Source organism: Onychomys torridus, chromosome 6 (genome assembly GCF_903995425.1).
Source record: "Onychomys torridus chromosome 6, mOncTor1.1, whole genome shotgun sequence".
Classification (NCBI taxonomy): Eukaryota; Metazoa; Chordata; class Mammalia; order Rodentia; family Cricetidae; genus Onychomys; species Onychomys torridus.
This window is the reverse complement of record NC_050448.1, coordinates 64,097,917-64,202,642: the sequence shown is the minus strand read 5'-3', so window position 1 is coordinate 64,202,642 and position 104,726 is coordinate 64,097,917. Positions and strand designations below refer to the sequence as shown.

Here is a 104,726-nt window from a genome sequence, read left to right as displayed (position 1 = left end):
AAAAAAAAGGAGAGAAAAGAAAAAAAAAAAATTCAAACCTGAAGGGACTAAGGGATTACAAACTGGAAAGGAAGAAGTCAAAGTATCTTTATTTGTAGATTATGTGGTCGGATACATAAATGACCCTAAAAATTTCACCAGGAAACTTCTATAGCTGATAAACACTTTCAGCAAAATAGCAGGATACAAAATTATCGCTCACAAATCAGTGTGTAGCTGTATACAGATGACAGGCAGAGAAAGAAATCAAGGAAAGAATACCTTCCATAATAGCCTCAAAAAACGGAAAAATATCCTTGGGTAATTTTAATCAAGAAAGTGAAAAACACATAACAAAAACTTTAAGACATTGAAGAAAGAAAAAAAGAAAAGAAAAGAGAGAAAGAAGAGAAAAAGGAGAGAAACCAGAAGATGAAATGATGCTCTTGGATTGGTAGGATTAATGTAGTAACATGGCCATTCTATCAAAAGAAATCTACAGATTCAATACAATCCCCATCAAAATACCAACATAATTCTTCGTAGAAATTTAAAAAACAATTTTCAGCTTTGTATAGACACACAAAACAATGCAGTATAGCTAAAACAATTCTGAACAATAAAAGAAGTTCAGGAGGTGTCACCATTCCCGATTTCAAGTTGTAATACAGTGGTGTGGTCATAAAAAACAGCATGGTATTGACATGAAAACCGATACATTGATCAATGGCATCAAATTGAAGACCCAGACATAGGTGGACACCTGATTTTTGACAAAGAATCCAGAAATACACACTGGAAAAAAGACAGCACCTTCAACAAATGGCACTGGTGAAACTAGATGGTTGCATATAAAAAATGCAAATACATTCATAGTTATCACCCTGCATAAAACAGTTCCAGACAGAGCAAGGACCTCAACAGAAAGCTAGCTAATCTCCATTTGATAGACAGAAAAGAAAGTAGGGAATAGCATTGAACTCATAGGCATAGGAAAAGACTTTCTAAGCGGGCCACCAATAGCACAGGTACAAAGATAATAATAAACGGGACCTCATGAAACAGAACAGCTTCTATAAGCGAAGGACACCGTCATTCAGCCAAGGTGGCAGGATACAGGATGAGAGAAGTTCTTTATCAACTACACATTTGATAACAGGCTCATATTCAAACTATATAGAAAACTCAAAAAGGTGGACATCAGAAAATCAAATAATCCAATTTTTAAAAATGGGTATAGAACTAAACAGAGAAATCTCAATAGATGAAACATAAATGGCTGAAAAACAAAAGAGATGTTCAACCTCCTTAGTCATCAGGGAAGCGAAGATCAAAACTACTCTGAGATTCATCTTATGCCAGTCGGAATGGCCAATATTAATAAAACAAATGACATGGCGTGCGGTAGTGGCGCACACCTTTAATCCCAGCACTCGGGAGGCAGAGGCAGCAGATCTCTGTGAGTTCGAGGCCAGCCTGGTCTACAGAGTGAGTTCCAGGACAGCCAGTGCTGTTACACAGAGAAACCCTGTCTTGAAAAACAAATAAAATAAACAAATGACAGCTCATGCTAGTGAGGATGTGGGGGAGGGGAACATGCATCCACGTGATTAGAGTGCAATCATCTATAGCTCTATGGAAACCAGTGTGGGGTTTGCTCAGGAAGTTGTGGATAGATAAGTCTACCTCAGGATCCAGCTATACTATCTTGTGCATATATCCAAAAGCTCTACATCCTACTGCAAAGATACTTCCTCATTCATGTTCATTGCTGCTCTATTCATAATAGCCAGAAATTAGAAGTCATCTAGATGTCAATGGATAAACAGATAAAGAAAATCTGGTACATTTACACAATGGAATATCATTTAGCTGTTAAAAAGAAATAATGAAATTTGCTGATAAATGGATGGAATTAGAAAAAATTCATTCTGAGTGACCTAACCCAGATCTAAAAAGACAAATATGGTGTGTATTCTCTTATATGTGAATATTAGCTTTTAAGCCCTTGATAGGCATGCTGTAATCCGTATAACCACAGAGGTTATGTATAGAAGAAGAGACTCCCAAGGAAGGGGAAATAGAATAGAGAGTTATGGAGAGGCATGGGCAAGACTGGCGTGGGAGGGTTAAAAGGGGAGGGAAAGGAATCGGAGAGTAATGCAGGAATGCAGGAGGACAACAAATTCTGAGGGCCATCGGAACAGCCGCATGGAAACCTACTTCAGTGGAAACTTCCCAAAATAGATATGTCTATGGAAGAAATCTGAATGAAGTCAGCAAAGATTGGGGAAAGAATGCCCTGACTAGGTATATTTTGCCACCCAGTGAGACTTCCAGTGGCAGGAATGAGTTACAGCTAGTTGAGTTGTCCAAAAAGGCCCCATAGAATCCCCTAAACAACTCAGGTTATTTATTGTCAAGGCTATTGATTGCTCTCCAAAAACTGATGGTAAGGTCCTATTGCTGAAGAGAACACATACATATCTCACTGAACAGAGATGCTGAGCTGGTGCCTACCTAGATCCTTGACCCCTACTGACTAGTTAGTGTTCATGGTACTGGAAGATACTCTACATGTCATCAGAGGAGAAAGGTAACTGTAGCCAGAAGGTTTCTCCTGTCCTGCCCAGCCCAGCGGTCCCTCAGCCGCTTATACAATCATCATTCAGAGGCTTATAGTTATGAACTGTAAATCCCATGGCAGGCCTCTTGCTAGCTCTTATATCTTAAATTAACCCATTTCTATTCATCTGTTTTGCCACATGTTCCATGGCTTTACTCATCTGCTGGCATGTTGCTCCTTGGGCGACAGGCTGGCATCTCCCCAGACTTCACCTTTCTCTTTCCTGTCTCTCTCCTTGGATTTCCTGCCTGCCTCTAAGCTGCCTTGCCATAGGCCAAAGCAGCTTATTTATTAACCAATGGGAACAACACTTATTCACATCATACAGAAAAACATCCCCCAGCAGATAACCACCAACCCAGCTACAAAACCTGAGATCTACAATGGTGACCTACCTGCATGGTATACTGGTGCAATAAAGGCACAAACAATATGGAAATAGACAACCACTCTCTGATTGGATTTAAGACCCACTACACAAGAGATGGACCCCATACTTGACACTACTCTGGTAGCCCAAAACCTGAGAATAGATAGTACATGGGCCTAGGGGAAAACCAAATAGTATTGCTCTGCTAAAGGAAGACAGTAATAAAATGCCTCCTAAAAACATTCAATTGTACCATAGATCAGCTTCTTTCTCAGCTGTCTTCAGAGATGCTGCTTCTTGTAGCAGATGGGAACTAATATAAAGATCCACCACTGGCCAATGTGCAGAGAATGAGAAACTTTGGAACACCCAGACCCATTGCCTGAGGGCTCAGGGAAGTATGCAGATGAGGATGCCAAAAGATTGTAATAGCCAGAGGAGATGGATGACACGAGGGATCCAAGACACAACAGGACTGATGCACATATCAACTCACAGAGACTGTGGCAGCATGCACAAGTCCAGCACAGGTTCAAGCCAGACAGTGTCCCAGCATTGAGAGGGGAAAGTGGACACATGCTCCCACCCATAACCAAAAAGTTATTTGGAATTGACATCTACTGGCAAAGGAAAAATATGTTTTTGTTCAACAGAGTCTCAGTAGGTATATAAACCACACATGAGGGTAAGTCCCATGTGTAGCAGAAGGTGGCCAACACAAACCAAACTCAATGTTGCTTTTATAGATTATTTTTGTGTCTCATATTGCTTTGTTTGGGCTTTTTGTGTGTGGTATTTTTTGTGTGTTTGTTGTTTGTTTTGTTTTGTTTTGTTTTGTTTTGCGAGACAGTTTCTCTGTGTAGCCCTGGCTGTCCTGGAACTCACTTTGTAGACCAGGCTGGACTCAAACTCACAAAGATCGGCCTGCCTCTGCCTCCCAAATGCTAGGACTAAAGGCGTGCACCTCCCAGCTGTTTTTATTTGTTTTTATATTATTTTATCTTAATGGTCCTTTGCTTGTATATTATGGTTTTCAATTTCGTGTTTATGGTGTGCCTGTGTTTCTTATGGCTTTGTTGTTGTTGTTGTTGTTGTTATTGTTGTTAATTCTGGCTTTTTTTCCCTATTTGTTTACCAAAGAAGGAGAGAAAGAGATGTGGAGTTGGGTGGTTGGAAGATGGGGAGATCTGGGAAAAGACGGAGGAGGAGAAACTGTGATCAGAATATAGTGTGTGAATTTTCAATAAAAGTAAATAAGTAAGTAAATAAAATTAATGTATTTAAAGTGATTATAAGGAAAAAAGAAAAGTAATGAAAACTAAAACCCAAAGAAGACAAGACAGGCAGACGGCAGTGACTTTTTGAGTTCAAGACCAACCTGGTCTACAGAGCGATTTCCAGGACAGCCAGGGCTACACAGAGAAATTCTGTCTTCCAAGAAGAAAAAGGAGGAGGAGGAAGAGAAGCAATCTCCCTAGTGTCCCTCAGTTCCCACTCACTTGATTCCCCAATTTTCAGAGACCTGCCAAGGCAAAAGTATCTAAGAGTCAATCGTCTGGGTACAAGGACGACTTCTGTGATAAAATATCTGGAATGGTACTCGGATTCAGAGGGGGAAGTGGGGTGGTTAATAGTATCCGTGGGCAGATCCTGAGCTGAGAGGCCTTCTCAACGGACCAATTACTAGAAGCAAAGAGCCTCTAATTCCTGTAAGCTTAGACAGTGAAATCCTTATTACACCCAATAAGAGTTAACTGGTCCATTTCACACCAATAGTCTTCCTGTGTGGAACTTAAATATAAAACGCTAAAAATGAGTGGTGTGGACTGGAGGCCAGCTGCGCACAGGCAAGACTGGTGCCCATGGGGAATGTGTCTTGGCCAGTGTTCTCCTCTAAAATCCAGAGAAGTTTCAACCTACTCACACCATCTTTCCCTAAATAGTCCAGCCTTTCACAGCAGCAGGTGGTGGTCCTTTACAATGTTTTTGTTCTATTGTCACTGTGACCAAATACCTGATAGAATCGACTTAAGGGGAAAAGGGTTGCTTTTGCTAGTGATTCCAAATGTTTCACTCAGTGATGCCAGGTAAACAGAAACCTCCCAAGAACCACAGCTCACATCATGGCAGACAGGGAGCCTAGTAGATCATTACCAGGAATGGGCCAGAGTCTTATGCCACAGGGACACACTGCCATTGACCTACCTCCTTGAACCAGACTCTCCACTTTCCAAAGTTCTACTCCCTGCCAAACTGTTTGTCAGAATTCATGACTTAACCATATCTGGAAAGGTCCACTTCACTGATGTCCTAGGTGGTTCACATTCAAGTCGACATAGGGCCTTTTGTCCTCTCTAGTAGACACGCTGTTCCCTCGCTTAGGCTGTTCCCTCTGGTCTTTGACTTCTTCAGGAAGTCAAAGTAAGGCTGAATGAAGATGTCCGCTTACTAACAGAACTGTGGTTGCCTAGGATGCCCAACTTCAGCTGAACTGCCTCCTGACAGCTCTAGGTCTTAAGGAACCAGAAAGCTGGGCATCCATAGACTATCTCCTTTGCTTTTGCACACATAGAGCGGGGAGATACCATTTCAACTTCCGGGACCCTAATCCTCGGCAAGATATCAAGCTCAGCCAGCAAACATGGGATGAGGACACAGCAGTTTGTGTGCCTAGAACTTCTATTCCCACTCCTTTGCATGGCTGGGTACCCTTCACAGAGAGTCCAGCGCTCCTTGGCCTAATGGCCAGGATGCTTCCATGGATGCTTGTTCTTCCTCTGCTCACCACGCTTCCCTCACTGTGCAGACTGGAGTCCCTCCTGGCTCCTGCCCCATTGCTATATACATCCAACGCTGGCACCTTAAAGAAAATGAAAAGATGAGCAAATGGACTGCTGTAGCAGCTGGAAACTCAAAGCGTACCATCTGGAAGGATTTGTGTAGCTACCAGACTTGTAAGACACAGCGAGAGACAGCTGCCTCTGCTTGGAGAAGTCTGGGGAAAAGCTATGTCTCCCAAACTCTGGGCTGCTGGCTTGGCTAGGCAGAGAATGGTAAAGAGGAGCAAGGGCAAAGTTTCTGAGGTTCCCTCACCCAGAGGGACTCCCGAAGAGGTTTGTTAGAGCAGTTCTTCCCAACCTGTGGGTTGCAGCTCCTTGGGAATTGAACGACTCTTTCACGAGGGTCACACATCAGATAGCCTGCAGTTCAAGTATTTACATTATGATTCACAACAGTAGCAAAATTACAGTTATGAAGTAGCAACAAAAATAATTTTGTGGTTGGAGGTCACCACATGAGGAACTGCATTAAAGAGTCTTTTTGGTGGCAGCGTTAGAAAGGTTGAGAACCACCATGTTAGGGTCAAGATTATTTTCCAGGCTGGAGAATTAAGATCTTAGCCTTTCTTTCCTAACTCTAGAGTAAATATCAGGGAGAGAATCTTCCACTCTGTCTGGTTCAGTGTCCATCTACATTTCCCACCTCCCAACTACTCTGCTACCCCAGCCATTAAGAAGGGAGATCCAGCTTCTTCTGTGCTCTCAGGAAGTTCTACACTAAGGAGACAGACAGTCCTTGCCTCCAAGGAGCTAAATTTTAATGAGGAGGCAGACATCCTGTGCTAAGGAAGGAGTCTGTCTAGTCTGTTGGGACACACGAAGTTTGTCTTCACAGTACCTCTTGATACAGGAAGACTGAGCTTCAGGATGCCTCCTTTGATGAAAGGTATGTATGTGGTCAGACCCCAGGAGACTCAGTTAAGCTACTTAGACAGAACTGTGAGCATTGGTGTTACAGAAGTGAAAATGGAGCAGAGCTTGGGAGCTTCCCTGGGGTTGGCCCAGGAAAAGGAGGTGAACCAAGATCAGTAATAGGACAGGTATGTTAGCAGAGAGAAGAGGGCAAGAGCAGCATTCAGCTCCATAATGCTCACTCAAGTCACATGGAGGTATGTTTGAAATCAGTGATGCTTGGGTGACACACCAGAACAACCCATCCTTTCAGGACTAGGTCTCAGTGTTGTTTTCTAAAAGCCTATCAGGAGACAGTAACGTCTGGTGTTGGGGACTGCTAGGCAAAGGAGCATCAGGTTTTAGGATCAATGCTGAGTAGCTTGCAGAAGGAGTCTAGAGATGAGAGGAAGGCACTTCTTTCATGCTAATTGATGGATGTTTGTATTTAAAGGGAGAGGGCCAGGCACACTAAGGCATAGGGAAGGAGCTCCTTGGCTGCTGGGGACATCTTCTTAGCATCTTCTTTTCTCACTGCTTGCCAGCCCCTCCATAGCATGCACTCATCAGAGTAAAATTCTGTTTCACTTCCAGAATTCCCTGACTTGAGGAGGTACTTGGTCTGTGACTGTCCACTTGCTATGTTCTGTCCTCAGTGGCCTGCAGAGACAAATCTGCAGTGTTACCCCAGGGGGACAGTTTCCTTGACCATTTATAAGAAAAAACACTCCTTTCTTCCTTCTCCATTCCTTTATTGTTTTGTCACCCATAACATTTAACATAACCTAGTACATTATAATTTTTATGGACTCCCTCCCTCTCAAGTGAAACACTAAAGGGGGAAATTTGTATTTATCACATGTGCTTTTTCTGTGACAGGGTGTCATTATTAGGCTGGGTTCCTGAATTCTCCTTGAACTTATGGTTCTGTTTTTTGTTTCTTTTGTTTTAAGATGGGCTTTCATTTAAGCCCATCTTAAAATCCTGGAACTTCCCAATAGACCAGGCTGGCCCCTAGTCACAGAGATAGACTCACCTCTACTTTCTAAGTACTGGGATTAAATGGTGTGCCACGATGTTCAGCTAATTCTCCACCTTTGTCTCCTGAGATAGGATTACAGACATGTACCACTATACTCAGATTTATTTATTTATTTATTTATTTGTTTGTTTGTTTATTTATTTATTTATTTCAGAAAGTCTAGTTTTGTGACTGGACCATATTAAGCACAAAAGAAATATCTGCTGAATGATGAGTTAATGAATTAATAAATTAAAAATTCTAGCATGTCCAAGTGCTGGCATGTGTTTGTATGGGTGTGTGTCTCAGTGTGGAATGGTATTCTCAATCTCTGGACTAGATATCCCTGTTTTTATATTATGGTTTTGCCTATGCGTCCAGGTGTTTTTTTAACATAAAACTCTCTGAATCCTTGCATATTATGCTTCTGAATATGGGCTTTTTGGTTTCCGGTTTTGTGTTTGTTTTGTTTACTGTGTTTGTGTCCTCTAGTTGTGTGTGGTTGTGTCTGGACCACTCAGCCTATTTGTCAAGGTTTTTTGGAGGAACTGTGGCCATCTCACATCAGCAGAGGGCACTAGAGCTATGCGCCTTAGCTCCAGGCCTCAAGATCAAGCTATCCTGGCCAGGAGCTTTTCAGGGACTCAGGCGATCTAGAATCCGAGGAGAGGTGGAGACCTCTCCAGATCAGCATAATTGGAAAGTTGTGCAATTCCTGTGACTTTTCTATTATTTTCCCATACTCATTCTCTAGGGTCCAGGCTTCAGTCGGTCTCGGCAGCCCTGGAAGCAGGATTTATTTAGGGACTGGGGGGGGGGGGGGCAGATGGCTACTTACACTGGGCCCTTCACAGGACCACCCTCCCAAATGCCCTTCCACTTCGGTTCTCTACCTTTCCGCCCCACTGCATCTCAAGCCCCTGAGTGCTTAGAGATCGTTCGCTGGCTGTCTTCTGTGGCAACCCTTCGGGGAGGCACAAGAGAAAACCATGGAGTTGGTTGGCTTTCCCTTCGGGATGGATAGATGTCTGGGATGAACAAAGGAAGAGTTAACTGCGCCTCTTCGTGGTGGCTGCTACGGACTCCAGCGCTGAGGCGGGCCTCAACGTGGCTGGCTGAAGCCCTCCAGAAAGAGCTCAGAGGCAGATTCAAGATTTCTCCAGTCTTGAGATTTGTAGGCTGGGAGAGCTTCTCCCCTCCAACATTCTCTAGTTAATTGAGAATTCTTAATGTAGGCATCTAGGGTTAGATCCTGTGGCGTGTGATTAGAATGAAAAAGAGATCTTAAAGCTTTTAATAACCGCCCCCCCCCCCAAGACACAAGCACACCCCTTCCAACACAGTCCCCCAATTGATGGAGGTTCGTCCTCAGCCCTGGCTGCCACCCTCTGCCCGGCTCAGTTATGCCACTGGGGGCAAAAGTAGGTCTCGGCCCCGGAGGGGCGCGGGTGGACCGGGGCCCAGCGGTCCTTGCTGCAGAGCCTGCGACGCCGCGTTCTCCCCACCCCTCCCCACCCCTTGCCTCTGCCCTCAATTCCTTTCTCTTTGCTCTCCTCCCATCTCGGCTCCAGCGAGCCGAGCGAGTGTGTGCGCGCGCGTTGGGGGACCAGGGGAGGGCAGTGGAGGGAGGCGCCGTCGGAGGGAGAGCAGACGTCAGGAAGAGGGAGGGAGCCGGGGAGGGAAGAGAGAGAGGGAGAGGGAGGGAGAGCGCGGCGCCGAGGTTGAGAGAGGCCCCGAGAGATAAAGCTGGAGGGCAGAAATTATTAGGGGGCGCGGGACGAGAGGAGGGGCCAGGGGAGCGAGCCCGCGGCGAGAGAGGCAAGCGAGTGTGCGCCGAGTGTGCAAGGGCGGGAGGGAGGAGGGAGAGCCAGCGGCGGCCCGGCTCGCGCCGACTTGGGCCCAGCGGCGGGCGGACAGCATGCTGAGCCTCCTCATCTGGATCCTCACTCTCTCCGACACTTTCTCGCAAGGTAAGCCCCAGCCGCGGGCTGGGGAGTCCTGGGAAGGGGCGCGGAGTCACCCGGAGAACACCGGAGGAGTTCTTAGTGAAACGGCCCAACTTGCTTCCTCCGGCTGCGCGGGAGAACAGAGAACTTAGGTCGCGAAAGCCGAGATCCGAGTAGAAATGGGACCCGAGTGCTCAGAGTGTTTCCTCCAGTCCCTGGCAGTTCTCCCTCCCTCCACCTCCTGAGCCAGAGCCGGACTCCTGGGTCCTGGCCAAGAGAGAGGCTGGGAAGAGGTGGGATTTCAGATTTGGGGGGTGGAGTGCGCGAAAGCACGGACGCAGGCTCCCAAAGATGAGGCTGAGGGATCCTGCTACCCTACTAATCCAGCCCAGAGTCACCTTCATTTGAAGTGCGGCTGCTAACTGCTTGGGGGTTGCCCCTCAAAAGAAGGCTGCATTCGGCCCCCCAGCCCTGCAGGCTGTGGGTGAGAGGTGGAAGTCCAGATACCGGGGTTGTTTGGATTCATCAGGAGAAGCGGGAGTTGATCGGGTCAGGCACTCAGTTTAGGTCAGCAAAGTGCAGATATCTGAGGCTCCTTTGGAACTGGCCGGACAGAGCTTGGAAGTAAACCGGGAGAGAGAGATGAGGGTGTTCAGGTACACCGGCCTGGGTGCCCGTGAAGGAACCAAGGTCCAAACCCCAGCCAGGCTTGGGGTCTTGTGGGAATGGGGTCTTGTTTCCTGAGACTGACTCCAAGGAAGATTTAATATTGTTGGGCTCCTCCCCCAAACGGGAACACAGAAATTGACACACAAATGGCTTCAAACAGAGACATTGAGACAGACTGCTCACCTATGAAGACATCCCCACAAACATCCCCACACAGAGACAGACACAGACACAAAGACATTGATTGACACCTCTTAAGAAGGAAGATTCCTCTCCCAAGCCGACACACACTTACCTAGTCCTACACTCCTCCGGCATCAGGCATCAAACTTACACTGTATATGCATGTATGCTACGTTCAAAGGACGTAATATCCACTCACACAGAATTGCTTTTACACATACCCCAACCATGGAGCAAACAAAGAAACTTGGGCAGACATTCTTGTAGGCAGGCGCCTACAGAGATGTACCGTCTTCAAAATGGAGGAGGTGGTCTCTCATTGGGGTGGGTGAGTGATCTGGGAAGCCGCCGAATGGAAAGAGCCTCAGGCATTGGCCAGCTCTCTTCCTCTCCTGAATAGCGTGTGTGTGTGTGTGTGTGTGTGTGTGTGTGTGTGTGTGTGTGTGTGTGTGTGTGTGGTGGTGGTGGTGGTGTGTGGTGTGTGTGTTGTGGTGTGTGGTGTGGTGTGTATGGGGTGGAGTGTTTCACTGGACCCCTCCTCTCTTTGCTAGCCCTCTCCTCTGCTCTGAAGGCAAACCTGGCTTAGTTCAGGGGTCTTGATTCACCTTTCTTCCCCAGAGCCCCAGGACCCTCTTAGAACGTGGAAAGGCACACGTCCATGCTCTGGAGAGCAGGAGTGAGGCCGGAGGAAGAAGGCCCGGCCTCAGGGTTGACTACTTGGCAGAAAGTTGGGAAGATAAGTTCTGACTTCGTGCAGCCAGGTTGCTAGAGAGGGGGAGGGGAAGAGCATGGCGGGGGAGGGGCAACTGTGTCAGTTCTGATGTTTTGGGAGCAGGCTTCTGCCTTGGCCCTCTCTTGCAGCCTTCTTGTGCTTTAAGGAATGAGCTTTAAGGAACAGAAGCTGCAGCGAGGAAAACAGGAGATTCATGCAGCTTGAATCTGGACTGATAGAAGGTCAGAAAAAAAAAAGCTTGCCATGTACCTCTCCATCTTTGTGGGTGGGTGTGGCTAGGGAGGATGCAATTGAACCCCCAGCCTTCTTGACTCTGTCAGAGGTGAAAGCAAGAACTGCAAGAGGGGTGCGGGTGTATTTGGGGGTCACAGGGGAGGAAAGCAATGGGAGAAGGGAGCCAGGAGGGAGAGGAAATCACTACTGAGTCTTCGGGGGACACTCAGCACAGGGCTGGGGAGGAGCCCCTTAGGGGAGACATGGGGGACCTGGGGACACTGACAAGCAAGAGAGAGCACACAGTGTGGGTAGCAGTGAGTTGAAGGCAGAGCGATGGTAGTGGAGACTGAGGAGGAAGAGAAGAAGGTGGTCATAGGGGCAGCAGCGCTGAGAACAGAGGAGAGCTAGCAAGGGGAAGGAAATCCAGCCTAGCTGGGTGATAAAAATCGTGTTTTAAAGGATTTCAATGGGCTCCATCAATTTTCATTTTTTACTAAATAATTTTCTGTATCTTATCTAAATGAAAACCATTATCTCCCCCCATCCCCCGCTACTGTGTCCATCATGCCCCAGCTCCCCAGACTGATTACGCTGAAAAGTGAAATATTTATTCATTTTCTAAGAGATTTTTCTCCCTCCCTAGTCTCAGGGAGGAGAAATTGAAAAGGAAGGATTGTAGTTAATCAGAGCAATGTGGGATGACAGGATGGCTCCAGTGGGAGCTGCCTCCAGAGGCTGGTGGCTCTGGCTGGAGGAGGAAAATCTGTTCCTCTGGTACCCGCCCCCCAAAAGCTCCTCCTGGCTGTTCTGCCTTTGCTCCAAGGAGACTAAGGGGTGCAGCAGAGAGGCCCAAGGGCCTCCTATGTTTCCAGCATTTAGCTCCCTGTGCACAGTTATATCCTGGCAGAGAACGGAGAGCCTGGATTCTACAGCTCTGTTCTGCACACACACACACACACACACACACACACACACACACACACACACGCACTCCACACACTCCCAATGTCCTACTTCTGCCCAAAGCTGGGTACTGAGCTGGGGTAGAGGTAGGCGAACCTGGCAGAAATCAAGCTGTTAGTCCGCCCCTGACTTTGACTGGACTCTTTTTCAGCCTTCTACTCAAACTCAGAGGGAGACACGAAGAAGCCAGTGCTGGGTACCACAGGGATGTGTCTGCAACACCCAGGCAGGACAGGAGGGGGGTGGCATCCAGTCCTTCCAACCTGTGCTCCTTCTTGCCACTGGGTGGTTAGCTGGCCCCACTTTGCCTCTCCAGTGGGGTAGGATGACGAAGCCCCATGCTTACTCCATGCTTGCAGAGAACTGCACTCTGAGAAAGCCTCCTTTGTGACCCCTTAGGACCAAGTCTTCACTTCTCTCTTATCCTACAACGCGGGGCACTGTGCTGTGCCTATAGTCAGTTCCCCTTAATACTCGATTGATGAGTGAGCCGCAGTGCAGGCTGGAGGTCTTATTAAATGGTGATGACGTCACAGTCTCAGCCTGGTATGCCTGGAATCCTGGCATTCAAGAGGCTGAGGCAGGAGGACTGTGAGTTCAAGGCCAGCTTGGACTACATATACCAAGTTTCAGACCAGTCAAGGCTAAATTGTAAGTCCCCTCAGTAAATAAATAAATAGAAGACATCAGAGACTTCTTCAGCTCTCCCATGTTGGTAGTCTGAAGAGGTTATGTGCTCATTAGGTGCTCCAGTTTAGATGTATGCAAAGTGGTGGTGGTGGATATGTTAACCCATGGATTATCAACATGTATCAATCTACGGAGAGTGCATGGAATGGTGTCTGGCACAGAAGTGTCCAGTGACTGTGTTCTGACTTTGTGTCTGAACGTGAGTGGACAGATGTTGAGTGGACGGTCCCTTCTATTTTCCTGCTTATGGCTCTCTTTGCACTTACAGCTCCTCTGCTTTGGGTCCTTGGCCGTGCTGTGCAGCTCTCAGAGAGAGAACCTGGCCGAGGCTGATCTAAGGGACACAATTCAGCCTTCCCCCTGGTTGGTGCTCTCAGAACAGGCCTGCAGATGGGGCATGAGGGGAGGGCAAACGGGAAGGGCTCGAGCTTTTGGGTGAAATGAGAACCGGTGGTGCTTCAGAGTGTGAGACAGTTCCTCCCGTGCGTTCTCATGGTAATGACTTTAAGTGCGTGTTAACTTAAGCCCTCCAACCGTCCCCTGAGATAGGCCAGGCAATTCATTCCTTCTTCCTAGATGGGAAACTGAGGTTCAGATATCTAAGGTAGGCAGTCATCGGAGCCAGCTGATTCTAAAACCTACACTCTTCTCCTTTGCCAAGGACCCCTCAGCCAGCAGGGAGTGGAGCTGGGCTGGGGCAGGATTTTTGTTTTCTGGTCCATGGTAGAGTAAGTGTGAAGAAGGGGATTGTTTCATCAAGGTAGTAGCCTTTAAACTTTTAAAAACAGTCTTTCATTTTGAGATTCTGCACTATTTGGGGGTTACTCTTTCTTCACGATAGGGCGATCTGCTGGTTATTTGTTAAAAGGGCTTTACTTTCCAGATAAGATTTATATGCTTGTATTTGTTCCTTATATGAAAGCTAGCCTTTCTAATCCATGGATTTATACACCAGGACCTCCCTTCCCCTCCCCCCCCCCCCCCCCCGACTCTGTAGAGTCTTAGTCATGCAAGAGATGATGCACTCAATGCAGTCTGGGGACAACCTGTGCCCTCTCACCTGTAGCCTCCAAACTAGGCACAGCAGAGCTGTAGGCAGGGCAGGGCTGTAGGCACAGTAGGGCTGTAGGCATGGCAGGGCTGTAGGCATGGCAGGGCTGTAGGCACAGTAGGGCTGTAGGCAGGGCAGGGCTGTAGGCACAGTAGGACTGTAGGCATGGCAGTCTGTAGGCACAGTAGGGCTGTAGGTAGGGCTGTAGGCACAGTAGGGCTGTAGGCACAGTAGGGCTGTAGGTAGGGCTGTAGGCATGGTAGGACTGTAGGCATAGTAGGACTGTTGGCATGGCAGTCTGTAGGCACAGTAGAGGCTGAAAACTCAGGCATCTTGTTCAGCTCACCTGCAGGTGCCCAGCTTTGCTTTTCAGCTGGCTCTCTCAGGACTTGCGTGGCTTAAGGTACTGAGAAGGATCATGGGAGGTCAGCAACATACCCAGGTGTCAGCATTACCTTTCACTGAGTTCCTGCTGTGTGCTTTTCAAAACTGATGTCCCTGCCATTTCATAGATAAGAAAACCAAAATTGAGAGGTTAAACAACTCACCGAGGGCCATCTCCGGAGTGTTAACACCCTGATCCAAGTCCTTTTATGTCACTACAGAGCTTATCTGGGTTGGCAACCTCTATTAGAACAGGAGGAGAACCTGGGCCTGCTGTCTCGTTCCATACAACAGTCCTCTGAGATAGGCTGCGTAATTATCCGTGGTTTCTCGGCTAGGAATGCTAGGCTACGCATAGTTACCCTGGATTTGACATCAGCATACAGAGGCGGGAGTCAAATATGAATCCCTGTCCAAAAGAGGTTTGTGTCACCCCAGCCTCTGTCCTCCTATGTTTTCAGGTATATTTTGTGGGGGTGGGAGGTTTTGTGATGGCAATCAAGCCCTGGGTTGGGCAAGTGTTTTATCACTAAGCTACAGGCCTCGTCCCTCCTCTCTTTCCTGTCTGTCTTCTGGCTTTGTAACTGTGTAATGCTTTCAGATTTTAGTAGCTGTCACATGTACCATAACATTTGATAGATTAGCATGTGATATAGGCAGGATCATTGTTATTTTTCCATTTAGTAGAGGAGAAAATGGAGTTCCGGAGAAGTTAGATGGCTTGTGAAAGGGGTGAGAGCTGAGATGGAGGATGTGCCTAGGAGGCACGTTTCTCTATCTCCCCGGTTTCTGGGAGACATTTCCCTCTGAAGTCAGGGAAGATGCTCCGGGAGAGTCCGACCAAGCTGCACCCTCCTGCGTCTACTTGTTCTCCAGCTCTTCCCAGGGCTCCAGGCCAGTCAATTTGGCAGTCTCTCGGAGGAGGTTTTGACCTGTTAAAGGCTGGGGGTTTCAGTGGAGGAGGAGGAGAAAGAGGTTGCTGTGCTCTTGATCTTGAAATGTGAGACCGGGGAGTAGAGAGAGTCCTCGGAATCTCCATGCAGAATGGCTCTCTGAATGAGAAGGAAGTCCTGCGTACTTGGAGAACTACTCCTTCGTGCTTTGCATTAGAATAGCAATGTCAAGTGTTATTCCCATTTTACAGGTGGGCAATTAGGAGACTAGATAAGTTCAACCGATTGTCCAAAAGGACACAGCCAGTACCCGACAGAGTCAGGATGAGAGACCAGCGGTGACATTGGGATGGTGTGTGTGTGGGGGGGGGGGATAGATCCCAGGGAGACACCCCTGAGGGCGACACCCATTTGCCTCTTCTGTAGTATGACCACACCCAAGCCTGCAGGTGCAGTCACTATGTGCATGCACTCCTCTTCCCCAGGCGCATCTGGATAGAAACCTGTGTCTTTCCTGCCCTTTCATTCACCGTGGAACTGGTTGGTGTGGAAAGGAAACCATGTTCCATGTCCGCCATTTTTCTTCCCAGCTGTCGCAGCCCTCGCGAGTCTTGGAGGGCAGTGTTCTTGTGTTGCATGGTCTGTATCCCCTCTGATTGACGTGCACACTGCCGGGCTGAGAAAGCTGGGGCCCTTGAGTCCCCTGCTCTCTGACTCTGCCCCCTCTGTATCTTTCATCCCCAGCCCTTAAACTTTCCCTTCTTGATTTCCAGACAGTGCGGACTCGATTGAGTTCTTACGGCACCCAGGATGGAAGCTGCCGCAGCTTCTAGATACCTCTGAAGATCGTTTTTCTTGCTAGTCCACTCTCTGTCTATCAGCTTCTCCCATGTGGAAGGCGCTCCCAGTGTCTCCTTCCTCCACATTTAATTTCTTCAGCAACTTTTATTAACCTCTCTCGTCTCTGGGGACTGCAGTGCTCATCCGTCTCTGCCCTTCTCAAACCCATTCAACAAAATTGGGATGGTATTGAAATAAATGGGCCTTGCAGCCAGCCACCCTCTTCAAGATGGAGGGTCTTAAATCTGGGCTAGACATTTCTAGCAAATGCCGCTAGTTTTCCAGGAGATAATACTGCTGCTTCACTCTGGGTCTGAGCCCTGGGAAGGTGCTGTCAGAATCTCCCAGAAGGCCATGAGGCCTGGGTTTTGAGGCAGAGACGAGAGAGCAGGATGCTGAGTCTCATGTAGCACTCAGGGCCCAGCAGGGCTATTTCAGGAAGCTGTTTTCCGTGTGTTATCTCTTTCCCCAGCTCCCTAACTTGGCTTAAGAATAATAAATTCTTCTTTAGGACAGGATTGCTTGTTCTCTCTGGCCTGCATTTCCTTCTGAGGCAGTATGAGGAGTATACCCTAACGGGAGGATGTGGAAAAAATGCAGAATTTGTTCCCTCCCTCACCAGAAATGTACAGTTAGGCGTGGCTGCATGTCAGAACTGTACAGTCGTACATGGATTAACGGTGGAGATGCCTTCAGAGAGATGGGTCTTTAGGCAGGCTCCTCAGCTCTGTCACCATCGCAACGTGTATTTGCACACGGTAAGCCTCTCCCGATAGGTGATGGGCTCTTGTGGTTCCTTGGGTATAGGTATTTCCTCACTGACCCCAAGCATCGTTAGAGGACTGGTATGCAGCTTAATGGCAGAGCCCATGCTAATGCGCAAGCCCCGACTGAGCTCAGCCTTCTGCTCCACAAGTAGTCACAGCGTTGTATAGCACATGGATAGACTGCGTGTTCCAAGATGAGTAAGATACTATCTCTACTCTTACCTGTCTTTATCTTTTATGTGAAATTATTCAACCCCGTAGGCCTCAGTTTCTTCTTCCACAAAATGGGGACAACTGATTAAAAAAAAAAGTAATTATTTGGAAAATGGGTACAAAATATGTGGAATAGTAATTATAATAATAAAAACAGTATATAGTTCCTTCTTTCCATGAACTAAAATTCAAAACTACACAGACTCTTTGTGTATGTGTGTGTGTATGTGTGTGTGTGTGTGTGTGTGTGTGTGAAGTTGATAGTAAGGGGCTACTATAGTCGTGTACAGGTCAGAGCTGGACCATTCAGTACAGAGGGAATTGCTGTGGGCTGCAGTGTTCAGGCAGGACCCCCCTGGGAGAAGTGCTCTTAGAGTTAGGGATAGATATATATGTAGCAGGCCGACGAAGAGCATCCCTACAGGTCCACCTTCCTAAGTCAAGGTGTGGCTGTTGGTGGGTAATCAGGCAGGTGTGCAAGTGTAGTGAGCCCGGGTAGGAGTGGAAGTGGGGGTCGGGGGCACCGAGGGTGTAGTCGCTGAGGTGATCTCAGATCGGGACTACTGCCAAAGCCCCCCAGCTCACAGACAGCCCCGTAAGAAGTGGAAAACCAGCTGATTCTGGGGCGCCTTCTTCTGACATGTCTCACTTCGTAGCTCAGGTAGGCTGCAAACTCCCGAAACTTCTGCCTCTGCCTCTTGAGTCTTGTGTCTTTTGGTTTCTAAACAAAGGAAGTGTGTGTTAAAAAAAAGCACGTTAGGGGGCTGGAGAAATGGCTCAGAGGTTAAGAACACTAGCTGTTCTTCCAGAGGTCCTGAGTTCAATTCCCAGCACTCATATGGTGGCTCACAACCATCTGTAATGAGATCTGGCTCCCTCTTCTGGCCTGCAGGGATGCATGCAAACAGAACACTGTATATATAATAAATAAATAAATTTGGGGTTGGGCATTTAGCTCAGTGGTAGAGAGCTTGCCTAGCAAGCTCAAGGCCCTGGGGTCGATCCTCAGCTTAAAAAAAAGCACGTTAGGTTCCCTGTCTCATTCTCCATCAGATCTCCACTTCCTCTAAACTCTTACCCCAGTAGAGCTGCTATGGAGACTTGTAAACCCTATGGTAAAATATAATAATAATAATAATAATAATAATAATAATAATAACAATAATAATAATAATAAAACACCTAAATGAAGTAAAAATCAATCAGGCGAGGCAGAAGTGAACAGAAACCATTACAGGACCATCACTGGCAGTCTCTAATCTGTGACCTATGTATGGAGACTGGGAAACGCAGGTGTTCTCTGAGAGGCCTTCGGCACATGTTAGAGCTGCCCGGAAGCAGAGTTTGACAGAGATAAGGAAGAGGAGGGCCTTTTTACCCAGATACCTGGAGATGAATGCATCTGAGCCGTCCACTCTGAGCCTGGGTTGAGAGAGACACCAGGTTTAGACTCTCATGGTCTAGCTTAGACTTTCTCGGCTTGCCAGCAGCCTTAGCTCTTCTTAGAATTTCTTAGGGCCTCAGCAAGGAGGGGAGCCCCAGGATTTCAGTGGGAAGAACCTCAGCAGAGGGTCCCTGGCAAGGAGGAGGAAGCCAGTCAACAAGCATTAGCCACTGTTTTTGTTTTGTGGTGGTCCTGGGCCCGGGGTGGAAAAGGTGAGATTCAGTCCTTGTCCTTCAGGCACTCTCTGCCGTGTGGGAGATGGATATGTAAACACAGACAGTCCTGAGAGGCAGAGGTTGTAAGAGAAGTATGTGAAAAATGTTGGAGTCTGATTTTCCTGGTGGCTGCCTGGAGCTGGGAGTACTCGGGAGGAAACGGCTCTAATGCTTGCTTTGCCTGAGGCTGTGCCCGTTGTTGGGATGCTGGGCAGCAAGATATCCTGGCTCTGGACAGTCCTTGATTGTACCCCTGCTTTGCCGAAAGGAGCCAAGGGACCGGGTCTTCATTCCGCCGAAGGATTTTGATTCCCAAGAACAAAAGCAGTTTATGTAGAAATACCCTTTCCTCAAGTCTCCCAACCTCTGGTGTCCACTTCCCTCTCCCCAGCCCCCACTCTTGCCCAGTCGAGCTGATTTCTAAATTAACTTTCTTCTCCTAATTAGCTTAGCCGAGTTTTTATTATTAATCCCTCTCCCCGAATTCTCCATGCACAGCCTGGGGCCCTATGTGCTCCATTACCCAACATTGCCCCACCACGGGGCCCCTCTAACTCTTCTTCCCATGCCACTCATTTAGCTGGGAGTTTATTACAGGGAAGGAAGAGCTGGGCCAGAGGGACTGAGAGCAGAAGGGAGCGGGAGAAGGCATTTTCCAAGCAACAGAAACCCGGGGCTAGACATGCTGGCTGATGGGAGCTCTTGGCAAACTTGAGGTTTTCTTCGTCTTCATGTTTAAGCAACTGAGGACTTACTGCTTAGACAGTGGGACTCCTTTGCCATAATCCCCAGCCCCAGGAACGTACCCACTGCTTTGTGGTTTAGTCCCTCTCTATTCCCAGTTCCTGGAGGAAATCTGCCAGCTTGACTGCATTGTGGAAGGAAGGTCTCTATAGTGCCCACAAGGCCCTCTCTTCCACACTCGCTGTGACTGTGCTGACAGAAATGAGCAGCACTCACGACAGCATTGCCTACTTTGTGGATGATGATGGACTCACGCACCTCTCTCCCAGTGCACATCTGGGGACGTCTACCTTCACTGGTCCGTGGATGAAGGGAATGGACTCTCATTTTAATTGCTAGTATGAGCCAGTGATAACTAGGAAAATCTGACTTTGTAAAATAATAAGTAATGATAATGCATGGCCAAGGCAAGCTGAAGTGGCTTCTGGACTACCTGTACCAGTGTTGTGCTCCATTTGAGAGAGGTTGGTAACATCTGCACCTGAGGGGTTTGCACACACTTTCAGTTTCACTCCTGGGTCAGGATGTAACACAGCTTACTCTCTAGAAACAGGGAACCCTGACTCTCCTGGGACCCCCTAACCAAGGGACGGTAGGAAGATCAGCTTTTTTGCCAGAGTACTGATGTGTGCCCCTTAGAGCCTTGACTTCCTCGTCTGTGCAGTGCAGATGGCTGTCCCTGCCTCCCAGGGTGATGGTGGGGATTGAATGAAATGATGTATGAAGCAGAAGTGTCTGGTACTTACCAAACCATATTAATAATGCACAGTGCTTGATTTTTCGGGGTTCACAGTGCAAGGCAAATCCAAGAAGGGAAACAATAGAATGAGAGAGGAACAATGATTAATCCAAACGCAGTCTGTATTGGTGGTGCAAAGGGAGATGGCCAGTGATTTGGTAACTCCTGCACTTTGTACTCTGAGGTTTCAGGAAAGGGGGAACCTGGGGGAGGGTGGCAGCCTGCTTTAGAATGCAGTCTGTGTTCTGTGTCTGGAGATTGAGTGGCCCTTTACCCTTTGTGAGCCATGGTTTCTTCATTTTCAAAATGGAGAACGGTTACCCACCTACTTCTAGGTAATCTACATCCTGAAGGAGTCATTGCAGGATGGGTAAGCTGACTGACCAGTCAAACTCCATCTCTCCAGAAGCCTCGGCTCACCGTGTTAGGACAACAACCCTCAAGCTTTGAAGGAGCCAGGGAAAACGCAGCAGATTCTATATTGGCGTGAGACTCCCTGGTGATGCTGATGCTGTATGTCCCAGGGACCATGTTGCGGTGTGAGAGGGTGCCTTCACATGCCTCCTATCACGAATCAAGAGCAGAGCTTGCTTTTCAAACAGTTTGGATGGGTCGTTGATTCAAAGGCATTGATATGCTAGTGTTAGGAAGACAGATGTGGGAGCTTCCTTAGCACTGGACTGACCCCTCAGGCTTCCTCCTTGCTACCTGCCTAGGTCCAGCCCCACCTCCATGCCAAGTCTTCCCATACTTCCTACTGCAAAGTTAGAAGCCCTAGCCTGTGTGTTGCTGGAAACTTTCCCCAGCCTGAGCAGTCATTTCCACATCTTTTTTTTTTTTTTTTTTTTTTTTTTTTTAAGTTCTCATGATTCATCATGGGAGGTTTAGGAGAAATATTTTGACAGAGCTTCTAGCTAGAACCTTGACCCTTACTGGCTTTGCCTTGAAAATTGGGTTATGAGCAAGATGTGTGACTGAGAAGGAAGCGGGACTCTGGCTTACCTGGACATGGCTGTTGAGGAGCTGTGGGAACCATCTCTGAACAGGCCAGCTTCTCACTCTTAAAGATGCTCAACCTACAGAGCACACTCATTCGTCTCCTGCCTTCTCTCACGGACTCAGGCAGGCGCCCCACTGATTCCCTTGCTTCCTCTTGTACCCCAGGAAACTGATGTTCATGCAGTTCTCTGCAAGTGCAAGGTAACATAGTGACCAGCAACATCAGCCTGGGGAGTTTGCAAGATACAAGGAGCAGTCCATCGGATTTGGCTTCCTGGGACAGAGAAAGCACTTGAGGTCCAGAATACAAAACAGTGGTGATCCTTTAAGAACATCATCTCAGACTCCCAAGATGCCTCTCTTGAGGCTGGACTAATTCAAGAGAATTTGGAAATCAGTGTATAGCCCTTTTTCCCTAGCAAATAGGAAGTTCTTTGCACCTAACCTGAACCTTTCCTGCTCAGAATGGAAACTGTAATTAGAGGTTGCAACTCAATACACCTACAGCACTCTCTATATCTGGATAAACATTTTTTCCCAACCAGTTTTTCAAACTTCATGGCGTGCTCCTTTTATTGAGCAGCAAGGCCTGAGAGGTCAGGCTTCATGGGAGCCAAGAAGTTCTCCTTAAAGGTCAGACAGAAGCTGTCACCATGCAGTGTCCTTGACCAGGGCTGGAAGGATGAGGGGGGCTCATAGCTCTGGCACCTGCCCACCAATCATCCCCCTCTGCTAGTGGCCAGGCTGAGAAAGGAACTGTACCCACTGACCGAAGCCTGGTTATTAGGCAAAGAACCTGGCCGGATGGGGGCAGCAGGGTGGGACCCATTCATTGTCAGAACCTGTTTCAGTTCAGGCTTCCTGAAATCAGGAGTGTCCCAAGCTCAGCTCTGCCTGCGGTACTGATGTGGGCAGAGGGAATGTCTATTGTGCATGCGCAGCCAGGAAGATGGAAAGAGCTCCTGGAGCTGGGTCATGGCCGGATAGGAACATGGCCCTGGGGAGGAGTGGAGGGACAATACAGGGAAAAGGGACCCAGCTGGGAAGGAGAGAGAGGACTGGACTTAGGAGAGAGGTAAAGGAGACTGACTACCTTGTAGGGGAGCTGGTGGGAGGAGCATGAGGCCCAGGGAGATCTGCCCCGTTAGCGGTGTGTAGTTAGACGCTCCGAGACGTGATAACCGTGGTGTGGTCATATCTGCTGTGGCCCCTGCGGCAGTTACATCTGCAGCCTGTGTGATGTACTTCCTACACAGCTGTGTAGGGGGAAGCCACCCCTGCTCCTTTGGAATGGGATGGGCTGTCAGGCTGTGTGGGAAGAGGAGAGCAGTGGGCCATGGTGCAACCTGGCATTCTAGTCCCACAAACACTAACTGAGGCCTGGCTTGGGACAGTTGGCTGTGTTCCAGCGATACCGCTAGCCCCGGTCTCTGGCTCTCCCAGTCCCTGGATGGGTGTTCTCTCTTAATCCTGCTGTCCTCTGTCTGTCACTAGGCAAAAATGCATGGCTCTCTTGAAGCATTTGGTGCTTAATAATTTGTGGATTACAGCTAACTCCCGATAAAGATTCCCCTAATTGCTTGGCTCACCTCAGGTTCTATCATCAAAGGGAAGTGGTGAGGCCCCCCTCTCACCCTCCTTTTCTTTTTATTATCTCTTAATTAATCACTCTGGCTTTCACACTTAGCAGATAATTACAGTCTCCTGGGCACGAAGCTCATTTTCATAACCTCCTGCTCCAAGCCTGCGGCAGCAGCATGGAGGGGGTGGGAAGGGAGAGGGAGAGAGGGGAGAGCAGATAGACACATGCTGAGGAAGGTGGGGGAGGGGGCAGCAAGTGAGACAGGTGAAGAAAGGGACAGGGAAGGAGCCGCAAGAGGGACATGCCGATTGGTGAGGGAACACCGGATCAGGGGCCCTGCCAGTGGGCGCAAGGTTGGTGATGCCCGGGGAAACCTCTAGTGATAGTCTTTCTCTACTGAGCTATACGTTTGTAGGTCCTTTCATTGGCTCTGGGGCACAGCAGACGAGATGTGCATTACCACAAAGCTTAGGGGTCACTATAGAGGAAGCTGGGTGAAGTCTCTGAAAAGTGGGGACAGCCGAGATGGTTGCGACATGGCTGTGATTGGGGCCCGGAGGTCAGAACTCTTTCCTTTTGGAAGAGCAGGCCATACCCTAGGGTTTGAAGCTGTGGGAATGACCAGATGGAGGGAAAGGCCAGGCATTCTCTCTCACCTCCTTCACTTGGGGGCTGTGCCTGGTGGGCCCCTGTGTTCACTACCCCATTTTAGAGATGAGAAGAATCTTCCTGGGTTCTGCTGGGTTCAGGAAGAGTGAGTAATTGGCCCAGGCTACATGAAGTTAAGCCCAAGTTGGACAGCAGGCAAGAGGAAGGGAGACTGTGTGCTGTGGAGGCTTCTAGACCAAAGGCCCCCCGCCTGACTGGTCGTCAGGCTTTCCTTGCACTAACTCCTAGATAAATATACGATGCACATTCGGATGGCAGATCTGAGAGGCGTGAGAGAGAGAAGTTTACCTCGTGAATCCAATGTGGAAATGGACCGGGACACAAGCCTTGGCATGTGTTCCCTCTCTGGTCCTCATTTTGTTCCTTGTCCAGCCTCACACTTAACTGCTGCTTTATTCGCTGTAGCAGAGAATTTCAACCGACCTGGTTGTCCACAATCGGATGACTAGATAACGAAAGTGTGTTATCTATAAAGAATAAAATACCACTCCGCTGTAAAGGAAAATGAAGTTACAAACTTTACAGGAGAGTGGAGGGGTTTAGAATGTATAATATCTAAGTGAGGCCACATAGTTGCAGGAAGAAATAAACCACATATTCTGTCTTATATTCAGAATCTAGCAAATAATATACATATACACACACACACACACAAATATTCATGCAGGTACAGTATAACCAAAGAATAGAGAAGGCTAAATATAAGGGGGTGAGAAAGGCATCAATGCAGGTAATGGGCACGAATTATGAAAGAGAATATGAAGTTAATTGTTTTTCTTGTTCTAATTCTGTTGTGCATTTGTGTGTGTGGGTGGGGTGGGGTTGGAGAAGTCCACAACACATATTAGATCCTGAAAGTATAGACTTTGATGTGAGGCTTCACGGCTTCTACTTCAAATGCCAATTCTAACTACATAAATTCATTAAGTTGTGTAGACTTCGGGTCTGGTTCATTTTGGAGTGTGGATGTTTTTATTTATTTGCAAGTCTTTTCTATAATAAAGTTTACTTAAAACAAAACAAAAAAGCAAAGCAAAACACCCCCCCCAAACAAGTATGTGTGGCCCGGGGGCTGCAGGGGGTTTTGAAGGGGGCCTCCACCACAGGCTTTCTTTTCCCTGAACGTGGTCTGCTGTTTTGGGTCTATGGGATGAAATGCATGGGTTTCTACTGCTTTTCCATCAACCAGCATTAAGACCTTTCCAAGTCTGTTTCCTTTTTGGTAAAGGAGAGTCTTGAAGAGTTTGAGACCCTTTTGTTGAGCATATGAAATAGTCTCTGGCGTGGTAAGGCACTGTTAGCCAATGGCAGCTGCTGTTTCTCCCACTGTTATCACTGTGGATCAATGCAGCTAGCCTGTGCCTAGCAAAGGGCAGTGGGTCCCATTCCATGTCTTATAAAGCTGGTAAAAGAGGTCCTTCTCCGTTTCCTGGTTGTAGGGTGGGATTAAGAGTCTTGCGTAATCTTCTGGGTGTGCCGTTATGCAGGGCCCTGACAGCTTCTCTGCTCAGGCACTCTGCAGTTTTCCTTTTCTCTCCACAAACTAAGTTGTTTGGCTGAGGCTACCTCCCACTCAGAGTGTAAGGTCATCAGGGGCCTGTATAGCAAAAGGTTTGTCTCACTGAGTTGAGGAGGGCTTGCAGCTACTGGCTTCCTGGGCACTCTAATAAGGAAAGCTACATTTGGAGGCACTGTGAGTAGAGGTGGGGATTTTTAGCCCCACTGTGTCCCTAACGGAGTGACCTTAGTTACTTGGGCTCTCTTGGCATAAAATGAGAAGGCCCTTTATTCTCTAAGACACTTTATGGATGCACAGTTTTCTGATCACCACCCAGGGGGAGTTCATCAAAGACTGGCCCTGGATCTTCTGTTTTGTTTTGTGAACCAGTGTCAGAAAGGCTGGTCTCAGAGAGCCAGTTAGGGACCCAGGAGAAGCAGCTTTTGCTCAGGACCCAGAGGGGGAGCAGATATATTAATACATTTTTTAGAACTGATATGGATTTGGGGTAAGATGTGCACGAAGTCCCCAACACGTGTGCATGTACACACACAGACACACGTCAGCATACAGAGACATACACACTTGCATTCATGCCTACACATCATACACACACTCCACACATACTCCTACACTCTCTCATTCATGCTCCTCCTTCCACACACACTCATACATATATCCACACTCATACATCCCCCACCACAAATACAGATACACATGAATACATACTACTGCACGCCCCCACACACACACCCTGTCCTGGGGGGCAGATGGCCTGGCCTGTGTGGAATGTGGGGACCCCACCAAGGGTGTGAGTGCTTATGTGTTCATGTTGATAAAATGTTCTCCCTGAAAAAGCAGGCTCTGGCTTTTCTCTGAACTTTAGCTTTGGTCTATGAAAAGGTTTTGCAGTCTTGTGGGAATATAAACATTTGGCAGATTTTCTTTCTCTGAAAGCTATTTCGCCTCTTTTCTTTTTCTGGGAATTTTAACCAGCAAGATCAAGGTCCCTCCGCCCATCCTTCCTCTTCTTTGCCTGCGACACCCAGCCCCCCTGTCCCTTCAGCCACCCCCCACCCCAAATGAAAACAAAGTTAATTGGTGTACACTGGGGGTGATCTTAGAGCCAGCAGAAAGGAGTGAAGCAAACAGCTCTCCCCAGAGGAAAAACTGCAGAGAGAAAAGGAAGCAAATGGTATCGTGGTGAAAAGTGAATTCCAGACACTGAAATTCTTTTGGTTTTAATCATCTCAGAGGGCAACCAGAGCTGAGCTGTGGGGGAAGGGAAGAAGTGAAAACCAGTGCCATCTACTCCCAGCTTGCAGGACTCTGGAAAGACTAAAAGTTTCCCCGATGGAGGCTTCTTACTCTGCTCTGCCCTGACCCGACCCGCAGAACCTGGTGCCTGCCCCTGCGTGGAGCTCAGAGGCGCTTCCTTACCGCCCCCCCCCCCATTTATCTCTACTCAGTTTTAAAGTATTGACCTTTCAGGTTTCCAGCCAAATTGCAAGTTCCCCAAGGCCCAGGATTATGTGTTGTTCAAAACAAACAGCAAACTCCAGGCTCTTTGATAGGCCGTAGTGTTCCTTCATTGGAAAAGCGGAGCCATTGAAGTGTTTAAGGAGCTGCGTGGAGCTTTCTCTAGTAGGAAGGGAAGGCACAAGGGACCCCAGCTGTCCCTAAAGGACAGCCTGTGGGAGAGGTAGAGGCCTGTGGAGTGTGTATGGGGGTCTTAAGTTTCCTCAGCATCAGCTAGCGGACAGCAGGGGAGCTTGGGACATTGGTGGTTGGGGAAGATGGGAGTGAGGTGCAGGGAGAATTAGAGGAATGTGATTCCAGAGTCTTCTCTTCATCACCAGGGTGACTGTTTCGGTGATGAAGAGAGTCAGGAGATTTTGTGACCAGGTCCACAGGGATGCCTATGTGAAGTCACTGGTTGCCAGACAGCAAGCAACCATCTAGCCCCCTTCCCTGTGCTCAGCATCTTCTTTTTTTTTTTTTTTTCCAAACTCCCCTCCCCCAGCATCCAGTTCTCTGGTTCTTTCTTTTCATCCGAAGGCAGCTCCCATGTGCTCATGGCCACCAGCTGTTTCCCCTCCTCTTCCATCCCTTCTCCCTCTTTCTGAAAACTTTGATTCTTGGGTCTTTGGTTCTTTGCCTCTTCCTTTTTTTCTTCTTCTGAGTGGCATCTCCGCATTCCTATCTCCTGATTGCCCGGTTTAGAATGGGAGTCAGACAGGTGACTGAGTTTTGACTTTCTGGTCGACTCTCCACCTGGACAAAGCTGCTTGCTGTTTCAGGGCTTCAGGTTGCTCCGTGGCACGTGGGGAACTTGCCAGGTATTGCCTGTGATCCAGAATGAACATGCCCTTCCTTTATTTCTGGAAAAAGGAGGAAGCTGGAATTTGTATGCAGGACACCTCACCTGTTCATAGAACTGTGCTGTCAACACAAAGGGGCAGTTGAGACCACATTGCTGATCTCAGTGCAGTCTTTGAGGGGGTTTTGCTGTCCCCACGTGGTCCATGTCAGTCTTCTTGTTTTGTTGTGTCTTAATATTTAATGGTACAAAGTGATAAAGGGAACCAGGAGGCCTGGGGTTCTGACCGACCTTATTTATATAAGTCCCTTTCCAGCTAGAACATGAGTTCCGTGCCCCCCCCCCCCGCACCCCAAGAGTAGAGATCACGCAGTCCTTACTGTTCTTGGTCTTGTATCTATCTGCTTCCCAGTACCCGATATCAACACTAATGCATGTTAGTATAGAATGTGAGACTAGGGGTAAAGAAATTTGAGCTCAGAACCTCACATTGACTTTTAAGTGGATACAGCTGACCCTTGTTGGGGGGTTCTTCTCCACACTGAAAGCCAGTGGTACCCCCTCTCTAAGTGTGACAAAAAAAAATGAGCCTTCAAACATTTCCAGAGTGCCTTGTGAAGCAAAGTTGCCCCCACCTGAGGACCATTGAGCTTGCATGAGAAGGAGCTAGACCAAGAAAAAACAAAATGCCACGTTTCTCTTCCTCCCTTCCTATATCCTTGATCAATATTTCATAAAACTGAGAAATTTTAAGATAATGATAATGAGGAAATGTTTTGTCCTCTCATCCATTTTGGAAATGGTAAGCTTTCTGTGTAAGCCTTGATTCATCTCTCAATCCAAGGTTTGCATTAGGAAGGTGGCAAGCCAGGAATCATGTGGTACCTCATGGATGAGGCTGAAAGATCTACCATACCCTTGCTTTAATTGGGGGATAACTGACAGATAATGGTCTCAAATGTTTGCCATTATCTTGCCTTTTTACCTGGCACCCTCCCTTCCATCCCTAAAATATCTGCTGAGCCATCACCCAGGCCTTGGGCACCGTTAGAGATTTTGTCCAGCCCCTGAATGATTTGAACAGAATGAGAAGATGGAGAAGAAAGAACTCAAGGCCCCAGAGCTGCAGGTCCCACCATAGCCCCTCTGCCTTCTCAGTAGCCACCACAGGCTAGAAAACAGCCTCCTCCAGTTCTCCACAGACTGCCCTGCTTTACCGTCCCTGTGCAGATCTGAAAGCCCTAATAATGTGTGTTGGGTGGTTGGCAGTATAAGGAGCATGCTGCCCATGTCTGCTGGAGGGTCTGAGGTCCAGAGAAGAAGGATGTGATAATATCCTAGATAGATCCCAGAGAATATAGGATGGCCCTGCCCCAGACTGTCCGTCCATCCCCTTCCTTCCCCAGATAGGCTCATACTTTGCAACCTTTGCTCCCACGCCTCCTAAGGGGCCCAACTCTTGCTGTCATGGCATCCGGGAGGTTAAGAGCAGTTTGGAAGCCCAAAGATACAGAAGAGGGCTTAACAGGACAGGGGCTGATGGGAAGAGGACAAGCTAGAACTTGATAAAGAGACAGCCAAGTGGTAGAGTGGAAGGTAGCCAGGAAGGTGAAGGCAAGAGGAAAAGAGAGACAGACCTCATCCCTAGAAAGAGAGGGGGAAAAATGGGGGGGGGGGGGTAGGGGGAGGAGAAGTCTCAACTTTTATTTAAAATCTGAGAGCAGTTATATGCCTGGAGTTGTTGCCATAGCAACAGCACAGAAAAGGAGATAGCTTGTAAAGCGGGGAGGTGGAAGGAGGAAGATGATTCAATAGAGGTAAATGTTTAAAGACAGGAACAAAAACCATTTACAGATAATTAAGTAACACACTACGGGTTCTTTGGTCCTGCCTGTGTGGAGGGGGGTACGGGGGGGGGGGGGACTGGCCTATGATCTGGCCTACTTCTGCTTGCTGCCACCCATCTTTTCCCCATTCCCTGCTCACCAAGAAAACTTCAAAGAGGCAGCCGGGAACGCCAGCCACAGCCACGCCACGTCTGTCTAGTCCTCTGCCCTGTGTAGTCCCGGCTCCTCAGAACAAGGTGGGAAACAAAGGAAAGAAAATCTTCCTGCAGGGAAAGCCTGCCCCAGCCTTTGGTGGCAGGGTTCTTGCCTTGTCCTGCCAAAGGTCCAAAGGAGCAGCCTTTATGCCTAGAGGCATTGTTGGGGCTGTCTATGTTTAGCATCACCTCGAATTCCTCTGCCAATGCTCACCTCTAGTCCATTTCTGGAAATACTCTCAAGTTGATCCTTAGAGAGCCAGGCACCAGGGCAGTGAGCTGTGAATCAAACCAAATAGCTTTTGCCCCCTCGGGATCTGCCCTGACTAAGCTGAGTGTTTGGCCTCTGCCTCCAGTTCTACTTTGGTCTTGATTACCCTTATGATAGGGGTGTGGCCCAGGACATGGCTCTACATGTAAATGTCTTTTCATGAGGACTCATTGGTGAAAGTTCTGTAGTGGTACTTCCGGTTAGTTTTTACGTATGCTCTCCCCCACCACACACACAAAATGTCTAAATTGGGGCTGGAGAGATGGCTTATCAGTAAGAGCACTGGCTGTTCCTCCAGAGGACCTGGGTTCAGTTCCCAGTACCCACATGGTGGCTCACAACCATCTGTGACTCCAGCTTGAAGGGATCTGGTGACTTTTGACCCCTGAAGGCACCATGTACTCATGTGGTTCACAGACACACATGCAGACAAAACATACATACACATTTAGATGTGTAAATTATGTCAGGAATTTTGAATTGAAATTTGAATCCTTTGTATTGGCTGCAGATCATCTCTGATGAGGCTTTCAGTACATCGGCGCTCTCTCTCTCTCTCTCTCTCTCTCTCTCTCACACACACACACACACACACACACACACACACACACACACAGAGAGAGAGAGCTTTACTGCAACCTAAGTGATTTCCCCCTCCTAATCACCACAATTCCCGCTCACTATTGTCCTCTTAGTTTGTTTTTTTTTTATATATATATTACTGACCAGATGTGTCTATTTATGTTGCCTCAAATCTTTTATGGAGCAAATAAACTAATTAAATGAGTTAAGCTGGCAAGTAGTAAGAAGAAAATGCCAACTACTGTTTCATGGAAACAGATAATAGGAATAGTCTCTAGCCTTGCTTTAGAGGCTCTGTGAAGATGGACCAGACTTCAGAGAGCTCTCCAGACTAGAGGTCACCTCAGTTCACACCCAGTTGGACTGTGTAGAGGGGAGTGCCTTGAGGTTCTTAATGCCCACTACCCCGATTTCTCTAATCTTTTCCACACACACTATGGAATGCATCATGTCGGTAGGAGGACTTTATCCAGGTTTGTTTGCTTTTTTGAATTGTCTTGGATGCTAGTTCAGCAAGCTTCTAATTGCTCGCTCATACCCAAACATTCTGGGTGTGAAAGCCTGCCTGGGATTAAGATTTTTTTTTTCCCCATGGATAATCCTCAGGGTGAGAACCTATGTATCCCTGAGAGCTGACAGCACTTCATTGATTCTGTTCTGCCTGGCCAGACACGGAGAGAATGGTGTCTCCAGAAGACAGAGCAGGTAGAGGAGCTGCAGCAGACACACGTGTTTCTCAGCGGGGGCCACCAGCCTTAAGAGGCACTGGCTCTGTCTAGCTCAGTTTCTTTTTTGTCCCTTGGTTCTCCACCAATCTTTCATTTCCTCCTGGGAGCAGGAGCAAGGAGGAACTGTCAAGGCCTGGTTGTTGAATCCCATCTTGGCTCCTCAGTGCTGTGTGTGAGATCCTGGAGGTATGGGGGGTAGACCAAGACTTGCCAGCTTTCCTGGGTGCTATGGATGGGAATCCAGGTGAGAAGCTGCTCGGTGGATACATGCCATGAAGAGCGTCTCATCTCTCTCCTTTCCTGAAGGAGTCTGCAGGCCTCCCTTGTTCTCCATTCCTTATTTTGCCTCCCCTCTCCTTTTTTGGTGTGTGTGTGTGTGTGTCTTCTTTTCCTTTCACATTTCAAGGCCTTCCTCTTTGTTTTTATTTAAATAGATTTTTGAGGAAGAAAATAATTTTATAGTTGGTGTCCACCCACCCACCCACCCCCGTACTTGTTTATTTGTTTTTATTTTTAGAGGAAGGCTTTCATATAGCACAGGCTGGCCTTGAATTTGCCAGGCCTGTACCCACCTCCTCTATAGCCCTCTCCCCAAATTCTTTCCCAGTTACTTAAGAGAGAGAGAGAGAGAGAGAGAGAGAGAGAGAGAGACAGAGAGAGAGAGAGACAGAGACAGAGAGAGAGACAGAGAGAGACAGAGAGAGACAGAGAGACAGAGACAGAGAGAGAAAATATCCGGCCCTCTCAGTCTGAGCTATTTGACTTAGAAGACAAAAGACCCTTCAGAATTAAGAGAGGAAGGGGGAAAGGAAAGGGTAAAAAAAAAGATTTCGGTTAAAAATCTTCATCAGGGTCAAAAAACCTGACAGGGAAGCTTTGTTTGAAGGGACTGTGAGGGCAGGGTAGGGGTGGAGGAGCTGGCAATTGGCCCTCAAAAGGCAAATATCTTGAGATTGGAGGAACTTTGTAGATCAGTGGACATTCCCATTGAAGTCGTGGAAGGCTTCTGAGTCTGGTTCCTCCGAGACCCGTAGAGTGTTTTGAGAGCAAAGACTGGGTGCGAAGGGAAAGAGATGCAGGAAGCTGCCATTTTAATTCCATGCACCCTCAGAATTGCCAAGAGTCTGCCGAGATTCCAGGGGTTTCCAGGCCTTGAGGGCTGGAGGCCTTGAGGGCTGGCTATCTTCCTAGCCTGCGGTCTGTGGAGTGGGAAAGAGGAGCCAGTGAGCAGAGCTGTGGTGTGGTGAGTTTAGGGCTAGGCAGCATACCTGGGCAGCAGGGAGATCACTGCTGCCATTGCTGCCCAGGAACAGTGAGATGGGTGAGGAGGGGCTGGTGCTGTGGGCAGAGGGAAGGAGCTGAGTCATATTCCGGCTATTAGCATACCTAAGACCTTGGGCAGACAGGACTCAGGGATGCCCTCTGATTGGATAAAGACAGTGGAGGGTTGCATGAAGGATTGTTGACAGTTAGCAGTAGTGAGACAACTAGCCAGGTCTGATTCACACCCAGCACTTGACGGGCAGAGGCAGGAGGATCAGGGGTTTTAGAATAGCCTTTGCTATATAGTGAGTTCCAGGTAAGCTAGGGAGACATAAGGTGAGCCGATCAAACTGAGGAAGTGCTCCCTGGAGGACTCTGGATTGCAGGGATCTTTAGAGTCCAGAGAGAAGAAGGGGTGGGGGCAGGATTCCAGCATCAGGAGGCCACACAGATGCTGTGCTCCCAGCAGGGTCTGCTAAGGGCATGGCTTGGCCAGTTTAAGAACTATTTGTGGCAAATCTTTAAACCCCAGGCTGCTTTTGCCCGAGCACCTGGAATCCAGCCACCAAGTGATCCAGCCACCAAGTGATATGTCACGACAGCGTATGAACTGACTTTAAGGGTAGCCTGAACCAAACCTAAGTAGAAGAGAAATTTGCTTCTGCTGCTCAGCTGTGGCAGCACCCATGTTTCCTATGGTCCATCCAGGCAACTTGGGAACGTCTTTCTTGCTCCTGCCCTTCTATCTCTGTATTGAACCAAAATAGAGAGGTCCGTAGCCTCTGCCCTGCCTCTTCAAAGACCCCTAGGCTGACACACTGCCAGGAGCAATCCTGTGACCCACTCCCTGGAACCGACACTGTGCAAGGGCATGAATCAAAGACACCAACACATGATGAGCATGTGGTGAAGGACAATAGACTGGAGAGGGTAGGGTGGGATAAACCTCTGGGGGTGCCTTAACTCTTGTAGTGCTGGGGGAGAAAAACACTGAGTTGTAACTGCACCAAAAACAAGATGGCTTCAGGAAGGATTGCCAGCTCTGCATCCTGTACTGTTAGCACTCTCTCAGGCAGGCAAAGGAAAAGGTGGGAGCGACTGGAAGAGAATGGGGGGGAGGGAGTGACCTTGGGCGCAAATGTCTCAGCCACAGACCGGTACACATGCCGTCCTCTCTGGCCCCTCCACCAGCTTTTCACTCAGTGCGCTGCGGTGGAGGAAGGCAGGGATGGAAACTGGAGGCCTAATTGCTAGGTCTCTCTCAGCTCTTCCAGAGCGCACTGGGCAGGAAATTCCTCAGATTCCAGGCTTGTAGGATCATTGCTGAGTGTTAACCGCAGAGCTCGGGGAAGAGGCTAGAGGCAGAGAACTGCCTCCTCTCCGGCTCCTTTTCCCTTTGTTTTAAAACGGGCTCAATTAAAAGGGTTTATGGAGGGGCTGCTGGCTGGAACAAAAGCCCCAACTGTAGCAATCCTCCCCAAGAAAAAGTCCCAGATCTGGGAATCCCAGAAAAATTAGTGCTGAATTGAGTAATTTTGAAGTTGAAAATAGACTGTTGTGGACTCGGGGCAGGAATTCGTTCCCAGGGTGCATTTTTTGGTTGTTTTTTTTTCCCCCAGCTCTCTCTCAGTGAGTGGGAAGGAGCTGGCTTGAGAAGAAGCTCTAAGAGCGCCTTGTGGAGAGAGATAAGGATGGCCGTGCGGAGCAGGCAGGAGGGGCGCTTTCCCCACGGCATTTGCTTTGCCTCAGTTGGGAACTGGACGGGACTCCTCCTTAGTCACCAAGTTACAGGGGTCTGTTTGCACCTCACCTGGACAAGGCAGTCCGGAGCCCCTCGGCTGTATCCATCTGCCTCCCCCAGGCATCTTGCAAGCACTCTGGGGAGCACTCTCCCAAAGAATCACCGATGCATCCCCTTGGGCTCTCAGAACAACTGCTTGTACTTAGGTAGCTGCTGTTCCCGCTGAACTAAAGTGAGCTGTTTACTGCACTGGTGCTCTGTGCTCTTTAGGGGACAGAGTGCGACTTGGTTGTGTTATTAACCTCGTAGCAGAGTGACCGCTATGCAGTAAGCCCCCCCCCACACACACACCCAAAAAATGTAAAGAGAAGCAACCTTGTTGGGTGGCTGTCCCTGTCCATGGGGATTGAATTATCCATTTGGCAGGTCTCTAATGGATGTTCAATGCACAGTCTGGTTTTTCTTCCAGCTCAGTCCTTCACACTTCATGTTCTCTGAGAAGAAAACTGTGTGTGTGTGTGTGTGTGTGTGTGTGTGTGTGTGTGTGTGTCTGTGTGTGTGTGTGTGTGTGCTACCTTTCCTAGAACATAATAGTTGCTGCTAAAAATTCACCACCATGAGTTCCAGTGCCCATCAGAGCTGACCTCTGCACTGCCCACACCCCTGCTGGTATGGCATAATAGATGGTAGATGATGGAGATGTGTGTTTCGTTACAACTGATGATAGGGCTCCTTTAAGAGCAGAGGGTTTGTGGGGTCTGAGGGTGAAGAAGCGGTGGTCCATAGTAAGTCTTTCAGTTGCTACAGGCTCTGGACTTGGGCTGAACCTATAGTATTGAGCACCCAGCCTGAACAGCAGCCTAAAAATGACCAGTGTGGGCTGGCATCAAGGAGGCCAAAGCCTCAAACGTAGAATCAAAAATGCCATGTCTCAGCTCTTCATTTTAGGGATGAGAATATGAGCTCTTTTTCATTCTTCAGACTGTTATGTCCCCATTTTCAGGGTGAGCAAGATCCAGGGTGCACTGAGAGAGCAGAATCCACCCTGCTGCTCTGTGTTCACTTTCTGCTTAGCCAGTTCACTCTTCTGGTTTGACTGTCCAGAGCGTGGATGAGGCATCAACTGGCTGGCCTCCTCGGGCTTCTAAGACTCCTAATGTGACAAAGTTGGGCTATCTGCTTTTTGTTCTGTTTTTTTTTTTGTTTGGTTTCTTGAGACAGGGTTTCTCTGTGTAGTTTTGGTGCCTGTCCTGGATCTCGCTCTGTAGACCAGGCTGGCCTCGAACTCACAGATCTGACTGCCTCTGCCTCCCCAGTGCCAAAATTAAATGTGTATGCTAACATGATGGTGCTTGGCCGCTGAAGGCTGAGTGGAAAGAAAAGTTCATACATTTCTGTTTTTCTTTCTTGACTGAGTACCATTTGCTTCCCATAATAAGTTATGTCTGTATGTTTTTACCTTCCTCTAGCCTCATCTTCCTAGAGAAGACCACCAGGCCCCTAGGGATTCTATGGCATGATAGTTGTGGAAGAGAATATACAGGGCTTTTCCTACCTCACTCTTAACCTGCAGCTTTCAAAAGAATGCCCATTGTTACCAGGGTGTATGTATGCTTACCTATATGTAAGTAAGCAGTTGCAGACACATATAATGTGACTCAGGGTGTTAAACACCGTGTGTGTGTGTGTGTGTGTGTGTGTGTGTGTGTGTGTGTGTGTGTATTTGTACATATATGGTACTTAACACCATATATGATATATGTAAACGTAATATATATATATGTGTGTAAGCAGCTGCAGATACAAATAATGTGACTCAAGATGTTAAACACCATATATTATATATGTATGTTTGCATGTATATGGTGCTTACCACCATATATGGTATATGTACACATCATATATGTATGTAAGCAGCTGCAGATAGGTGACTCAAGGTGTTAAACACCAGAGAGACAGGAAATAGGATTGGCTGTGATGTGGATGGTGCTGGTTTGGTAGGCTTTCTGAAGAGGTTAAATTCACAACATGGCTCAGAGGGGCCAACAGTTTTGGGTTGCAGAAGGAAATCCACCCCAGGTGTGTGAGTGGCTGTGGCTGGGGGGGGGGGGTGGGGTGAGGTTTGGTAAAGCCTTATGCACCTGGATTCTTAGTGGGCAACTTCTGTAGGTTCTCAACCAGTAAGTCAACTTACTGCTGTTAGAGAAGCTACATTCCAGTGTCTAGTCACCTGGAGGGAGGAAGGCAAGAATCCAAGATTATAGAAAGAGCCCTTTTCACCCATGATGCTAGAAGGATGGAGGGATGTAGACAAGTTTATAGATATCCAGAGAGGGGAATCTCATAGCTGCAATTATTGTGCTGAATACCTACCCCATTCCAGGATGTCCATTCTGGAAGGGACCTTAGAAGTGATCTGGTCCCTGAGTTTGAAAACTGAAGGCCAGAAAAGAAATATGACGTGTTCAAAACACACTTACTCTGACCCAGCCTGGCTGTAAGACCTGACTGCTGACTTCTATTCCAGCAAAGGTCCTTATATAGCTAAATGCCACCCCACTGTTTTGTTTTGGTGTGTGTGTGTGTGTGTGTGTGTGTGTGTGTGTGTGTGTGTGTGTTTCTCCTAGGGTCTTATGTAGCCTTGGCTTCAAACTCATTACGTAGTCAAGGCTAACCTGAATTTCTGTCCTGCTTCTATCTCCTGAGAGCTGGGATTAAAGGCCTGTGCCAGCACACCCAGTTTATGTGGGACCAGAGATGGAACCCAGAGCTCCTCACACATCAGACAAGCACTCTGCCCACTGAGATGCATTCCTAGCTCCACCTACTGTCTTTGGCTCCTGGAGCTGCTCTGGGGAGTGACCTTAACACACTTCTGCATCCCCGCTGCAGATGTGCTCCTTCCTAAAAGCCAGGACCTGCCCTAGATCTTTCCTTCCTGCCAAAATCGAAGGCCCTGAGAAAAAGTGAACTGCTCCTACAACCCTAGACCTGGTGAGACAGTGCAGTAACGTGATGGAAGGGAGAGCCAGGGTTCAGGCAGGTTCTGCTCTCCCACCCATCCGCCGACTTCATTACACTCCTTCGCCTCTATGGGGCTTCTGCTGAAGTGATGTGGGCCCAGCCGGCTTCCAGCCTGTGCCTTTCCAGGATCCCTGATCTAAATATGTTCAGTGTGGGTCAAGTAAGGATAGATCTTGAACCCAGAATGGGAGGGGCAGAGAAGAGTCAGTTGGGCTCACTCAATGATAGGCTTCCCAGGTGACTTCTAAAGTTCTTTTTGGTTTGGCCTGCAGCCATGAAGTGTTCCACCCAGATGCAAAGTCCCTGGCCTGGAAGGTCATACCATTTTCCTTTGATCTTGGAAAGGGCAAAAGCGCAAGCTGTGTCCACAGCCGTCCTTCCTATAGCCCAGCTGTCCATTGCGATGCTGGAGAGCGTGGGAGAGTGCTGGTTCTCCGTGCACTGTGCCATGCTTTGCCATTTTGTGTCCAGAAAGAGCCTCCTTTACCTTCCTGTTAATGCGAATCTGTTGTTTTAGATGTCCACAATATGTTTTCATTTCACTGTCCATTTTGCAGGCATTTGTAGAGTGCCAGGTATGGTTAGGTGCTGAGGAAACAGTGATGACTACAATGTGCTTACTGGCTCTCCAGGAGCTCACAGTTTAAGTGGCTTCTTGTTCAAGACCAACAGCATTCATATCAAATATAGCAAAGAGATCGAATACATAGAAAGGCACTTTGGGGCAGAAGACAGGAGGTGGGATAATGAGAATGTCTTGTCCACCAGACAGGACCAACAGCTGATCCTTCTTTGAGGAGCAGACAGCTTGGCAGGACAGAGGGAACAGAGCAGAAGAATCAGGAGACTAGGCTGTCTTCTCCTCCCATTGCTCCCTGTGGACTGTCTTAGTTACTTTTGCTGTGACAAAACACCATGACCACGGCTGCTTATGAAAGAAAGAGTTTGATTGGGCTTCCAGAGAGTTGGAGTCTGTGATGGTGGAGTGAGGGCAGAGAGACAGGTGGCTGGAGCAGCAGCTCGGAGCTCACATCTGGATCCACAAGTAGGAGGCAGAGGGGGAACGCTGGGAATGGCATGAATATTTTGAAACCTCAAAGCCCACCCCAGAGACACACCTCCTCCAACAAGGCCACACCTCCTAATCCTTCCCAAACAGTCCTACCAGTTGGGGACCAATTATTCAGACCTATGAGCCTATGGGGGTCATTTTCTTTCAAACCACCACACGGATTGAGCAAAGTATGTAACTGCTCTGGCACTCAGGGTCTTACATACAGATAAAGATGGGATTAAACAATTCCTTAGATGTCTTCCATATTCGGGGTCAGGTCAGTTGGAAGGCTTCTTGAAAGGAGTGCAGTTTCAGAAAATGGAAAAGAGATGCTTGAGTTATATTGCTAGAAAAGATATCCTTCCCTTTAACAGCATCTGGGGAGAAGGAGCTTGGAGTAAAAGGAAGGAGAGAATAGAGACAAGGGCCTAGAGCCTGCATTCTAAGTAATGTTGGAGCCCCTGTGGGTGACTGCGGCAAGGTCTTCAGCTCCAGCTACAGAAAACCATATGTGAAAGCCGCACCAGGCAGTGGTGGCACACGCCTGTAATCCCAGCACTAAGGAGGCAGAGACAAGTGGATCTCTGTGAGTTCGAGGCCAGCTGGGTCTACAAAGCAAGTTTCAGGCCGGCCAGAGCTGTTAAACAGAGAAACCTTGTCTTAAAAAAAAAAATACGAAAAACAAAAAAAGAAAGAAAAAACAAAGAAAAGAAAAAAATAAATAAAGAAAACCATACATGGGAGTGGAAGTTTCCAGAGAAGGACTGAAGAAGGAGGCAGGCTGGGAGAAAGGTCAGATGTTCTCCCTGTGACAAGCTCCCTCCCTTCAGCTCCACCGGCTTCAGGACTCAAACGGGAGGTAGTGTAGCTAAATGAAGCTAAGAGGTTCAGCAGGTGGAATTTCTTGCCCTAACAGGAAGAAGCCATCCCAACAGGATCCTCCCTTTAGACTTCCTTGACAACAGATGTGGCAGCCTAGATGTGGCTGGCAGGTACCTGTCACCAGGTTGACCTCTGACGACTCTACAAAGCCTGTGGCACTGCCTGTGTGCGGAAACAGCATCCTTGAGGGGCTGCTCTGTAACCACTATGCTTAAAATTGTCACTGGGCTTCCTGTGCAGTGCTAGCAAGTGGTACTTAGGCTACGCTAATGCTAGCCTTGCCCTCCTGGGGGTTCCTGAGCTCTCTCACCAAGACAGAACTGGGCACAAACACCTCTCTTTAGTGGGGTGGAAGCATGGAGGAAGGCGGGTGTGTGGATGAGAGCAGGAAGGGAAGAAACAGGAAGAAAGGGAAAGTGGAGAAGAGAACACCACCAATGAAGGAGAGTTAGGTGGGGGCTGAAAAGGGGGCATGGAACAGGACTGCAGAAGAAAGGGAAGGAGAGCTAGCCAGGGCTGCAGCTGGGGAGAGAGCATCGGGCAGGGCAGGCAGAGTCTCTAGTTAACCATGATGGTCGGGTGCACAAGGTCCTCACCAGGACTCCCAGGACTCTCTAGAAGCAGACTCGCACTTAACCTGGCAGCTTTGACAGAACGGTGCGCTGATTTGCTTGGAGCTTTGGGCCCTAACATTCATGTGAGGAAAAAGGAAATGGCGGCCACCAGGGCTTTCTTCTCCAGCACCTCTCTGGTGGTCCTGTTCTCTGTGTCTGCTCCCTGTTCTGAGCTCTCTGGCTGATCCATCGAGGTCCCGTGGAAGTACGGGAAGGTGGTTTGGAGATGCTGTTCCGGGCAGGGTTTACAAGCCAGTTGAAGTTCATGAGAGATGGAGGACAGCACGCTTTGAGAGATGGGAAGAGATGAGACCAAAATTGGGCAGAACATGAGTTTTCAAGTCAGATGAACTTGATTACAGTCATCTTCTGGGTCTTGAGTAAATGCCTGCGTGTTGTTTTCCTCATGCACTAACCATGTGTTGGTGGTACCTTCCTACGTGATGTTAACGCACTGACCTTCATAGTGACTGTAGGTTTTTTTGTTTTAATTAGCCCCATTACACAAAAGGTGTCTAACACATGGAGAGAAGTTAAAACCACTTATCCAAAGTCACAGATATGATATGACGGAACAGTGGGTTTAGAATCAGACTGGCTGGTTTGCTTGTTTGTTTCTCAGGAAGTATACAGCTGTTAGGTAGCAGGACCAGCTGGCAGCTTGGTGCATAGTAGGTCCTCTCAGAGCAAGGCAGGAAATGCTGGATTAGCATATGGGTAGCCTGCCTAGGAAGCTCTGAGCAGCAGAAATTAGGTCTCATTAGAATATCTAGAGGCGGCGGGCGTCACCTTCAGGGTAAGTTAATAAATAGGATCTCATTCTTCAGAGTAGTCTAGAAACTTCAGAAAAGACCAGTACTCCCATCTCCACGTGCACTCTCAGGAGGGCTAATGCTATTTCTGTTACACCCATCCCACCTGTCTACTCCATTGTCCCCAAGGTGGGGCCCACTCACTTCTGCCACCAGGCTTGAAACATTCCACATGGACTGTTCTGTCTGCTCTGTCTTTCTCCACCGCTGAGTCTTGACCTTCACCTCCTATAAAACTTACCCTCGCCAAGCCGTGGCAGCGGCGGCAGCAGTGGCAGTATGGAGCTGTGTGAAGTGCTCCTTCTGGAATGTGATGCCAATTCGGTGGAATTTAGGAAGAACTTGGGTTATGCCTTTTGTCTTTAGTTGCTCCGAAAGCTGGGTGCAGCAAGCTTTAGGACTCTCTCTAGTTTATTCCTCCCATTCGCTGATGTGCCAGGTTTTATGGAAGGCGCGGTGACCATGCTGAGCAAGGCAGTTTCCGAGGCTGGGGATACAAAACTCAGGAGGCATTTTTTTGTTGGAAGTTTGGGGACTACAGTATCTTAGGGGTTTGCTCATTTACTATTTTTTTAAATTTATTTTTCTCCTTTTAATTTTTGGCTGGATATCAAACCCAAGGGCTTGTGCATGCTAGGCAAGTACTGTAACAGTAATATATATCCTTAGTGTCTATTTTTTTTTAAGGTAATTGTTACATAATGATTTTTCCTTTAATAAGGAGTTCATAGTTCTATGTTTAATTTTCACTAAAATCCTATGAGTAGATATTATCTCTGTCTTCCAGTAGGCAAACACATGACAGAGAGGCCAGCTGCTGACCCTGACCTTCTCCAAGCATTAATGTGTGTTTTACTGTATGGCACTGTATGGTGAAACTTACCCTGCCCAGAGGCTTTGCTTCCATTTAAGTTAAAACAAATGATCTTTATCTTGGTGTTTTTGGCACGAGCCTTTGTTAAGTACATAACTGTGTCTGGCTCAGTGTGGACTTGGAGAGATATATCCCACCCACCTTTGCCTGCCTTGGGCTGTAGTCTAAGCCAGAGGCATTGACATGGATTGGCTGCATAGGGCAGTGGGCAGCAGAATTAAAGGAAGGATCTACCATATGTTCAAGATTATGTGAGGCAAGTTGTCTCCATATTGCCAGACCATGGGACAACATTTTCTGTTTCTTTTTAAATATTTATCTATTTATTTTATGTATGTGAGTGACTTGTATTCACGTACACCAGAATAGAGCATCAGATTCCACTGCAGACTGTTGTGAGCCGCCATGTGGTTGCTGGGAATTGAACTCAGGACCTCTGGAAGGGCAGTCAATGCTCTTAAACACTGAGCACCAAAGGACAACTTTTTAAATAGCCATTCTAATTCTGTTTCTATAAGAAGAAGAAGAAGAAGAAGAAGAAAATCTGCCACCATCCTCCCCAAGTGTGTACACACATAAATGCTTATTTAGGTATGTGTATATATAATTTTTAAACAATTTTCTTTGGGCAGCCAGTGGACAGTTGAATTGGTTGTAAGACAAATAGTTACAGGAATCCTGTGTTTAGATAATGATGGGGAAGGTTTCAGCCCTCCACACTCCCCCCCACACCAAACACACCAGTAGCAATATAATGAACTTTATTCTTCAACATATACCATTTTCATCTCTTACCATTGAGCTTTTAAGATAGACTAGGCATCTATAATTAATGTAGGGATGTGTGAGATTACAGCTCTGAAATCAGAAAGATAAGAATTTTAATCCTAGACCATCGAATATTTAGTCACATAGCTGACACTGGCTGACTTATCTGAGTGTGCTCAGTCTCAGTTCCTCGCATGCAGTTGGGAAAATTATCTCTACCGCGCAGAACTGCCCAGAGCATTGAGTGAGATTATATGTGTAGAATGTGTAACCTGAAGGCTGAAGTATTCTTGTGAAATTTTAATTTATATTTTCAGGAGTTAATGCACACGGGTACAAAAATTTTCAAGCGTCGACTGATGAGCTGTGAAAACAGGTCTTGTCCTGTATTGCCCTTTGGCCGCTGTTTCTTACCCTTTATGCATATTGGACCTCAACAAATCCTTGTGTGTTGGGCAAAGCATGGTTTATGATTCTTCTTTTTCAGGCGTAAAATAGAAGCCTGAGCAGGGTAAACAGATCACCAGAGGTCACTCAGATGAGCACTGAGATTAGAACCCAGGGTAGAAAGCATAGTTAAAGATAAACCCCACATTGGTGAATCTTACAGTGGGGCCATAGACCCCTTTGACAGTCCTTTGAGTGCTATGGACCACTCTCCGTCTTCACTTTAAACTCTTACTATTATTTTAAAACTAATATAATTTATAATTATAATTTGACAATATTTTAATATGTATTTTTAAAACGTTCCGTGGACTCGTGTGTGCCTGTGTGTAGATATGTGCATGTCAGTCCAGATGCCTTCAAGGCTCAGAAGAAGGCATCAGATTTCCTGCAGCTGCAGTTATAGAGTTATAGGTGGTTGGGAGTTGCCTGACATGGGTCCTGGAAACTGAACTCAGGTCCTCTGTAAGAGTAATATATACTCTTAACCACCGGGCCGTCTCTCTAGCCCTAGACGCTTACATAGATGATTTTATGGTGATTTTTAGATGAGTCCTTTATCACTAGGAGCTGAAGTTCACACCTTAATGCTTTCTTTGCATTCATCCCCAGCAGGGCTTTAGGAATGCCTCTGGAGAGCAATAGCACATGTCTAATGAGCTGCCAATCAAGCCTGCTCCCCGAGAAGCCCAGGTTTCTGAGTCAGAAGATGTGGGCGCCACACTTAGCCATTGCTTATCTTATCTCTGTGACTTTGGGTGAGTTCCTCGATTTCTCTGCATCTTTGCCTGTTAGATAGCGTTGGTGTTCTTTGCTTCCCCGGACTCCTAAACTAACGTTTATAGAGAGTCCTGTTCCAAATCGTACAGTCATAAACAAATCTGTGGTATTATTTCTCTCTGAGAAGCCTGGGGAGGCTGAGGAATCCAGGAAGAAGTGGATTTATCCTTGGAATTGTATTCTGCAGCTCAGAGAGTACCCCTTCCCTGGGTTCGGCTTCCAGAATCAAGGTCCCCAGCCATGAGTGTGAGTGCTGACTCATGGACTATCCATCCCCGCACCCCCCAAGCTGATCTCAGCCCCATGTGCTTCTTCCAGTCCAAAGGGAGCAATAATCCCATTATGAAGACATGTCTCATTAAGACATCTCTAAGATAGAGCCGGCAAACAGCCCTGTAGACTCTAGGTTGTTGCCTGGGACAGCCTCTCCTCCCTTCCCCCATTCATTAATGAATATGGGAGGTTTTATTCCCCCCAACAAAAGTGTTAATTAGACATTGCTCTGAACAGGGATATTACACAAATGAATTAAACTTAAATCAATCAGCAAGCGAGCTCTGTGCTTCAGGTCCCTTGGATGAGAAGGGATCTGAAGGCTGTAATGGGAAACAGGTGGTGGGATGTCTTCCCTAATGTAGAATGAGAAGGACGAAGCTTCCCTCTGTTTCCAGCACCAGTTTTTCAGGCAGATGCCTTTATTCTTCCATTTCTTTGCCTCCTCGCTTCCTTTCTTTTTTTCTGTTCTCCTTCCCACCATATACACACATACACACAAATATCCTTGAGGTCTTGAGAGCTCAGATTCAATTTTTGTAACTGAAGTTGGTCTAGATTTACCAGTGGTACTTCCTGGCGCCTTACTGGGCCCAGGGTTGATGTGCCAATCAGAAGACACCAAGTGCAATTGCACACTACCCTCACCTTTTCTTGTGAGCCACTAGTTTCCACATCAGAAAACAGTGCATCTCTTGCAGGTGTACAGCAGGGAGAGGTGCCTGTACAGTGAGTCTGAGTGGTTGGGCGACTTCTGGAATCTTTGTGAACTTGTAATACTGATCATCCCTTGTGCACTGAATGCAAAAACATGGAGGAAAAAATTACATTCTTGTCTTTTGAAGATACCTAGTGAATTATGAAGGAGATGGGCCAGTGTGATGGCTCAGCAGGGAAAGGTACTTATTGCCAAGCCTGATAACCTGAGTTTCCTCCCTAGACCCACATGGAGGAAAGAGAGAATCAACTCCTGAAAAAATTGTCTTCTGTTCACATGTGCACTTGTGGCAGGTGTTTGCACACATGTGTAATGGATAGATAGATAGATAGATAGATAGATAGATAGATAGATAGATAGATAGATAATAGATAAATGTAAAAAATTAAAATCTCAATTGAAAAATCCTTATAAACATACAAATGAGCCAGGGATGTTGGTACATACCTATAACCCTAACACTGTTGGCTGAGGCAGGAAGATTGCCTGAATTCAAAGCCAGTCTGGGCTACATAAGCAAGACTTCTCCAACACACACATTATGAACACCTCACACACATCACATATTTACCACACATGAATTCCACATAGTGCCACATACAATATATACCACACACACATATGCAAAACATACGAACATAAGATAGGACAAAACTAAGTATTAGGTATTTGGTATGTAATTGGGGGATAGGTCCGTTGGGAACTATTGAGAAGTTGGAACAAGGATTCTGTTGCTCTGAGAGGGGCCAGTGAGGGGCAAGAGATGCAGAGAAACAGTGATGAGGTGGGCCACCAGGATTGTGCCAGGTAGAGGGTCTGTCTATGTGCTTCTATCTAGCACAGAGTAGAGTTTGAATGAATGCATTAAGCAGCACTTCTTTCATTTTTTGGTAAAGACTGATTGATTGATGTAAAGGTTTTATTTATTTACGCTCACACACACACAAACTATGTGTGAGTATGTGCCCCTGTAAGTGCGGATGCTGGGGGAATACCAGAAGAGGATGTTGGATCCCAGGCTGCTGAAGCCAACTCTGCCGTGGGCACTAGGAACTGAAGGGCAGTCCCCTGCAAGAGTAGCAAGTACTCTCTGGGCGAGCCATCTCTCCAGCCTTCAGGGTGTTGGTTTGCCTGCTCTTCCTTTCCTAGAAGCTCATTATTGTGGCTCTCTCCTGTCAGCAGCCCACCAGGAAGTTGTTCCAGCCTTCTCTCAGGTTCTGCCGCTACAGTCCTCTCTCCTGTCAGCTCTTCACTACAGCACTGAGTTGGGATTTTTGTTTTTGTTTTGTTTTGTTTTGTCTTTTGGAGCCTGTCCTGGATCTCGCTCTGTAGACCCAGGCTGGCCTCGAACTCACAGAGATCCCCCTGACTCTGCCTCCTGAGTGCTGGGGTTAAAGGCGTGCACCACCACCACCACCACCCAGCAGCCTTGAGTTCTCGCTCAGAGATAGATGACAGTTTTCTTCATTCTTTGGTTTGTTTTGGTGTTCGGTATCGGAGACTGAAGCCAGGGCATCGTGCATACTTGCCACGTGTTGTCCTACTGAGCTGAAGCCTCGGCTTCATCATTCTTTTTATTTTAGCTGCCTCAGTTTCCTACAGACTCACCTTTCACACTCCTATATCCACCCAGGCACCTGGCTTCTTCCTGTTCCAGAGGTTTATAATCGTGTCACAGGCATTGCCTCAGACCGAAAGGCTCTTCTCCTAGCCGTTCACTTTCCGGTGTGATCGACAGGAAGAGCGTGTGTAGCAGTAGTGTTGATTTTTTTTTTTTTTTTTCATTGCTATAACAAGATGCCTATGACTGTAAAACAGGGATTTGGGAGGGTTCAGTCCTTGATTGTTTGGCTCTGTTGCTTTTGGGCTTATGTCAAGGCAGTCTGTCCTAGCAGGAGCACATATCAGAGGGAGCTGCTCGTGTCCTGGGTGATAGGATGCAAATAGGGTAGAAGGGACCCTAGAACCCCAGTGTCCTCACTCAGTGACCCACCTCTCTTCCAGTAGGCCCCATCTCCTAAAGGTGACACCACTTCCTCCATAGTCCTACAAACTAGCGAGCCCACTTTGAACGCATGGGCCACTGGGGACACTTCAGATTCTAACTATTGGGAGGAAATCAGATGTGGGCTCTGGCTTACAGTCTCTGACCAGCAGTGAGAACTCAGGGAATTCATTGCGCGTCTCTGAGATCCAGCTGCCTAGGGTTGAGATTTCACGGCTCAGATTTAAAATGGATTTGAAAGTGGTTTATGAGTGCTTAGCTGTTCATCGGTGTAAGCAATTATTATTTCTTGATATTTCTGTTCATTTGGTGTTGAAGAACAGGGAGGTCTTTGTGGATGGCCTACACTGTGGGCAGGTAGAGCAGACTTGGATAGGGTTTGGGCCTATCCAGATATGCTACAAGACCATACATTTTTTCCCATCCCACATATAAAGAAATTCTTTTATTTCATTTAAAAAAAAAAAGTCAAAGCAGGCTAGATAAATGGCTCAGACTGCTCTTCCACAGGACCCAGGTTCAATTCCCAGCACCCACATGGTGGCTCACAACCGCCTTTAACTTCAGTTCCAGGGGATCCTGTGCCTTCTTCTGGCCTCCGTAGACGTCAGGCATGCGTGCAGTGCACTGACATTAATGCAGGCAAAGTATTCGCACACATTCTAAAAAGGGAGTGGGATCAAGACACGCTGGAGAAGAAAAACCAATACTTAAATTATGTGTATATTTTAACTAATAAACATGGAGTGTGTGTGTGTGTGTGTGTGTGTGTGTGTGTGTGTGTGGTGTGTGGTATATGTGAATGTGTGTGTGTGTGTGTGTGGTGTGTGGTATATGTGAATGTGTGTGTGTGTGTGTGTGGTGTGGTATATGTGAATGTGTGTGTGTGTGTGTGTGTGTGGTGTGTGGTATATGTGAATGTGTGTGTGGTGTGTGGTATATGTGAATGTGTGTGTGTGTGTGTGTGTGTGTGTGTGTGTGTGTGTGTGTGGTGTGTGGTATATGTGAATGTGTGTGTGTGTGTGTGTGTGGTGTGTGGTATATGTGAATGTGAATGTGTGTGTGTGTGTATGTGGTGTGGTATATGTGAATGTGTGTGTGTGTGTGTGGTGTGTGGTATATGTGAATGTGTGTGTGTGTGGTATATGTGAATGTGTGTGTGTGTGTGTGTGTGTGTGTGTGTGTGTGTGGTGTGTGGTATATGTGAATGTGTGTGTGTGTGTGGTGTGTGGTATATGTGAATGTGTGTGTGTGTGTGGTATATGTGAGTGTGTGTGTGTGTGTGTGTGTGTGTGTGTGTGTGTGTGGTGTGGTATATGTGAATGTGTGTATGTATGGTAGTTGTACATGTGTGTGATGTGGTGTGTTTACGTGTGTTTGTGTACATGTGTGTGGTGTTTATATGTATACTTTTATTTGTTTACTTCTGCCTTTTTAAAAATTGCTTTTGCTTTTCCCACCCTTTCCTTTCCTTCCTGGCTTGTGTCTGGTCCCAGGCCCTTAGAACTGAAGCAGTAACTTTCAGCTGCTGCCTGCCGTTGTCTCCTGTCTAGGGCACGCTTAAGCATCCTCCTAATGGGTCAATTACTTAGCATTTGCCAGATTCTGTTTTTATTGTAGAAGGAACCTGGAGAGAACAGCTCCCTCGGATTTAGCCTGAGGCAGTGTGCGTCAGAGAGAGGGAGGTCCAGATTATGAGTGCTGTGGTGGGTACTCCTGCACACAGGTCGTCACAGCAGAGCTTCACACAGCTCTGCCATGGTATTTCTCCTCCACCAGCGGGGAGAAGGGCTTGGGAATGACATAAGAACCTGCCCTACAGTGGAAGCCGAAAGTGGGCGTGGATCAGTAGGGAGAAAGAGAATTCAGAGGGAAGAGAATGAAGTTATGAGTTCCTCCTCTGTTCCCTGTAGAATAGTCTATTTGCTGTTGAACCGTTTACTTTAATTCACATAAAGGTCTGCTAAACAGGAATTAATGATCCTATTTTCTGGCTGAGCTAGAACGTCTAGAGAAATGAGGATAGATGTGAAATCCAAACCTGAAACTCTGGCCATGGCTCTTTTTACCATGATCTCATAGGTTTTCATACGATCTTCACGATGAAGCAGCTGGACCATGTCGCTGCTAGATGGAGACCACGAATCAGATGTTTGGGTGTCTTGTTTTATTCATTCGTTTGTTTTATTTTTGAGATAGGGTTTCACTCTGTAGCCCAGTTTATCCTGGAACTCACTGTGAATCCTAGGCTGCCCTTGAACTTGAGGTTTTCTTCCTGTCTCAGCCTCTAAAATGCTGGGATTACAGGCTTGTACCACTTTGTAGATCTTGTTCATAGCCCAGTAATTGGAGGGGCGGCGTGCTCTTGCCCCTTAAAGAGTCATTTAGAAAGCGAAAGCATCCTATAGAATTGCACCAAACCGAGGGGTAGACTTGTGCACTAAGTTTCCAGTTAGCCCTCAAACCCTGACAGATACAAACAGCCAAGCATCTGAAAGATGCTTCCCTAAAGCACAGTCAGATCAAGGGACCCTAGCGATCCCAAGGATCCCAATTGCTTGCTCGTTTGTTTGTTTTTTTCCGATGTAGAAGGCACCTAGAGTCTTGGCTCTACAAATTAGAGAGTTAGAGTTACACACACTGCACAGCAAATGGAGCCCCTGGAGCATAGACTCAGAGTGAGGGATTGCAAGCTGCGCATCCATCCATTCATTGTTCTAGGCATATATTCTAGTGCGGCTGGTTTAGACGGGTACTGTAGATCAGAGAGGAGGCAGTTTAACAGGTTTACGGAGCTGCTCTGGGATGAAGACTACAAGGCTCCTTTACAGTATTAAAACTTACAGAATTCTGGCACAAGAGGCATGCTTGGTGCTCAGCTAACAACAGGCACTGGGCTGGATGTCCTGGATGGATGGTGAAGGGGTAGGTGAGCGAGAGCAGTCAGGGCGGGTTCCTGGAGCCCTCCAGATAGACAGGGTCTACGAGAAGGAAAATAGCAGAGACTCCATGGAGGGGAATTCCTGGGTTTTGGTTGGTGTGAGTTGTCTAGGATAAAGCACAGTCTCTAAGATGAGGGGCTTGATGGACACTTTGGAGTCCTCCTGACAGAGACTGGCATAATCTTGGTCAACCTACTGGGGGATGGGTCTTACATTTTAAAGCAAGAAGCTGGGCTGACAGGTGAATAAGGTATCCTAATAGCTGAGAGCATCCCTGTTGCCTGGCTTTGAAGGGGAAAGAGGAGACAATGTGGGCTGGAGAACAAGCTGTCTAAAGAAGACTCTGTAGGAGCAACCAAAGAGGACACCAAATGGGAGTGAGGGTATTCAGCTTGTGGGCTGTGTGGCACTCAGTAGATCTGCCTTAAACTACAGTGGGACCTCTTCTAAGGCCTGATTTAGCTATGCCCTTGGGGACCCCCTGCATCTCTTGGCATGGTGCCTGTCTACCCCATGTAGTGACACTCAGAGAGCAGTTGCTAGTATTGGGCTGGCCTTGAACTTATAACAATCTTCTTGCAAGCTGGAATTACAGGCATGAGCCATCATTGATAGTAAAACAGCGCTGTTTGGTGGTGCTGGTTAGCAGCAGAAAAGTCATGGGCCACTGCAGAACCCAATGTTAGTTTTTAGAGCTTTATTAGGAGGGAAGGTGGGGGCAGGCATGGTGGGGGAAGGAAGCAGGGAGGGGGAGCAGAGCAGAGAGCAGATAGAGAGAGAGTGGGGGTTCATATCCAGCTTTTTAAGGTGGGGATTGCGTGACCACATAGCGGGTACGTAGTCATCTGTGCTCACTGATGACGTAAGATGTTAGACCTGGAGGAGTGAGGGCAGGATCTTAACAGTCATATCCAGCTGGGGTCATCCATTTGTGAAAGTAGTTAGCCACCTTGCCTTCTCCAGGCATTGTAAACATGACATGGATTTATTTGTATGAAATAGTTAGCAGAATGCCAGGTATACATTTATACAGTAAGTGACCATGGTTCTTGTCGGCCATCATGTCTCATCTTTCCATTTAAACTCTGGATGTAGCCCTCTTCCAGGGATGAAAGCATTACCCTCCTGTGGACCGTGCTCCCCATCACATAGCTTCCCTTTGGGGTTCTTAGGCTCTAGTGTCTAGGCACCTGGTCTCTGTCCCCAGATCTCTCCCCAAGGCCCAGAGTAGAGCCCAAGAACCTTACAGTTGACCCCTGCCACTTGAACCCTCTTCCTTAGCAAGAATCAATTCTACTCTGTCGGCTAGATCTACAGCAGGACTACCATGCCAGCCACTGGTGGTGGCTCTAGCTGATGAGGGTGTGGCTCTGTGCCCACCAGGTGTCTCAGGAATCCCTTCTCAGACTTGCCATCTATCTGCCTGGGTCTGGGCAGGAAAAATCTTGGGTCATGTGGAAGGGGCATTAAGTAGATGGGCCCTTAGCTATGAGTACCAGGAAGGACTTTTGTCTTGTTCACCAATTCAGAATCTAGAACCACGACACAGAGTAGGTCCTTCATGAATACTCTCCAGCCTAAGATGGAGAGGCAGTATCCCACTGACCGCAAAGAACTGCTTTTTATTAACAGAGCTGTCAACATAAAGAAAGTGTTGCTTCATGAGGGAGTAAGCCCTGCAGTTAGGTTCAGGAGGAGCCTGCAGGCCACATGCTGGACATGCTGGATGGGGACTTCAGATTGTGAAGGGAGACTGGGACAAGGTGACCTCCCTGTCATCCCGTCCAATGCTAAAGTGTCCTCTCCCCTCCGAAGCTCAGGCTGCCTGGTCTTGGCATTATAAATGTTTGGGCTTTGCTGACAATGCCTGGATCTAGATTGCCTTGGAATTGTCTGGGAGAGTGGGAAATGGAAACACTTGGAAATCCTTTTACCTTTGCTGACCCCACAGCGATGTTCTCATTTAGTTCTCTGTATCAAATTGCCGTCGGTAAAATCTCTGGATGCACAGCGTGTGCTGTTTGCTCTCTTTTATAAAGCCCCTCGTTCCCCCTGCTTGGCCAGTGGATGAGACAGTAGCATTGACTTGGGACTGGGATCAGAAGACATGAGAATGGCAAGATCTAGGTGGGATGAGGTGGCACGTCGGAACCCGGCAAGCCGGGGCAGGGGATAGGAACCCATGGGCCTCTGTATGACAGTGTGCTCAGTTTCTACCCCGCCGCCGCTGCACCCAGTCTTCAAGCTGGGCTGCCCCCTCGGATAGCGCGTGATCCCTGATCACGGGCCTGGAGGAGAGACCCTATGGCTTAGCACATTTGTTTCCCACTCCTCCTCACTCCATGTGTAAAAGCACCGAAGACATCAAAACTGTCTGCCCCTATGAGATATGAATTGCCTCTTTTAGGGCATTCTTTCCAGATGGCCTAGAGGTTGCTACATGTGTTAGTGTTCTGCGCCCTGAGGGAGGTCCCAGAGGCAGGGAATGAGTCTGGCTTGCTCTTGAGAGAGAACTCTGTTTGTCACTTGTGGGTAATGTTGTTATGGGGTTGTTTTTTTTGGTTTGTTTTGATGTGTTTGGTTTCTGTTTTTTTGGCAACCATGCCATCTCCTCGTGGCTGTTGATGTACTTAACAGCAGAGCGCCAAGAAGAGCGACAGCTGATGCACAGGAGGTTCACCTGCTGGGAGTACGGACCGAGTCTCTCGGGCATGTTTTCCCTCTGGACAGTTCCTCTGCTCTTGCTCCAGTCTGGGGCTGGGGGGTGGGGGCTGATGTCATACTCAAGGCCCTTCCTTCCTTCACTCACTCTTTTGCTCCCTTAACCAAACTGACCCCTCTGTAAGCCAGTTTCTGGGTGCAGCCTCCTTCAGGAATAGAGGAAGATCTGGACTCTCGCCCTGCATCCGGCAGCAGGGACAGACACACAATGGCCTGACAGTGTAGTGAAGCGTGGCAGGCAAACCTCCTTCCAAGGGTAAGAAGTGAGGAGAATGGGAAAGAAGACCAGGGCCTGTAGAGGCTGCCGGGCCATGGCTCCAGCTTGTACTCATTTGAAGACATGCCTGAGCCAAGGTTTACTGGATTGGTAGTGTCCCCCGTACTACCAGCCTGCCATGTTAAAGGGAGCAGGCATGGGGTGAGGGCAGAGAAAGCGAAGACAACCCCTCATGGCCCTGAGAGCAGGGGGCAATCCAGACCACCAGGAGCTCGTCACAGTGACCTGTGGCTCTTCCCCTGGGGAAAACGGCTCAGATGGGGTAGCAACCGAACAGGGTTGCCAGGTGACCAGTAGGTAAGAGGGTCCAGGCATGGGGTGAGGGTGACCTTTGTGCCCTTCTCTGACCTCCTGTTTCCACAGGAGGTAGGTAGGCCATTGACAGTCTTTCACCTGGGCCCACAAGCTTGTCCATCACTCCACTCTGTTACTTGTGGCCTTAGCTTCCTCAGGCAAAGTAGGAGAGTAAGAGACCAGGTGAGCTTACGGGATTGGAGTCACCTGATAATCCCCATATCTTTATACTACTCTTCTGTTCACTGAATCCCTACTAAGAGCCAGCCTGTGTGTTCATACACTGCAGTCTTCATCACTGGAAGCTGGGGCAGTTGTCCTGCTCTGTAGGTAAGGAAGTGGATAGCGGTCAGGTGGCACACAGGCAGGCAGCCTGCTTTGGCCTTTGCCCCTCTCTGTTACTCTTGCCTTCTGCCTGTGAAGGACTGCATGTCTTGAGGGTAAGAGAGGAAGAATCAGATGCTGTCTATATAACCGGGCTGTGAGAGTGAGTGAGTCACACTGGAGTGTCTGGGGACAGAGCCTGCATGAAAAGTTTCCTGGAAATGTGACCGTGACACCGTGACACCTTATACCCTCCTGGTAGAGGGAGAAGAATAAGAAGGCCGAGGCCAGCCCCTCCCCCCTCCTCCAGTTCACCCCAGCCCCTCCCCCCTCCTCCAGTTCACCCCAGCCCCTCCCCCCTCCTCCAGTTCACCCCAGCCCCTCCCCCCTCCTCCAGTTCACCCCAGCCCCTTTCTTGGCCCCTTCTGTAAGCTCCCCTACCCCAGCTTGTGGTCTTCACCCGTTGGAATCAGATATGGCCTTTGTCTTTCTGCCTGGCTGCTCCCTTTCAGGGATAAAGGGCTCTGTGTCTGGGAATGTCGTGGCTTAGGGAAGCCTGGAGCAGCTTGGAGACCTTTTCTCTGCATCACCTTCCTTGAGACTGGTGAGTGAGCCCCATGGAGGTAGAGAAAGCCTTTGCTTTCCCAGGACACTGCCCAGGGAGGAAAGGGGAGCAGAGCCGAGAATGTGGCCCATGGAGAGGCCTGGGGAAGTAGCATGGGTTGAGTGTCAACAGGGAACTGAAGAATAGCAGGGTGGGTTGAGCCTCCTGCTCCCTACATGGTCCCACTCGGATCAGCCATGGACGTGTGAGAGGACTCATGCCAGGTTGGGTGGTGGCTGTCCCTTTGGGTGCACCATGTGCTCCGTTCCACCAGGGGCAGGCTTAACTATTTACTAGCTTAATGTGATCTGAGAACCATGGTGTTGATGATAAAAGGGCTGGTGAAATTTCATGTCAATTTATAATCACCATTATTACTAATAGCTTCCTCTACATAACATGTACAAGGCTAAGCACTTCATCCAGTCTTTACCGCCATATTTTATAGATGAAGAAACACCAAGGCTCACATGAACTAACTGTATTTGTTCACAGTGGTAGCGCTGAAACTTTGAGGCAATCCATCAGCATACTCAAGCCCTCCACGGCAGGAAGACCCTCTGTTTAATCCCGTCTTTGCATCCCAATAGGTTTGTGAAACATGAATTCTTTAGTTTCACCTCTACATTTCCATCAGTGCAATGGCATTAATGATAGGAATTTTCATGGTGGGTATTAGGAGACAACTACGTAAAACATTCCTTCAGAAGACTTGAACTCTTTGAGAACAGAGGTGATGGTGTATCTAGATGTCAGAAAGTAAGCAGTGCGGACATGGCCCCTCCCTGGGTGCAAACATGCCATGTCTGCCATACTTACGTTCCATGTGCTGGAGGCACAGTGTAAAGGCAGCTTGCTCAAGGGTGGCAGAGCAGAAGGTAGCCCACTTCTGCCTACCTCAAGACCAAAGCTGAACTTCTTGTAAAGTCCTCCCTGGGGAGGGTGTGGTGCTGTGCGTTGTTCTGGGAGTCCACATCTGGAGACAGCTTCCACCTTTCTGGACACCCACCTTTTGTTTTGTTTTTGTTTTGTTTTGTTTTGTTTTGTTTTGTTTTGTTTTGTTTTGAGACAGGGTTTCTTTGTGCAGCATTGGCTGTCTGTGAACTAATGCTGTAGCCAGGCTGGCCTCGAACTCACAGAGATTCGCCTGCCTCAGCCTCCCGAGTGCTGGGGTTAAAGGTGTGCACCACTGCCACCTGTAGCAGACTTTCTGTGAACCACCAAACTGCTTCCAAACCAAGACATGGAGACTTATCAATTGTGAATGCTCGGCCTTAGCTTAGGCTTGTCCCACTGGCTCTTATAACTTAGTTTAACCTGTTTCTCTTCATCTATGTTTTGCCTCAGGGCTTTTACCTTTCTTTCATTTTGTATGTCTACTTTTCCTGCTTCTTCCATGTCTGGTTGGCTGGTGGCTGCCTGGCTGGCTGGCCCTGGTATGTCCTTCTCTTTCTCCCTCCTTCTCTCTTCTCTCAAGCCTAGATTCCTCCTCCTACTTATTCTCTCTGCCCGCCAGCCCCGCCTATCCCTCTCCTGCCTAGCTACTGACCAGTCAGCTCTTTATTAGACTAATCAGGTGCCTTAGGCAAAGAAATGTGTCTTCACATCGTTAAACAAATGCAGCATAAACAAATGCAACATATCTTTACATAGTTAAACAAATGCAGAATAACAAATGTAACATACCTTTACATAGTTAAAGTAATAGTCTGCAACATAAACAAAGGTAACACATCTTTACATAGTTAAAGTAATATTCCACAATAACTGCCTGGCTCTGGACACCCACTTGAATGGAGGTAGATCAATAAAACTTCTTACCAGGCAGTGATGGTGCACGTCTGTAATCCCAGCACTCAGGAGGCAGAGGCAGGTGGATCTCTGTGAATTTGAGGCCAGATTAGTCCACAGAGTGAGTTCCGGTACAGCGCGGGTGGGGTGGTTACACAGAGAAACCCTGTCTCAAACAAACAAACAATAAAACAAAACAAAATTAAAAAAAAAAAAAAAAGGAACAGAAGGATAGCTTTAACAGTCTAGTCTGTCTATTTAATGCTTTAAATGTCCAAGTGCTATCTTGATAGTAATAACTAAGATGGGAAAAGAAAATGACTGTTTCTTGGATCTATAAAGGAAATATCCAGTAGATCAATTAATAACTACAATATGAATACACTGGATAATGGTAAAGGTCATGGAGAACAATAAAACAATAGAAGGGGTGTCTAGGATGTGGCAAGGCTGGTCTACAGTTAAAAGTCAGTCAAATTTCTGTGGCTGTGATAACTATTTAAGCAACCTATAAGGACGGAGGGTTTATTCTGGCTCGTGACTTTAGTCCGTGGTTGCATGGTCCCATTGCTTTGGTGATGAAGCAGAAGATCGTGGTGGAGAGTGGGTGGCAGAACCAAGCTGCTTATCTCACAGCAGCCAGGAAGCAGAGAGAGGAAAGAGCCGAATCCCAATCACCTTACCTGTGATGATCTTGCTTCCTATCATTAGGCTCTTCCTCCTAAAGATCTTGCCATCTCCCAGCAGCACCATGGGCTGGAGACTAAGCCTTTAGTGCGTGGGCTTTGGGAAGACGCGTAGGATCCAAACCATATCAGGCTAGAGAATGTATATAGATGACAACAACTTAGAAAAGGTACGAAGGACAGGAAGGGACAGGCATGACTCAGGAATGTGCCTGGTATAGTTGAGCAAAAACTAATGAACTAGTAATTGGACAAACTAGTAATTGATGTAATGGGTAGAGGCATGAGCACCTAAGTGCAACGTGCAAATAAGGACGTCTTCAGGACCACAGTTCCTTCCTGACCTTCATCACCCTGAACCAGGGCAGAGCTCACAAGGTGAACAGCACATTCCAGTAAGATTCCCTGCACTTCACATGGCAGTCTCTGATCAAGTTCAGGATTCCCCATGACGCTTATGGATTTGATACGTTGACAAATGATTCACAGGGTTCAGAAAAGTACTATACTTACAGTTTGCAAAGAGATCTGTGGGTGGAGATCTGAGAAGGGTCCTAATGGAGCTGCTGTGTCCTCTGCTTGAGGAATCAAGACTAACCTCCTCCGTAAGTCACGTGTTCACTAACTGGAAGCTGCTGGGACCCCGAGTAGAGGGGTATTTACTGGGGTTACACAGTTGAGTTCGCAGCCTCTAGCCTTCCTCAGTTTAGTCTAGTGCCTTCCCTAGCATAAACCCAGGAGTGGAGCTGGCACAATGGCACACTCCTTTCATCTCAACACTGAGGAGTAGAAGCAGGAGGATTAGGAGTTCAGGGCTGCCCTTAGCTAAATAGCCAGTTCAGATCATTTTAGACTATGTGAGACAGTCTCAAACAAGCAAAATGGAAACCAAACCAACCCAAAAACCAGCTGTGGGTCTAGCATTAGCAACAAAACTTCTCTTGTCACTCTGAGGTCCTTAGAGCTTGGGACTTCTGTCCCAGGAAGGGGACGAAGACCAGACAAGCTCTTTAGTGTGAGAGTAGGCTTTGAAAGAATCCTCAGGACCAGGACTTCTAAACAATAGCAGAAGCCATCTGTGGGTCAGGAGAGGGAAGAGGTGGGCAGAGGAGCAATATGTTAGAATTTCTGTTTGAACAAAGTTACTCTGGCTGCTATGTTAAGAGTAATCTAGGGCGGTGGGGTGGCGGCACACGCCTTTAATCCCAGCACTCCGGAGGCAGAGGCAGGTGGATCTCTGTGAGTTTGAGGTCAGCCTGGTCTACAGAGTGAGTTCCAGGACATCGGGGCTACCCAGAGAAACCCTGTCTCAAAAACAAAAGCAAACAAGCAAAGTAGACCTGGGAAGGAATGGGGACTCACCGTGGTGACTCTAGTTGTCCAGACACAAAATGGTGGAGAGCACCGGGGCACCCATCACTAGAATTACTTTGAACTTAGAACTAGCTGGTGGTCTGGGTTCAAGGTAAGAAAGAAGTAAGAGTCAGGTAATATGTTTTGCCTTAAGTTCTGAGGAGTGATATTGTGATGTACTGACAGTACAAGGTCAGGGTGAAGACCAAAAGCTCAATTTTGCTTTGGGGATGGTGCTGGGGATGAAACCCAGGGCCCCTTATGTGCTGAGCATATACTCTGTTACTGAACTACATCTCCAGCCCAGGAGCTTAGTTAAGTGTGAGTTGCTAATTAGATACCCAACTACAGATGTTAAATAGGCCATTTGATAGATGCATCTGGGTCTTGAGGGGGCGTTCTCAGCAGAGATAGGATATCAGAAGAAGTGGTGTTTAAAGCCATGTAACTAACAGCTGGAGAGATGGCTCAGTCAGTAAAATGCTTGCCACACAAATTTGATGACTGAGTTCAGATGCTTAGTACCCATGTAAAAAGCCAGGTGCAGTAGTGCAAGCCTGTAAAACTAGCCCTGGAGAGGGAAAGACAGGAGGAGCCTTCAGTTTTGCTGGTGAGATAGTCTTGTGAATGTCTAAGTTGCAGGCTCAGTGAAAGACCCTGTCCCAAAAATTAAGGCAGAGAATAGAGAAAGACAGCCAACGTTAACCTCTGGTGTCCACCCAAAACTGCACTCTGACATACACAAACATGTACAAATGGCCGGGCGGTGGTGGCAGCGCACAAATTTAATCCCAGCACTCAGGAGGCAGAGGCAGGCGGATCTCTGTGAGTTGGAGGCCAGCCTGGGCTACCAAGTGAGTTCCAGGAAAGGCGCAAAGCTACACAGAGAAACCCTGTCTTGAAAAGCCAATAAATAAATAAACAAACAAATAAATAAATTTTTAAAAATGTACAAATGTAACCATAGACCATATGATTAGATGAGTTCACCACAGTAGCAAAAGGAGAAGACAGGCCCAAAACAAAACCCTGGAAACCACAGGTAAGTCCTCACTCCTCCAGGAAACTCTGTGTGGCAGACAGAGAGCTTTACAGAACATCGTGGCTAGTGGGAATGAAAAGCTGTGGGGTCCAGTTCCAATGGATACACCTACAACACAACCCCAGCATCGAAGGCTCAGGGATGGTTGTGGAAGAGGGTGTGGTAAGAGCCAGAGATTGTGTTTCCTAGGAATGTCAGAAGCTACACCCATGCAGTCTCACCAATGGGACTACTGAACAGGGACAACAATTGGCATGCTTATGTGAACAGAAGAAAGCCCAGGAGGCCTCAACAAAGAGCGGCAGGCAACCAAAGGATGCTGAGATGATGGGGAGAAATAGTCTTCCCCAGGGAAGAGCACACCAGTTGTTTATCTGACATCAAATGGTCAGCCCTAAAGACATATGAGTAATATTACACAGACTGAACGGGTTGTACTTAGGAATGTGTGTGTTACACACACACACACACACACACACCAGCAATCAATGGGAGAGGGCATATGAATTTGAAAGTGAGCAACAAGGGGTGTATGGGAGGGCTTGAAGGGAGGAAAAGGAAGGCAGAAGTGATGCCATTATATTATAATTTTTTAAAAAATGAAGAAGAAACGTCGGAGGGTAGAAAGTCATAGAAAAATCATGTATGTGGATTCCGCAGGACCAGTGAGGAAAGGCTTTAACTAGAAAGTTCTACTGTGGCCCATGAGGCGAGATGGCTAAGGACTAAGGGGCAGACTCAACAGCAGACTACATACATGGCTGGCCCGTGCAAATCCCCGAGTCCAGTTCTAAGCATGGAAAATTAGGTAAATAAATGCCCACACCCAATAAGAGGAGGGCTAAGGTGGGGCTAGGGTTGCTTTGAGGAGCGCTATCTCCGGTGACCTCAGTGAGAAACGTTTTGGGATGATTTGTGATGGATGGTAGGATTATGTGGCCAGTTCTGCCAGAGTTGATTATGTGCCCAATTCTGCTACGAGGAGAACAGAGGTTAAGGATTCAGCAGTGGCTGTCTGGGGTCACGAGAGGAGAAGACGCAGCATATTTACAGGAAGATGCCTGTGGGAGCGGCGGCAGCGTTAGAAATGAAGGATATTTGGTCAGAAGTAAAGGAGACTCAGGGGGAATGTCATAACTCTCCTCTCATGCTTAAAGGACTATCATGTGGAAGAGAATTAGATTCATTTTATGTGACCCCCGAGGAAAAATGCGGAGTGACGCTTAGAAGCGGTGGAAAGGAGGATGACAGTACAGGCTGAATTAGAAGTCCTTGCATGCGTTATTTTCTCATCTGGTTCATGTGCACTCAGTGCCCACTGTGGGGTCAGCACCGGCCAACGCACCCACGCCGAGTTCTGCTGAAAGCCCAGCCCCTTTCAAGTAGTGGAGAGGAACTCTGACAAGTAGTGTAATGTGGGCTGGAAATGCTGACCCGGCTGGGGTGGGGAGTGAGTGAAGATTTGGGGTCATATGGTTCATTGGCATCATTCTTGGCTAAGGATAGTCCACTGTCCGATAATGGAGATCTATCTCAGTCAAGTCCGGGGAGTTCCCTGGATGGCTAGGCTGTGTAGATCCAGCCTTCATAAAACACGACGTCTGATAGACGACGGGTGGCATTCAGTTCTCATTCTACCCCAGACAAAGCCAGTCTTGTGTCTTTTACCTGGGTCCAGAGTTTGGGTATCGAGGGAAACGTCTCTTGCCTCTGTCTCCCAGCTCCGTTTCCCCTAAACCCGCTCATCAAGCCAGTTCTCTGTCCTCCGCCTGGACCTTCTTCCGTGCTGCTCCTCTACCTGAACACGTTCCTATTTCCTGAACACGTTTCATGTTTTCTTGTTTCAAGAAGGTCTCTGGAACTCAAGTTCCCTGCATCTGTGGCGTTCTCCAGAATTCTTGGTGTGGTCCTCCTTGTGTCTCTCGGGCGTGTTGTGAGACATGTCTAGTTTAAACAGCCCTTAGGATGCTGTAAGTGAGGAGGATGGAAGGAAGGAGGAGGAAGCAGGAAGACTGATTTGAGTTGCACCTTTCTTGAAGTTGGTATTCTCTTCATGCTACAAAGCAAGCGCGTTGCCGCAGGTTGACTGGGCCAGTGGGCTGCTGTGTGGACGCGCTTGAGCACCGCACCCTGCTGCCTCTCTCAGGGTGGAAAAGGAAAGAGTTAAGACAGGAAAGCTGCTTTCTGTTCAGCCTGACTGCTCTGAGCCGATGAGGGGAGACATAGACTATGCCCCCACCCTCTCTGAATTCACAGCCATAGAATCACAGGACATCCAAGAGGGACATGGGGAGGTGACATGGAATGGCCACAAAGGGAAAGTAACTGTGCGCCCTTGTGTATCTACAAAACTAACAAAATGTCTGATTTGGCAACTCAAGGCAGGTCCCTGAACAACCACACATTAATCCCATTGCAGCGAGTCTCCGTTCTGGTGGCCTTGCTCTCCAGGTAGAAGGGTAAGTACAAGAGCAGGAAGTGCTTCGTGTTGGAGGACTCATAGGCAGAACAATCTAATGGCATCAGTCTCACTTCTCAGAGAAGAGAGAAAGACACAGTGAACAGATTAAAGGGACATAGCACACTTGAACCCAGGGATTCCAAGAGGAGCAGTCGGGTGGGTGTGCTTGTTGGGGAAGGTTTCCTGGAGAGGAGGCGTTTGGGTTGTATTTAGGAAGAAAAACAACTTGGAGTAGCAGGCAAGAAATCACAATGAATAAGCTATTTGTAAGAGGCTGGAAAAAGTGGAGGGAGCTAACTTTGAGGTTCAGCTCGATTCTGTAAACGTTGCTTGAGAGTGTCTACCAAGACCTAGATTTCATGGCTATGTACAAAGGTGAATTAACTCTACCTGTCCTCTAAGAGCACAGCAAGGTTTTGCAGAGTAATGAGGCACACACGGTCCCTAGGAACTCCGTGGTGGCCTTGGCCCAGGCTGTGTGTTAGAAAGGCTCCCAGGCATCAAGCCAGAACTGCATCTCGAAAGATAAGAAAGAAGTGAACAAGGGGTAGGGCAGGGAGCTTCCTAAGGGTGGATGCTGGAGTAAAGATGCTGGACCCTGGCAAGTTGAGATTCCTCAATGGTGAATAAGTGGATGCTGGAAAGTGTAGCAGAGGATGCTGAAGAGGTAAATAGCTTTGGGTAAGACCTAACCTAATTTGTATTTCATCTGAAGTCAGTGGAGAACCACTGAAGGGTTTTATACTGGGCAGTGATACCACTTGGCATATGCTTTAGAGCGATCATTCGGGCAGCTGTGTGGAGAATGGATTTAAGAGGAGTCAGCAGGAGGTAGGGAACCATCAGGAAGGTATTGGAACTGTCCTGGGGAGCAGTGGAAAAGATTTTAACCACTTTGGTGAGGGTGGAAATGAAGGGTTAAAATTCGGAACTACTTAGGAGGGATATCGATGATATATGTCATGAGGGAGTCTTGGATGAGTCTCAGGTTTAAATAGGGGTGAAGAAGTAACTCTAGACAGAAGGACTAAAGAAATGAACCTGAGAATCTTCCCACCTCACAGAAGTCATGGCCCTTGGTAAGTGAGGGAGGATCATCAAAACAGCGCCACAACCCTCATTGGCTGAGTCGAGGTGATGTAAGCACTTCCTGAGAGTCTCTGGCTGAGGATCAAGGGCTTGGCACTTCTTAGGTTTAAAGCCAAAGTCAGCCTCAGGAGAGAGAGTGGAAGGTAAGAGGGATGTGCCTGTGGCTTGGGGCAGGCATCTGCATCTTTTTATTCACGCACGTCTTTGCAGGGACAGGACTTGAGCAGGATTCTATGGGAACCTACTCACACTTCGTTTCTGGTTTCACTGTTAACTGGTTTTATGACTTGAGACTTCAGGAGATTCATGTCTCCTCTTTTGACCCCTGATTTTACTTTTTGTACAGTAAAGGGTCAGATTAGATCAGTAGGTTTCGTCAAACGTGAAATCTCACATTTCTGGAGAACATAGTCAGATATTAAGTCTCATGAAGCCCAGGCTGGCCTTGAACTCAGCGAGTAGCCACAGAAGGTGACTTTGAATTCACAATCCTCTTGCTTCCACCCTCCAAATACCTTTCCACAGGTTAGTAGCACCCTACATGGCTCCAACACAGACCTGTCTGGGGAGAAGAGACATCTGTTGTTCCCTATAGCTCCAAATGAAGGCTCGCTCCTCATGCCTTAGTTTTGCCTAAACCAAATCAACTATTTGGACCACTGACTAAAGCTCCCAAGGATGGCACAGACAATTCTCATAGGAGGCTGTTCTCGGGTCTCCAGTCCTGCCTCTGCACCCATGGCTTACGGCATCCTCTGGAAGAGCTTACCCTCCTTCATTTTGTCTGGGCGGAAGCAAGGGCCACGTGACAATCCTGGTTGCTTGCTCCCGCTCGCGGATCGCACTGTCTGTAAAAGTAGACAGTAAGCTATTGTTTTGAGTGGTTCAAGGTCACATAGCAAATATCTATAGATTACGAAGCGAACATTAGTGAATAGCAACAGTGGCTGTTTCATTTCTATGCATCAAATCCCTTTAAATCCTCATAACTCAGCACTGCCAATAACGCACACACAGCCGTGGCAGAACCGGTACTGGAGTGCCTGTGCCCACTCTGACGTCTGCTTAGCTCCGACCTGGGGAGGAGTGCAGTGAGGAGATCGCCCCTTTCTTCCTCCATCCTCTCCCTCCTCTTCATTCATCCTCGCTTCTCGCTGACTCTTTTCCTGGGAAAGGGTAAGAACAACTTCATAAAACCTTCCCTTCACCATCATCTGCAGGATGAAGTCCTCGGTGGCCACTAGGCCACTCACACATCATTGACCTCTGCCTGCCCTCCGCCACACCAGGACTCTGGTAAATGTCTTCATCTGCTGTCTGGTCGGACACACTGTAAAGGACTGACCCTCGCCTCTCAGATTCCGCATTCTGTATTTTATTTTATTATGTGTATGTATGTGTGCCTGAGTTTAAATCTGTATACTGGATGTGAACACAAGCCCATACATAGATGTCAGAGGAGGGTATTGGATCCTCTGAAGCTGGAGTTAGAGACAGTTGTGAGCCACCATGCGGGTGCTGAGAACCAGGATCCTCTACAAAGGGCAGTAAGTGCTCTTAACCTCTGAGCTGTCTGTCTAGCCTTGGCCTCCTACTTTGTGTAGCTAAGGCTGGCCTTAACCTCCTGCCTCTACTTTCTGAGTGATGGGATTTCAGGTGTGTTCCATTCTGCCCAACTCTTTATTCTTCCTTTTTTTTTTTTTTTTATCACCATTGAAATTTCTAATTTCTTTCCAGGTGTGGGTCCATGTCTGTTATCCCAGCCCTCAGATGACTGAGGCAAGAGGATCACTGTGAGTTTACAGCCGGACTGGGCTACACAGTGAAGCTCTGTCACAGAAACAACAGTGACCAAAACGAAACCATTAGTTTCTCTCCCACATTCCAGGGCTGGTGTTTGCCTGGAGCTTGTTCTTATACCTGGAGGCTATGGTTGGCCCACCCCTAATCGCCACAGTGTTGGCCATGCACTCTGCATGAAGTGCCCCCTAGTGGACGCGCAGAGGACATCAGATCACCTATTTGAGTTTCTGAGTTTCCTTTCTTTTTTCTGAAATCACGGGCCAGAAGGGATGGAGAGAGCGTGGCCAGCTGGGTTGAAATCAAATTGAGGGTAGGAAGACTGGTTAAATTTGACAACTCGCAGAAGTCGTAAGCAAGATTTCTGAGTCTCCTGTGGATGTGTATGCAAGCATCATCATCATTATTGCATTGTTACTCAAGTTTTGATCGTCCTAGACACATGCCAAGCTGTGGGGAAACATGCTAAAACTGTATTAGTTACAGCTGTTCTCCACCTCAGAGGTCGGGGTAGTATCCCTTCCCATGTCACTATGTGCTAGAGGACCGACCAGTCGTAATATTTACAGTGATTTTCAGTGCCTCTCTCTGGCTTCAGAAGTACTCTGACATCTGAGCGTTGACCAGATCTGCCCAGCCCACGCACTTTACAGGCGAGGAAATAGGAGCTGCAGTGCTGCTGGCCTGTGTGCAGGCTTCCTGGCAGAGTGCTTGTTCAATCTGGGCCTTCTGATTCCAGTGAAATTTTTGTTGTTTTTGAGGCGTGCACCAGGGATGGAATCCAGGGTTATGCGCATGCTAGGCGAGCAATCCACCACTGGGATGGTCCCTTATTCCCCAGCAGACATTTTCTCCCTACACTCTTTACTAAAATCCACCCCGCTGACTTGTTCTTAGAATTCCTCTGTCTTCATCAATTCTGTTTATTTGGCAAATGGTTTTTTATCAAGTATCTATTCCTGTAGAGAGGCCATGGGGGGGGGGGGTCCTTAAAATAGAGCAGTGAGCTCAACAGAGATGCTCCTCTTCACAAGGTTACCCCTTTTCTGGGTGTGAGGAGTTACAGGTGTGCACACAGGAACCTTCCTTTCATGGACCATTTCACCAGCTTCTTCAGCGTCCTTTCTGTGGGCTTTTGTGCCACCATTTCTGGGTTTATCTGTCATCCCTGTTGTGTCGCTGATGGAACCGAAACTCCAGGAGCCTGAGCCTTCACTTGGCTGAACCTAGGCCCAAGGATTGACAGCTCTACCACCCTCAAAAAGCAGGAAAGTGAAGAGGAAAAAAACCTTGGTTGCCTAACCTGGATAGGCCCTAGAACCTGACGTTTATTAAGCTGTCATTACCCATGGCTGTTTCAAACTCTGTGGTCCCCTGAGGTTTCTTCTGCTTCGTTATAGAAGAAACCTGCCTTGAATTGCTCTTGCAGCTCTGTCAGAGATGTGGGCTTGGCTAACAGAGATGCTAACAGAGCAATAGAGAGCTCTGCATTTGTTACAGCTGTTCCTCACCTCAGAGGTTTGGGCGGCATACCCTCCCTAGACCACCGTCTAGGCGCCATCTGGGGAAGGCCAGCATGCCAGTAATTTGTGTGTCTCAAAACCACTTTATTGGCCTCTTGTGGTATTGAAAGTCATGTAATTATGGGCAGAATTTATATGTTACCAGGGCTGCGTAGGCACCATCCCCACATCTCCTTCCAGGCACTGCAAATATTGAAGGCTGGCTGAGAAAAGAATCAAACATACCCACCTTTATTATCTGTGCACCCTGTAGATAAGGTTTTAATTGAAAATTGGTTCATCTGTTCCCTGTGCCTAATTACAAGCTGCCTGCGATGCCAGTGGAGCTCAGAAAGAGGAGCTCAGCATTCGCAGGGAAGACCTGAGCTTGGGGTCTTAAATGCGGTGGCAGTGAGTTCTGTATCCACTGCTGAAGCCCTCTGGTTGCCTACGCATGAGCAAGCACTGGCTTTGGCTTGCAGGGGTTCCTCGCCACCTATTTATTCCACTGCCCATGGCCATGGCTTCTTCCATGAGGACAGGATGTAGCTCTGGCCTGCTTCCTCCCTTCTACTCTCCAGGGATACATTCCTCCCTCTAGCCTTTCCACTTCATTCTTTCCAGCCAGATGGGCCCAGCCACTCTTTGTCTGTCATCGCCTTCCCCTGCACACCTCTGGGCTTGTCTGGAGGCCACCCATGCCCTTCCAGGGTACTCCTTCCCCTCCTGACTCAACCCTTCTCCTGTACATCTTTCTCTAACAAGCCATGGCAGATCTTGGGCCCTTATAACTCCAAGTACTTGTTTCTTCCCACCCACCCCCCTCCTCCCCGCCAGGCTGTACAGACCTTCTTCCTTCCAGGCTCTGCATTCAGGGAACGTTTTCAGTAGAATGGGAGCCCTGGAATTCAGGCCCTTTCTGCATTCGAAGAGTTGATCACTATGCCAGATGGCAGAGCAAGATAGATCACGTTGGTTGTCTTGCTCAGGCACCCAGGACCTACCTCCGATGACGCTTCCTCCACCCTGGCCTACTCAGTCTCGGCCCCACTCACATATCATTGCTGCCATGTTTAGCTCCAAGGATAATTCTCCTGCCAGAGAGCGGGAGGAGGGATTCATCTTCCAGCTCCAGGCAGGCAGCTGTGAAATACGATTTCTAAAGTGTTTATAATGCACCATGTTTAGATAGCACTTTACATCTTCCAGAGCAGCTGGCTGAGCAGGGGTGCTGCCCATCTGGGCTGGGGGCTCGGGGGCTGACTCTTCATCTCAAACACATGCCGAACTTCGGTGACTCAGTTTCCCTTTCTGAAACAGCGAAGGCATCATTAAGTCTCTTCCTTCTGCTAGACTATGAAATATGGCTTCTCTTTCCCCACCCTATCCTCTTCTTCCAAACCTGTGTTCGCCTTAATCGGAAAGTGCCCAGCATTCCTCATTTACTAATCAAAACCACAGTGTGTGCCTGTTGGTGGCCAGAGTCTGGGATACAGCAGAGCCAGCTGCCTTTGCCATCTCTTGGAGATTGATGGACTAGGAGTATGATGCCTCCAGCCCCGTGGCCTAAGTGAAGGCTGCAGAGGATGCCACTCCCAGTCTCTTTTGTTTAGGGTCAGGAGAGCCTCCCTGTGGGTTGAGGAACCAGCTAATATCTATAGACACAGAAAAGATGCTTACCTTGTTCATGGTGAACCTTTCTCAGCCCCCACCCTTCCTGTGCCTTTCACATGGGTGTGGAATCAGAACTCTTTTATCTCTTTAGTCCTGGCCTTTTGCCAGACCCAGAGTTCTTCCCTACTTACAAACCACCGAATCCTTTCCCATCGTCCATCCAAAGACCAAAGAAATCCCAGGGTAAGCCAAGGAATGAGGAAGACATGGAGAAGTGACCATGGCCTCTGCAGTTTCCTCCTTGTTCCTCCCCAAAAGATAGCTGCTCTGGTAATGACAGTGTCCGTTTCCCATACTGCCTTCTTTGAAAGAGTTGCCCCGCCGAAAGGCCCATGGTAATTCTGTTTGTAAGTAAAATCTATTGATTTGTAGACAGTCTGGGTTTTAGTTTCTAGGGGTCCCGCCTTGGGCAATAACAGTCCAGCGTCTCAGGACCTCAGTGCGCTCCAGCTGCTGGTCACCGAGGGCTTGCTTGAACCTTGTGGTGACTGTCAATGAACTACCAGATAGAGAAGTCTTCGGTAAGTGTGTGGTTGCTGTGCAGCTGATTGATGCTGGGCCCGGCTGGGGAGGTATTTTTCGGGAGGGTTGTTTTGGATGTTCTCTGAACCTACTTCATGGAGTGCTGCTGCGTGTCTGTAGCTATGGTTGTGGCATCTGTGTCTGGCCAGAGTGGAGCCTTGTACCTAAGGCTCTGTGTGTGTTGGCACTTTGTGTCTCTGGCTGATCTCAGGCTTTCTAGTGCCTGAGGTATGGGTAAGTCTTCCTGCCCACCCGAAACCCTGTTGACTCCTTTACCTCCCAGGAAGACAGTTACTTACCAAGGTTCCCTAGCTTTTGTTCCGCTGCTTTTCAGCGAACGGCATACCTGACAAATTATCAAAAGTCCTTTATTATTCTGAACATTCTCCCCTCCTCCCTTCCTGTCCTGCCCTAGGATTCCAGAGCCCACTTTTGTCTTTGAGAAATGCCTAGAGGCCACTAGTCAAGGGCACTTGATCACTTGATCCACTCCCCTTCTCCCAAGTACTTGTCTCAGGCATTGATAGCTGGAGACTATCGGTCCCACCCAAGGACTGGAGATTCTGACCTGGTTTTTGATCCTGCTTGCTTCCAGACTCAGAACTGAGTGCAGATGTTCTGGGCTCAAAGCAGTTTGGATCAAGGAACATTTGGGAGCTAGAGAGATGGTTCAGTGGTTAGGACTACTGGCTGCTCTTCCGGAGGACCAGGGCTTGATTCCCAGCTCCCACAAGGCACCTTTGATGGGTTTTTTTTGTTTTTGTTTTTGTTTTGTTTTTTTGTTTTTTTGTTTTTTAGCAGCGCTCTTACCCTGCGAGGAAAAGTCACGAAACATGACAGAACCCACTAGCAAGAGTTTTGTTGAGGAAGGGAAAAGAGATAGACGTGTTCAGGCCTGCTGAAAGGACACGTGAGGGAAGAGTGTGTGTGGGGGGGGGGGGGGGGGAGACACGGGACTGCCTTTTAAGGACCACCTCCCGCATGTTGCACACAGGCCCACATGGCTAGTCCACGAATGCGCATAGCTCACAGCTCATGCCGCACGTGATTTACGTGACCACGCAGCACATGGATTACATAGGACGTATGACCCGGAAATGACTAAGCAGAAATGACTAAGAATCCCGCCAGGGCATGCGCGATCCTGGGGCATGGCTGGAATTCCTATCAACCTTAACTATCCAAACTGTCCTTAACTCCATTCTCGGGGAACCTGACATCTTCTTCTAGGCATTGTATGCACATGATTCACAGACATATGCAAGCAGAACACCCATACATGTAAAATAGAAAGAAAAGAAAAACAGTTGGAAGCTGGAGTGATTTTTTTCAGTCTCCCTGGGATCTTGGTTAGGGTGACATCTCTTAGGAATGTGTGTTCCAATGACATCTGCAAACTGGTGTCTCTCCCCCTAGAGAAAGAACTACAACTAACTCCATCATCCTTCTCCATGAGCTAAGGGCCCACACCTAGCACATCTATCACACATCTCGGTCATCTGATTTGGCTGTGACAAGAACAGTCATTTTTCAGGCGCCACAATAACAGCTCCTGAGAGATGTGGAGAGCTCTGCTCATCGGAGGTATCACAGGGAGGAGCAGGGCTCAGAGGGAGAAGTCTGCTCCAGAGTCAGGCAGGATCAGGTAGGAACAGGCTCCAGAGCAGCTCAGTACCCTGTATACACCCTCCCTACCACAGCCCTCCTGCACAGCACCCTCCTCACCACAGCCCTCCTGCACACCACCCTCCTCACCACAGCCCTCCTGCTGGCAGCCTGCACAGCACCATGCTGGAAAGGAGTTAGAGGATGTCAGGTTCTGCCAAGTCGACTGGAGCTGACAGCCTCTGTCTGTTCAGACATGCCTCTGGTTGTCTCCGTCATTCCCATTGCTCCCTGTTCCACATCTGATTCCTTTGTCCTGAGCCTCACATCCTTGTAACAGACCCCCCCCCCCACTTCCCACCCCTCTCTACTCCCAGCTTTTAGGACAAACTACTGGAACAGTAATGACCATGTTAGCCTGAGAGTCTTAGAGGTCTGCATTTCTAGTGTGATGTGGTGAAGTTGACACCTTCTGTTTACCTCTGCCTTTAATGGCTTCTGTGATTTAGAGTCTCCATCCAGGTATGTGGGGGGCAGAAAAATATGGGGCTGAAGTGGTTGAAGTAAAATTAGAGATCGGTACAGTGGCCTTTGGGCTTTGGATAGAGACGAATAAGAAAGAGCTGGAATCTGGGGTCAGAGGCCATATTGAGGTTACTTGTGAGATGAAGGTGTGGCCTAGGATCCTAGTAATTCGATAAACGTCTTTGGATCACCCAGGCTGTTCTTGGCACTAAGGTTGCCTGAGGTGTGTTGCCTTCAAGACAGTCTCCTTAAGGTTTGGTGTGACGATCGGTTTAAGATGCGTTGGTGTTGGGGTAGGGGTAAATACTGAAGCAGGAACATGGAGCCATTGTGGTGGCATGGAAGAGGTTTCTGTGTAAGTTCCTTCTTCCAAAGCTCTGCTTAATTCTTTTCTCCTGGTGCTTGCTCAAGCTTGTCCTTGCTGCCTAAGGCTTGCAGGACTTACTGAAATCCTTTTAATGACTGTGACCATCTGTTACCTCTCCTAGCTACCAGCCCTTTCCCCTCTCCTCTCCTCCTCTGCTTCCCCCAGCAGGGTGTCTGCATTCCTGGGGTTGCGGCTGAGTCTCTCTGACTCTTACCTCTTATTTTTAATCTGCTTAGAGTCTCTAGGATGACCTATTTGCCCCCCACTCCCCGCCTCCTTCCCCACCGCTGCCCCTTGTAGTCCCAGACTCACGATTCTACGTCTTTACACAGCCATGGGATCCTTCTGTCTTTCTTTATGTGTGTTTTTTCCATCCTCAGGGGATCTGGTCTCTCCAGCCTCCCTCTTGACTTTTCCCCCTTCTTCCATTGCTGACGTCTTAGGAGACGTCCCCTGCCTCTGCCCTGCCCTTTCATTCTGCCTGTCCTCCTCAGTCCGTTTCCTCAGAGCACACTCCACCTCATCCATTCTCACCGCCTCTGTATCTGTGGAAATCCCATTTAAGGCAGACCCCCTGAGGAATCATGTGCATCCAACCAAGAGCAGGTAGTTCTGCACAGAACCATCACTTCCAAGGGATACAGGTGAGGTAAGGAGGGATGGCAGAATGAGGCCTCAAAGCAGAGAAATCTCTCTTCTTTCATTCCCAGTGAAGTAACAGGACTTCTAAGTTCAGTGTGGGGATTGGGTAGGTGAAATACCAATACTTCAGGAGGGAGGAAGAAGTTTGTTCCAGAACTCTCTGAGCAAAGGTCAAACTGCTTCTACCTTCCGTTTTACAAAATTCTGCAGTCCGCCCACTGAGAGCCTGGGTTAGAGGTTTCTGTCCACCCAGCCCCTCCTTAACCCTTCTCCTGTGCTCTCTCAGAACCATCCTGTGATCCTGGGAGAACGTCACCTCCCATGTATTAATCCGTCTGCCCATCCATCCGAGGACTGTGAGCTCAATTGACTCTGGTGTCAAGGCAAACACGGGCTGTTTGTTGGGATGCACTGCACCCTCCTCCCCCAAGAGAGATAATTCAAGGGGAATATTGGCTTATCCAGGAAACGTGGTGCTAAATTTGTCATGAGATTGCTGTCATGAGCAATGAAAGAAGCCTCACAATGTGGAGGATTGGGCAGCTAAATCAAACATCACTAAGTTATTTCAGGGACCAGAGACTGTGGAAATGGAGGAAAGAGAGACCTCCCTTCTTGGGACAACAGAGGGTGATCAAAAAAAATTATATAGATGAAGGAATCAGAGATGCAGAGAACAGCTGTAAAGCAAGCAGGCTGCACCCTGGAGGGTGTTCCTATACTGTGTCTACATCTTCTCTGCCATGGGCTCCATCAGGCTCCTATCTGAAACCTTTTATGAAGCAGAAGCTCTCTGGAGCTCCGGGTTGAGAATCCAAGCAGTCTCAGATTGATGTCTCCATGAACCCTTGCCATATACCCACAATCGGTTGTCGCCTTGTCCCCATCATGTGGGGAGGTAAATTATTTTAGCCTTCCTGTTTCACGTTTGCCCTCGGGACATGTGTGTCCCATTTAACAAGCAACTGAAGCAAGCAGAGGAAGAAAGATCCAGAACAAATACAAAGAGTTCTTCCCCACATGGCTCCCTGCCTTGGAGTCATCAGCCTATCTCTGAACCTTCTCCCCTCTGTGCAGGCTGCTGGGGCCCTGCCCTACAAAGATTAGTTGTAGAGCCCCCACTCTAGGCTCCCCCAGCTCCCCGCAGCAAATTAACATTCCATGCCTCTCAGATGCATAGAGTGGGTAGTTGGATGGATCAGTTCCACAGCCAGTTGGCACTGCTTTCTTTCACTCTACACAAGATTGATCCAGATAACCTCAGCTTGGGGCTTCTGGAAGTGTCTTTGTGGGAAATCTGTTTAATGGAGATTAATTGGAAAAGCCTACTATGCCTTCCTTGGTTTTAGGCAGAAGGTTTCATGGTTTCCCTTTTGATGAAGTTGTATCAGCTCGTGTGTGTGTGTGTGTGTGTGTGTGTGTGTGTGTGTGTGTGTGTGTGTGTTGTCTACAGAAAGGGTCTAATGGTTATAGCTAGTAGCTAGTAGTAGTTCCAAAGGATGAACAGGTCAGACATGTAACAAAATTAGGTTTATTTTTCCATTCAGTAAATACCCATTAACGACATTCTTGCAGGAAGCACCTGCTAATGTTCTAGGATCCACACACCCACGCTTACAGTTGAGGGTAACCATACCACGGCTCTACTAAACCCACTCCCGTGTTCTTACTACCATTGGTTAGTTGGCATTGCCTAGCATGACACTGATGGAACTCTTCAGCCGTTAACTGGTTATTACCTCCCCCAGCTCCCCTGATAGAATGTGATAGCAAGGACAGCTTCCCATTTCCACAGCATGTCCATTCCAACGCTTGGCTTCCAGAACACAGTAGCCAGGCTAAACTACTTCTAGGATCCTGAATGGATGTGTTTTCCCAACTGCCCTGCTACCCATGCCTTCTGTCTTCTGAGAGCATCTTATTCTCCTTTCCCTCCCTGCTGTCCAATATAATTCCTGCACATTCCTCAAAGTCCAGCATAGACACACAACAGTTCTTTGAGGATTTTTTTCTACAACCTGAGATACTTTCCTCCATTCTGATTTACCTTATAGTGTCTGTAGGCAGAAGGTTCCAAGTTTTCCCTTTTGGTGAAGACACTGTGTGTGTGTGTGTGTGTGTGTGTGTGTGTGTGTGTGTGTGTGTGTGTAGTGGAATTTTAGTGGGTAAGGGCAGGTCTACCAAGCCTGTCTTTGCATCCTGAGTCCAGGACAGTGCCTGGTAGGTAGTAGGCACTCAATAAATATTTGTTACATAAATAAAGTATATTTATTGCTATAATCATTAATGAAGATAACTGAATAAGTATTTATTGAGACACCCATGATATACAAGGCTAGTCATTTCAGAAGATGAATAAGATTATATCTGTTATTCCAAAGGGTTTTCTATCTCATCATCTGAACACAGACCCAGAATAAAATATAGAACGAGCATAGGTCTAAGTCAAGGTGAGGCTTGATTATGTCCAAAGCCCACCACTATTATGTTGAATTCTCCTAGTTAGGTTAATTGCTGTGGATTAATGGTCTACCCTTCACTTTCTCTCGATTTCTCTCTTAGATCGTTGTTGACCTATAGTTGTTGACCTATTCTTTCCCCTTTAACTGTCCTGATTCAGTGTTTCTTTCCTTAACATTTCAAATCTACCTTGATTGAACGACCATGGATTGATTGATTGATAGTGTTTACCTAAAGAAAAAAGTAAACAGAAATTGTATGTACACCTATCCCCAGAGTTCTCTAGCACACTGCTGAGAGATGTCATCCTGCTTCATACTGATGCCTCTAGTTATGGGGACACATTGCTTTGTATGTTCAGAAAGTTTGCTTGGGTAATAGCGGTGGCACAGATCTGTAACCCCAGCTTCTTGGGTACTGAGGCAGCAAGGCTGAAATAAGTTCAAAGCTTGCCCAGGAAGCTGAGTGAGACCTTATCTCCAAAGAGAGAAAAGGGAATTCAGGAAGTTCTTATGTAATTAGAACACTCTGTTCCCCAGGATCCACAGTCATTAATGTGTTCCTGTATCTTCTGTAGAAGTACAGTCCTGGAATCTCGGGGCGCACCCAGGTTGTGTATGCATAGTATCTCTCTCCTCCACCTTTTTTAGCCATTCGGGTGAAGAGCTGGATGCTCAGGAAGTTAAGACTCATGTCTTCCTATGTAGGTTGATCCTGCTCGTAGACTCAGGTGATCTCTCTAAAAGGGCTAGAGACACTTGCAAAGGGCATCTGTAATGATGGGTTGAAGATTCTAGGAGGTTAATATTTACCCTGGATCTGCTGGGAATGGGAATGTAATAAACCTCATAAACTCAAAAGCAAAGATGTATCCTCAGGAATGCTAGCCCAGTGTTCCAAGACCTAGATTTCTTTCTGGCTTTTTCAGTGCCTAAGTGAAGGAAAACTTCTTACTGTTGTCCAGACCTTTCTGGGTCTCTGAATTGAGACTTTTGTTCTGGAGAATGTTTTAGAAAACCTTCGTGGCGGGACCTAGCCTACATTTCTTCCTAGGCTTTAAGCCTGTAAGGGGGACTCAGGTATCATTCTGACTCTGCTAAAAGTTCATTACAGCAATAACTAAGAATGTTCAAACAGGCAGAGGATGGCTTTTGGGGCAGAACTATCACTTTGGGGACCCATGTGCCTGAGAAAATGGCTTCCATGGAAGAAGGACCATAGGATTAGAACCAGGAAAGTATGTGTGTGCAGAGGCAGGGGCAGGCAGGTAGGAAACGAGGTAAAAATGACGTGAGAGTGAAGCTTAGAACCCCCCCCCCCCAGTACCTTTGTAGGAGGGTACCAGGTTTGGACCTTGATAGACAGGGTTCTTCTGAAGTGCCTCAGATATGACCAATCTCGTCCTCCATTCCTCTCCTTGTACAGTCCTCTCAAAAGTCGCTCCAATTCTCAGAGATGTCCTTCCTTTTCTTTGACCTAAAACATCAAAATCTTCAGATGAGGACAAGGGTGGTGATCTGCCCTCATGTCTGTCTTCAATTTGGCTCCAATCTCTGGAATTCTCCAGTTCCCGCCTACGGCTTCTCCTCCCCGACAGTCCTTAGTACTTTGTTTTGCAGACTTACTGTTAAATCTATCAGTCCGTCCTTTAGTGCCTGAGTGCTTCCAGAAAGTTCTATTAGCACAGGCACACTGTGGTATATCCAGCCCTGTAAAGGGGACTCTGTAATTGGGAGGCTAGCTCTGAAACCACTGGGGATTTGGAGGTTTTTCCCTATGCCCCCACCCTCTGTTTATTTCTTCAAAATAAAGGGATTCGGGTTGGATTTTACCAGTGCCCTTTCCAGTCCTAACCTCCAGGCCACTGCTCCCCTTTTTTTCTTTTTCTTTTTTTCTAGCAGATGGCCTCAGGGACCTAGGCTGTTTATTTTTGGCTCCACCTTAGGGGCTATGCATGTTCAGGGTTCTATTTCTGATTTATTTTTCTCTCTTGACCTTTGTGTCCCCATGTTCTTTCCCCCCCCCTCTTTTGTATCACTTCACCCTATCCTGCCTTCCCTGATGTTAATTTTTTCCCTCTTTTGTACCATAGTATCACTTCACCCATCCTTCCTTCTTCCTTCCTTCCCTGATGTTAATTTTTTTTTTTCTGAGATAGTCTCATACAGTCCAGGCTGGCCTCAAACTTGTTGTGTAGCTGATGCTGGCCTTAAGATCCTGCTTGCCTTTCCTCTGTCTCCCAAATTCTAAGAGTATAGACATGTACCACCATGCCAGATTTTCTGTAGCGTTGGGGATGGTGCCCTGGCCTTTCAGGGATTCCTTTGGAGAGCTCTACCAACGAATCGACAGCCTTAGTTTGAATCGTTTGTAGTTCATTCCAGCTTCTCCTGCCTTTCTGGCCCAGATGGAGTGGAGAGCAGAGGTCTCCTGTCCCACCTTCCCAGCCCACTTTTCTCTTGCTTTCTCTGTATTTGTTCTTGTCCCCTGTCTTCTCTCTCCCCACTTCCTTCTTTGCCCATCTGAGCTGGCTTCCTGCTTGCCTCCCTCCCTCTTCTCCCTCCCCACTTCCCTTGCCCACTGGAGCCAAATGGAAATTCAGGGGATTTGCTTTTGTTTTCAGCAGAAGGAGACACTGAGCCCTGCCATCCCCTTTCTTCTTCTGCCTGTCCTACCTGCTACAGCCAACCCCACCTGGCTCTCCAGACCACTCTACTTTCTATAAAACAGTGTCAGGGCCCCCTGCCAGGCCGTATTTGCATAGAGCTGTCAGATCAGGTCTGGCCCAGGTACCTCGGGGCTAGAGCCAAAATGGGACAGGCGGGACACTTTCTAGCCACACCTGCCAGCCTTTTTCATTTGAAGAGCAGTGTCCCTGTGAGTTAGCCCAGACGAGCAGGTGGCCTCAGAGTCCATGCTTGTCTTTTCTCTCTCCTCTGTTGATTGACTGACAGCCTGTGGGAGGGAATGTAAGAACTCAAATGGGACTTCCTTACAGAGGAAAACAAAGTGTGGCCTCTGCCTTCTAGGCTGGGTACCACCACATTTGGGGTCCTCTCTGCCACTGTCCTGTTGTCACAAACCCACAGCTGTCCCCGCACACTCTTCTGTGTAGGAAACATGAGGACAGGCCCAGGTGCACAGGCCCCCTTTAGTCTGAAGGTGATTGGGTGTATGTCCTCAAGGCTTGGCCAAAGTGTGAACAAATAAGAGGCAGGGATAATGGACTCTTAGACTTGAGTCAGGAGGCTCCACCCACACCTCCTTGACTTCTGGTCCATGGACTTTCTACCTCTCCCTGGTAGAGCTGTGTGAAGTGTGTCCCTCACCCCCACCCCTTCCCCTTGTATTTCACGGCTCTCTTCCTGTCTCTTTGGGAGACTGATCCACTTGTCCATACCCATAAACCTCCTTTCCTGTCACAGCAAATACCAGACAGCCCGTGTAGTCTGCTCCAATGCATGGAAACAGGCCAGGCTGTGGCCATTTACAAAATCCCATCTGGTGCCTGGAAAAAGTGCCCTTTGGCTGTTCTCTCTATCCCCAGCTTTGGAAATGGACATTGGGGTTGTGTGGAGGAGAAGGGCCTGGAAGGAGGAAGGTGGTGAAGAGGACATTTGAGGTTTTGCACTCAAAGAGGGAGGTGATGCTGGGGGACTCTGTGGGCAGGATGGTAGATGTTGCAATAACTCTGATCTGGGGCTGTGGTCTATATGTGCTCTTCACTATCTACCCATAGCACCTGATTAGACCATTCCTCCACGCAAGTCTATAAGTTTTCCAACTCACAAAGGGAAGCCTTCATCTGTCAGAGGAGGAGGCCATGGCCCCACAGGGCACTCACATCCATTTGAACATTTTTAGGACTCCAGGCAGGGCCCAATGTAGAGCAGAAACAGCAGACCTAGATTCTCCCTGCCCACTCGGCTGAGTTGACACAGAGCGTCTTCCCTGGAACTCCCAGTCTGAGGGTCTGCCTCAGGGTGCCTGACCCGGCTTTCTGCTCTTTTCCATTATCTGTCCTCACTCTGACCAGCCTTAGCCTTGTCTGTAACCTTCCTCTTCCCCCTCCTCCCCTTCCTCCTCTTCTTCCTCCTCCATCAGAAGTACAAATCTTTCTTTCTTTCCTTCTCTGCCGGCCCATCCCAAAGACTTGAAATCCTCTTTTCTCAGAGAATCCACTGTGAAAGGCCCTGTGGTGGTTGAGCGTGAATGGCTGGGGTGGCGAAGGAAGTCCTGTCAGGATCAGGAGAGGGGAGACAGGAGAGGGAGGGATGGTAGAGTGGAGAGATTTAGTTCCATCTGAAAGCTGTCAGTGTGAATCAAAGGCTGTCCTTTGAACAGCAGCATGGTCTGGAGTGGTGAGCTGGGGGACTGCTTCAGCCCAGGGGGTTCATTACTGCTCTTTGATAAATCCAGGGAGACGGGGCTCAGCCCCCACCATCCCTCTCTCCTGCTGCTTAGCTCCCTGGCTTCCTCGAGCTTGGCCCGACTCTCTCTGGTTCTGGTCGGTCCTGTCAGGCTAGGCTCTGGGAACATGACCACTGGGGTACGTGCTCCAGAACAGGGAACAGACTGGTGCCCACAGGCACAGACAGATGTGTACTCACATGCAAGGACACAGAAGGGGTGTTCACGTGAGAAGGAAAGGGAACACATGTGCTTGCTTGTTTCTGCCCATACGTGACCATATGAAGTTTTTCTCCATCAAAAATAGTGTTTGAGGGCTAGGGGCATAGTTTGGTGGTAGAGCGTTGCCTAGCATGCCTGAGTACTTGGGTTCAATGCCTGGTGCCAGGAAAAAAAAAAAAAAAGCAACAACAAAAAAAGATTTGACCTCTCTGTCCTTGCTAGGCTCAGCAGAAAAAGGAGATTGGAAATTTGTTCATGAACAAAGACTGGCCTGGCCCTGGCCCCCAGTGCTGTGATGATAATGGAGAAAGGGGCTGAAGGACGGACCTGGGTCATGAGGAATGGGCGAGAATGTATTAGATGAGGGATGCCAAGATAACATCAGGAGGGAGTGGAGAGGCCTGGGGATCAGGGTCCCGGGAGAAGACAGCAGCCAGGCTACCAAGATAGCATCCCGGAGAGAACTTGGTTTCTTCCTGAGCTTTCTGTGTCCTAGCCTTAATGTTTGTGTGGCTGAGGGAAGCTCCTCGGTGTCTCTGAGCTGTGTTTTTCTTTGTTATGAGCAGTAACTACCCCAGCGTCCATGAGCTTTGGTGTCCTCAAGCCTGGCAAAACAGTACCAGTGTGTCTGAGTACAGCAGCAACTCTTTCATATGCAGGACCTATGTATACACACACACACACACGCACACGCACACGCACACGCACACGCACGCACGCACGCACACGTGTGTGCTTGCTAGCAACCATTGGTGGCTTAAAGACTGGCATTTTGTTTGTCACTGACACTCCCTGGGCTTGAGAGAGATATTCTATCCAGCCTTGGGTACCACTCACTGTTCCCTCCAAGCATTTACATCAAGCTTCTCCTGCACTGATAATAGCATGCAAGGCAAGAACTACAGGCTGTGGGGCCAAACTCCAGACCTGAGTACCGCTGTCCATCCGAGGGTAAACAGCGGGTATATGGAAGTCTAAGCCGTAAAGGAGATGCCAGAAACTTGAGGCTACCAGTAGCTCTTTCTCAGGCTGAGGCATGAATCCAGTCATGTACAAGATTGGATATTCCTAGAATGTGACGGAATACCAAGAGGCCAGCATGGAGCTGAGAAGCCTGTTTTTATCTCATTTCTGCCAGACCATAATTCCCCTTCCTTTAAAATGCAGGTAATAACTACCACTGTGTAGCGGATTATAATGCTGGGAACAATGTCCGTAAGACATCAGAGTGGCATGCAATCAGCATTTTATAATTGGAGGTATTTATTATTACGGAGCATTGCTGGGACTGAATGAACAGAAATGGTAAATCAAAACCTCTGTTCTTGGAGGCTCCCAGGAGAGTAGGGAGACAAAACACACATGAGCAATTTTTAATCCAAGGCAGGTTGTGGTGTGTGCTCTAACCAGAAGCCCAGACAATGCTGTGGGAGAATAAAGGAAGGAACCATTTTGAGTGTGAGGTTGGAAAAGCTCTGTGGCTCAAAGTGGCGCTAAGGGTGGACAGGTGACTTGGAAGGAAGGCGAGCTGGGAACAAAACAGAGGGATGGTGGCAGGGATCAGGGTTCTCAGCTCCCACACTCTTTAGGCTAGCAGGGAGCACAGAGCCCTGCAGTCTTCCTGCTCTGCTCACAAGTTCTGTGGGGCCCTCTGCTCTTCTGCTCCTCTTACCTCTCCAGTGTGGATCTCTCCTCTACCTCACTCGCCCTGTTCACTGCTGCCCTGCGGGAAAACCCACGCTGAGTGTCTAGAAACCCCAGTGGAGACAGGAGAGAAAAGGTTGTTCAGACAGGGGTGCTTACTAGGTAACTCCTGAAGAAAAGGCTGAGCCGACCTCACCTCTGCAGGCCCTAGGCCTGTCTGCTCCTGAGCTCCCTCCGTCTGTAACTGTCCACTGTCTCTCCTTCCACCTTGGCCCCTTTGTGACTCTACAGACGACTTTGTCTAAAGGGTCCTTCCTTGTTCCTTGCTCCTCTGCTTTTGTGTGGATGTCTGTCTTCGGCTCTGTTTCTCAGTGTTTGTCTCAGTACCTCTGTTAACATCCCCTCATGTGTGTGTGTGGGGGGGGGGGGGCAGTGTGTGGTGATCTGTCTTCATTGTGGCTGGCTCGCCTCATCTGTGATGGAGTCTGAAGACTGCGCGGAAGCAGGATCAAAGTAGGAATTCACCTGTCTGTGGCCAGGCCCTTTCTGGTTCTTTCTCTGCATTACTATACTATGCTGGTTCTGTTCCTGGATGTGGATGAGGATATGTGCGTAGACCCAGACATAAAAATGGAACTGAGATTTTTCCTCTCAATTAGGAGCAAGCTCCACTAAGCTTAGCTGGTAGCTCAGGTGCCCAGGACCTCAGAGGCATGCTTGAGTTGGGATGTGCCACTTGCTAGGCCACATGTTCTAGGTTACTGGCGCCTCCTTGACCCTCCAGGACTTACCTTACGTCTCCTCCTTAACTGGGACTAACAGGGCACCTCTCCCTTTCCTGCTCAAAGCTTTCCAGGCATCCTCTTCCACTGTCCCACTTCCCCTCATCATCTGCATGAGAACCGTCTAGACTGAGTGTTACTCAGCTCTACTCCCCAGCCCATTTTTCAGGGTTCCTCCTTTCACAGAACAGAGCATACTATTCCTTCCACATGTGACCTGTTTTGGTCTCACTTAGATGGGGTGGGATGGAGGGAGAGGGCAGAGCTCTGCCTTCTCCTGAAGAAGTTTGGCTATTTGCTCCTAACAATCCACCCATTAACAAACTTACTTACTGTGTGCCTGGCAGTCAGGCACCTGTACCAAGTGATGTATGTGGCTTAGGGCTGTGAGTGGTACAGTCCAGACTCAAAAAGTTGCCTTAGGCTGCGCTCAGGTAGGTGACTTGGGTAGTGTGTGGTCCTTGCTATGGAAAAAGAAAAAGAAAAGAAAGAAAAAAGTCAAGCCAGGCAATGGTGGTTCATTCATGCCTTTAATCCCAGCACTCGGGAGGCAGAGCCAGGCAGATCTCTGTGACTTCAAGGCCAGCCTGGTCTACAGAGCGAGGACAGGCACCAAAACTACACAGAGAAACTCTGTCTCAAAAAACCAAAAAGAAAAAAAAAAAGTTAATAGATAGGCTCTGAGGCAGTGCAAGTAAGTCATGGAAGGCACCCCAAAAGAGGTGACTATTTGAACCCAAAGGAGGAGTGGTGTGAGGACCTGATGGGTGAACTATACCAGCTTATATAGTGTTTCAAGAACAGAGCTTGATCAGCTCAGACGGAGTTTTCCCTAATCAGGAGTTGACTGAAGTACCACACATGGCGTCTGGTCTCTCTCATACGCTGTCTTGGCTGCAGGGCTATTTGGGGACATGGAATGTTGCTTGTGACTTTGGTACAGAAAGTGGTCTTTCCATGGGTTCACATCCGGGAAGCCCCTCATTTCCTTCCTCATTCTCTGCTCAGGCTTCGTGTAAAAGAGGCTATGGCTTTCGATCCAGACTGACCTAAGCTCACAGGCCACCCACGTCACAAGTTCTTGACTTGGGCTCTAGGAGCCTCGAGGAAGGGAAACAGAAGTACAGTTTATTGCACATAGCTGCACTGGAGAGCGTGCAAGGATATGAATAAATTTAAATACTAATGAGTGCAAATGCCTGAATTAATAACACTGGCTGCTCACCTGACCAATCCTTCTTCCTGCAGGATCTCAGCACCTGCCATCCTTTTCTCAGGAAATGCGGATGAGCCTTATCTTTCTCTTCTTTAAGAGACAGTATGGGGAATCGGGTCTGCAGAGTTGGGGAGCCACTTGCAGAAAAAGCAGATACCCTTTTTCTAGCCTCCTGGCTCCATGCAGATCTAAAGAGCTACATTGTCACGTTTAACCAAGGGCAAAGCCTGTTCCCTGTGTCTTCTTCTGACCACCAGATCCCAGGAGACCCAGAAAGAGGGGAGAGTTCCACCTCAGAGAGGTTTCATTCTCATGGAACAGACAGGGCAGACACTTCCACCCACAAGCTGCCCTCCACCTCTTGATGTCAAAACCATGGGCATGGTCCCTGACAGCTTTGGACAGGAAATCCTGTAGCTAGAGCTGCCACAGCAAGGCTGAGCGATGGGACAGGCTGTGCTTGCCCAAGGGGCCACGGAATCAGCCTAGGAGGTTTTCCTGAACGGACAGTGCGGAAACAAGCTTGGAGAGAAGGGGAGAAATGGAACTGGAGAGAAGAAAGGATGTGGGCCAAGGAGGGTCTCAGGGTAGAGTGTTGCTTCCTGGTAGAGTGCCCTGTGTTTGATCCCAGAGTGAGAGGTGAGGAGAAGCCTATACACTGGATGAAAGGGGGGTCTTGAAATGGGGAGGGATGAACTGTGAAGCTGGGTTTGGAAGGAGTTGGATTAGGGGGTTGTGGCCTCTATAAACTCAGTGAGCTGGAGGAAAAAGTGAACAGGGAGTCTTAGCTTGGAAGAGAGCTTATTTTGATTGCCTGGTGTGACCTATTGGGGCTGTGGCAAGGAAGCCTCAGATTTAACCCTTTGCCGATTTAACCTCCTCCTCCGTCCCTCTCCTTCCCTACGGCCCAGTACAGGAAGCTAATGGTCACATTATGTTATGCCAGTATGCAGGCCTGCCCCACCACTGGGACCGGGCAGTGATGAAGCAAGCCTGTTGGTGGGAGCAAGAGAGAAGAAATCTGCAATCCAATTCCCTACTCCATTTAGGCTCCACAATTAAAGGCAATTACTCTGCAGTTCTCTAATCAAATGCTCCCGGCCAAGCTACCAGCCAGGCAGCCATGTGTAGCTCCTGGAGCTAGAGAGAGAATTGAACAAAGTCCCATACTGTCTCAGCTCCCATGATGCAGGAGGCTGTGTGCATGCAGATGTATTGGTGTGTACGTCCCTGTGCTCCAGCCCTTGGGTCAAGGGTAAACACATGGAACAGAGCCGGTGGTGCCCAAAAGTGGGTTCAGGGCTATTTGGCTTTGGATATACTATCATCTTGGAATTGTCTGTGCACTCCAGTAGACATGGTATACATGGCGAGGCTGAGCACGGATGGTGGCAGAACAGTCACCTTTGTTAGGAATGCGTCACCCAGGAAGCCGAGTATCCAGGAGGTGGCATCAGATGCCTTGTGGAAAAGAGCCTTGGAGCCAGATAGCCAGGGCTTGGAGTCTAACCCGAGCTTGGCTGTTATTCAGTGGGTGGTCATTGGGTAAGTGCCGCCCTCCAGGCTTCGGTATTCAAAATTGGGTCAGGCCCAATCCGAAAACCTTTAGGTAGTGCCAAACCGTTCCTGAGATCGCTAAGCCCTCCAGAACCTTAGACTACTTGTCCCTGGGGCTCTGAAAGGGAGATTGAAATAAAGGGAGCCCATGGCATCTTGTTGGGGAAGGCATGGCCCTGGCCTGCAGGGTAGGAGCAGAATCATCCAAGGAGCCCCTTGGTGGAGGCCCTCCTCACTCCTCTTTTTACCCCCTGCTAGCTTTGGCTGTGCCTGGGACCCAGACCCGCTTCAGCCAGGAGCCAGCCGATCAGACCGTGGTGGCTGGGCAGCGGGCTGTACTCCCCTGCATTCTCCTCAACTACTCTGGGATCGTACAATGGACCAAGGACGGGCTGGCTCTGGGCATGGGCCAGGGCCTCAAAGGTGAGTGCTGGGCGGGGACCGCCCCGGTACTGGAGTGTGGGCTATCCTGGCAAGGCCTTGAGTTTGATCCACAGGACAGAAGGGAAAAACGTGTATGTGTGGCTGCCCGGTCCCCCAGCACCCAGAAATCCGATTCCCCACTCCCAGCCTAGACTCCCGGATTCGCTACCCATCCTTCCCTCTGTCCTGTTCGTGACTTCTGAGGTCTGTCACTTTTACCCCGCAACTCCGCCTTTCCTCAGATCGTGGAAGAGCTCAAGGAAGGTGGTGTGCAGCCTGGGGGGGTCAAGAGAAACAGACCTTTACACTGAGAGCTTTAGACAGAGAGGGACACTGCGGGGCGCTGCAGACAGGGGCTGGGCTAGCAAAGCCCGCCCACCCCACGTGCCCCACCCCACGTGCCCCACCCCACGTGCCCCACCCCACGTGCCCCACCCCACGTGCCCCACCCCACGTGCCCCACCCCACGTGCCCCACCCCACGTGCCCCACCCCATGTCGGTGCTACGCTCTGCCGTCTGCCCTAGGTTGTACGCTCAGCTGCCTTCTACCCCTTCTCTCTTTTTTATTTTTGAAATTAGAATATAATTACAGCAGTTCTCCCGTCCCTGTCTGCTTTTTGAGTACTTAGCCCTTTCTCTTCTTCCCCTATGTAGTCCATGTCTGCTTAGAGACCAACCTTTGGCTTTTTAACCTCAGCCTAAGCACTCTCTTGTTTAATAACTCCATCATCGTTTGTAAAGCACAGGCTATGCAGCCAGTGCTGAAGAAAACATAAAGATTCAGCCAGCAACACAAACCCTAACGTCCTAGATCCCAAAGCAAGCACAGAGAGCCTTGGCTGTCATCACACCTCAGCCGTTTGCCCACTGAATGACTTGAGGAAAACCGCTTTGCGCTGCTCTCTTTGCCTTGGTTAGCTGATTGGTGACGCGGATTTAACAGTCGCAGCCTGCCTACCTAAAAAGCACACCCTTGGTTTTTGCACCAAGTGGCAGGGTGTGCCTTATGAGGATAACGCTGTTCACTGTAAAGCACCATGATGATGTGAGTGACTGAGGGACTGTATACTTCTGGTCTTGTTATTCTTGAGGGTGGTGAAATCATTTGCTGTGGGTCTAGGTTGAGGAAATCTGCATGGTGCAATCCATAAAGGAAAGAGATGAATTTGATGGATCTATTGTTGATGGGAGAGAAAATGAGAGAGATTGAGGTCAATAGATATGCAGTCAGAAAAATCCATAGCCTCTGAGGTGGTCGGGGAGCAGTGGGAAGGAAATGGTGGGAGTTAGTGGGAGCCTGTAAGCAAGGCAGACTAGATGCAGAGGCCCACCCTATGTCTTTGAAAGGAAGTAGAAATCTCATTTGGGTCCTCCTTTGAGGAGCCAGCAAACCTTGCTCATTCTCCTTCCATGGTAAGTGGGGACCAGGCCTTGTGAGCCACACAGAGGTGCCCGGTAAGTGCTGAGGTGGCCTGTGCTTACCAGTGCCCACACAATCTCTTCCCCACTCTCCTGGCTGCTTGCCCATCCATTCCTTTCCTGAGAGACATTGACCTGCGAACAGCTATGGATTTCATTTTCTCCTCTCTCTCTCTCTCTCTCTCTCTCTCTCTCTCTCTCTCTCTCTCTCTCTCTCTCTGTTTATTCCTCACTATCTACTCCTGCTTTATGGCCCCGATGTTATGGAGTCTGTGTCTGGTGCTTCACAGTCTCACCTGCCAGTGGTGCCCAGGAGAGAGCCAAGTGGGGAAAGCTGGCCGGGAATGGACACGGGTTCTGCTTTGGGGAGGGTCGGAGGAGATGATGAGCCCCGGGTGGAAGACGGTGTGGTCCAGGCCTCAAGACCGGGTCTTACTCTAGTCTTTCCCGTTCTGTCCCTGCAGCCTGGCCACGGTACCGGGTCGTGGGCTCTGCGGATGCCGGGCAGTACAACTTGGAGATCACAGATGCTGAGCTCTCGGACGACGCCTCCTATGAGTGCCAGGCCACAGAGGCTGCCCTGCGCTCCCGGCGGGCCAAACTCACCGTGCTCAGTAATGACTCCCAAGTTGTTTCTCCCTCTCTGGTTCCCTCTTCAATGTCTCAACCTTTTCCTCTCTTCCTAGCCTCACCTTTCCCCCTGCTGTCTCTACTCTCCCTGGTTCTCTCTCAACAACTCCTTGCATGAATGTATTTAAAAACGAAGTGAATGGGACTAGAAAGATGGCTCAGTGGTTAAGAGCATTTGGTATTTTTGCAAAAGATCTGGGTTCAGTACCTGGCACCGACATCTGGTGGTTCAAAACCACTGATAACTCCAGTTCCAGGGGATTCCAATGCCTTCTTCTGGCTTCTGCAGCTACGTGTGTGTATGTGTGTGTGTGTGTGTGTGTGTGTGTGTGTGTGTGTGGTACACAGACAGGCAGATGTGTTTTTAGACCCATGCACGATGTAAATTATACTTTAAAAAAAAAAAAAAAAACCTAAAAGCAAGTTGGGAGTGGAGGAGGCTGTGCTATGCTACCTTTACTGGGGTATTATGGTTTCTGTATGTGTGATATCCTTTGCTCTGACCTCTGCCCAGATCACACTAAAGATCCAGAGCTTTCTGTGAAGCAAAGCTGTGGAAACAGGGCTCTCTGCACTGAGAAGTATGGTAATGGAAACATAGCCTGTACTTTTCCTGATTTACATTGTAGTCAGGTTTGTTGTTTAGGGAACATCCCTGTTCCTCTCCATCTCTCTGCTGCCCCTGAGCCCAGACCTTTTCCCTTTATCCCCACCTGCTTGGCTGCCCTTCCCTCAGCATGTTCCTCTCTTGTCAGATGTTCCCTAGAACACCAGGGAACAGGGGACCAGAGCCAGAAGAAATGAGCCTGGGGGGCTGGACCCAGCAGCAAGACTGTTTGCATCTCGAATGGCACGATGGCTTGTCTTTTGAAAGCTGAGCTCCCAGCAGCAGCCCACAAGGGGGACAGAGTAGATGTCACCGTGTCAGCCTTGGGCCATCTGATTAATGAGAGGACTGTCCTCCACACAGAACAAAAGTGAAGTCAGTAGTGGCCTATCTTTGGGTCTTTAGATCCCCCCAACTCAAAAGTGCTTCTGTAGTGCTTTCTCTGGCTTGGACCTGTCTGCCTGTGAGCCCCTCTCCCCTGCTGACCGACTCTGTGAATCCCTCTTCCCTGCTGACCGACTCTGTGAGCCCCTCTCCCCTTCTGACCAACTCTGTGAGCCCCTCTCCCCTTCTGACCAACTCTGTGAGCCCCTCTCCCCTGCTGACCAACTCTGTGAGCCCCTCTCCCCTTCTGACCAACTCTGTGAGCCCCTCTCCCCTGCTGACCAACTCTGTGAGCCCCTCTTCCCTGCTGACCGACTCTGTGAGTCCCTCTTCCCTGCTGACCGACTCTGTGAGTCCCTCTTCCCTGCTGGCCGACTCTGTCCTTTTCTCTGACCTCCACTTCTCAACCTGCTCTCCTCCAACATGAAGTCATTCACGTGGGGAGAAGGGAGAAAGGAACTGAGACAAGTGAGTCTGTGTCCCCAGTTCCCTCTTATTTGGGGGAGGGTGAGTGGGGGGCAGGGCTCCTAGCAACAGAAAGAGCTCTAGGCTGCTGGGGATCCCAAGCCCTGGGTTCAGGTTGCGCCTTGTTCATTTTTGTGCTGTGACCCTGGTCACTGGCATGGAAATACACCATCATACTACCAACCTTCCTTCCTTCCTTCCTTCCTTTCTTCCTTCCTTCCTTCCTTCCTTCCTTCCTTCCTTCTTTCCTTCCTTCCTTTCTTTTCTTCCTTCTTTCCTTCCTTCCTTCCTTCCTTCCTTCCTTCCTTCCTTCCTTCCTCCTGAGATTTAATATTTTATGATAAGGGTTAAATGAAGTCCAATGCACAAGGTGCTTTAGTGAACGAGAGGTAAACTCTGGGTAGATGGTAGAAATTATTGTCAGTTGGCTTCAAAGACTTTGAGAAACTCTAGAGAAGTGTGGGTTGGTGACCGAGGTGACAGATGGCCTTTGCCCGAGTGAAGGGAACAGAAACATGACGAAGGCAGACAGACCAGTGGGAGGAAGTGCTTTACTCTCTTTGTAGCAGGGTCCCAACATCTCTGGGCATATAGGAGCCAAGTTCATGAGGAGGTACAACGGTAGAGAGCCAGGCAGACCAGGAGGCCCTCACCCATTTCTCCACTTGTCAACTTTCTCCTACTTACACCACCACCCTGCCCCTGTCACCAGCATTATATGGAGCAGGGAGCAGGGAAGAGGTAGGAGAGCCGGATTGAGAGAGCAGTCGGGTGGGCAGAAGCCATCACCTTTCATCATAGTAAAAGTAGCACATTTCTGCACATTACAAGTACCCTGCATGCCGCACTCTGTGCACAGCTCCACACTGACCTCACACAGGCTCGGGGAAGGGCTTTGTTAGGTCTTTGAGGGAGAAACAGACTGAGCGCCTTTAGGGGCTCAACCCAAGACCACAAGACGGTAGAGGGAGGTGCCAGTGTTTGAAGGGTACTGATCTAAATTCCACTCCTTCTCCACTCTGCCACTCCACGTGCCAAAATTGAACAGAGAGCTGTGTCAGCAACTGCGCCTCCAGCACAGAGACCTTCATTTCTCCCACGCAGGGACAGGCTCCAGCTCCAGGGACCTCCCGAGGTCTTCCCTCAAGGGTCTCCTCTAGAAGTTTCTTCTCAGTCTCCCTTGTCTTTCTCGGAAAGAAGAAAATCAAATCCTTGCTCATTTCCGGCTACTGACCATCGAATGGGCCTAGATTACTATCAAAATCTTTCTCTTTACCCCATCAGTGGCTGGTTCGGTGAGAGCCCCTAAGGCCTTGCTGTTCACCACACTCTGACTAGACCCTGCTGGTATAATGAGAGTTAATAGGAAGAAATGGATACAACGTCACAAACCTCTAATCCCTTTACTTGGGAGGTAAAGAATGGAGAATCATGAATTCAGTGCCAGCCTAGACTGCATAGTGAGTTTCTGTCTCAAAATAGTAAATAAATAAATATTTTATTTAAAAAAAGAAGAACTCCTGCCCTCAGGAAATGTGGGACCCTTGGCCTTGGGGACTCACCTTAACATTTAGAAGCCCATGGCTGTGGTATAAGGAAAGGTGTCTTATTTCTTAAAACCAGATGTATAGCTAACTCAGTTCCCTAAGCACATAGTAAAGGCCTGTTTTAGCCATGCATTAGGCAGTGGAGACTATTTTTAAATGCCAGTGAGACTGGGACCCGCTTTTTCCAAGGGGTTTGAGGCAGGGAAAGACAGTAACCACTGGGCAGGCAACACACAGCTGAATACTGCCGCAGGTGGACGCATGAAGCTTTCCACATCACCCAGGATTTGACCAGGGTGCTAACTCCTCCACAGCTGCCCTGAGAGAGGGCATGCCGTGGAGAAAACAGCAGAAGCAGAGTGAGGAGGTAAAACAGGAGACTGGAAGGTTTGGAATCCATGCCACAGGCAGTTGTAGCCTCTAAGGGTGTTCGAACAGAAGAACGTAGTCTTCACTGCTATCGAGAACAAAGCCTGCTGGAGGTGTAATGGATAGAGCTGCCCATCTGGCCGATCCAGGCAGAGGAGCCGATGGAAGGGGATAGATGGCAGGGATCCTGTGAAGGAGACGCCCTTCCCCGGGGTGGGATCTCTACTCAAGACCCGAGGTAGCCCTCCCTCCGAAGTAAGCCCCCTTGAGCTACCGTGGTGAGGACAGACGACTCACACAGTAAGAGCAGCTGTGAAAGAGTGTCTGGCCAGCTGAGAATGCTTGTGGGCATAGTGAAGCCCCTTCGTAAGCCCTGCATGTCGTGATTGTAAGTTGGGCGAGGCTGGCATTGCCCTGCCGAGAGGGACACCCAACAGATGGAAGGACACCGCCATGGCAGGGGCACAGTCAGCTGCATCCTGAGCTGATTCTGTTCTCCTTTTCCCTCCAGTTCCTCCAGAGGATACGAGGATTGATGGGGGCCCTGTGATTCTGCTGCAAGCGGGCACTCCCCACAACCTCACATGCAGAGCCTTTAATGCCAAGCCTGCTGCCACCATCATTTGGTTCCGGGACGGAACACAGCAGGAGGGGGCTGTGGCTAGCACGGTGAGATCCTGCCCACTCCCCTGGCCGCTCTTTAGACCCAGCTCCAGGTGATCTTTCCTTTCCTAAAGGGGATGGACTTCCAGGGTCACTGTGCCATTCCATAAGTACTTCCTGTGTGCTAGGTACTTTTGGGGCTATTTCTCTTACACCTCAGAAGAGTCCCATACAGTAGGCATTACTTCCAACTTACAAAGGGGGAAATTAATGGTCAGAGAACTGCCTGGCCCAAAGTCACGCAGAGAGCAAGCAGCGGAGTTGGCATTCTGTAGCCGAGTCTGGCTGCCCTGCTGATCCCTTTTACCCTCCTCCTTCAGCACAGCTGGGAGCTGTGGAAGTCCGGGTTGTTGTGTACATCCTCTGACGGGGAAGACACGACCGGGAAAGGCATTAAGTGACTTACCCAGACTCACATAGCACAGCTGATGGCAGTGGAATCCAGATGTTGTTGCACTTGAGGAACATTCTGCCCATTCCACCAGCTGTGGCCGGCATGTCTGTGCACCTAGCCCTGTGCTGGGTACAACGAGAGACACTTCCCCATGGGGAGAGAAACTGCCTGCCCCCTGTGTTCCCGGATTGTGAGGATGGAGAGATTGGATTCTGGCTTTGGCTTAGTGACCTCCATGGCCTTGGGCAAATGTCTTCTTGATGGCCTCAGTGTCACCATTTGATAAATGATTATTTGACCCCAAACCTGTTGTTTTTCTCCGGGGGCCGGGAGGGGGTGGTGGTGGTGCTACATCTTTTAAGTTCTCTCGGCAGCCAGACAAGCTGATTTGTCAATACCATTGGTTGCCCGCTCCTCTCATTTGCTTACTTACTTAAGACTATGGAGCTTCAAAATATCACTGTGTTTGGCATCAGTTGGGTGCTGCTGTGCTCCCGTAAAGATGCATGCGTGGCTGACTGAATGCGAAGCCTTATTCTTGTCCATAATGTGGCTTCCTCAGGTAGGTGACAGTATAGAAAATGACTTGGGATGTCTTTAGCTGGTGAATCAGGCCCTGCACTTAGAGTCACCACTGTGACACACGGTGCCTAAGGCCAGCTAGAAGACACCCCAACTGTAGGTGGTACCAGTTCAGGCGGGAGAGAGCCCAGAGGTCTGGGCTGGCCTGGGGAGGCTTTCTAGAAGAGGAAAAACTTAACCGTGGACTTAGAGAATTCCAGGACTAAGGCTCAGTTGAACAGAAGAAAATTATACTGCAAAGAGCAAACCCTCATGTGCACCACACATGTTATAGTAAGTTTCCCACACTACTGTAAGGTGTAATAACGAGGGACACTGTGGTGGAAAGGGAATATGGCCTGTTTGATTTTTCTGTAAACCTCAGAGAGCTTTTTAAAATAGCCTACTTCTTTAAGATATAAAGAAGTTGGAGTGGGGAAGGAGGTCACTATGAAGGTCCATCCTTGGTTTCTCTGAGAGCGGAGGAGGGGCTTTAGTCTTAACTCAATCTTCCCCTCTTCCCAGGAACTGCTGAAGGATGGGAAAAGAGAGACTACAATCAGCCAACTGCTCATTCACCCCACAGACCTAGACATTGGTCGGGTCTTCACCTGCCGCAGCATGAATGAAGCCATCCCCAATGGGAAGGAGACATCCATCGAGCTCGATGTACACCGTAAGTGGGGTACTGGGTAGGGTACGTTATGTGAGGTGGGAACAGAACATAGGCAGATTTAGAGGCACAGAATGAGGATCCGAGAAGCCCAGGACCAATGGTCCCCTCTGTTCCTATCTGATCCTTGAGCAATAATGTTGGTAGATGGAGCACTGAGTACAGTATTACATCTGCTTACCGAAGCTGTGAGTGCTAAAGAAGTTATGGTACAAGAGTGTCTAGCATGGCTAGAGTGTGCTTTCCTGGCCCATGTTCCAAGGCATGACCTCTTCTAGCCATGGATGCTCTTACCGGATCCCTGACTGTAAGCTAAACTGACCCACAGTGGCACCTAGTGGCCATATTGGATCATTACCTCCATTGGCTAATTGGTTTCTTCAGTATCGTTCTTGGCCAGAACCCCTGGAAAAGACTGTGTAGAAAGGGTGAGGGTGATAGCTGATACTTTGTAAACCTGAATTTTCATTTCACATCAAAGTGGTATGAATACATCTGTTACGGAGGGAAAGAGAAACTCAGGACAGAAAAGACCCTGGCTTCCCATTACCTCCTTTGCAGATCCTCCGACAGTGACTCTGTCCATTGAGCCTCAGACCGTGCAGGAGGGTGAGCGAGTCATCTTCACGTGCCAGGCCACAGCCAACCCTGAGATCTTGGGCTACAGGTGAAAGGGCCTGGGTCTGGGAGTGTTATACAAGTGATAAATGGATATAGGCCCCTGAGACTGGGGTGGTGGTGGTGGTGGTGTGGTGGTGGTGGTGGTGGTGGTGGTGGTGGTGGTAGTGGTGTTGTTACTGGGGAGGCCACTGTCCCTGAGCGTAGTTGAGAGAGTCCCAAGTTCTGCCCTCACATCTGTGCTGCCTCTTCCTCTAGGTGGGCCAAAGGGGGATTCTTGATTGAAGACGCCCATGAGAGTCGTTATGAGACAAACGTTGATTACTCCTTCTTCACGGAGCCTGTGTCTTGTGAGGTCCACAACAAAGTGGGGAGCACCAATGTCAGCACTTTAGTGAATGTTCACTGTGAGTAGCTGGATGGGCAGAGGCAGGGGACAGAGAGCAGGGTCCTTCAAAGTCACTTGGGTACAGGGGAGGAGAAGCCCTGCCTTGCTGGAGAGACACTTGGGGGGGGGGTGCGTAAAATGGACAGGAGCGGAAAGAGGGCAGATTGGAGTTGACACTCAGGCCCTGTGACTCTGACCAGCCACTCCTCTCTCCTTCAGTTGCCCCCCGGATTGTCGTTGACCCAAAGCCCACGACCACAGACATTGGCTCTGATGTGACCCTCACCTGTGTCTGGGTTGGAAATCCCCCCCTCACCCTCACCTGGACCAAGAAGGACTCCAACATGGTAAACCTCTCTCTGCCTGTACGGAGAGCTGGGAGGAAGGGACCAAGACATCCTGGTGTGGTGAAGACAGGGGGGGGGGGGGGTGGTCAGGATTGTTTTTTCAGATCAAACTGGAACTTTTCTAGGGTCTTGGGATTTGGGAGAGAAGAGAATACTTGCAATCAGCCATACCCCTTCTTGGGCTTTGCATAGAACTCAGGGTGAAGAGGATGAAGAGGGCGGGTGGTACTGCTCACTAATCAAAGATTTGGTGCAGTAATGGTCCCCGGGGAGGGGTGAAGCTAGATAAGAAAGTCCCAGTGTGCAGTTCCAAAGACCCGTGTTAGACAGTTTGGGCCAGGATGTAAGGAGGGATTTCAAAATAAACCGTCTTCCCTGGCTTAGTAATAAAAGCACAGGAACAGATCATCAGAAAGGACTGTGTCCTTTCCCAATTATCGTAGCCAGTACCTGCCCGCTCTTGTACACATGGTACCCTTATTGCCAGCCTGCTTAGAGTCAGGGGATGGGTGAACCAGACTCAGGAACCCATTTACCTTCTGGGAATTCACTTGTGGCCCTTCATGCTTTCTCTCCCATGCCTCTGATGCGGGGGCCCCACCGACCTAGGGGCCCAGGCTTCCTGGCTCCCCACCCGAGGCTAATCTCTCTGCCCAGGTCCTGAGTAACAGCAATCAGCTGTTGCTGAAGTCAGTGACTCAGGCAGATGCTGGCACCTATACCTGCCGGGCCATTGTACCTCGAATCGGAGTGGCCGAGCGAGAGGTCCCGCTGTACGTAAATGGTGAGTGCCCTTGGGTGTGAGACCCAGCCGAGCAGCAGTACGGCTTTTGCCTGGCCTGACTAAGTATGTCTTCCTGTTTGTAGGACCCCCTATTATCTCCAGCGAGGCGGTGCAGTTTGCTGTGAGGGGTGATAGTGGAAAGGTGGAGTGCTTCATCGGGAGTACCCCACCTCCAGATCGGATCGTGAGTGCCGGGCGGGCTAACCGATGTGTCCACACCTGCCCAGCATCTCCCCCCTCTTCTGGCTCACACCTTCAGCTCTCCCCACCCTTTTCTGGTCCTGTAATCCTCTGCCTTTGTAGTTTCTGTATCATTTTATCTGCCCAAATTCTGCCTCCCTCCCTTACTTGTGTGACCCTGGACAGATCAGCGGGTTGGACCTCAGCTCCTCATCCTCGAAGAGGAGCCATACCCCTATGTATCAGTCACTACAACAGCAGTTGTAAAGCGCCTAGTTCCTTGAAGTCAGAGGACAATGGGTTCCCTCCCATTCCTGGTGAAGGTCCTTTCCCTCTCTTCCCTCAACTTCCACCCTGGCTCTATCCCCCACCCCAGTCTTTTCGTTGGCCTTCCCCTCCCCTGCTCCTTCCTTCCGCCAGCCTTCCCCCTCCCCCCTCCCCACCACATCTCCCTCCCACCTGTCCTGTTCTTTTCTCTTTTTGCCTGGCTTCCCTCCACCAGCCCCTGACCATTTCTTACTCTTTTCCTCACTCCCCTACACCATAAACAATGAATTCCTCCTGTGGCCACTAACCATCAAAACCCTCATCACATTTAATGACCATTTGGCTAACTCCAGGGCTGCCCAGGGATGCTTCATTACCACAGCTGCATAGGCAGGAGACATTTGGCTCCTGGGAGGTTTGCCTCCTGGAGTTGGGAGGCCTGATCCCTGGAAAGGAGCCAGCGTTCGGCTGCTCTTCCTCCGTAGCCTCCCCTCTGTCGTGAGAACACACAGTTGGGAATGCCTCAGCTGGGAAGGTCAGGGATGGGAGGTCTGGGGGACACTCCCCTTGACTCCCTGCTCATAATTAAGAGCAGGCAGATGCATCTCCAGAGAGCCAGGCAGGTTTCTGTGGGTTGATTAATGGTAAGGCTGGTAACATAGGCGTGTATGCAGTTAGAATCACAGGGCTGAGCATTGCCCTACGCGGGCCAGAATCTGCTACTTCAGAGAAGAAGAAAAGGTGGCCTAGACAGAGAAAGCGTGGCCATGTAGCTGCTTTGGGGTGGGAGTAGATGAACTGGAGCCCAGGGATCTCAAGTCCCTGCAACATCGAAGATCCAAACATTGGCTCCTTAGCTCAGCTGCTTCCACATCACAAAATACCATGCAATGTCATACTTATAGCATGGAGCTCTGTAGAAGCGGGTTCCTGTATCTCTCCCCTATATTCATAGTTGGTACATAAGTCTCAAGGTAGTAGTTTCCAGAGTCTCTCTAGAGAAATCTGACAACTGTGTGGGAGCCACAGCTTCTGGAGCAGAAATTCAGTGTCATGGATTTGTGGTAGCTGGTGTGACACGGGTTGTTTCAAGGTGAAGGATTGTTAGGCCTAGGGCAACACATGTGCTGGGATAAGGTACCTAAGAGTGGATTAGGCGTCTTTGGGGCATGTGCCTCTTCCACGTACCCTTTTCTTACGTCCATCCTACCTTCCCCATCCCAGGCTTGGGCATGGAAGGAGAACTTCCTGGAGGTGGGGACCCTGGAGCGGTACACTGTGGAGAGGACTAACTCGGGAAGTGGTGTGCTGTCCACACTCACCATCAACAACGTCATGGAGGCTGACTTCCAGACCCACTACAACTGCACTGCCTGGAACAGCTTCGGGCCAGGCACTGCCATCATCCAGCTGGAAGAACGAGGTCAGTCATGGGGACCACTCAGGATAGCCTGAAGTTTCGTCTTTTCTTTCAAAGCAAATTAATCTACTATGTAAATGTTCCCTGAACATCTTTATATGTCAAACTCCAAAGGAAGGGTTGTGGGTGTGAACATGGCATCATCTCTGCCCACAAGAAACTTTCATCATAGTGAAGGAACTAACTTCTAGAGTGGAAACAAATGAATCCAGACAGAGGAAAATTAAAAGATATATATGCAACAGATTAGCACCACCTAAGTCAGCGAGTTATCGAGAGGATTGAATGGGGGGTATTTGTAAAATTAAAGGTTCCACTACCCCTTCAAGCATCTATGGTTTTATAGAAGAGATATATTCTCTCCAGTACCTTTGGCAAGATACAGCAGGTGTCTAGACTTTGACAGATGTTTGGCGAAGGAAAAAATAACACCTGTTTGATTTTGAGAACTAGTCATGGAAAAGGGAGAGATGGAAAATCTGGGGGACCCCTGGGAAATGTCTGGGAAAGCTAATAGTTCAGATTGAGTTAAAGATACCTGCAGGGTGGGTGTGGGAACAGAGAAGTGTAATGTGGGGCCTCGGGAGGAAGGATCTCAGAGGGGCAGATCCATAGCCAGAGTCTGGATCTGACTAGTAATTCCAGAAAGAGAGAGAAGACCAAATGGGAGAATTCTTGGACTTGGTTATCAGCTAGGGCAAGCAAGGGTATTAACGGGGAGCGTTGGGGCCACAAGTGGGCCGCACAGGTAGAAATACAGTTTTACAGGCAAGAAAGGTCATAGAGGAGGCTGAAACAGACATGGCAGACGGGAATTTGGAGAGAGCTGACTTCAGACAAAAGCCCAGCTCAGGAGGGTATTGGAGGATTTATTAAGGCAACTCCACATAGTTAAAAAGGAGGCTTATGGGGGGGGGGGTTAAACTTACAGCTAGTAAAGGGGTTGGTTACAGGATCTGGGAGAGGTGAGGTGCAGTCCACCTGGGTTCTCTGGAGAACTCCACTCGGTCTACCATCCAGCGTCCGGGATCACCAGGAACCAAGAGAGCCGGCACACCTGATCTCAGGTCTTAAGGGCTCCCCTCTCAGCCCCGCCTCAGGGGCCGGTCATAGGTAGGCATGACAGTTACCGGAAGCCTCACCGGGAGTAGTACTTCCAGGTCAAAGCTGGAAGAGCTACCTACTACAGGAAGGAGGGACCAAGCTTCATTGGTTGGTGGGCTCTGAGGCCAACTGATGGCACAGATGGAACACTGCCCTGACATGAACTCTGGTAAACTGAAGCACAGGTCTCAAGGCAAGCTCAGCCCAGCCGAAGTCCAGTGTGGCCTGGAATTAGCAACGCGGCCCAGCTCAGGCAAAACTTAGCTTCGTACATCATCTAGAGTTGCTGCAGTATCTTGTGGCCAAGTCTTCAGGTCCCCGTATGGCTCCGTCCTCACCCCTGCTCTTCCTCCCGGTCTACAGAGGTGTTACCGGTGGGCATCATTGCCGGGGCCACCATTGGTGCGGGCATCCTGGTCGTCTTCTTCTTTGTCGTCTTGGTGTTCTTCCTCTACCGACGTCGCAAAGGCAGTGAGTACAGGCTCGGCACAGCCACAGCAAACCCTGCATCCCCAACCTTACCCTTCAGGGTCACATCAACGGGTAGGGTGGGGGCTGGAAGCCAGTGCCACAGAGGCCAGTAGAAAGTACCTGGCCCAGGCACACCTCCCTGTCCTAGGTCGAAAGGATGTGACCTTGAGGAAGCTGGACATCAAGGTGGAGACGGTGAATCGGGAACCACTCACAATGCATTCTGACCGGGAGGAGGATACCGCCAGCGTTTCCACAGCAACTCGGGTCATGAAGGCCATCTACTCGGTGAGGACCACGCATCTCACTGGCCTAGGCGCTTCGCAGTCCTAAGGCCAGCCCCACCAGTTTTTAAGAGCATTTATCACCTCCTCTTCCTCAGTGAGTTTAACCTGCTCACCAATAGACACACTCACACTTGGACATACGTTGGCACCCTCACGCACACTTACTCATATACACTTTTATTTTTTTTTGGTTTTTCGAGACAAGATTTCTCTGTGTAGCTTTGCACCTTTCCTGGAACTCACTCTGTAGCCCAGGCTGGCCTCGAACTCACAGAGATCCGCCTGTCTCTGCCTCCTGAGTGCTGGGATTAGAGGCGTGCGCCACCACCACCCGGCTCATATACACTTTTACATACATATGCAAAGCTGCTCCCCCTACCCCTCCCCTCTAACTTCCTTTGCCCCGTCCTTCCCTCACATGGAGGGAAATCTGCAGATATTTTTGGTTCAACCTCCTCATTGCTGAGATGTGCTCCCCGACAGTAGCAACGGCATACTAAGCCGTAATATCATATTACGTGTTAGCAACGAAACTAACACTAGAAGCCAGGTCCCTGGTGTCTTCCTACCTCAGCCTATATGTGAGACACAAGTCTGCCCTAACCCAGAGCTTCCTTTAGCTGGCGGCCTCTGGGCATGGAGTTGGTAGAGGTGGGGGAGGGGGTAAAAGCAGCGTCCGTCTCCTGACACCCACTCCTGCCCTTTAGTCCTTTAAGGATGATGTGGATCTGAAGCAGGACCTGCGCTGTGACACCATTGATACTCGGGAAGAGTACGAGATGAAGGTGAGGAAAGGGATGGAAGCGAGGCACAAGGGGGATGGGAAAGGAGGGTCTGCAGGGAGAGGTGAGGACAGCCAGGGAGGAGTGGTCCGGAGGTCTGCAGAGGGATGCTGGAGGAGAAGAGGAGAAGAACGTGGCTTGGGGTGGGCAGGGGCAAAAGACCATTGCAGGTCTTCTTACGCTTCAGGAGACTCCCCACTCTCATCCTCCTCTCTCGCTGCCTCCCCCAGGACCCCACCAACGGTTATTACAATGTGCGTGCCCATGAAGATCGCCCATCCTCCAGGGCGGTGCTGTATGCCGACTACCGTGCCCCTGGCCCTACACGTTTTGATGGCCGTCCGTCCTCTCGCCTCTCCCACTCCAGTGGCTATGCCCAGCTCAATACGTACAGCCGGGCCCCTGCCTCTGACTATGGCGCAGAGCCCCCACCCTCTGGTCCTTCTGCTCCAGGTGGCACCGATACAACCAGCCAGCTATCCTACGAGAACTATGAGAAGTTCAACTCCCACCCCTTCCCTGGGGCAGCCGGGTATCCTACCTACCGTCTAGGCTACCCCCAGGCCCCGCCATCTGGCTTGGAGAGGACCCCCTATGAGGCATATGACCCTATCGGCAAGTATGCCACGGCCACTCGCTTCTCCTACACCTCTCAGCACTCAGACTACGGCCAGCGATTTCAGCAGCGCATGCAGACTCATGTGTAGAGGCTGGAGTCTGGCTGGGGTATCTCTGCGGGGCAGAGGAGAAGGCTTCCCAGCTCTTCCCTGACATTCAGGGACATCGCTCGTTGCTCCTTTCTTGGACTCAGCCTTCCTCCTGCTGTCACAAATAAGGAGCAGGTCTCCCCGTAACACCCCATCCCAAGGATGGTGCTCTGGGCATGCCCCAGTCTCCTAGGCCTGCTGAGCGCTTCCTCGAGAGGATGTGTCTCCTGACCTCTGTTCATACCTGACCCAAGCGTGGGCACAGGGCAGTGGAGGCTAGGGTGGGGGGCAGAGGGTAAAGGAGGAAGAGCACCTGTTACTGCTTCCTCTCTGTCCTGCTCCTCTGCTCTCCCATAAGTGGGCATGGAGATATGCTGAGGGGGGTAGGCGTTGGCCTCGGCAGCTCTAGTCCAGGCAGCCGGAATGCGGGACAGCCCACCAGTCCCTCTCTTGATTTCTTTCATACCTTGTGTTCATCTTACCCATCTCAGGGGATTACAGATGGGACAATGAGTTCAAATCCAGCCCTTGGTCAGCTGGGGTCAAAATGCCAGTCGCCGTGGCTACTTACTGTGGCTTTCTGAGTGCCGAGGGTTCCAGAAATCCCCGGTAACACTGCTCCCTTTCTTCTCAACTTTGTACTGGACCAGCCAGATATGTCCTGGATGTGAACAAAGAATGGGCAGGACCATGTCCTGGTTGACTGGCCAGGGACCGCTGTGTACTCCATGGCGGTTCCAGATCCAACAGTAGTGGGAACCTCACAAGCTTCCTTCTTTCATGTTATTGCCCCACTTCTTGGTATTCACTCTTGAGCCTTGGAGAATAGAGTAGGGCAGAGGTGTCATGGAGTTATATTTTTCGAAGGGAAAAAAAAAAAAAAAAAAAAAAAACTCATTTGGAAAGAAATGCCCTTGGGGTTTTCCACACTATATACAAGTCCCCGTGGGAAGGAAAGGGACACCTGTCCTCCACCAGGCTCCTGACACCTTCCATTATTCTGAGTCTCCAAGCACTTTGAACCTATTACATACATCCAAATGGTGAACCCTGCCTGCTGCTGGATTCTGATAGAGTGAAGCAATCCTGAACCTCAGACACTACCACCCTACCCTGGGACTCACCCTAGTTACAGCTCCCTTTGCAGCTGGCATGGTAATTGCTTTATCCAGACAAATTTTGGTTTTGTCTCCTCCTTATCCCACCCCAGGCCAATCAATCTTCTTCCATTTTCAGTGCCTTGAGTGTCAGGTCGGTGATGCTGTCCCTGTGTGGGGGCAGGAGCTTGTGAGCTCCAGGTTGTCCTATGTTAGCGTCAAGGAGAGACAAATGAGGGATGTGAAGGGAAGGGACCTGGACATGGCCCCAAAGGGAAATTCTTCCTGACCTAGACGGAGCCCCCAGTGCAGAAGAACACTTCAGGCATTGTGTTCCATGGCCCACACAGCACACACATGACCACACACATACATTCCACTCCGCTTCTCATCTACACCTTCTGACCAAAGAGAATCTGTAACTCATGTTTCTGCCTCACTTTCCCCGAGAAACCTCTGCCCATCAGGAGTCAACTGCCCACCTAACCCAATGAGGCCTACATGATGGGAGGGAGTACTCACAGAGTACCCCTTGCCTTTTCTCATTGGTCACCATTCATTAGTCATGTTTACTTTCATGACTTACATGTTCATCAGCCACAGTCCATCACTCACCTTATAGATGGGCCTGTGGGGTGACATTCTCAGCCATCTCCTTTCTGATAAGGACCGGGTACCGAGAATCAAGGAGCTCCGTTTCTAGCCTTTGCTTCCTCTTGTACTCTGGTCAGTGCGTCCCCACAGAGTGGGCCTTTCCTGTAGCGTTGACAGGCTCGTAGCTGGATTCCAATTCAGAGGACTCACACTTGCAGAGACCTTTCATGAGAACTCAGTGAGGCCGTGTGTATACGTATAGTGTAGGTTCTTGTGACTATGAATTCATGCAAGTTTTTCATTTCATTGACACCTGAAGCCATGGGTGATCCAAACACTTCCAAGTCTAACTAGAGTGGCATTTTAAACATCAGTACTGTCTAAAATAATCCTTTTGTTTGGGGTTTGGCTTGATTCTCTTTTCTCTCTGATTTAAGCAGTAGGTCCCTCCCATGGAAACAAGAGCATCTCTAAGGTCAAGCCCTGCGGGAAATTTGTGAATATCAAGCACCATGCAAGGCACAGGGAGCAGCAACTGAGACAGACTTGTCTCCAGCCACTCAGATTCTGCAATCAGAATCAGAGTTGGGCTTCAGTGAGTGACCAGTGAAATTGTGTGTCTGGGGAATTGAAGGTCCCCTAATAATGGGGCTCTTGCATCTGAAGCTAGTTGGTACCAGCATGTTGGTGCCCGTTACGTAATGATTCTAAGCACCCCAAGTGTTACTGCTTTAGTTGAAAGAGTGAGGAACCAAGAGGCAATAGATCCATCTGCAGCTGCCATTTGCTGAGCCACCATGATCTGGCCTCTGTTTTCATTGCCTCCAGTTTTCTGGTCTTGACCTACAACTATTCTGTGTTGGCTGTGTTCATCTGGGGAGGCCAAAGTTGGGATTGCCCATCTATCAAAAGAACCCAGAAACAGTAAGCAATCAAGGTGAGGGTTAGGGCAGGGGAGGCCTGCCTGTACCACAAACTTCTTGATCTTGTCCCTCACCCTAACCATGAGTGAAATGAAGCAGTCTGCATTGTTCTCCTCTTAGACTCAACAGGTTGATGTGATCAAGGTAGGCCTCGGTTTCCTTTACTGTCTGTGGATGCAGACTGCCGCCCATAGACTCGGGGGAAATAGGGAAGCTGCCTTCCACTATGTCTTCGGGGACAGTCATCTGGCCCAAAGGCGGCTCTCCCTGTTTACCAAGCAAGGTGAAACCTATGGACTCAGCAGCCTCGAACCAGAAGACAGGAGTGAGAGCAGATACCCCCTTTCCTGTAGTTTGAAAGGGAAGCTGGTAGAGGAAGAAGGGGTTAGTGGTTTTAACATAAACTCTGCATATGCAAGAAGTCCTTGTGGCTCTGGGTAGGCCTTCCTCTTTGTAGAGAGTCCAGCCTGCTTGCTGAGTCTTGGTTCTCCCAAAGTCTAACCACAGAATATGCCCAAAGCAAAATCTATTATGAGAGAAAGGAGCCAAGAATAGGAGCAGTCAGCTCTCACAAATGTCTGGATCAGAATGAGAGGTGAGCTCAGCTCCCGAGTTTCTGGTGACAGGCTTTCCTCAGGCTGGCAACGGCTTCCCTCTATATGTTGACAGGAACTTCTCCTGCCCTGTGGGATGGGGCACACTGCCCTGTGTCTTGCCCCCTGTGCTCTGTTAACATATGTGTGCTCTGGCAGGAGCCACAGCTCCTGGGCCCCTTAAGATGGGATTGGGTTGCCCTGTATACTTGGCCCACTCCATAGCAATTGGGATTTATAGAAGCTTGTGGTAAAGCCAAAGACCCTGTGTGGACATGTGGAGTCTCCTGGCTCAGTCACAGCCTCATCCTGCTGTGTGAGTACTTCTGTCCCTGTGGGTGAATCACATGACCTCTCAAGGCCACTGCAGCCTCAAAAGCCCTGGTTTTCCTCCTAGTTCACTTCTGTGCGATCTGAGCCCAGGCATGCTCTACACCTATAGAGCCTGGTGCCCAGCTGATAATAGAACACCGAGGTACACAGACCTCAAGGCTCCATTGGTGAGGCATTGACGGTTGCAAAAGGACTATTAAATTGTCACCTAAACAGAACATCCCTTTCCCCCTGCATCCTTCCCACCTCCCGTGGTATTTTTCCTTTTCTCCTAAAAGCAGTGTCTTCCGGCCGGTGCTGGCTAACCTTTGGCAGCTTGCCACTGACACCACCCCATGGTTCAGTGGAGAGGACTGAGGGCTGTGGCCTGGCAGGATACAGATTTGAGAGGAGGGTACAGCATTGAGTTTTCCTGCATCACTGTGAGGGGACCCCAGGGCCCTTTCCAGAGGAAAATAATTGCTGCACGGAAGACAGAGGCCATACTAGGAACTTCTGGTGCAAACCCACTCTTCACAACAGTGAGAATTTTGTGTGCGTAGGACGACACTCACCAGGCTCGGCTGCCCGTCTTCACTGTTCGCTGCCCCCAGACACTGGCCTTTGCAAACTGGTGGCCAGGTTCTTCTGTTGCTTTCAGGAGCTGTCTGCAGCCCCTGAGAATGCCAGCACTCTGGGGAGAGAGCATTCAATTTGCTGATACAACAAAAGTAGGCTCCTTAGCAAAGTGACCTACAAGGCCATGCTGCCTCCACTTTTACAGGGCACCCAGGGCTCTTGGGGTCGAACTGTCTACCCCAACCATTCCTGGGATTGCAATCCCCATTTCTGATGCCAGTTGAATTATCTCTACCAAAACCCTCATCATAAATGGATCCATGATGGCAACTAAGAGAAAAAAAAAAGTATTTTTGTTAGGACAAACCATCATAGATTTTTAGCAATGTGTATCTGTGTGTCCTTTACACCTTTTCCTATTCTGACATTTTTTTCCTTTTTTTTAAAAAAAAAAATATTGTGTACTATATTTTTAGCCTCAAACACACTATATATATTATATATTTAATTTTATATCTATAAATATAAATGTTTTAAAAAGTACTATGTTTTGTGTTATTTAATATATGAGCAATTGGTTACTTTAAAAGGCTGCTCAGTTTTGTGTGGAATGGTTCAGGTTTGCGGGAGGGAAGGGTTGAAGATGGAGACTGGAAAAGTTATGTATCTTCACTTCAAGGTCCTATGACAGACATTTTATCCACCAGTTTGTGAGCATCAGGGAAGCCTGAGGCCCATTCTGGTAGCTCTAGGACAAAGGGCTCTGGGCTTTTGCGGCATCCGAGTGTTGGTGCCAGGCTTGACTGTGAGGATGAAGAAACCACAGGGACTGGGACTCAGCACGCATCTGGGCTGTTTCCTATATTCCGATGCCGTGGTCTGGGTAAAAGCAGTCTGCGGGTCTCTGACCTTTCGAGCTGCTGGTAGTGAAAGTGCAGAAGCCAATGGTGCAGAGGTATACTCTACCTAATGGACTGGGGTGCATCCTGCTCCCCTCACAGGAGCGGTCCAGGATGTGAGAGGTGAAAAAGAAGGAATGCAAGGCTGGGGGTAGGGCTCATGTCCTACATGTATCAGGTGTCAGGCACTGGGGGCTGGGGAGAGATGGGGACAGCAGGGGAGCAGGTGCAAGCCATCACCACAAGGTTCTAGATTCCAACTCTGAAGGTTTATCCTAGGAGAGTGCAGCTGCCACAGGAGCTGGAATTCGGAGGAACTCTGCCCAGGTGCAGGGTGAATCTAGAGGCCACAGTCAGGTGAGTTGAACCAACACAGTTTAGGGGGTTTTGTTTATATATATATATAGTTTTTTTGAGACAAGGTTTCTCCGTGTAGTTTTGGTGCCTGTCCTGGAACTCACTCTGTAGACCAGGCTGGCCTCAAACTCACAGAGATCCGCCTGGCTCTGCCTCCCAAGTGCTGGGATTAAAGGCCTGCGCTACCATTGCCCGGTGTGTTTGTTTGTTTTTAAAGAAGTAGCAGTGGCATGGATTGGATCCAGAAACAGAAAGAAGAGGGTGATGGGGCAGGGCAAAATGCAAAGTTAGACGGACAGAGATGGAGGCCTGAGTGATCAGACCAAATGATGTTGGGTAGGATGCTTCCTATGCTGTGGGCACCAGGACCCTGCACAGGGCCAGCGTTACTGTGAGACTAGACTGTATATAGCACCCCACTTATCCAAAGACCTAAACCTACTGAACCCCAAGAATGTCAGACATGCACTACACCCCATCCCAGCTCCAGCCCCTCGTGGAAGTTAATCTAAGGCTCAGGGACAGATAGTAAAGACGTGGCCTTTATCGCCAAGCCTTCAGATGCTTTAAAAGCCACTCCCTCCTTGTGAGGTCTTCAGACTCAGGACACAAGCTCTTGGCCTAGCTTTAGACAACGGCTTTCTGCACTTTCTAATGGAAGAGAAAAGCTCTAACTCCTCCAGGATGTGATCCCAAGTTATCCTCCCAAGGAGTCAGACCACTCACCTTTGTTTGCCACACCTTTCAACCCAATGAGACAGATTGGGCCTTGTTTGCCCTGCACTTCTCTGCTGCTGCCTCTCTGCCTGGAGGAGCCCTTGACCTCTTCAGAGTCCACCTCAAAGGCCTTACCCTAAAAAGAGTCTCACATAATTCAGGAATCACCCTTTTTCCACCCTGAGAAGCCTCAAGCTGGTCTACACTCATTTGTAACTTTTGCTTTGATCCTAGGGTGTTATGTCTGACATATTAGTATTTTCCTTCTTTACTGTTTAGGGGTTTTTGTT

At 48.8% G+C, this 104,726-nt stretch overlaps 1 protein-coding gene across 8 annotated transcripts; it reads left to right on the top strand.

Moving 5' to 3' along the window:
- The first annotated feature begins 9,486 nt into the window (after nt 1–9,486).
- On the top strand, nt 9,487–99,258 carry Kirrel1 (kirre like nephrin family adhesion molecule 1). 8 transcript variants are annotated; one of them, XM_036190483.1, is made up of 16 exons: nt 9,487–9,697; nt 43,202–43,344; nt 83,133–83,297; nt 85,182–85,331; nt 89,231–89,388; nt 90,863–91,013; nt 91,572–91,677; nt 91,887–92,035; nt 92,236–92,363; nt 93,021–93,147; nt 93,231–93,331; nt 94,819–95,017; nt 96,482–96,589; nt 96,738–96,877; nt 97,584–97,661; nt 97,889–99,258. In XM_036190483.1, the coding sequence occupies exons 2-16, from the start codon at nt 43,212–43,214 to the stop codon at nt 98,363–98,365; spliced, it is 2,370 nt and encodes a 789-aa protein (XP_036046376.1). In that variant the 5' UTR covers nt 9,487–9,697; nt 43,202–43,211; the 3' UTR covers nt 98,366–99,258. The 8 variants fall into 8 exon arrangements, with proteins under 8 accessions (XP_036046376.1, XP_036046375.1, XP_036046377.1 ...); XM_036190482.1 differs by having other exon boundaries at nt 43,199–43,344; XM_036190480.1 differs by having other exon boundaries at nt 9,648–9,697; nt 92,973–93,147.
- Nucleotides 99,259–104,726: the final 5,468 nt, after the last annotated feature.

Coding starts and splice junctions, on each gene's coding strand:
- Kirrel1 (XM_036190480.1), top strand. CDS start 43,212: ATGCCTCTGGAGAGCAATAGCACATGTCTAATGAGCTGCCAATCAAGC. Junction 83,298..85,181: donor CATGGGCCAGGGCCTCAAAG/GTGAGTGCTGGG, acceptor CTGTCCCTGCAG/CCTGGCCACGGTACCGGGTC. Junction 92,036..92,235: donor CACTTTAGTGAATGTTCACT/GTGAGTAGCTGG, acceptor TCTCTCCTTCAG/TTGCCCCCCGGATTGTCGTT.